The sequence below is a fragment of the Bidens hawaiensis genome, unplaced genomic scaffold (genome assembly GCF_021521415.1).
Source record: "Bidens hawaiensis isolate Kalapana, Puna unplaced genomic scaffold, B.hawaiensis_p1.1 tig00001236_1, whole genome shotgun sequence".
Lineage (NCBI taxonomy): Eukaryota > Viridiplantae > Streptophyta > Magnoliopsida > Asterales > Asteraceae > Bidens > Bidens hawaiensis.
The window spans coordinates 3,956,166-4,096,749 of NW_027491070.1; the positions used below are offsets into that span (position 1 = coordinate 3,956,166).

At 37.1% G+C, this 140,584-nt stretch overlaps 15 protein-coding genes and 5 pseudogenes across 20 annotated transcripts in view; 3 read left to right on the forward strand and 17 right to left on the reverse strand.

Moving 5' to 3' along the window:
- LOC143569531 (receptor-like serine/threonine-protein kinase ALE2) overlaps positions 1-5,912 on the reverse strand; it is a 7,329-nt gene extending 1,417 nt beyond the window's left edge. The window contains exons 1-15 of one of the 3 annotated variants that reach the window (XM_077055430.1): positions 5,475-5,912; positions 4,668-4,763; positions 4,425-4,550; positions 4,240-4,344; positions 4,056-4,148; positions 3,474-3,980; positions 3,276-3,362; positions 3,101-3,187; positions 2,929-3,024; positions 2,649-2,858; positions 2,275-2,355; positions 2,107-2,196; positions 1,300-1,671; positions 289-576; positions 1-209 (exon numbers count right to left, since the gene is read on the reverse strand). The exon at positions 1-209 is cut by the window's left edge and continues 178 nt beyond it. In XM_077055430.1, the coding sequence (XP_076911545.1) occupies positions 1-209; positions 289-576; positions 1,300-1,671; positions 2,107-2,196; positions 2,275-2,355; positions 2,649-2,858; positions 2,929-3,024; positions 3,101-3,187; positions 3,276-3,362; positions 3,474-3,980; positions 4,056-4,148; positions 4,240-4,344; positions 4,425-4,550; positions 4,668-4,763; positions 5,475-5,556 (2,529 nt within the window). In that variant the 5' untranslated portion in view covers positions 5,557-5,912. Of the gene's footprint in view, positions 210-288; positions 577-1,299; positions 1,672-2,106; positions 2,197-2,274; positions 2,356-2,648; positions 2,859-2,928; positions 3,025-3,100; positions 3,188-3,275; positions 3,363-3,473; positions 3,981-4,055; positions 4,149-4,239; positions 4,345-4,424; positions 4,578-4,667; positions 4,764-5,474 lie in introns of all 3 variants that reach the window. The other 2 variants (XM_077055422.1, XM_077055417.1) reach the window with 2 other exon arrangements.
- An 11,392-nt stretch (positions 5,913-17,304) lies between these two features.
- Positions 17,305-19,928, reverse strand: LOC143566780 (putative uncharacterized protein YDL057W). Its single transcript, XM_077053389.1, has 7 exons — positions 19,778-19,928; positions 19,082-19,216; positions 18,670-18,794; positions 18,413-18,495; positions 18,032-18,153; positions 17,742-17,906; positions 17,305-17,666 (listed from the first exon to the last, which is right to left on the reverse strand). The coding sequence occupies exons 1-7, from the start codon at positions 19,926-19,928 to the stop codon at positions 17,386-17,388; spliced, it is 1,062 nt and encodes a 353-aa protein (XP_076909504.1). The 3' UTR covers positions 17,305-17,385.
- A 1,550-nt stretch (positions 19,929-21,478) lies between these two features.
- LOC143566789 (uncharacterized) lies at positions 21,479-21,963 on the reverse strand. The gene is made up of 2 exons (XM_077053395.1): positions 21,879-21,963; positions 21,479-21,762 (listed from the first exon to the last, which is right to left on the reverse strand). The coding sequence occupies exons 1-2, from the start codon at positions 21,961-21,963 to the stop codon at positions 21,479-21,481; spliced, it is 369 nt and encodes a 122-aa protein (XP_076909510.1).
- A 192-nt stretch (positions 21,964-22,155) lies between these two features.
- On the reverse strand, positions 22,156-23,312 carry LOC143567958 (uncharacterized). Its single transcript, XM_077054231.1, has 4 exons — positions 23,260-23,312; positions 22,621-22,739; positions 22,449-22,531; positions 22,156-22,288 (listed from the first exon to the last, which is right to left on the reverse strand). Exons 1-4 carry the CDS (start codon positions 23,288-23,290, stop codon positions 22,156-22,158), a joined length of 366 nt encoding a protein of 121 aa, XP_076910346.1. The 5' UTR covers positions 23,291-23,312.
- An 894-nt stretch (positions 23,313-24,206) lies between these two features.
- On the reverse strand, positions 24,207-26,233 carry LOC143566800 (uncharacterized). The gene is made up of 4 exons (XM_077053402.1): positions 26,083-26,233; positions 24,979-25,097; positions 24,583-24,665; positions 24,207-24,414 (listed from the first exon to the last, which is right to left on the reverse strand). Exons 1-4 carry the CDS (start codon positions 26,099-26,101, stop codon positions 24,207-24,209), a joined length of 429 nt encoding a protein of 142 aa, XP_076909517.1. The 5' UTR covers positions 26,102-26,233.
- Positions 26,234-27,019: 786 nt separating this feature from the next.
- Positions 27,020-29,044, reverse strand: LOC143569578 (putative uncharacterized protein YDL057W). Its single transcript, XM_077055457.1, has 6 exons — positions 29,001-29,044; positions 28,410-28,531; positions 28,010-28,092; positions 27,759-27,880; positions 27,454-27,618; positions 27,020-27,388 (listed from the first exon to the last, which is right to left on the reverse strand). Exons 1-6 carry the CDS (start codon positions 29,017-29,019, stop codon positions 27,090-27,092), a joined length of 810 nt encoding a protein of 269 aa, XP_076911572.1. The 5' UTR covers positions 29,020-29,044; the 3' UTR covers positions 27,020-27,089.
- Positions 29,045-29,481: 437 nt separating this feature from the next.
- LOC143569555 (putative pre-mRNA-splicing factor ATP-dependent RNA helicase DEAH5 pseudogene) lies at positions 29,482-32,644 on the reverse strand (annotated as a pseudogene).
- Positions 32,645-34,483: 1,839 nt separating this feature from the next.
- Positions 34,484-36,196, reverse strand: LOC143567968 (small ribosomal subunit protein bS16m/bS16c-like; annotated as a pseudogene). The gene is made up of 3 exons (XR_013141500.1): positions 35,980-36,196; positions 35,849-35,894; positions 34,484-34,838 (listed from the first exon to the last, which is right to left on the reverse strand). The product of XR_013141500.1 is annotated as a small ribosomal subunit protein bS16m/bS16c-like (transcript).
- Positions 36,197-39,259: 3,063 nt separating this feature from the next.
- LOC143567976 (heat stress transcription factor A-7a-like) lies at positions 39,260-41,292 on the forward strand. The gene is made up of 2 exons (XM_077054248.1): positions 39,260-39,591; positions 40,263-41,292. Exons 1-2 carry the CDS (start codon positions 39,298-39,300, stop codon positions 40,992-40,994), a joined length of 1,026 nt encoding a protein of 341 aa, XP_076910363.1. The 5' UTR covers positions 39,260-39,297; the 3' UTR covers positions 40,995-41,292.
- A 7,238-nt stretch (positions 41,293-48,530) lies between these two features.
- On the reverse strand, positions 48,531-50,713 carry LOC143569588 (uncharacterized). Its single transcript, XM_077055466.1, has 6 exons — positions 50,634-50,713; positions 50,451-50,557; positions 50,213-50,295; positions 49,197-49,318; positions 48,918-49,082; positions 48,531-48,811 (listed from the first exon to the last, which is right to left on the reverse strand). Exons 1-6 carry the CDS (start codon positions 50,659-50,661, stop codon positions 48,531-48,533), a joined length of 786 nt encoding a protein of 261 aa, XP_076911581.1. The 5' UTR covers positions 50,662-50,713.
- A 1,905-nt stretch (positions 50,714-52,618) lies between these two features.
- On the forward strand, positions 52,619-55,703 carry LOC143569597 (IQ domain-containing protein IQM1-like; annotated as a pseudogene).
- A 63-nt stretch (positions 55,704-55,766) lies between these two features.
- LOC143569566 (diacylglycerol O-acyltransferase 1A-like) lies at positions 55,767-59,610 on the reverse strand. 2 transcript variants are annotated; one of them, XM_077055451.1, is made up of 16 exons: positions 59,171-59,610; positions 59,010-59,090; positions 58,844-58,917; positions 58,665-58,740; positions 58,523-58,590; positions 58,144-58,267; positions 57,894-57,992; positions 57,541-57,642; positions 57,308-57,444; positions 57,126-57,207; positions 56,990-57,010; positions 56,776-56,838; positions 56,636-56,683; positions 56,475-56,533; positions 56,180-56,237; positions 55,767-56,080 (listed from the first exon to the last, which is right to left on the reverse strand). In XM_077055451.1, the coding sequence occupies exons 1-16, from the start codon at positions 59,573-59,575 to the stop codon at positions 55,976-55,978; spliced, it is 1,602 nt and encodes a 533-aa protein (XP_076911566.1). In that variant the 5' UTR covers positions 59,576-59,610; the 3' UTR covers positions 55,767-55,975. The 2 variants fall into 2 exon arrangements, with proteins under 2 accessions (XP_076911566.1, XP_076911561.1); XM_077055446.1 differs by having other exon boundaries at positions 56,180-56,233; positions 56,472-56,533.
- Positions 59,611-61,843: 2,233 nt separating this feature from the next.
- LOC143566811 (eukaryotic initiation factor 4A-8-like) lies at positions 61,844-63,416 on the reverse strand (annotated as a pseudogene).
- A 1,365-nt stretch (positions 63,417-64,781) lies between these two features.
- LOC143566818 (eukaryotic initiation factor 4A-15-like) lies at positions 64,782-71,502 on the reverse strand. The gene is made up of 17 exons (XM_077053410.1): positions 71,287-71,502; positions 71,163-71,194; positions 70,438-70,536; positions 70,013-70,077; positions 69,837-69,882; positions 69,694-69,754; positions 69,546-69,599; positions 69,363-69,443; positions 69,226-69,265; positions 68,993-69,105; positions 68,780-68,890; positions 68,564-68,680; positions 68,124-68,198; positions 66,388-66,527; positions 66,141-66,247; positions 65,633-66,063; positions 64,782-65,559 (listed from the first exon to the last, which is right to left on the reverse strand). The coding sequence occupies exons 1-17, from the start codon at positions 71,488-71,490 to the stop codon at positions 64,924-64,926; spliced, it is 2,412 nt and encodes an 803-aa protein (XP_076909525.1). The 5' UTR covers positions 71,491-71,502; the 3' UTR covers positions 64,782-64,923.
- Positions 71,503-72,600: 1,098 nt separating this feature from the next.
- LOC143567985 (telomere repeat-binding factor 4-like) lies at positions 72,601-74,838 on the reverse strand. Its single transcript, XM_077054254.1, has 6 exons — positions 74,659-74,838; positions 73,829-74,058; positions 73,643-73,727; positions 73,480-73,563; positions 73,101-73,377; positions 72,601-72,869 (listed from the first exon to the last, which is right to left on the reverse strand). The coding sequence occupies exons 1-6, from the start codon at positions 74,806-74,808 to the stop codon at positions 72,838-72,840; spliced, it is 858 nt and encodes a 285-aa protein (XP_076910369.1). The 5' UTR covers positions 74,809-74,838; the 3' UTR covers positions 72,601-72,837.
- A 2,663-nt stretch (positions 74,839-77,501) lies between these two features.
- LOC143569607 (monolignol oxidoreductase AtBBE-like 13 pseudogene) lies at positions 77,502-79,537 on the reverse strand (annotated as a pseudogene).
- A 7,540-nt stretch (positions 79,538-87,077) lies between these two features.
- On the reverse strand, positions 87,078-89,780 carry LOC143569616 (mitogen-activated protein kinase kinase SIPKK-like). Its single transcript, XM_077055488.1, has 8 exons — positions 89,609-89,780; positions 89,445-89,529; positions 88,962-89,096; positions 88,563-88,787; positions 88,305-88,487; positions 87,996-88,219; positions 87,285-87,330; positions 87,078-87,181 (listed from the first exon to the last, which is right to left on the reverse strand). The coding sequence occupies exons 1-8, from the start codon at positions 89,683-89,685 to the stop codon at positions 87,092-87,094; spliced, it is 1,065 nt and encodes a 354-aa protein (XP_076911603.1). The 5' UTR covers positions 89,686-89,780; the 3' UTR covers positions 87,078-87,091.
- Positions 89,781-91,561: 1,781 nt separating this feature from the next.
- LOC143567992 (uncharacterized) lies at positions 91,562-93,113 on the forward strand. Of its 2 annotated transcripts, XM_077054269.1 has the most exons (5): positions 91,563-91,774; positions 92,170-92,286; positions 92,486-92,615; positions 92,708-92,825; positions 92,938-93,113. In XM_077054269.1, exons 2-5 carry the CDS (start codon positions 92,178-92,180, stop codon positions 92,989-92,991), a joined length of 411 nt encoding a protein of 136 aa, XP_076910384.1. In that variant the 5' UTR covers positions 91,563-91,774; positions 92,170-92,177; the 3' UTR covers positions 92,992-93,113. The 2 variants fall into 2 exon arrangements, with proteins under 2 accessions (XP_076910381.1, XP_076910384.1); XM_077054266.1 differs by lacking the exon at positions 92,938-93,113 and having other exon boundaries at positions 91,562-91,774; positions 92,708-92,885.
- Positions 93,114-116,497: 23,384 nt separating this feature from the next.
- Positions 116,498-119,435, reverse strand: LOC143565755 (glycerophosphocholine acyltransferase 1-like). The gene is made up of 8 exons (XM_077052629.1): positions 119,361-119,435; positions 119,191-119,280; positions 119,000-119,057; positions 118,809-118,909; positions 118,643-118,738; positions 118,469-118,562; positions 118,130-118,367; positions 116,498-116,991 (listed from the first exon to the last, which is right to left on the reverse strand). The coding sequence occupies exons 1-8, from the start codon at positions 119,433-119,435 to the stop codon at positions 116,616-116,618; spliced, it is 1,128 nt and encodes a 375-aa protein (XP_076908744.1). The 3' UTR covers positions 116,498-116,615.
- Positions 119,436-134,116: 14,681 nt separating this feature from the next.
- On the reverse strand, positions 134,117-137,728 carry LOC143568009 (PHD finger protein ALFIN-LIKE 4-like). The gene is made up of 5 exons (XM_077054275.1): positions 137,500-137,728; positions 137,341-137,373; positions 135,566-135,794; positions 134,805-134,940; positions 134,117-134,533 (listed from the first exon to the last, which is right to left on the reverse strand). The coding sequence occupies exons 1-5, from the start codon at positions 137,603-137,605 to the stop codon at positions 134,252-134,254; spliced, it is 786 nt and encodes a 261-aa protein (XP_076910390.1). The 5' UTR covers positions 137,606-137,728; the 3' UTR covers positions 134,117-134,251.
- Between the last annotated feature and the right edge of the window lie 2,856 nt (positions 137,729-140,584).

Here is a 140,584-nt window from a genome sequence, read left to right on the forward strand (position 1 = left end):
GACCGCCACTTTTGTCCCATCTTCAAGAACACCACTATAAACACGGCCAAACCCACCTTCACCGAGAACCCCTGATTCGTTGAAATTATCGGTTGCTTTCTCGATTTCGCTCGAACTAAAAGTCTTTGCGGTCCCATTATAAGCTATTGTAGACCGGAATGACAGTGAAGCCGACTCTGGCCCACTCGCTGTCATCGATCCACCAACACCTGCAAGTTTTGACATTTATGGTCAAACCACTCAAAATCGAAATGTGACCAACATTGTTACATTAATGTTTGAGATTACCTGATGATTTTGTGAGAGAAGGTAAAGTAGCTGATGTGGGTCCGGACTTAGCTGCATGATCCTTACGTTTAACCACCAGAACCCAAACCGCAACACCGACTAGAACCACGGCTACAGCTGCTGATAAAGCTATTATTGAAATCACACCACCACTTAGCCTATTGCTATGCCTTAGCTTACTCAAATCAGCACTATATGGCTTTAAGTCCCTACCATTGTTGCCATGACCGTAGGGTCTACCATTTTCGTCATTACCAGAAGATGGCATAGGTGGTGAAGGCGGAAGACCTGTCAAAAACCAAATAAAATAATAAATGTAGAATATAGGCGAGGTTTGACTTTTTGAGTTCAAAGAAGCCGATTCTTGAAAGTTATTAGTGGGGATGACAGTTTTGACCAATTTACTTACATATGTGTAGACTTAGAATTGGGTTTTATCTCAAACGGGCCAAAAAAAATTAATAATTTAGCAAAAACGGGCCCAGGGTCTTATTTTAATGCAGACACCTCTTGAATCATTTAAGACAAAGTAATAAACTTTTGTTCATAATTTTTTTGAAGAAAATGAATAATATCGTGCTTCGGGTTAACCGGCCCAACCCGTTTTGACCAATCTTAGTTTTTTTATTTATTTTTATTTTAAGCAAGTGTATTTCCAGTTTTCTTTTTGAGGTGACATACTCAGACCCATTTACTTAAAAAATGGTAGATTCTGGTCGGAGTTTATCTAAGCGGGTAGAATAAAAAATGTAACTAAAAGAAAGACGAGTCAAACGGGTTGAAAACTACCTGTAGAGTATATTTTTAATGCATACAATCTCCTAAGTGGTTTACTCATATATTAAGGATAGTAAAAATTGATGTCTTATATATTTGTCAAAAAAATTAGAATATTAAAATAGACAAAGGTTGACGGGTCAACCCGGCCCGTTTCGATCCTTACTAAAACTGGCTCATTTCAACCCAACCCCATCTGGCCTGTCTATCTTACAATATCTAAACTATAAGTACCTGGATACTTCACGGCCAAAGCTTTATAATCGACAAAAATGGTGTAATTGATAGGCACTTGTTTCGAATATAACTTTTGAGCAATTATAGATGCTGCATAATGATCAAACTTTTCACCAAGGGGTACCAAATTAATCATAGCAAGCGTCTGTTCTGGATCTGGATCGTATTCATTTGCTCCCATGATCCTAACCTGACTTGGTTCCATGAAAAGCCCGGAAGCCATTTCAAATGCCAGCTCAGATACCAAAGGAAAAAAGATGAACAGTGAAACATTGAGCCTGAGTTCAACTTGCATGGGCAAAACACACTTGCATGGTGTTCCGGGAGGTGTGCTGGTCAACGGTTCTGTGCATGTCATTGATGAACAATCTGCAAAATGATAAAAGTCAACTGCATGGATCGCTGAAAGTCAATGGTTCGTTATAAGCACGCGATTAAGCTAAAATAGTGTAAAATTCATTATGGCAACTTCATGTTACAAAAATCACTTTTGAAGTTTTTGCAAGATCAAGGCCCTTTTTGAAACATAACAAAGAGGTCCTTTCGTTAAAGCTTAGGGAATTATCATTCGAAAAGGAAAGATCTTTTTGTTAAATTTTGAAAAGTCCAGGGATATAATTTATAATAGTAACAAAGTGCAGGGGCTTTATAGTTAATTTTTTAAAAGTTCAAAGATTTAATTATGCAAAAATACCAAACATGTGCAAAAATCAAGAAATCTTGAATATTTTCTTGATGGGACAACTTCATCAAAATTTCAATACATTTTTGGTAAAATGTGTGTTGACTGTTGAGTTTATATACCTTCATTGGGAGGTGGAGGTGGTAATGCTTGAAGCGGCTTCGGAATCCTTGGTGGATAATGAGGAGAAACTTTTGGCGAAAATACCGGCACTATCAAGTAAAAAATAAAATAAAATAAAATGAGAAACTAACAAGAAAAAGACTCATCCCAAAAGTTGAAATTTTTACTTGTAGTTGGTACAGATGGAGAAGTTGTAGGTGGAGAAATGGAAGGTGAAATAGAGTTTTCAACCGGAGGCACCGTTGAACCTGAAAATCAATCGATGTGCATAAGAGATGAAAATAAAAAAAACTAACTTTTTGCTCACATGTTGCAGAGAAGACATATGAACATCTAAAAAAAATTCTGACCAAATTACACATTTTGTACTTTAGGTATATACCAACTAAGCTGGTTACAAAACACATAACACATTACGTCTGTTTGACTAACTGGCCTAAACTTGTTCTGTTAGTTTTTTACAAAATGACTGATTTGTCCTTACACCTATAGGACAAATGTGTAATTTTTACAATTATTTAGCACATGGGCGTACACATACCTAAACTTGGTGGTGTAGGAGCATCAGCATGGTGCCTTGGATGATTACTCTCTGGGCCCGCTGGCGGTGGAGGGTTGTGGTGGGTTGGATTAACCCTCGGGCCTGGCGGCGGTGGTGGATACACTGGCGGTAAAGATGGCGGGGGATGAGATTTTATAGGCGGAGATTGAAAACTTGAATGTGGTGGTGGAGCTTTATGCACAATTGGAGCTACACAAAAGAAAAAAAGAAAATTATAAATTATTATCATCAATAAAAAATAAAGGGCGCTTTAGGAAACCTTTAAGAGGAGGAGGTTGACTTGGAGCAATATCATTTGATGTTCGATTTGGAGGTGAAGGAAGAACAGGAGACGATACCGGAGAGGCATGAGGGTCTGCAAAAATTTGAGTTTAGTCAAAGGTTGACTGTTTAGTCAAATATTTAAAATACACCTAATCAGATAAACCAACCTGGTAAGCTTGGAGGCGGCATGGATGAGTTATGGTGTGTTGGCTGCAAATTTGGCGGTGAATTGCTTGGAGGTAATGCAACAGGCACTGGATCAATAAATTAGAAAAATAAATATCCGAGAGATTAAAATTTTTAAAAGTTGATATAAAGAGTAAAGACAAATCTTTAATCCACCTGATAAATTAGATGGAGGTGGCGCAAATACAGGGTGAGGCGGAGGTACGTTTACTTGGGATGCTTGTGGTGGCAATGCAGCAGGCGCTGTGATAATAATTTTTATTAAAAAATAAAAACTATACAATCCTAGCAAGTTTATATTTTAATAATAAAAGTATTCATGAAATGAATAAAAAACAAAAAAATCTAGTTCACCTGGTAAATTTGGTGGAGGCATGGTTAATGAAGGGAGGCTTGGAGGTGAAGTCCTTGGTAATTTGGTTAGCGGCATAGGTGGTGAACTTGGTAATGCGCTTGCTGGCATAGGCGGTGAGCTTGGTAATGTGCTTGGTGGTGTAGGTGGTGGATTCGGTAATGTGGTTGGCGGCACAGGCGGTGGACTTGGTAATGTGGTTGGTGGAACAGGCGGTGGACTTTGTAATGTGGTTGGTGGCATGGGTGGTGGACTTGATAATGTAGTTGGCGGCATGGGTGGTGGACTTGATAATGTGGTTGGCGGCACTGGCGGTGGACTTTGTAATGTGGTTGACGGCATGGGTGGTGGACTTGATAATGTGGTTGGCGAAATGGGTGGTGGACTTGGTAATGTGGTTGGCGGCATGGGTGGTGGACTTGGTAATGTGGTTGGCGGCACAGGCGGTGGACTTGGTAATGCGCTTGGCGGCGAACTTGGTAACGTGCTTGGCGGTAATTCAACAGGAACTGCATAAGCAAATAACATTTCAACAACTATTTATATTTGCATATTAAAACAAAAAAAAATGAAAATTTCATTACGTGGCAAGTTAACAGGCGCAGGTGGTACAGGCAATACAGGGGATGTTGGCGGTGATGCCACTGGTGTTCTGGTTGGCGGTGGTGTAATAGGCTCTGCACATTATATGTAATACCATCACACTTTAAAAATAGTTCTTGATACTTGATACGACAACAATAGTCATAATTATACACGTCAGCTAACCAGGCAAAATGACAGGTGGCGGTGCTTGAGATATAGATGGTGGTGCCGCTTGAGCCACAGGCAGTGGACTTTGAAGCACATTTTTTGGTGGTGATGTTATTTGTGCTGCATTCAAGACAGCCCAAATTGTTATAATAAAAGTTGAAACTAACATCAACATAAGTTTTTAAAAATTGGTAAAATACCAGAAGCGGTTGGTGGGTAGACCGGAGATGGAGATGTGATAGCGGGTTCTTTTTCGGGTTGAGGAATTGGCGGCACAGAAATGGGGGCGGTTGGCGGGATGACTGGCGGGCCTGGTGGTGACCGGTCTGGGATTGATGCAATTGGTGCTGCAACTTGGAAAAATATTGCATTTAAACACAAAAGTCAAATATATAATTATGATTTTGAAAAATATTACATTTGACCTCAAAAGTCAAGTATACCTGCAGCATCTGGTGGTGGTTCATTTAGGGTAGTGTTTGGAGATGATGAAGGTTCAAGACGCTTATTTCCTTCGGGTCCCGATGCAGACCCGAAAGCTGAAAGAAAATTTGGAAACTTAAGTCATATAAACGATAATATCTTATCAAACCCTGATTATAAATCTACCCGATTAACATTTTATTTACATATTCCCACAATTTAATAATCAAAATAATAATAATAATAATAATAATAATAATATCAAGATTAATCAGAAATGTGCTCAAACACAAGATAATCCCATATGAGTTTTCAAGATGATGAATCTGCTGTTCTAAATTGTTCAAAAGTGATCGGCTTTATGGAGCTTATGATCTAATGATCAAATGCAAACATGTTATCCTTAAATTGCAAAGATTCAAAATTTATATATCCTCATCAACCCTTGATTATTAAATTACCCAATTAATATATTAGCAAATCGTAAAACGATATAACAACTTGCAACATCAAGATTTATCAGTAATGTAGCTCAAGAACAAGAATTTATCAGACTCACCCAAATGGTTATTCAAGAAAAATGTCAAGATTATATAAATTGTTCAAATTAACATTATATCTAGCATGTTTACACATTTACTAATCCAAAAAAAAAACAACAGCTTTCCACATCAAGATTCAAAAGTTATGAGTAATGCAGCTCAAACACAAGCAAAATGATCAAGAAAGTACCAGAGCCAAATGGGTTATCAAGAAAATGTAAAGATTTGATCTAAAACCTAAAAAAAATCCAAACTTTGAATAAGGGCAAAAAGGGAATTGATCACCTGAAGATTCTTGAAGCACCAAAGAACCAACAATGGAGTAAACTTGCACCACCAAGAAGATATACTTGACCATCAGATTCATCTCATTAGAAGATGAATCAGTTATTCCCAAAACTCCAATCCCAAGTATACCCAAGAATAATCAAAGCAGAATAATAATAATAAAAATAATAATAACTCTTGTTATTAATGATAATAAATAGCCTGAACATGTAAAAACTTGAAGCAACAATAAAAGAAGAGAGAGAAAGAGAAAGAGAAAGAGGTACTGAAATTAGATCCCACAAACAGTGAACAGCAAGCAACAAAGAGAAAGAAAGACAGTTGCTTCAAATACTCTAAAAAGGCTTTCAGTTTTCTTCTTGTTATTATTATCACTAAAGATAATTGACAAAACACTATTATTATTATTATTATTAACATCAAAGCATAGCAAACTGTTCTCGTAGGGGTATGGTACTAAAACCCGGTTCTACGATCCTAAATCTATTATGTTTGGCTTATTTCATTACATGGACTAATACAATGTTATTGGGCTGAGGGGGTTTTGTGGAGGTAACCCTAACTGGGCTAGGCCCATTAGGGTACCATGATGGTGGCCATGAGACTCTATATAAGGAGGTCTCCACCTCCTTATCAAGGGGTCATGCTCAATAAGAGCGTCTGTGAACAAGAAATCCTCAGGATATCTTAGCAGTCGCCTCCACACCCCCGAAACCATTGCAGGTCTCAACATTGCAGGTCACCATGCGCAGCCGAAGAAGAAGAAGATCAAGACGTGGTTCGTTCATCTCGAAAATCCGTGGAAACATCGTCATGGATCAGGTAAGATTCATTTCGTGCTTCGACATTGGCGCCATCCGTGGGACGGCAACGAACTGCCCTTCGATCTTCATCTCGGCTGTCAGATCTCTCCCAAGAAAAACGCAGATCTGGAAGTTTACAGAAAAAGGCTTCAAAGCTTGTTCTATTTAAAGCTCAAAAAGATCCATAGATCTAAAAAGAGGCTTCCAGATCTGGGCAAGAAGGAAAATCCGTGATTGGAATGATCAGATCTCCGAATCTGTGATGGTTTTAAATCTGCTCCGGGCTTCAGATCTGTCCAGATCTGATTTACAGATCTAGGTCTAGATTACAGACCTGGATTTTAGGTCTAAAGTTGCAGATCTGACTCTTAAATTGCAGATCCGGAAATTACCAGACTTCCGCCGCCATGTACGCACGCCCGTGGGTTCTCACTCCGCAGCCGTGCATGTGCCGCCGCGGAAACCACCATCTGGGTTTTTGCGCAAGAGACCTCCGCCATGCACGCGCACTTGCGAGTCACCACTCTATCGCCGTGCATGCGCGCATCAGGCTACGCGCCAAACTTCAAGGTTGGGAATCCTCCTAATATCCCATATGGCTACGCGCCAAACTTCAAGGTTGGGAATCCTCCTAATATCCCATAAGGCTACGCGCCAAACTGCAAGGTTGGGAATCCTCCTAATATCCCATATGGCTACGCGCCAAGGTTGGGAATCCTCCTAATATCCCATATGGCTACGCGCCAAACTTCAAGGTTGGGAATCCTCATAATATCCCATATGGCTACGCGCCAAGGTTGGGAATCCTCATAATATCCCATATGGCTACGCGCCAAGGATGGGAATCCTCATAATATCCCATATGGCTACGCGCCAAACTTCAAGGTTGGGAATCCTCATAATATCCCATATGGCTACGTGCCAAGGTTGGGAATCCTCCTAATATCCCATATGGCTACGCGCCAAACTTCAAGGTTTTGGAATCCTCATAATATCCCATATGGCTACGCGCCGAACTTAAGGGTTGAGAATTCTCATACCATATGCTCACGCATCACATATGCTCATGCCTATTACACATGCTTACGCATCACATGCTCACACATGTCACAGTCTACACGCACGCGCACGCAACATCTGCGCGTGGCGCATAACACAAAACCAAAGTCTACGCGCACGCGCATGCAACATCTGCACGTGGCGCGTGACATAAAGTAGCTCGTAAGCCGCCTCACGCGCAAGCTTCATTATTATTACAACTCATAAGACGCCTCGCGCGCAAGCTGTTATTATTCTTACAGCCCGTAAGTCGCCTCACGCGCAGGCTTTATTATTCACACAGCTCATAAGACGCCTCGCGCGCAAGCTGTTATTATTCTTACAGCCCGTAAGTCGCCTCACGCGCAGGCTTTATTATTCACACAGCTCATAAGACGCCTCGCGCGCAAGCTGTTATTATTCTTACAGCCCGTAAGTCGCCTCACGCGCAGGCTTTATTATTCACACAGCTCATAAGACGCCTCGCGCGCAAGCTGTTATTATTCTTGCAGCCCGTAAGTCGCCTCACGCGCAGGCTCTATTATTCACACAGCTCATAAGACGCCTCGCGCGCAAGCTGTTATTATTCTTGCAGCCCGTAAGTCGCCTCACGCGCAGGCTCTATTATTCACACAGCTCATAAGACGCCTCGCGCGCAAGCTGTTATTATTCTTGCAGCCCGTAAGTCGCCTCACGCGCAGGCTCTATTATTCACACAGCTCATAAGACGCCTCGCGCGCAAGCTGTTATTATTCTTACAGCCCGTAAGTCGCCTCACGCGCAGGCTCTATTATTCACACAACTCATAAGACGCCTCGCGCGCAAGCTGTTTTTATTCTTACAGCCCGTAAGTCGCCTCATGCGCAGGTTTTTATTATTCACACAGCTCATAAGACGCCTCGCGCGCAAGCTGTTATTATTCTTACAGCCCGTAAGTCGCCTCACGCGCAGGCTTTATTATTCACACAGCTCATAAGACGCCTCGCGCGCAAGCTGTTATTATTCTTACAGCCCGTAAGTCGCCTCACGCGCAGGCTTTATTATTCATACAGCTCATAAGACGCCTCGCGCGCAAGCTGTTATTATTCTTGCAGCCCGTAAGTCGCCTCACGCGCAGGCTTTATTATTCACACAGCTCATAAGACGCCTCGCGCGCAAGCTGTTATTATTCTTACAGCCCGTAAGTCGCCTCACGCGCAGGCTCTATTATTCACACAGCTCATAAGACGCCTCGCGCGCAAGCTGTTATTATTCTTACAGCCCGTAAGTCGCCTCACGCACAGGCTTTATTATTCAACAGCTCATAAGACGCCTCTCGCGCAAGCTGTTATTATTCTTACAGCCCGTAAGTCGCCTCACGCGCAGGCTTTTATTATTCACACAGCTCATAAGACGCCTCTCGCGCGCAAGCTTTTAATACTTTCACAGCTCGTAAGTCGCCTCACGCGCCAGCTCAATTATTATTCACACAGCTCATAAGACGCCTCACGCGCAAGCTGTTATTATTCTTATAGCTCGTAAGACGCCTCACGCGCAAGCTTTATTACTTTCACAGCTCGTAAGTCGCTTCACGCGCCAGCTCAATTATTATTCTCAAAGCTCATAAGACGCCTCTCGCGCGCAAGCTTTATTACTTTCACAGCTCGTAAGTCGCCTCACGCGCCAGCTCAATTATTATTCTCAAAGCTCATAAGACGCCTCTCGCGCGCAAGCTTTATTACTTTCACAGCTCGTAAGTCGCCTCACGCGCCAGCTCAATTATTATTCTCAAAGCTCATAAGACGCCTCTCACGCGCAAGCTTTATTACTTTCACAGCTCTTAAGTCGCCTCTCGCGCGCAGGCATTATTATTCTCACAGCTCGTAAGACGCCTCTCGCGCGCAGGCTTTATTACTCTTAGCTCGTAAGACGCCTCACGCGCAGGCTTTATTATGCTACAGCTCGTAAGACGCCTCTCGCGCGCAGGCTTTATTAGTCTTAGCTCGTAAGTCGCCTCTCGCGCGCAGGCATTATTATTCTCACAGCTCGTAAGACGCCTCTCGCGCGCAGGCTTTATTACTCTTAGCTCGTAAGACGCCTCACGCGCAGGTTTTATTATTCTCACAGCTCGTAAGACGCCTCTCGCGCGCAGGCTTTATTACTCTTAGCTCGTAAGACGCCTCACGCGCAGGCCTTTATTATTCTCAGCTCGTAAGACGCTTCTCGCGCGCAGGCTTTTATTATTCTTAGCTCGTAAGTCGCCTCTCGCGCGCAGGCATTATTATTATTATAGCTCGTAAGTCGCTTCTCGCGCTAGCTTCATTATTATTTTAGCTCGTAAGTCGCTTTCTCGCGCTAGCTTCATTATTATTACAACTCATAAGTCGTCATGCGCGCAAGCTTCGTTATTATTATAGCTCGTAAGTCGCCTCACGCGCAAGCTTCATTATTATTATAGCTCGTAAGTCGCCTCGCGCGCAGGCTTTTATTACAACATGTCACCATCATGAAGAAAACCTCTCAAAAACTCAAAAGACAATAAAGACAAGGCCAAAGAAAAGGGAAAAAACCGCCTCACACCTTATAAAGTCCAGCGCTCCACCTAGACGCTTGCGCGCCCATGAGCAACACTGGACTTGGGGGGCTTGTAGGGGTATGGTACTAAAACCCGGTTCTACGACCCTAAATCTATTATGTTTGGCTTATTTCATTACATGGACTAATACAATGTTATTGGGCTGAGGGGGTTTTGTGGAGGTAACCCTAACTGGGCTAGGCCCATTAGGGTACCATGATTGTGGCCATGAGACTCTATATAAGGAGGTCTCCACCTCCTTATCAAGGGGTCATGCTCAATAAGAGCCACCACCACTTTTTGTGTCTGTGAACAAAAAATCCTCAGGATATCTCAGCAGTCGCCTCCACACCCCCGAAATCATTGCAGGTCTCAACATTGCAGGTCACCATGCGCAGCCGAAGAAGAAGAAGATCAAGACGTGGTTCGTTCATCTCGAAAATCCGTGGAAACATCGTCATGGATCAGGTAAGATTCATTTCGTGCTTCGACAGTTCTGTTGTCTGCAGAGCTGATTCTTTAAGATTAACAGCATCATGTTACAGTTTCAGACAACTGTTTTCTTCAGTTTTCAAGAATAATTGACACCAAAAAGACAAATATTATTTTATAAAAATGAACATATTCTTGTATGTAAACTAGCCCAAGATAAAAAGATTAAAAAAACAGCACTTGAGACAATCAAGATTGGTTCTTTATTGTATAAATTTACAAACTTTTAACAGTTTTAAAGAATTAATGAAGAGTGTACCAAACAAAGATTATAAAAAAAAAAGTTTGGTGGATGTCTAAAATGGAATTTTCTTGAAATTCTGAAATATAGAAAACCCCAAAATATAATTTGTTATAAAAAAAAAAGCTTAAAAACAAAAATTTTAGGAAAGTAATAGAAAAGGGTTACTTTGATGGGGTGAATTAAAAAGAGGTTGCTTTGACCAGTTTAATGGCTAGTTTTTAGTTATGATGTTGTCATGTGTCCATTTGCATTTGACAACTCACCTTGTTTGTGGGTGAATATATATCCAAATCAAGATATGGATTTTATGTTTGTTTTATTTTTTTTTTTTATTTTTTTTAACTTTGATGTAGTTCACCATCACTATTTTACTTTTATGCATGTGATAAAAGCTAGCATACTTGTTTGAAGAATATTCATGTAGTAGTTATATATGATTTTAAATTGGGTGTTAATGGTTTCTTTTATTGATTGAATCCGGTATATACTCGAAAAGTTTGTCAAACAAATGAACTCAAACGTAATGCGGGTTTTACAGATTCACACAAATACAAGTTATTTAACCCAAAATATTCATTTTACTTCTTATATACTAATAATAATCTAAAATATAATTTTGTAAGGAAAAAAGGGAAAAAATTATATATAAATAATTACGTATAAACTAATCTACCCAAACACAACTCATATAGCTAAACATGTTTATGGGTTAGAATGCAACATAACGAACTTGTTTAGATTAAACTTAACCCACGAATTTCGTGTGTTGGTCCGTTTGTGTTATTAAATCACACCATTATTTGGATAGTTTTATGATTTAGTTAACTTTAAAGTTTTTAGAGTTTATGAATCTAAGCTGGAATATAATTAGGCAAAAATGTCAACACACGTGATTGTGCGGTGCATATTTTTTCATCACACCTTTAGTACACTATATGTGGTGTATGAATTATCGTGTGGGAAATATTAACCCTAGATCTAATCCTCTAATCCCGTGGTGTTTAACGGGCAATTTTAGATAATCCTTTCCGAATCAAAACCAAATCATGGTGTATGGTTAACTTTTGTATTGGTTTGATTTAAATTGTGAGTCTTAATGTATCAACCTCACTTGTTGCAAAGGTCGCCAAATGGCTATATAGTTATCATGTTTTGTTAAGACACAACATGAACTTAGTTAGTAGGCACAACATTAATCTAGGAAAGTGGTTTCACCAACAATACCTCATCATACATAAATTACAATTCTCTTATATATAGTTATTATATAGTCACCTTGTAATAAAAAGCTTTGGTTAATATCATAAAATGTTAAAAAAAGGCTTTTAGTTTTGCACGAAATAATCATTCAACTTAATTTGGTAAGTCAAAGGCTTGAAGTCGTTAAAACTTATTTATAATTCATTGGTATTTACTAAAATGTACTTTTTATTGACAAATTAGCCAAAATTTGATCCTTTGCAAAAATTGTATAATAAAATTTTATTACATAATATAAATTTAATTTTGAGCCCCGTATGCTTTGTTTTATTTGTGAGACAAGTTTGGTGGATCCATCATATCATATCATCTCAATCTCCACTTAGAAAATTTTGCATTTTTATAAAAGTGGTGACGGACACACTTTTTGCCTTTAACAAATAAAAGTAATTAGCCACATGTTCATCCTTAGATATACTATTAAGAATATGATGATAAAACATAAAGGTAACACTTTTGTGGTTAGTTATATCATTTATATCTTATATATAAGTCGGGTGATTAAAAATGAGTTCAGGTCAATATGAGTCAAAGTAAAATTAGTCGTTATTAAAAAGTAATAATTTGATGTGGGTCTTAATAGGTTTGGACCAAAATAGACTCAAGTTGAATGAGTTCAAGAAAAAAAAAATATAAAAGTACGTTTACCTACATCATTTTTATGGTGACTAGTGGCAACAAGTAAATGTGATGTCCATCGTTGCGGCTAGGATGAGGTGGTGGTAGTTTCTATTGTGGCGGAAACGATGGTGACAGAGACGAAGGCGATAGTGGTGGTGGTAGTGATAGTGGAGGTGCAGGCAATGAGAGTAGGCGACGATGGTGTCAATGGCCGTATGGGTGGTGACGGTGTCGACGGTGGTGGCACGGTGAAGGTGTTGACAACGGTGTCACATCTATACAATAGAACCTCTATAATTTAATACTCGATATAATTAATAATTTGTCTGGTCCCAACTTGGGGCCAATACAAATTGGACCCTAATCGATAAAATAACAAAATATAATTTTTTTTTGAAATCCCAATGTAAATATATTGGTCCCAACAAACGGTTAACGGAGACAAATAAATGATAATGCGTGACATTTGAACGTATTCTATTTAACAAGTTTTGCAATATGATCAGTCTTAAACATCGACTATCTGACTATATTGAGTAAAGTTTTCTAATTTGTCGCATATGAATCCACGTACATTCAATTTTTAATTTTTTTTCCCTAAATCAACTCATTTTTTGAACAATGGGTCATACTTATCACCTATAGTTATACGGAATTTTAAGTTTTAACACCTTGACTCAACTTATAGTAATTAGATACACAAAATTATTTCTCATATTAGCTTAATGTTCGTATATCATGTTTTTTATAATACTCACAAACTCATGCAATACGTAACTATCAACTCATTTTTTGATGTATGTTTGAAGTAACAAACACAACGTGAGACAATGTAATGAATCCTATTAAATTTCAAGTGTCATTCATAAATTTCTTTTCATGTATATCGATCCTTTATAGCCAAGCAACGTAAGATATACATTTATATAACATGTCCTCTAGTCTTGTTCTATAATAATTTATTGTACACATTTCTCACTTATTAATTAATTCTCTATATTTCATACTTATTGTTCATGACTTCAAGCATAAAAATGGCCTATCGACGTCATAACAATGCAAGCTTACCGTGTCTGGCATCTTTTACATGACCATCCAAAAAAACAATTTGGGATCCCCATCAGTCAACTCGTGCCGGTTAGCAAGGAAGCGGATTATTACAATTTAGAATCAGTGATGTTATCATGTAATATGAAGTACACATTTGAGGAGGCGACGTAAAATACACACAACACCTAATACACTTAACGACGTGCACATCCATAATAACATTGATCATGTATGCAATTACATGTCCAAACTCCAATCCTCTGACGTAGTCTTATTTATACTACATTGGTTTCGGTTCGGAATACATTTAATATTATTTTTAACAACTTTCGTGTTTGTCTCTTCACCCCCATTAACCAACCTCTCATATGTCACTTCTCTTTTAATGAAAACACGCCCTAATTAAGAACACGAATATGTCATATGCTAGAAAAGTTGAATTTCCATACGAGCGTGTTACACGTATACATAAACTTGTTTCATGCATTCACTTTTATGAGATATGTGAATAAGCGTTTGACGATGATACACAAGATAAAACAAGTGCGAAAAATAACTCAACATATTGCATTACATTAAAAAAATTGTTTGATCGTGATATGCATACTTGAAGCAACATCACATACATATACATACATATAGAGTTGTGTATGTTTGTATAAGTTTTTATGACATTTTCTAGACATTATATTGTTTCCTTGTAGTGACTTGTGTCCATGCTATATATCAATCTAAAAGTTAAAATGCGTTTGCTTATCAATAATTGTTACAAATATAAATTTTGTGATTATTTTGTTATTTTTAAAATTTGATTAAACTATGAATTAGACAAATCATTAGTGTAGAAACGTGAAATGAATCTGACCTGACCCATGACGATGTTTCCACGGACTTCGAGATGAACGAACCACGACTTGCTTGCTTCTGCTCCGACCGCTGCTGTGATCTGCTGTGACTTTTGGGGGTGTGGAGGTGACCGCTAAGAAATCCAGAGGATCTCTTGTTCACAGACACAAAAATATGGTGGTGGCTCTTATTGAGCTATTTGCCAACCCTTGATAAGGAGGTGGAGACCTCCTTATATAGGGAGCCCCATGGCCACCATCATGGTACCCTAATGGGCCTAGCCCAGTTAGGGTTACCTCCACAAAACCCCCTCAGCCCAATAACAAATGTATTAGCCCATATAATAAAATAAGCCCAAAACATAATAAATTAGGGTTCTTAATACCATACCCCGACAATTAGTATGCCAATATTGTCTCTTTGCACGTGTCAAAAGCCCCATCATGAAATTAGATTCCTTGTGTTGTATGTATTATATTGTATTGTAATGGTCATCTTAGCATGTGATTATTTGTATGGCCACCCAATATTTGGTAGGCTCACTTTGTCACACCCCTCAACTTGCAATTTACTATTTTGGTCCAAAAGGTATATTTGTTTGCATATTTAAGTATTTTAACCTTACTTGTACCAATCCAATGTTGAACTAATAATCATTTTAAAATCAATATTCTTCATGTGTAACACCGACTCTTTTTTGTTACTCGACCGAAAACTTTTTAAATGTCACCCGTATTTGATAATAACACTTACACGTACATGTTTAACCATAAAGCTATAATTTTATTTAGGAGTGTGAATAAGCCGAGCCCGAGCTTTATTAGGCTCGAGCTCGTCTTGTTTTGACTTTCCATAGCTCAAGTTTGATCTTGTCTCATGAGTTGTTTTATCAAGCTTCGACTTCGTTTGCTTATTTTATTATAATTAGTTTATATATGTTTTGAATTATTTTATTATATTTGAGAAAATCCTTAAATGAGCGAAAGCTTGGCTCGAGCAAGGTTGTGCAGTTTGAAATTAATATATATAAGTCTAAAAGAAATAAAGCTTAAAAATACATAGGCTCGACAAGCCTAAACGAGTTTCCTATACAAAACCCGAGCTCGGACTCGATAACTAAACGATATTTATTTGAGGCTCGGGCTCGGCTCTCTTGCACCCCTTATTTTATTGATACGTTAGTGATGTTTATAGTTGTACCCTTAAGGTCAGAACTCATATGGCATGCATCACCATATGTTTCTGTTGCATCCCACTTCATCGTGTCTCACATGAGACAAACATCATACTGCTAAAAATAGGCTTCGGTGACTTTAAACACATTTCAAGGAAAAGCATGAATTATTGAAAAGAGAAAAACTAGACTGTTGTTTCTTTCATATCCACAAGGAGATATAATACCTACATACATGCATGTAAACGAATCGAATAAATACAACGAAAGTTTGTTCGTTTAACCTTAAGAAAATGAACGCAACCGAACATGTATAAAAGAGTATCAGGAAAATAAAGACCTAGATAAGGTAAATATGAAATAATTGTTGTTACATAATTCAATTTCTACATTTACTTTCAATTTACTAAACTCTGTTGAAAGTATGAAAAGTGTTGAAATGAATGGATATATATTTGTGATGAAATATGTAAAGGGTTAAAAACAGAGAGCATGTTCTCTGAAACATGCTTCACATGGGCTGCTTGGGTCCTTCCAAACCTAACACAAACCAAAAACTTTTATCATGTGATCAAAATAAAAGACTTGCAGATTCTCTCTACCTTTATAAAATCAATTCTCATGCTCTTTTTCTTTATATGAATGCACCATAGGAATGCAAATTGGCCCAACCCATAGAAGAGTAGTATTAATTAGTTGGGCTTTTATTGGGCTGATTTAGAACATGATGAAATGATACCATTAACAAATCTGTTGAACTCTAATTGAAAGAACTTAAAACTTTTGATAAAATTTGTGAAAAACCTTAAATTTTATTAATTAGTTATAATTAAATTTATTACGTTTTTCTATTTTTTTTTGTATATTTTGTGAAAAAACCTTGGGCGAGCCTAAGCTCGGCTCGAGCTTGTGTAGTACCTTAAATTGGCCAAAGCTTGGCTATGCAGTGTGAACTTAATGGATATAAGTTCAAAAGAGGTTAGACTTAAAAAATACACATGGCTCGAGCTCAACAACCAAACGACCTTTATGTGAGGCCTGGGCTCTGTTGGAGCTCGAAAAAGCTTTGCTCGTTTTGAGCTTTTTATCGATCCGAGCTCTAATATTAAGCTTATATTATATCTTTATGACTAAAAATCTGGTTTTTATATATTGCAGGTTCCTGAAACTGCAATTTATTTTATTGAAGACGAGAAAAAGGTCCCGGCAGTTTGAAATTTGCAGGTGAGTGTTGGATAAACTTCGTATGTATTCGTGATATAAAAAGTGGTGTACGATCTTTTATGCACAAAGTACATTGTTAGTTGAATCATAATGGGCTTAACTTTGTACTACAATGCAAGTCTATGAAAAGACAGACCTGCATATCCTATGTTTGGATGAACTATCCTGTTTATGATTATTTTGATTACCAACTTGCAATAATTTTCGTATCAATTGCAGCTACATTGATTTTAAAATGGTTTGATGAGATTATATGTTTAGCTATGTTGTAACAAATTGAGATACCTTTCCTCCTATCGATTCTTTTTTCTCGAAATTTATCTTTTAGTTTAATCTTCAATTTTAAAACGAGAACTAAACACTCGGCAAAATGAAGTTTACGACTCTAAGTCCTAACAATCAAATGAACTATGTTGGATTTTTATCTTTCGATGTTAGTTATGGTGCAGGTTAAAAAGGTTCAACTACTAATTGGCAAACACTATACTTTGATAACACAGTCCAACACAAAAATTTCACAAGTCAATACAATTATGCTTCTTAAAAGTTTTATTTTTGTTCCAGGTACCAAAAACAAGAACACAACATAGTTCTTCAGAGAGTCATGCTCTATGCATATTGTCCTTTAAGAACCCCAAAACAACCGACGCTAACTCGTCTCTGTGGTTGGTGTAATTATGGTTAGCCCCTTCAATGATTCTTAACTCATGGTTGGGTATGATCTTGGCAAACTCCAAAGCATCTTCAACTGGAATGATCTCATCAACTGATCCATGAACGGTCAACACCTTGCAATCTTGGTCAACTTTAAGTCCCGCTTCATGCATGTTTGTGTTCAGGCGTTCCATAAGACTTTCCTCTGTCACACGATATACTAATGCTCCTAAATAAGCAGAAAAAAGTTGTAATTCCATTTCCACAGATACGGGTCAAAACAGATAATCGTAAATGTTTAAACCTTTTCTGGATTTGATGTCAACAGAACCATCTTTTTTCACTCTTTCCAGATTTTCTTTTCCCAAACGCTCCTCAATGCCCCTATCCATCTTATATCGACCAGACAAGTTTACAACTGTGTGAATATCGTGATGTAAAGACGCGTATAAAACCACCACATTCCCACCTGCAAAAAGATATTATTTTGTTAGCTCTGAAACTAATAACCATGTTGGCTTTCAATGTTAAAAGTCAAATTAAAATTGAAGATTGTTTGACCTCAAGACGTAAAATTGGCTAAAAAAAACATACCTTTACTATGTCCAAGAATTGCACTTATAACACGATTTTCTGCAGTGCAATGTTGGATTACTGCATGTAAGTCATCAACCTCCTTACGATAATTACCAAATTGAAATATTCCTTCACTTTCCCTGAAATCCAAAAGTTACTAGAAAACATTTTGGCTTACGGGTTCAAATAACCAGAGCTAATTTGAAAAATGTTAACCATTTAAATATTAGACTTATAACAAAGTGCCCCTGCTTATAGCATGTACATTTAGTTTTTTTTTTTGTAATTAGATAGTTTCTTGAAACTCAAGAGGATTCATATTTCATACTAGCTTTGAAATTGGCAATTAGTCAATTTGACTTCAAAAGTCAAAGTCCATCATTTAACATTTTCACTTACCCGTTTCCTGAAAAATCAAAGCGAAAAGCACTAATCCCGTGTTTCTCTAACGCAAGAGCGAGTTCCACCATCATACTGTAGTCCTGGAGAAAGAACAAAACTCACAATAAGAAGTGACAACTTTAACCATAAACAGGTTAACGATCAAAAGGGCCGAACAAGGCTAAATATGTCGAAAATCGTGCAAAGTGTAATCTTGATGCTTCAACCTCTTAAATCAATATATTGAACATCAAAAGTAATTGAATAAGATGTACCTTTGAGTCTCGGAAGCCATGACACAAGATCACAATTTCTTTGGACCCCGTTTCGTGTAACAGACCAACTAGTTTTTCACCATACTTGTTTTCTATAATTATTCTGTTCTGTTCAGTTTCAGTCCCTGAAACAGTTGAATAATAATGGATGATAATCCCAAATCTTGCAGTATAGCTTTATAAATCAAACAACTTTTATCCTTGTAACTAGTACATCCCATTTGGCTTATCAGTTATAACTATTAACGTGAAAAGGGGTAATCTTTTAAGTTGAAATTGGCATACACTAGCATTATTAATTCCAAAGTGAAATGGGTTAATCTTAAATCAGAAATGAACACTTAAAGCAAGTATCTTTAGTGTAAAATTGAAGTGGGTATACCGAAAGATTGCCTGAAAAGTAAAAACTGACCTGGGTTTTGATCGGAGTTTGCAGCGGTGGTGGTGGAGTCTCTGGCAGCCATCTGCAGCTTAATTATTCGTCGTCTACTGCTAGTGTTAACAGTGAGAGTGTGAGAGTGGTTGTTGATGGATTTGAGTGTAGAATCTGATAATGATAAACAAGCAACGTTTACTAATTTGGAGGGTGTTAAATAATAATAAACCATATGAACCATTGTCAAGTGTCAACCTTTTGGTTTGGTTTCGAGAATATTAATGTTTTATTTATTTAGTTAGCTATGTGGAGCATATGAAAGCTAAATAGTTAAGCGTGGCTATCAAAAACGAATCAGTGAGTTCTTGGATGGCAATTCATCAGGGATAATATTGGGGGTACGAGAAGCCGAATGTTACAGGTTATTACCCGTTGGTCTGTTGATCACATAAGTGGTGTATTGATATTGAGCCATGAATCTTGATGATTATAATAATATGATTTGTTATTTAAAACAAGTCATCACCAGCTTAGCATACTTGCCATCAAATAATCATTTAAGCACACTTCAAGATAATTATATAATTCTACATCCATACAAATACTTTGCTTCAAATTTTATTTGGTTCAAAGAACACAAAATGGTTCCTCAAAAGGTTCATATCCTATGCATATTGGCCATTATGAAAGACAAAACAACAGAAGCTAATTTGTCTCTTTTGTTAGTGTAACCATGGTTAGCCCCTTCAATGATTCTTAACTCATGGTTAGGTAAAATCTTGGCAAACTCCAAAGCATCTTCAACTGGAATAACTTCATCAGCTGATCCATGAACAGTCAACACTCTGCAATCTTGGTCAACTTTAAGGCATGCTTCATGCATGTTTGTGTTCATCCATTCCATAAGACTTTCATCAGTCACACGATACAGAATTTTTCCTACATAAGCATGAATATAGTTTTGTAATTTCACATACGCGTTATATCATAACTGATTTTATTAATTTAACTTTTTTGGATTTGATATCGATAAACCCATCCTTTTTTGAGGGTTGTTTATAAATGTTAAAAGTCAAAATCTTGAGGGTTGTTTGACCTTAAAAAGTCAAACTGTAAAAAATATATTTATTTTCAGTCACAAATGAAACTTAAAACAATGTGAGCAGTGAGCACTCAAAAAGAGTTTTCTCAATGTTAAAAGTATAAAACTTGAAGCTTTTTTTTACTTCAAGAAGTCGAAACAGACAAAATGATGTACATACCTTTACCGTGTCCAAGAATTGCAGTCACAACTCGATTTCTGCAGCAAAGTGTTGAGTTACTGCTTTTAAGTCATCTACCTCTTTATGATAGTTACCAAATTGGAATAAGCCTTTACTTTCCCTGAAATGTAGAATTCGCTTTACTATCGTAACGAATCAGCAGAAAATATATGCATTTTGACTTGCCCGTTTCCAGAAAAATCAAATCGAAAGGAACTGATCCCTTGTTTTTCCAACGCTAAAGCAAGATCTGCCATCATAATATAATCCTGGAGACAATGAATCTTTCAAAAATTACAAATTCATTTCAAATAATGCATCAGAATTCTTAACTTTTTTCAAGAAAGTGTTTTCTGTTGTTGCAGCAGCTTAAAGCTGATACTTTGATGCAATATTCTAGTTATTTAATAAACTTATTCCATTTAATTCATCTTATATAACTAAAGATTCAATATTTGGAACACAAGAAAAGAAAATAATTACGAACCTTTGAGTCTCGGAAGCCATGAGCCCATGGCACAAGATTGCAATCTCTTTGTACCACGTTTCGTGTAACAAACCCACAAGTTTCTCGCCACAATTGTTTTGTATAACTATTCTCTTCTGTTCAATCACTGAAGCCAAAAATTCAATATAAGGCATATATATATTATTCTAACTTTGATGTTAAATGAGATGGTTTTGAACCATGACACAAGATTACCATCTCTTTTGACCACGTTTCGTGTAACAAGCCCACTAGTCTCTTCTGGTCAATCCCTGAAACGTTCTCAAATATTGTAGGATCAAAACTGCAGACGGGTTAATCATACATTCAGAACTTAACATTTAAACCAAAAGTGAATTTAGCGTGAAACTGAAGTGTGTATGCTGAAATATCGCCTGCTTAACTCTTTGAGAGTGGTTCTAGACTGGTTTGAAAATATGATAAAACAAGGAGTCTTAGTGGTGTTTATTAAATTGGAGTATGTGAAATAAACTATGTGAATCACGCATCACGTGTCTGCCGGCATTTAGTGAGCTTACAAAATGTGAATGTTTTGTTTATGCAGATCTCAAGACAACACATGCAGAACACATCTCATTAAAGTTTAATGGTGCATAACTGACTTAAGTTTCAATAAATGGTGACAGTAAACTTATGGATATTTAAGCAAATTCACATTTACAGTCAGGAATCAAATTTTAGTTTGGTCTTCAAGAAATCCAAAACAACAGAAACTAATTCATCTCGGTGGTTGGTGTAATCATGGTTCGCCCCTTCAATGATTCTTAACTCATGATTGCGTATGACCTTGGCAAACGCTAAAGCGTCTTCAACTGGATTGATTTCATCAGCTGATCCATGAACAATCAACACACTGCAATCTTGGTCAACTTTAAGTCCAGCTTCATGCATGTTTGTGTTCAGAACTTCCATTACACTCTCCTCCGTCACATGATCCAACAATTCTCCTAAATAACGGATCAGTTGGAAAAATAAAAACATTTAGGTAAAAGAAAACCGCTCAAACGGGCCAAAGCTTGCTCAAACGACACACACACACAAATATTAATTGTATATGATTAACCTGTTTCAGATACGATGTCGATAAAACCATCTTTTTTAAGTCTTTCCAAATAATCTTTTCCCAAAAACTCTTTGAACCTATCCATATTATAACGACCAGACACATTGACAACCGTCTTGATATCATGATTTGAAGATGCGTATAAAATGAACTCACTCCCACCTGCAAAAAGATTTTCCAGAAAACAATCAGGATAAAGTTTATATCACTTTAAATGCAAGTTGCTAAAGAGCAGTACATTTAGTTTTACATAAATTTGAAAATGAAGCCAAATAAGCTAAAACAACATACCTTTACTATGTCCAATGATAGCACTTACAACACGATTTGCTTCACTGAAATGTTGGATTACTGCTTTTAAGTCATCAACCTCCTTACGGAAGCCACGTTGAGGTAAGCCTTCACTTTCGCTGAATAATTGTCAAAGAAGATTTGCCAAATTTTGTAGAAATATTAGCGTGTCATTTTTGTACATCATGTGGCATGTGATAGGACATTTAATAATGAATCAAAATCTGGTAATGAATTATAACTTAGTTTCTATCATCCTATAAACGCTATAGAATTTACCCGTTTCCTGAAAAATCAAAGCGAAAGGCGCTGATTCCATGCTTCTCCAACGCAAAACAGAGGTCCACCATCATACTATATTCCTGGAGCCAACAAAACATCCCACAATATGTTAAAGAAAATAAATATAAAAACATTGAACATGAAAAGCGAACGGAAAGGTAGCATGCACCTTTGTAGCATGGAAGCCATGGCATACGATTACAATCTCTTTAGATCCTGTTTCATGTAACATTCCCACAAGTTTCTCGCCGTTATTGTTTTTTATAACTATTTTCTGCTGTTTAATCCCTGAAAACATGTAAGACTATCTAGTAAATTATCAAGGTAAAAGTAGAAACTGGATTAAGATTACCCATCTAAAATACAATAAACACTAACTAAAATATTCTATCTAGTAACTACCATTACATAACTAACTTATAGGATATTAGAATTACCCTATAACTTTCAATAGTATGCAATTTTGAGCAGATTGCATCATACTATATTTCTTGTTCAACTTTGTTGATTCTTGCAAATATAGATAGTTTTAAAGGTCAAAAAGAATCCTAAAGCTTCTATTAATATTATTATTCAATGGCTTAAAAGTTTTGATGCCAAAGGCGCTAATCTTTTAACTTAAAGATTGAGATATATATTCTAAAACTTTATGATCATCAGAGTAAACTTCACATAAATATAACTTACAGTTTAAAAATCATAGGATGAAATGGGTTAGTCAACAACTCAGAAATGAAGTCAAAAGCAGCTAAATTTAGTGTAAAACTGAAGTGGGTGTACTATATAGAAAGATGGCCTAAAAAGTGACCTAGGTTTGCAGAGGTGGTTGTTGAGTCCATCTTCAGCTTAATTTGTCTTCTGGTGTATCAGTATTGTATTGGAGGGTATATTTTTAAGTAGACCTAACCATTCATTTATAACCACACATTTGCTTTCAATATTTGATCTTATCAAAAGGACATATTTCATTATCTATTTTACAAGAAAAGTATAATTTTTAAAACTTTTATTGATTGGTCAGCCAATAACAATAATATTTTCTTGTTGGTTTTTAATACTTTTGATATTATACTGTAATGACATTAAACGTTTTCCATGATACATAGCTGAATCTCAACAAATGGTGACAGTAACCATAAGAACCAGACAATCCGAATTATTAGTTTAGTTTAAAGAAAACATAAGAATTATGCTCTATGCATATTCTCTTTTAAGAAAGGCAAAACAACCGAAACTAACTCATCTCGGTGGTTGGTGTAACAATGGTCCGCCCCTTCGATGATTCTAAACTCATGGTTGGGTATGATCTTGGCAAACTCCAAAGCATCTTCAACTGGAATGATTTCATCAACTGATCCATGAACGGTCAACACCTTGCAATCTTGGTCAACCTTAAGTCCCGCTTCATGCATGTTTGTGTTCAGGCGTTCCATTAGACTTTCCTCCGTCACACGATACAACAATTCTCCTACATAAGTAGATAGACAGTTGGTGACACTTACACGGATTTAAAATTACATGTAAATGGTTAACCTGTTTCGGATTTGATATCAATAAAACCGTCTTTTTTAGCTCTTTCCAAATAATCTTTTCCCAAACGCTCCTCCAAGCCCCTATCCATCCTATAACGACCAGACAGATTGACAACAGTCTTGATATCTTGATGCAAAGATGCATATAAAACAACCACATTCCCACCTGCAAAGTTTTTTTCCAAAAAAATAAATCAAGTTAGGGTTTAACATAACCATAAAACTAATATTCATGACTTAAATCAATGAAATAAGCTATGTGAAGCTTGTTTGAGCTCAAGAAGTCAAATAAGCTAAAATGGCATATACCTTTACTGTGTCGAATGATTGCACTTACAGCACGATTTGCTTCAGTGAAATGTCGGATTACCGCTTTCAAGTCATCAACCTCCTTGCGGTAGTTACCAAATTCGAATGACCCTTCACTCTCGCTGAATAATCGTTAAAATAGAAACATTTTGAGTTGTTAGTTATACATTTTACCTTTAAACTAGAAGGTTTTTATAGTGATTTAGATACAAGTTTTATATGCATTGGTTGCTATAATCAATAAAACGTGTACAGAGTTCCGCTCTGATATTAATCTAGTTACAATGTACCCGTTTCCTGAAAAATCAAAGCGAAAGGCACTGATTCCCTGTTTCTCCAACGCAATACAGAGTTCCGCCATCATACTGTACTCCTGGAGACAACAAAACGTACCACAATTAATTAAGAATAATTACAAAGACAAAGATTTTGGATCAGGGGACACACTACCTAACAACATCTTTTCAAGGGGTGCACTATAATAAAAAGATTTTTACTTTACATTAAAGACACCACAAAAGGCATATAAAGCGCACTAATTCGTTGTCTTTTTGATGCTGTGGCAGCTTAAAAATGATACCTTTGATGCTATATGTTTGTCGCTTATAGTGATAAGAAGCCAACTATTTATCTAAAATTTAATAAAAGCATTGAGTATGAAAAGCAATTAGAAAAGTTGCAGGTACCTTTGTGCCTTGGAAGCCATGGCATACGATTACAATCTCTTTGGATCCTGTTTCATGTAACAATCCCACAAGTTTCTCGCGGCAATTGTTTTTTATAACTATTTTCTCCTCTTTAATCCCTAAAAACAAGTAAATATGAAATGTTATCAGGGTAAAGTAGAAACTGCACTAATGTAAGCTTTAACAACCTTGTTAAAAATGAAACAGATCTAAACACTTAACCTCTTTAACCTTTTTGCTCAAAATAAACTAGATTAATATCTTAATTAAAAAGTTTTTAATCATATTGAAAACATTATAATTATAGTTCTTAACCATTTTCGCGACCTTTTAAGTCCTATTTAGTGGGGGTATGCATGAAACCGAAAAAACCGAACTAAAAGAAAAACCGAGGTTTGGTTATATGTTTCTACAAAAACTGAACAGTAGATTGTTTATTTTTAGTAATTAAATTTATGTTAATAAATATGTAACTCAAATATATTAGACCATGTGTAGTGGATGGAGTCCCTAATGTGCGCGGTTTGTGCCACGCCACCGGGTTTTTTTTTTTGCTAAAAGTGGTGTAGTGGATGGAGCCCCTACAAATCATTACCTTATTATTATTTTTATTATTATATTTTATCAACCCCCCCCCCCCCCCCGCGCCCAAAGCGCCCCGGGGGGGAAGTGTTCCCGCGCTTTGGGGGCTCCATGGGGGGTGGGAGGCGCCCCGCTACGCATAGTCTTAGCCATCATGTATTATAATCAATTAGTTACTAATAAACAAAATAATTTAGATCCAAATTCATCATTTTGGGCCAAAAAAAATATTAAAGCTCAAATGGCGAAACCAAAAAAACAAAATCCGAACCGTCCACACCCAACAGTAGTATTGGGGGCTACTCGTATAAAGTTGGTTGAATAAGTTATCGGTAGGTTTCAACAAGTCAGAAATAAATATTAAAAGCAGCAAGTGAATTTACTTATTTATAGGGAAAGATGGCCTAAAAACTAACAAAGATGAAATTTTGATGAAGGGTTCATCTTCAAATCAGTCATTAACCCTAAAAGCAACCAACTTTACTGTTAGTTATATTGAATAAAGATCGCCTGAAAACTGACCTAGGTTTGCAGAGGTCATCTTTAGCTTAATTCGTCTTCTGGTGTGAGAGTTATTATCATTGACGATGGAGATGGAGATGGAGATGGAGATGGAGATGGAGATGGAGACTGCTTGGCTTGTTTGAGTGGACTTTTGCTTAAATTTTTCAAATTTGAGGGTATCCATCCACTGAACTCAATGCCCCCATTTTTTTTAATCTTTTTTCTGTAATGGATATTATTTTACTTTGATTTGATTATGGATTGTTTGAAAAGCCAAGCCAGTGGTTCGAAACTCGGGCTTGTGACTGCTCAATAAAAGTTAGAACAAAGGTAGCTAAAAAAACTTGATTAGAACCAACTTGAGCTTAATTGGCTCATTTTTGTAACTAAGCCAAACTCGTCACAAGCATAAGTCAAGTTATGGCTTGGCTCGCTGGCTCGATCTTAGGCCCATTTAACTTCAAAATCAAGCTCGAGTCTAGCTGAGTTTCCTTGTTTAATTTTGAGCTCGAGCTCCCACCCTAGCTCAACTGGGCTCGACTCATGAACAATCCTCGATTTTAACAAAAAATCAGACAAACCGGAATATACACTTTATAAGGAGTAAATAATATTTTTTTTTCTCAGTTTTGATCAAATTAAAGATTTATCTCTTGCTCACGTGTTGTCAAACTGCTAGACGATCGCTCCACATTAGTTCGAAAAGTACTCGTTTGGTTTCAGCTCAGTTTGTAAACGAGTCAAGACAAGCAGACCCACACTCAGCTCGCGCACAACACTTAATTATTTTGTTAAACCGAAAAACCATCTTTTTAAAATAAATGTTGTCCGAAGAGGAAAACGCGTAAAAAACAATCATGGCCTAGGGACTAAATCCGTAAACAGACCAAGAATGCAATCTGTTCTTTAATAGCAAATAAACGTACCCAATAAAATCTCGCACATAGTATAATGTATCTTCAGATTCAACTGGACACAAAATAACTACGCTACATGAACCAAATATTCCAAATTATTAGTTTGGTTTAAATAAAACATGGTTCTTCAGCACTATGAATATTGTCTTTTAAGAAAGGCAAAACAACCGACGCTAACTCGTCTCGGTGGTTGGTGTAACAATGGTCCGCCCCTTCGATGATTCTTAACTCATGGTTGGGTATGATCTTGGCAAACTCCAAAGCATCTTCAACTGGAATGATCTCATCAACTGATCCATGAACGGTCAACACCTTGCAATCTTGGTCAACTTTAAGTCCCGCTTCATGCATGTTTGTGTTCAGGCGTTCCGTTAGACTTTCCTCCGTCACACGATACACTAATGCTCCTACATAAGTAGATACACGGTTGGTGACAGTTAAACGGATTTAAAATTACATGTAAATGGTTAACCTGTTTTGGATTTGACATCAATAAAACCGTCTTTTTTAGCTCTTTCCAAATAATCTTTTCCCAAATGCTCCTCCAAGCCCCTATCCATCCTATAACGACCAGACACATTGACAACCGTCTTGATATCTTGATGCAAAGATGCATATAAAACAACCACATTCCCACCTGCAAAATTTTTTCCCAAAAAATAATTCAAGTTAGGGTTTAACATAATCATAAAACTAATATTCATGACTTAAATCAATGAAATAAGCTATGTGAAGCTTCTTTGAGCTCAAGAAGTCAAATAAGCTAAAATGGCATACCTTTACTGTGTCCAATAATTGCACTTACAACACGATTTGCTTCACTGAAATGTTGGACTACCGCTTTCAAGTCATCAACCTCCTTGCGGTAGTTACCAAATCCGAATGAGCCTTCACTTTCACTGAATAATTGTTAAAATAGAAACATTTTGAGTCATTCGTCACAATACTTTATTTTTAGATTAGAAGGTTATATAGTGATTTAGATACAAGTTTTATATACATTTAACTTAAAGTTGGTTATTATGTACCCGTTTCCTGAAAAATCAAAGCGAAACGCACTGATCCCCTGTTTCTCCAATGCAATACAGAGTTCCGCCATCGTAAAGTGTTCCTAGAGACAACAATGCGCCCCACAATTAGTTAAAAAAAAATTACAAAAACAAACATTTTGGATCAGGTGACACACTACCTAACAAAATCTTTTCAAGGGCTGCAGTATAACAAAAAGATTTTTACTTTACATAACAAGACACCACAAAAGGCATATAAAGCACTAATCTCTTGTCTTTATGATGCTGTAGCAGCTTAAAGATGATACTTTGATGCTATATTTTGTTGCTTATTTGTGATAAGAAGCTGCTAAGTATTTATCTAAAATTTTAAAAAAAAGCATTGAGCATGAAAAGCAATTAGAAAAGCTGCACGTACCTTTGAGCCTCGTAAGCCATGGCATACGACTACAATCTCTTTGGATCCTGTTTCATGTAACAATCCCACAAGTTTCTCGCCACAATTGTTTTTTATAACTATTTTCTCCTCCTCTTTAATCCCTGAAAAACATGTAACATTTTTGCAACATTTGAAGTCCTATTTAGTAGGAACATGCATGAAACCGGAAAACCAAAAAATCAAACTGAAACCAAAACCGATGGTTTGGTTTAATGTTTTTGTAAAACTGAACCTATTGTCGGTTTTGGTTTTGCATGTAATATAAACCGAACCAAACCGAATTTAAAGATTTTATATTTGAAGTAATTTAAAAGAATTTAATAAGGATGTAACTCAAATATTTTAACCAAATTTAAAATTTAATAAAGATAAACTCAAATAAAGATTAACAAAACAATTAGACCCAAATTCATAATTAGTGTAAAAGTGAGATGGGTAGAGGGAAAGATGGCCTGAAAAGTGAGAAAGATGAAATTTTGATGATGGGTTCATCTTCAAATCAGTCATTAACCCTAAAAGCAACTAACTTTACTGTTAGTTATATTGAATAAAGATCGCCTGAAAGCTTACCTAGGTTTGCAGAGGCCATCTTCAACTTAATGCTTCTTTTGCTTGGCTTCTTTGAGTGGAATCTTGCTTAAATTTATCAAATACCCACTTTTTTTTATCTTCTTTTTTATATTTATTTGAAAAAAAAAAAACTTTTTTTCTCTCAGTGTGGATCAAATTAAAGATTTATCTCTTCCATAAGCTAAACGGTTTTTCGGGTTTTGATCGGTTAGACCAAATCAGTTAAAAAACCGGTTTTAAATAAAATAATAATAAAAAAAAGGTTACTAATTGACGGTTAGAATCAGTTAGTAACCGGTTTGAAATAGACTGATTAACTGGGTTTTGTGTGCACCTCTACTAGGGACTAAGTCAGTAAACAGACCAAGAATACAATTCGTTCTTTAATAACAAAAAACCAAACATATCCGGTAAAATTTCACTCATAGCAAGCTACAATTTTTCTTTAATATATCTTCAAATTCAATTTTAAATTGGACGCAAAATAACCATTATGCTACATGCTATATACCATGCACATTCTACATTTATTCTTGTATTATGCAACCCCAACATTTATACACGTTTTTAGTGCGTTCATATTTTTACTTTGTAAACTTTATGCATATCCAACTTCATTTAGGTACAAAAAGAAAACAAAGACCAAAAAACAACCAAAATAACTAGAACTTCAACCCGCTGATCAACCCCGTCTTTTGCTCAACCGCCACGAGTTCGGTTCGTGGTACCTATCATAAAGCGGCTCAATCCGTTCGTGTCGCTTCCGCTTGCTAATTTTTGTTGGGTCAGACACCTTAAAGAACCGTGGTGCCAGTTCCACTAGCCATTTCGGATTCACAACAGCAACCTCACGCATGTATTCTTTTGTTGTCATCACTAGCTCATGATAAATAACCCAATCGGGCTGCCTTTGGAATAAAGCACTGCCCGGGTGTATGTAAACGGGCTGGTTCTCAACTACTGTACGGTACCCCTCTTGTGGGTCCTTTCGGGCCACATGGAAGAAGAAGCCCGCTGTTATCGCCTTTTGTATCTTTTTAAACTTCGTTCCTGCACTCACAACATCCAGTTTGTACCGGTCCATTATGGACAAAAGCTGCTTTCTGACATCTTGGGCCCGTCTCAGTGATCGGGCCTGAACAAAATTCTCGAAACACCACGGGCTCGAAAAGTTCTTAGCTTTCCAAGCGTTGTAAACAGCTAGCAAAGTCAAATGATCACCTTCGGGTTGATAAAACTTAGCCTTCTTTTGATCTGCTTGAGCTTGTTTCTCCTTCGGTCGATAAAACACATTCCCAGTTGTAATCATAGCGATTATTGTCACGATTTCATCACTACAACCCAAATCAACACTCGCTAATAACATCTTAGATAAAGGCGGATCGAGTGGGAATTCCGCCATTTTCTTACCTAATTTAGTTAAAAGCCCTTCTTCATCAAGAGCACCAAGAGTGTACAGCTGGGACAAAGCTGAAACAAGAGCTTGAACCGAAGGCGGGTCCATGAAATTGAAAGAAAACAAATCGTTCATCCCCATAGCCTTCAAGTTCAATGTAATTAACCCAAGATTCACCCTTTGAATCTCTGGAATCGAGGTTGGTGGCATTTCATTCTTGAAAGCGTTTTCGGTGTATAATCTGTAACACCTTCCAGGCCCAGTACGGCCTGCCCGCCCAGCTCGTCGAAGCCTGTGATATCGGAGTGATAACTAGCGAATCAAGACCCTGTTTCGGGTTATAAACGTTTTGTTTAGCAAACCCGGGATCGATTACATAAAATATCCCATCGATTGTTAACGAAGCTTCAGCAATATTAGTTGCAACAACCACCTTCCGTTTACCTATCGGTGCAGGTTCAAAGATTCTTGATTGCAATTCACTAGGAAGTGCACTGTAAACAGGTAATATAATCAATTCAGGCACGTTTTTACCTAATGCTTTCATCCGATCATTTAAACACTGGCAAGCGTGATCGATTTCTTCTTGGCCGGTCAAAAAGACAAGTATGTCCCCCTCGGGTTCGGTCAAATGGATCTGCATTATAGTAATCAAAGTTGCATCAAGATAATCACTTTCAGGCTGTTTGGTGTACAGAATCTCAACCGGAAACGTACTTCCCGGAATTGTGAATATCTTGCAGTTAAAGAAATATGCAGAGAACTTTTCTGCATCCAACGTGGCGGAAGTGACGATCAACTTCAAATCGGGTCGTCTTTTCACGAGACCTTTTAATAACCCGAAGAGAACTTCAGTATTCATTGTTCTCTCATGGGCTTCATCAAGCATGATAACTGAATACTGAGACAGATTCTCGTCAGTAAGAATTTCCATTAACAGCATACCCTCAGTCATGTACTTAATCACGGTTTCCAGGCTGGTACAATCCTCGAACCGAATTGAGTATCCAACTTCTTCACCTAACCGACAACCGAACTCTTCAGCCACCCTCTTGGCTACAGATTGCGCAGCTACCCTTCGCGGTTGAGTGCACCCTATTTTACCCTTGGTGGTGTAGCCCACTTCGGCTAGATACTGAGTCACTTGAGTCGTTTTTCCTGAGCCCGTTTCGCCTATGACAATCAAAACCAGGTTGTCATGAACAGCTTGAATCAACTCGTTCTTCAACTTGTGTATAGGCAAGCTTTGTCTTTGTTCTTGGAGAGAAAGCTTCGACCTTTGACCAAAAGTCAACGTCTTACCAAAAGACTCTTTCTTCCAATCAGGCATATCGTATGCAGACAACCCGACTCCCATTAGCTCCTGCGCCAGATGCCGCTCACCTGACCCAGGCATCGGGTCTTCCCATGGACGGTTCAGATCTTTCGGAATAGCATCAAGCATTGACCTTTGTTGTTGGTCTCTCACTTCTCGTCTTTCTTTTACAAGAGCCGATTGCAGCTGCGCTGCACGGCTCAACGAACCCTCCGGATTCTTAAAAATCTTCACCGGCGACATATCCGTTGAATAACGAGTATGCCCTCGTAAAAACACCGGCGTGTCCTCGTTTAACTCGGCCTCAACATCGATATCATCATCACCATCTTCTTCACGAAAACAAACTGTATCAATACCTTCTTCATCATAATCTTTCGCAGTAAAAACACCTGATGCAACCAACTGTTTCGCCTCCCATTTCTCGGGAGAAGTCATTCTCTGTAACCGCATACGAGAGCAATCAAAAACATCATCTTTCTCGTTGATCTTTACCCCTAATAACCCTGTCCTAGATGCAACAGTCTTGTTGAAGGGTAACGGGTCCTGTATAGTATCCGTAACAGGCACCCGTACCGATTTCGGGGGCAAAATAGTGTGGATTATTGTTAACAGAGTTTTAAGGAAGTAATCTGGTAGATCAGCACCGTTGTGTTTCAACTTAGTATCGAAATCATTAAGGGTTTGAGAGTTTCGGCCAATTTCGGTGATGAATTCAGCTAAAACTTTATCGGTAAAGCCTAAATGAGATTCGAGTTCTGTGGATACCTTTGAAACAAGTGATAGATACTCGAGTTTCTTAAAGCTTGCGTCTTTAACCATAATTGAACACAGGAAGCTAAGCTATTGAATCAATTGAAGGTTGTGTAATATGGGGTTAGGGTTCAATTGAATTGAATTGAATTGAATTGAGGAACAAGGAATGTCTGATTTCCAGTTATGGATTAGAGACACATAAATAGGTTTCTACTTGGAAGCTACGTTGGTTTAAGTTAGTTAACAAATGATCATTTCAATAAGATACCTTATTTCCAACTAGTCGATCAAGAATTTCTTAGGTTATTTTTTCTTAATAAAAATCTCGACGCACCTGAAAATATATTAAAAAAACAGAATATCTCTAACTAAATTGTGTCGGTACTTGAATCCCAAAAGCTCCCTACAATGACCTATGAACTGCATGTTCCTCAAATGGACCTAAGCACCCCTTGCGACAACACAGTGCATTCCCATCAACCAAAAAGCGATATTTTAAGAATGGTATGATACTCCATAAACGATACGTGTTAACCTAACCCGCCTATCAGAAATTGGAATAGGAAGAAGAAATATTGAACAAATTATTACATAATTTATATATGGTGAAATGTATTCTCACAAAGGTTATGTAAAATCACTTTATATAATTAAAAAGGTAAAATCAAATTATCACTAATATTTCTCTTAAAATTTTATAAAGGTTAAAGAATTTAAAGAGTGTGATAAGATATCAAGTCAATAACTATAGCTTAAGTATTTGAGGGGAAGTGAAGATTTAAAATAAAAGTCTCAAATTTGAATATGATTCTAACTGGGTTTTACCTTAGCGGGTGTTTAGATTGCGTGTTTGACTGTTTTCCAATGAACGACGAAACAAGAGATAGTGAGTGGGCTTGGACTACCTAGCGCTGTCTGTAATTACAAATGTATGAGGTCACCTTTTATCATCTGGTTATTCCAGATATATTCTTAGTCAAGAAAAATGATAAGATATTATAAATTGTTTTATCGAAAGAGATCAGAGAAGGCGGCTAGTGGGTTTGAAAGTGTTTTATTTGGGGAGCACGTAACTTGACTACCAAGGTGGACCAAGAACAATTCGTGTGGTCTATAATGCGATCTCAAAAAATTATCTACCTATAAATATAAAACATATATAATTTATAAATATTCATTTTATTTTCAATCATATACTCTATTCAAAAGCACTCTCAAATTCTTGTTTTTCTAAAATGATTTATTTATATTTTATTGGATTCGTTTATAAAATTTTTGTTGAATAATCTGAAAATTAAAATATACATAGTAAGATAACATGAAACATATCAGCTTACAAAAAACTATTTTAGTAAGGAAATAGGACAGACTTTGTAACCAACTAACCATTTGTTGGTATGGCTTTCGACCCTAAATAGAAACATGCCTTAACCTGCACCGATGGTGTAACCATTCGGTTTTGCCATTCAAAAGGGAGTGACGGCGTAACTTGTTGCCCGCTTACCTGCCTCTATTGTAATTGAATCATTTTATTTGTTTTTAATACTAAAAATTTTCAAAGGAAAAAAAAAAAATCCTTTTAAGAAACAAACACTAGACCTTGACCAAGATGTATTCAACAGGGTCGATCGTCTAACTATTTAGAGTAGGACTTTCAACTCTAACCAAAAGCATAAGAACTGCATCCACTCCACGAGTCCACAGTGTACTCGACTCTAAATGTGGGAGCGTGTCTTGCACAGGAACGATTGTGTAACCACACACTAACACTAGACGTTGTTCAAGGACTTTCAATACAAACTGTTTTACCTAAAAACAACATATGTCGTAACTATTATTATTCATCCAACAGTCGTAAGCTAGAAAAATAATTTAATAAACAAAGAAGTTGTTCAAATAAGCAATCCTAAACGCCCCTCTAGTTTTATACACACTATAAAAGATTAAAAGACAGTAAACTGCATAATAAGAAAGTTTCAAATCTAATGAAGACCCGAAATTACAATAACAGTGATCGCTACAATGTAAAATTTATTATAGCATCAACAATTTACCACATTATAACATTGCAAATAGTTCTGAACATAACCATATAACCAACCGCAAACCCATAAGCATAACTAGCATGCATCAAAAAACTGACAGTTGGGAAGTTGACAGATTATTTTCTTAAGCATCCACTGATTCATTACTAGGTTTGGCTGGTTGCTCGGGGATCAAGACCCGTCCAGTCAACGGGTCAACTGGGCGGGTGTCACGAGGCCCTCCTTTCCGACCCATTGCAACCATTGGTGGTGGTGGTAGCAGCCCAGCTCTAAATAAAAGACGTTGAACTGGATCTGACGGTTGGGCACCAACTGAGAGCCAATATCTGGATAAGCATAACACATAAAGAGGCGTCAATATAATTTTCCGAATATCAAATTCGTGTCGACTTGGCCACAGATTTAACACCATGATTTCCATGTGTTTTTGGTATTTTGGTTATATAATAAGTTTAGCTTAATATTCACTTTTCAAAACTTTTTAAAATCACTAAAAATTTACCAATTTGACCACAAAAGTCAACATGTACTAGTGTATTTGGTTTGATAAAAAGGTAAGTATGCTAATAATGTTACTTACATGATCTATCAACCTAATGTAAAAATAATAAATTTAACTACTTAATAAAGGCATAAGCTGCATACAGTCTCTCTTTATTTTCTATCAATCAGTGTTAACCATCAAAATTTATGGACCAAATATACTTGGGAAACTATACTGCTATACACAAGATACATTTTTGGTTTTCCGTCAATACAAAAAAATGAAAATTGACAACTTATAAAAAATAATAGAAAGCAAGGTTAAATGAAAGCAAAAGACATCCAGCAGACCAATCAACAAAACATTACATCTAACAACTAATGTATAATGTTTATACAACAAAACAATCAACATCTAACATTCTATATAGTTTTATTTTTTATACACTTGCAATGTCTAACTTGGAACATTTAACAAAAGGAGTATGACTTAATCCTATAATAGTCTTCAGTGACTACAAAATACAAAAAATATTTTTCCGAATTGTTGCAATTTCCTTAGAATGAACCTAGTGTCATTTACTAGAAAATGAAATAAGAAAAAAAAAGTAACTAAAATTCATCAAACAAACATTAAAAACAAGCCAAGGTTCCCAGCTTATGTGCTATTATAAACTAAAAATCCAAAATTTCATGAACAAAAACCTATCAACTGATATGCAAAACAGAACAAGCAATGAACATGTACAAACACCACAACTAGTTATAAATTATTAACAGCAAAGCTAACAGTATCAAATAATTCACGTCACATGATAATTCATATTAATAGTGTATGTATCAAACAACTTACTTCACTCTTTCAAAATTAAGCCCCATTCTTTTACCACCATCTTGACCTATATTAACCAACCAACAATTAGTCACATATAGATCATACACTGACTTAATATTACAACCACAAATCAATTTACAGTGAAGAACCTGGCAAGGGGTTGTAGTAACCCAAAACCTCTATGTGTTTTCCGTCTCTGGGTGACCGGCTATCGGCCGCCATAACTCGGTCGGTTCCGGCATCCTAATCTCGCTAATCTCAGCCTCACCACCATTGCTTCTTCCTCGCTGTGTTTTGGGTTCGTCAACAAAATCAATTTAGGGTTTTGGGGTTTCCAAAAGATACATCAAGTTTTCATCTTTTTCACTGTTTCTTGTCAAAAATGGCACCCAAGTTTTCTTTTTTACACTTTTCAAACTGTTTCTTGTTAAAAATGCCACCCAAGTTTTCATTTTTACACTTTTCAAACTTATGACGTTGTTTATGTTTTGTTTGTTATTAAGTAAATAATGTGTTCACGAACACTTACCCAACGAGACTTTATGTTCGTATTCTTTCATTAAGGAAATGAATATGTTCACGAACACAAGTCAATTCGACAGAGCCTAAAATTCTAGATTGTGTATTTTATTTTAACCCCTTAAGATCGACTTTTTTAATAAAACCAATATTATAAGATAAAAACATATTACTTAAGTTGTTTACACACAGGTACCTAACATGCATGGCCGTCGTATAGGATAAAAATGAATGTGTTATCTTATACTTTTAGGGTTTTGATACGTCGCGATCATACGATTTTACTTATTTACTATATGATTTGGAATCGAATATTTTCTTATGATAAAACCAAGTAGATAGGATAAAAGTAACTGTTTTAGCCTCTATATACTTCTACATATTTTTTTCTACATACCTTGATCACTTGTTTCATTGTCTTATATGTTGAAATCTTGATAAAAAGTAAGTTTTTTTTTCTACAAATTCATTGACGTGGACAAAGAAGAATAACAAAATTGAAGTTTGATTATTAGTTTGAACATTGGAAATTATTGTAATCCAAAAGAACAAACACAAGAGAGGAAAACAAAGTCTGGTATGTTAGTTTGGCACTAACCTTCAAATATACTGGGTCGTTAAATATTATGGAGTGAAGTGAGCCCCTAATAGATCTGAAGGGAACCCCTTACAATACTAAGCAAATAGTGTAGTGGATAACCCATGACTTTATAATAAAAGGGTATGTGATTCGATTCTCTTGGTTAACTGTTTTTTTTTAAACTTTGTTTTAAATATGTTTAGGGTATTATAAGAAAATTTTTAAATGTCACGATGCACGAAGCTCTTGGTTTAAGTTTAGAATTCGTGGTTGATATCACTCCAATTTGGTTTTGGTAGATTCATATTAAAGTTATCGTATGGATTGCTTGTCAAAAGTGTTCACTTATGACTTAACTAAGCAAGTAAATTCTTTTAATTTACCTTAACAATGTTTGGATGGAACTCTTATCTTCCATAAAACATCCAAGTCTATTAAGTATTAATATTCTCATATTCTAAAACCAAGTGTTAGATTTTCAACTGGCTACCTTAACTGTGTTTAAGTGAAGTTTGGTTGTCTAAGTGGAGTTTTAATTTCTCTTAGTGAGTTAGTGTTAGGCCATACAAACAACCAAAATTGTGTTATTCTTCTTTGCCGAATCGTTAAACCGACTCGAACTATCAAACCGATCCGAAATTTTTATCCGATCTTATGAAATTGAAACATTTAAAATAGTGAACCCATGAAAAAAAAAACGTGAATCCATCACGATATATAAACTATAATCAACTATTTTACACATTTCACCCCACCACAAGTCTTGTCATTGCAGTGTATTAACTATTATATAAAACCTTTCAAAATTAACATGGCGTTTTCACATTTCACAGTTACCCGCATTGGAACGGATAATCTAATAACCTTTTTACTTTTAAATTAATTAATTTGAACACTGTTAACTAAGATAACAAGTCGGCAACGATGTTATAAATAGTGCAACCTATTGGATTCATGTATCTTATCAAAATTGGATTTTGGACGCGTCTGACTTTTTCAGTTAGGCCCACAATAAAAATTTTAATGAGAGAATTTGTTACATCTCTATAAATCATGGTTGTACATTATAAATTGGACTAAGAAGATGATGCCAAATTATAAGTTTGTTTTAACATGTTAAAATTCATCTATGTATTTAATATTTAACCCTTCCGTTTTGACTTTTTAAATAAAACCAATATTATAAGAAAAACATATTACTTAAGTGTTGTTTATATACATTGGCGGTTGCAGAGGATAAAAATAACCATGCTAGTCTCATAATTATGAAAACTTTATATTTTTAGGGATTTGATACGTGGTAAGCATACGATTTCATTTCTTTATAACTGTGTTGTTTTGAATAGAATATTTTCTTATGATAAAACTAAGTAGATAAATTTACGTGTTTAAATTGCATATTTTTCTCTACATATCTTGATCATTATATATTAAAATGTTGATAAAAATTAGGTTTTCTTTTCTACAAATCCATTGACACCGGCAAAAAAGAAAAATGAAATTGAAGTTTGACTATTAGTTTGAACATTGAAAACTATTCTAATTCAAAAGACCAAAAGAAAAAAAAAAGTCTTATATGTTAGTTTGGCACCAATCTTCAAATAGATTGGGCCATTGAATACTAGCTAACTATGAAGTAAACGAACAAATATAAATCTCTGCTAATTAGTATATTTTTAACAGGGTTTAAAACTACTTTTAAATCCTCAATATCTGTGTAAGCTTTCCTGATGAGATGACAAACATTCATACTGATTTTGATGTTTTAAGCTTAACTCATTTAAAGACACGTAACGAGAAAACTCACTACTCTATGAAAAACTCTATTGATTCAATTTCAAATAAGAGCACTCAAAAATCTGAAGCCTAAACTATTACCCTCATATTATTACACCAGGAGGTCAATTGCCGCTAATTAGTGATGATTTAATATAAAATTGATTAATAATTAATCTTAGAAAATATAGCATCTAAATGTAGCACTACGTGTCATGATCTTGGATAGATTTGTGAGGGGCCCAAAGTGCATATATATTTTGTAAAAAAGTAAAGAGAACATTGATGAAGTAGGTCCAAGTAAACACAACACATATGCATACATACATGTCTCATATTTGGAGTGTACAAATGGCAGCACCTCCATGAGTCTTTCGACACCTCTCTGTCTTTCTATCTCACTCCCCCACCACCGCTAACCACCGGCAACAAAAACTATCCTTATATTATAATTATACCATAACATCATCTCACACAACCCGGTCTTTATTATTATTTATCTTTCTTTCTTTCTTTCTTCTTCAAACACTAAACAAACACTCACATATATATGGCAAGAGTTAAAGAAGAACATGTGGAAGATCATGATCATATGATGGAATCAGTGAAAGAAGAACCCATGTTAGCTGGTTTTGATGAACTACAAGCTGATGAGTATGTATGGGCTCCCAAGCCCATCGAAGGGCTGAGAGACGGTGGGCCTCCACCGTTTCTTAAGAAGACATTTGAAATGGTGGATGATCCAACAACGGATGCTATAATATCATGGAGTAGTTCTAACAATAGTTTTATTCTTTGGGATCCTCACAAGTTTTCTACTGATCTTTTGCCGCAAAGATTCAAGCACAATAATTTCTCTAGCTTTGTTCGCCAACTCAACACTTATGTAAGTAATTAATCTTTGCTTAATAACTTTGAATTATTTTTTTATTTTCTTGCATTTGTTCAAAGCTGCAAATTAGTTGAAAGTTCAATTATTTAGAACATATTATTGGTTTGTTTTATTTTGGTTCCTGATTTTAACTTTTTATAGTGTGTTTTCCAATTTCCAGATAGAAAGTTTTGACCTTTGGTCAACTTAAACAAATAAATTAAAGATTATAATATCTTATTATTGTTCAAGCTCAATTTTATTTTGTATTATTATTATTATTATTATTTTTCTTTTCTTTTAATGTGTCCTCAATACTTACTTACCCTACTTATTTTGGGCATGCAATGTTTTCCGGATAGAATTCGGACAAACTGTTGGTAGTGTGTGTGTGTGTGTGTGTGTGTGTGTGTGTGTGTGTGTGACTTTGCTATTAACTGAATTCTACTTTAAATGTAAGGGTTTTTTTATATCTAAATATGTCCATATCTTAATTTGATGGGTCCATAACCACAAAACCCTAATTTTTATATGGATTTTGGAGAGCTTATATGAATTAAGTGGAACATAAGCTTCATGCTACATAATTTAATTAATGGTTTAATTCATAGTTGATTTGAGTAAAAATCTTGGTTGATTTAATTTGCAAGTAAAATATGTGTTGACTAGCTAGCTTATTGTAACAGAGATTCAAGAAAATCGATCCCGACCGATGGGAATTCGCAAACGAATTTTTCCAAAAGGGTAAGAAGCATTCTTTAAGAGACATAAAGAGGAGAACAAACCAAACACAACATACACACAAACAGGAGGAATCTAGAAAGCAAGAACAGCAACACCAATCTTGTGGTCATCAAACAAACTCTAACATAGAGTCAGAGCTCAAGATATTAAGAAAAGATAGAATTGCACTTAGACAAGAGATCATGAAGATGAAACAACAACAAGAGCACACCGAAAAACATTTAGAGATGGTTCAAGAACGGATGCTTCGAATGGAGTTCAAGCAGCAACAGTTGTTAGTGTTCATGTCTAAAGCGTTTAGGAATCCGGTTTTCGTTAAGCTTTTGCAGCATCTGGTGCGAAAACAAAAGACGGGTAGCGTTGAAATGTGCAAAAAACGGAAGCTTGAGCAAATGCTAAACACGGTTAATGCTGAAGATATCGATCGGTTTCAAGAAATGTGGAATATGATAGAATCCGATGTGTTTTCGTCGGATGGATCAGTGAGTCCACCTGAAGATAAAAACACTAGTGATAAGTCTGGATCCAACGGTTCGGATTACAATTCGGAAAGCTTTATATTGTGGGAGAAACTAATGGAGGATGAACTAATATTCGGTGGCGAACAATCCGGTAAGACTGATCAAACAGACACTTATCTTCAAGAATGGGAAGAATTGATTCCAAAAGCTTAGGGGGTTAATTCTGATGCATTCATATATATGATCATAATCAGCAGATATATATGCGCCGCGGTGCTCGGGTACTGGGCAGTTGAGCATGGTGAAAAGGAAAGGTAGATGTAGAAACTAATGGGGTACATATTTTTATGTTTGTGTGAATTTTGTGTTTGTTTTGTTGTATTTTGTAATCTTGTAGAGACAATAATGACAATAAACTCCTAGTTTCTATAGAATTTAGGGTTGTAAATTAATCCTGAAGGTAGTTCAGTTCTCATGTAAATGAGTTAATTAGTTGGACTTGGCTTGTTTACATTTTTTTTATATAATTAAGAGATTAAAAAATAATTCTTCTAGTAACGTTTATAATCTATATATGTTTTTTTGTGAAAAAACATATTTTTATTAAAGTTTTATAAATGTTAAAACTTGGAAAGAAAGGAAAGTGATGTTTGGTTTGTGTCTTAATTTGTGAGTGAGACTGGAAATTTATTTAACTTAAAATGAAATAATTGGAAGAAGAAAATATATAATATTTCAAAAGATAATTTATCTGAAGTTACTATATATAGGAATGTTTAACACTTGTTATTACATTTTTGTGGTAAAAAAGAAAAGAACATTATACTCCTACGATACCCACTCATTTAGCTTGTTTGTAGGAAGGAAGGCATCCGTTATAAGATCAAAAATATGAAACAAATGGTGTACTTAAAAACGAGACTGAAACAAAAGTAAAGCATGGAGCCATTAATTGACCGTTTGTCTTATAAATAAGTTGGTCAATTTCTCTCTCACGCGTTGCCCATCGGTTGTAATGTTATATTCATTCAACCACAAACCATCTCTCTCTACCACTTGTCGAGTCTCTCTCTAACACGTAGCCATTCTCCCTCTACAATATGTCAAAATGCAAACAAATTTTACTTTAATTATGTATTACCACAAAAATTGTGATTTAATGATATAGTGGCCGGTATGATGATGCTTCTTAATCAAAGATATGAGTTTGGTTGTGTATTTAAATTCTTATATATGTGTTTGATCGTTTCATTTCTCATAACACTAAATTATAAAAATGTTTCTACAATAACTTTTTATATATATGAAAAGTTACTACCATTCTCCATCAACATATTTATACGAATGTAAAAAACCGAGAAACGTAATAAAATAAACATTTACGAATATGATAAATAATAAAATAAAAAATAAGATGTCAGAGTTTTTTCTAAGTGGATGATAAATTTTATAAAAACATTTAAATTATAGTGTAAAATATGATAGAGGAGATGTGAATGCTTTAAGACCAAGTTTTATGAAAAGGGAATAAGAAGATGGAGAAATATGATGTGAAAAAAATAAATATAAAAGATGAATAATTTACCGATAATCTAAAAAGAAATCATAATAATTTTTATATTCTAATGAACCTATTATAAAAATAAAAAAGAAAGTTCAAGAGTTGGAAAAGAATAAAAAGGCGTGGCCTATTTTGATCCTTATCTTTTTATGTGGTTTAAGATTGTTCAAGTTAATGAAGTCATATTAATTAATATTAATTTGGGTCACATTTGTGATACTAAACTCCATTATAAAAAGATACATCTAGAGCTTGTCTCCAAATTTCAAACAAAAGCACAAAACTTCCCATCGGCTCCTCACTATTTTGACAAAGAACCAAATCATCATATCGTGATATTGTATTAATCATGTGATCTTCTCTCTTGCTTTAGGTGCATACGTGTTTGAATCAGAATAAAACTAGTGTTTATTGCAATAGCATGTATCATACTTTCATGTTTTTGTTTTTTTATATATTCAAGTGAAAATGTATTTTACTATTCGATCAGTATACTTTAATGTCATTATTAAGAATGTAACTGACTTACTGTAGCATGAAAAATGTGACACGGCAATGTGTTTTTTGCTTTAATTTGATGCATATATATAGCATGTCACACATAACAAAATATATTTTTTATAAGAAAATTGGTTTTAAATAATCCAAACTATGGCCTATTGATAAATATCCATCCCAACTTTACACTTGCCTGCTGACAGTACCAACTACTTGTGCATTTATTTTTAACAGGCCGCGACTAACGGATGTTAACTCCGTTAGTCTTTTTCTGACATGGCCATCCCAGCTGTCAAAAATGGTCTTACGTGGAACAAAACGTGACGCTGACTGTGTATTATTATTATTGTTATTATTATTATTATTATTTCTTCCAATTCATCCCTGCAAATCAACATACACCTTCAATCAACAGATATCTTCAATCATCAACAGACACCTTCAATTCATCCCAGTTTAGGCTTCCCCGTCGAGCCACCACCCCTCATCCCAGTTTAACTCCTCACCCATTTCTTTCCCACAACCCAACCACCGTCGTTTTCCTTCATACCACCACCCAACCATAACCACCCATCAACCACCACCATCGCTTCCACATGCGATTAATTGCGAGCCGAGCAGATTTGGAGGAGTGTACCAAGCGTCGGGGCTAAGGTTTTACCGAGCAGATCTGGAGAGATAGGTTTGACATAAATTAGGGCTTTTGATAAGGAATTGAATTTGGGATTTTTTGATCTTATAATTGACTGATTGACGAGAAGGTGGTGGTGGTGCTAGGGTTTGGTGGCGGCAGGTGGTGGTGGTGGTGGGTAAATTGCAGGGGAGAGAGAGAGAGAGAGAGTTCTGCCCTAATATGGTGGTGGGTTTAGAGCGGATCTGGGTTTTGTGAACTTCGGCAAGATTAGTGCAGAACTCCGGCAAGTTGGGGTCGGAGAAGATGGCCGGAAGATGGCCAGTTGCAGGTGGTGTGTTCCAGTGGTTGTTGCTGTGATTGGGCATGGTGGTGGCCGAGGTTTCGGCGATGGTTGCAGGGGTGGTGGACTGGTGGTGTTGTGGGGGCTGTGGGTTGTAAAGAGTATTAGGTTGAAGATGGTGATGATAACATATACCTTATACACAGTCAGCCGTCACATAGACGTTCCACGTAATCTGATATTTGACACCTGGGATGGCCATGTCAGAAAAAGACTAACGGAGTTAACATCCGTTAGTCGCGGCCCGTTAAAAATAAATGCACAAGTAGTTGGTACTGTCAGCAGGCAAGTGTAAAGTTGGGATGGATATTTATCAATAGGCCATAGTTTGGATTATTTAAAACCAATTTTCCTTTTATTAAGTAATACAAATTTTTTTGCTATATATAAAGGTTAAAACCATAACTTGACCAGATAAAAAAAATACTCAATCAAATTTTAATAGTTTAAAGACTCTAATTATCTAAAATGCATGTATTTGTGAAATGAATTTAAAATAATAAATTGTTTTATTTTTATTATTGGCTGGTAATAAATGGTGATGAGCATTTATATTGTATAAAAATTATAAATTTCACATATAAAATTATGGTGATGAGCAACAAGTCATAAGTAGTTTTCTTTAAACAATTAGTACATGAAATTTAAGCAAGTTTATAAACTACAATATAAAATAATCTAGATGATCATTGTGTGATTTTTTTAAAATTCATTTTCAACGAAAGACTTTATTAATTAGTTTTTCATATCTACCCAAACCGAATGAAGAAACCGAATCCGTATGGGTGGAAACCGAATGAATACAAAAATAGGCTCGATCGATGACCTGACAGAATGAGCCTCTCTTATTGACCCGCAAATACCTTTTGTTTGTCCTGTATTAAGTAGGTAAATAACTAATGTGGTAAATGTTATTACGTAAACAAAAATACATTAGTTTTGGAATATTCCATTAACAAGATATTTTGAACAACTTTTAACGTGATAAAAATATTTAAAGCGGGTTTTACATATAAATGACTTAACAGTTAAAAGCACTACACCTTAACTTTAAATTATTTGAGTTAAATACTTTATTCAACATAGCTTACAATCACGAGAGTTCACGCAGTGTAATAAAGAAATTAATTATATATTTGGCGTGGATGGCTAAATACGTTAACTTAACTCTTGTGCCCCATTTTGGCCTACACATATTATATATTGAGTCGGATTTAAGCATTTGAATAATCAATAATGGATTTTGGAGGTTTGAAACATCTGAAAATATTATTTATACATAACATATTGGTATACAATAACTATCTATCTAGTTATCTATAAAAGAAATTGAAATCAACGTTTCTAATTTTATTATAATACGAGTTGATTAACGAGGTAAATTTACATATCATTGTGTTCATATTTGATTTCCACGCACCCATAGTCCATAAAAGAACAACCATATATATATAACTAGTTCTCCTCTTATAAGAGGAGAACTACTTGTAAAGATTTATTGAGTAAAACATGAATATATATATATATATATACATACATATATATATATCCAAAAAGAATTTGAAAGATTTGCGAAATGAAATGTCAAGCCATTGCCATCGAATGGCACTTTTAGTATCCTAGCATTTCATGCGGACCACGAGCCTTTAGTATGTTTATGGACACGATATGACAACAAATCATCCATTAACACTCGTCACCATCATCTTTGATACAACACTTAGACATCTAAAATGTGCAGGAACACAATAAACGTGTAGGAACACGATAAACATATGTCAAACACCATGTCTGAATTCGGGACATGGAAGGATACCGGATATATAGTCCCAAATAAAGTAATACCCGATGCAAAATATCATATTCGGATCTGACCCATCATACACAGGCCATGAGGGCACGGTGAGACCTATATATACCTAATCATACCATCAAAATCGACGATAATAATTGTTTTAACTAGCTTGCTATTAATTTAATTTTTTTTTTCTTATCCACAATGGCAGAAATACAAAATAGTCATAAGACACTTGTTTGTTTAATGATGGATGGACAAAGCACGTGATGTACAGATCACGGTGATATCTTATGACCAATGAGAGACACACAATTAGAATTAAAAAAATGAAATCTATCTTTGCATGGCTAGATATGGATAATGGGCCATGCTTTTAACTTGCCATATCCGGAAAGTTACTTAAGTACCCCATTTTGTTTTAAGTATTATATATTGAGTGAGATTTAGGACCCATACAAGTATACAGCACACCAAATGATGCTTAAGGGCCTATGCAACCTCTAACAAATCAATTGAGGGTGGGTCATGTATAAAAACTCATATTTATAAAGAGGCAATGTCGACGGTTTTTTCAAAAGTTTCCTCACTTAGAAAAGGTTAAGAGTTCGAGTCTTAAAATAAGGGTTTTGTCAGCACTTCTTACATGATTAGGAGTGTTTGTCGTTCAGAAAAATTAAAAACGCAAAGGTTTAAGAAAAAAAAAACTTGAAATCGAAAAAACAAAGCAAAAATAAAAAAGAGTACAAGTTATCACAAGTATTCACAACCTCTCATGTCATAAGACTTGAAAAGAAGTTTGATTTGCGACTATAATCCATACACGATATCAAAATATATCATTATATTTTTGAAGAGCAAGTAACTGATTTTTGATTTCGATCTCAACAACAAATTATGTGGACCAAGATGAAGAAGAAATGGGTCAAACCGAGCTAAACATAACCAAAGTCTATTTGATACATACATCACTTTTAAAAAATTTTAATTATTTTTTATTTAATGCATACACCATTTTTAGATTATTATTATTATTATCTATATAATGCATACAATCATATTAATTATATGCCTGGACAATTATTATTTTACATTGTCAATTTTTATGTAATCATGCCTAGCAACCAGTTATTAATATATACATTAAAAATGAGAATCACGGGGTTAAAAAATAACTAAGATTTTGTTTGTTTTTTTAGAGGTAAAATGTCTGAATTGTGCGGACCACATCTGTAGCAGAAAAGGTGGATCAAACATCTGCAGTCTGCAAGAAAAATATTGTTCAATAACGTCAGCAAACTAAAACAAACCTAATGAAAGAAAATATTCATTAAACTACAAACTCTTTCAACTAAAAACTAATAATAATTGAACAATAATTCAAAGATTTTATACCCTTGCATAAAGAATCCTTTGGCTTGGGGTTTGAAGTCAATAGTACTTTTACCGTTTTACAATTTTAGGATTTTTTTTAAAACCCTAAAGTTCATCCTTGTCCTTTAATTGAATTAACTACAATTTGTTGGATACGGTGAGTGACTACTAGATAGGGAGTGGCTAGCCGAGGTGTAGGGCGACCGAAGGTAGGCGTAGGGTGGGCTGTGGAGGGAGTGGCTGTGGTAGGGGAGTGGCGGAGGAGTGACGATGGAGAGAGTGGTGGAGGAGAGGGGTGGGGGAGCTACGATTTGAAGGAAATAACAGACGAATAAATATGTTTCAGGTTTTAGGTCTTAAAAGAGGTTAGAAGATCTTACAAGTACAAGGTCCATGTCTGCTTCGAGAAGAGGCGCCAAACTTTTTTTAATAAAATGTCTCCGAAAAACAAATACACTGCAAACCTACACGTCTGCGTGGCGCAGACAAAAAAGGCTAGGAAGAGTTTTTTTGAAAAAAACAAACACCTCCTAAGTGTAATCGTTTTAACTAATGATTTGGATTATCACCGTCAACAAATTAATTGTTGTACAATAATTAAAAATAATGCATATATTATATTTGTAGTTTCTTTGATAAAAGGGTGTTTGTTATTACAAGTGTCTCTACAGTCTTGCTTGAAACCACCAAAATCATTTAGTTAGTGGTTTTCATTGTTATAAACTTATAATAGCTAATATATTGTTTTTGTAATAAAAAAGAAAAAAAAAGTTAAAAAAGACAAGTGTTTTCAATGCTAGTCTAACCCAAGCCGGTCATCTTGACACATGTAATAATTTAGTTTTGTAACTAGTAGGACTTGAGCTAGGACCTCGATGTTGACTTTTGGGTTGGGTCTAGACTACAAACTACAAAGCAGTGAAGCACCATGGCATAGCATCAGTCCATTGAAATGCCCAAATAAGAAAGGCCTAAAGAGTTTAGCCCTAACACAAGTTTAGGACCTGTAAAATTATTAGCCCGTTTCGTTTTAAGTTTTTGTAAATACTAAATACTTCTATATCAATATAGAGGTGCACAAGCCGGTTCGGTTGAGTCAATTAAATAGTCAAAGCTAGTTTGTGATTGGTTTCGTTCTGAGTTGAAACTAGTTTCGTAACCAGTTTGATCGGTTTTTGTTGGTTTTCAGTTTGATGAACCGGTTTCAGTGGTGAGAATTACAAGTTGATCCCAAACATATGGTTTTCAGCGGTTCCTATACAATCAGTTCCAAACTAGTTTGGTTTCATTATTAGGTGAAAGCCGCTTTACGAGATCCTTTTCTAAAATGAATCCTTTTCCACCGCGGGTATTATTATTTGTTCACTCTTACTACTGCTAAGACTTTTTTTGTTTTTTCTACTATCTATATACCTATTGCACATTTACAATTATCTATTTTGTAAACTTTCTTATGATTTTCTCATGAAATAAACACAATATCTTTATTTATGTTACAAGCAAAATAGACATATCTGCTACGGAAGACAACATAGGTCTTCAAAGGACTATGCCCTATGTATATTATTCTTTAAAAATTCCAAAACAACATGAACTAGTTCACCAATGTGGTTGGTGTACAAATGGTTAGCCCCTTGAATGATTTTTAACTTATGATTGGGTATAATCTTAGCATACTCCAAAGCATCTTCAACAGAAGTGATTTTATCATCTGAACCATGAACGGTCAACACACTGCATTCTCGATCAACTTTAAGTCCCGCTTCATGCATATTGGTATTCAGGCATTCCATTAGACCTTCCTCCGTCGCACAAAGCAACTTTTCTCCTAAACAAGTAGAAGAAAATTATAATAATAATTGTAATTGTTAAGAGATGTTCAATTTGACCCATTTGCTTAAGTTATATATGTTATTATTATGTGTATGGTTAACCTGTTTTGAATTTGAAGTTGACGAAACCGTCTTTTATAGCTCTTTCCAAATAATCTTCTCCCAATAGATTCTCAATGCCCTTATCCATCTTATATCGACCAGACACATTCACAATTTTCTTGATATCTCGATGTAAATATGCATATAAAACGACCACATTCCCGCCTGCGAAAGTATTTTTCTAAGAAAAATAATCTTAATGTTAGGGTTTAAAATCATAAAAAATAATATTTCGTAATAACAAATATTCGGATTCACGATTTAAAATGACAGACATACCTTTGCTGTGTCCAATGGCTGCGCTTACAACACGATTTGCTTCAGTAAAATGTTGGATTACTGCTCTTAAGTCATCAACCTCCTTACGATAGTTACCAAACTGAAACGAGCCTTCACTTTCACTGAATGAATAATTGTGAAGAACTATATGTTACGACTTTTGACTTCAAACATACAACTAGATGATCAACTTTTTTGGTTATTTTTTCCCCGAAACTCACGTCTTAACTATTGTCAATTTAGTGTGTGTATAGGGGTTGGATCAAATACAAATGAAATTAACGTGCTAAACGTGAAAATCAAGCACAATAATTATATATACAAGTAGATCGTAATTATGTAACTACATAATTACTCTACTTGATTCTCACTTTTAGCATATTAATTTCATTTGTATGTTAACTTTTCCAAATATATATATATATATATATATATATATATATATAAATCATGTAAGTTAATAATTTTAGTTATAACATATATGTTTAAATTTTGACAAAATTACAAACTTTATCCTTTAAACATATCTGAGTTATGTGTCCTTTAAAAAACTTAATTTCACTCTTTGTCCTTTAAAAGACGAATTATCTCGTTTTTTGTTGTCTTAATAATGGTCATCTAAAACCTCAGTTAGTTGACAACATGTGCAAGGCACTTTAAGGGCAAAATGATCATTTCACCACTTATTTTTGGATGACCAATATTAGTTAAAAGGACAAAAAAACTAAATAGAGATAAGTGATCTTGTCCTTTAAAAGACTAATTATCTTGTTTTTTGTTCTCTTAATAATGGTCATCCAAAACCTTAGTTAGTTAACATCATATGCAAGGCACTTGAAGGGCAACATGGTTATTTCACCACTTATTTTTGGATGGCCATCAGTTAAAAGACACAAAACGAGATAATCGTGTGTGAAATTATTATTATGCAGCCTATTTAAAAACTAAAAAAAATATATAAAAATAAAAATTGATTAGGGTCTGCCTACTTATAATATAAAAATATTAAACTTTACCCATTTCCTGAAAAATCAAAACGAAAGGCACTGATCCCTTGTTTCTCCAATGCAAAGCAGAGCTCCATCATCATACTCGATTCCTGGTCACACCATAAATATAAAATATATATTTAAAAAAAAATAATTTACATAACAAGACACCACAAAAGGCAGATGATGCAATCTTTTTGTTGGTTAATAATTAATAAATATGTGAAGCTAAAGTAGTTATAATATTATTCAAATAATTATATACCTTTTTGCCTAGGAAGCCATGACACACTATTACAATTTCTTTGGATCCTGTTTCATGTTGCAGCCCTACAAGTTTCTCACCGTATTTGTTTTCTATACTTATTTTCTCTGAAAAAGATTCATGTTAAACATGAAATTAAACCTTATCTAGTTAGTGTAACATATTGAAATGAAAAAGTCTTACCTATGTTTGCAGAGTCGCTGACATTCATTTTCAGGTACTAGTAAGAATGAGAATGCGTGTAACATGTTGTTGATGGTTAAACACTTATATCCATAACATGGTCCACACTTATAGCCGGTAAATGTTTGGTTGTTAAAAGTTCACCTTTTTTAGAGTTTTTAAAGAAAACCAATATATACAACAAATAAATATGCCAAGACATATACATATGTACATACATGTACACATCTTATACACTGTTTCTATAACGATAGGCTAAATTTAATCAATTTCTTTTGTTAGAGAATAAATATTTGGTTTATCACTGCAAACAAAATAATTGTTTTTCTATAATAAAAAAAATAAAGCATTATATTTACAGTTACTTTCGAAAAAGGGATAAAAAAACGTGTGTGAATGAGTGAATCACAGGAAAACACGTAAAAAACTTGGGGTGGGTATGGTGGTTGTGACTTGTCGACAACGGTTTGTTAGTTAAAACTTAAAAGTTAAAAGTGTCACGAATGCAGACAGTGAGACCATAACTAACTCATCCGTTAACTCGCGCATTGTGATAAACTAGACATTAAATAAAAGTTAAAGAAATTGTGATTGGTTGTTTGGAGTGACCCCATCATTTTCCTATTAAAAGCCTCGTTACTGTGTTAACCCCGTATTCATAACGCCCTCCCTTTAACAAGTCGCCACGATGTAGCTAGCCAATGTTAATGGCTGGCCTCTTTTGCTTTGCAGCCCATAACCAGTGGTGTGCCCAGAAATTTTTTCTAGTGGGTTCACTATTTGGGTACGTTCGGGATGTGGCAGTTGGAACACACAATGCTTACCGGTGGACTATAGATTAAGTTTGTTTATGGGTTCACTAACAAAATATATATTGGTTGACTCTCATATTTTATTAAGGCGTTCTACGTAAAATCCGAAATTCAGTGGTTCCCGTAAGTTACGTAGATCCGCCCATGCCCATAACAACCAGCCTAAGCGTCATGGATTTTTAACTTTACTTAACTGACACTAATCCAAGGGGCCAATAAAATGAACAATTCATCAGCCTAATGAAAAGCCCAAATAAGAAAGGCCCAGCCCAAGGAGTAAACACAAATTTAGGAGCTATAAGTTCACTAGCCCATTTCCTTTTGAAGTTTTTATAATATTCTTCCATCTCACATGCAATAAAAAAATTTGTACAACTAAAAAAACATCTATTCCCCACTGCTTGTGTCTAGTAAAGATATAGCAATTAAAAAATATGTGCGACTTTAATTTAATTCTACTAATTATGTTGGAGTCGATCTCTTCCTTTTTTTGACCGGTTTTCTCTCTCTCCATTTCTATATGTTTGTTCATCTCTTGCCACCTTTAGTAACAACATCATATAGATACATAGAATATAATATCACACATGCATCTTCATTCAATGTAAACAAACTACACTAAACACGTGCTATATATTGTGTTTCATCCGTTTGAAATTCAGCAAAAAGTGAGAAACTTAACGACATTAAATGTTTTAGATAGAGAAAAATAGTCGAAAGGTTGAACCGTTGGCAGAGATTTTTAAATGTGAGGTTATTTATTTCTAATTTTCCTTTTTTTAATGGAGACGGGACACCAACAGACCCCCCCTGGAAAGTAAACTAGTTGGACCTAGAATTTGGGTCAGTATTTACTTACTCGAATGAGCAAAACATAATGTTAGTCTAGACTTATTATCTTATTGATACCATCAGGTTATCCTCCGGGGATGCTTCTATAAATAGGTGAAAAATATCATATATACATTTCTAAGTTAGAATTCAACAATGGCTCTGTGAGTAATACTATTTTTTATTTTGAGTATTGTTATCATTAACTCTTTTTTTTTTTTTGGGGGGGGGGGGGTACTGTTTTTTAAGATTTCCAATGTATTGAATGTCTTGATTGCATAATATTGAAATTTAAGTGTCATGACTCTTTTGGAGCATTCTACAACTTAAACAAAACTGAATAGAAAGTCTTTACTAAACATGAAATACAGTGAACCCTTAAAGTTAATGCTTGAAACCAACAATTCTTTCAACAATCCAGCTGATCTCCAAAATTTGAATTATAATACGGCAAGTTTGACTTCTGCTGAGTCAACTGCATTATTTTCGCCTCATCCTGATAGTGAGCTCAATGCTGCTGCTGCTACGGTTCAGAAAATATACAAAAGTTATCGTACACGAAGAAATCTAGCTGACTGTGCGGTGGTTGTCGAAGAATTATGGTTAGTTTACGCCATTTTGGATGGAAGATTAAATTTGGTTGACTAAATAAGTCAAAGATAAAATTTGGTTTTCTGTCTTTTCATGACATGTTGTAGGTGGAAGGCATTGGATTTTGCAGCTTTGGATCGTAGTTCGGTTTCGTTTTTTAACGTTGAGAAACACGAAACTGCGGTTTCACGGTGGGCCCGTGCCGGAACTAAAGCTGCTAAAGTGGGTAAAGGTCTGTCCAAGAATGAGAAAGCTCAAAAGTTAGCCTTGCAACATTGGCTTGAAGCTGTGAGTACTTTCTTTATTTGATGAGAAAAATATTACAAATTTAAAGATATTTTCTTTAAATGGTTTGAAATGTTTGTATGATGGAATTCATGACAAAGTTATGTACTCAATTCAGATTCAAGATTTTTTTAAAATAGTTCTATTAGAGCGTTCGTATTCAATTCATTAAAAAATATGAGTGAAGTTTTTATAATGTAAGGAATGTTTTATGATGTGAGTGGATGAGATATAAATGTAGTGACTTCTCTGTATATTTGAAAAGTTATTGTTTACATCCAATAATTTTTAATATATTTTGAAAGTGGTTATGAGTTGAGGAAAGAGAAAATAGTAATGATAAAAATATAAAAAATATTAATTAATTAGAAATGAGAGAGAAAATATAACGATGAAGTTAGATTTTAAGATAGGAAAACGGACGAGAATGCTACAAAATTCAAAAAGCAAAAGCAATCCTAGATGGCATTTAGGTGGAAGGGGTTATCCAAAATTCCAGATGACGACCAACATAGGATGTGAGAGGAGAAAGGAAAGAGAAGTAAAGTGGATGGTTTCAGTGCTCGGATGCTCTAAGGCCGAGTGTTATACATCCACAGAAAGGTATGGGGGTTGTTGAGACGACATCGCAAGGCCGCGTTAAAACATTGCGCTCCCTTAGTTGGGGCAACAAGATAAGCCGTGTTGAAACATTGCACCCGCTTAATCGATGCAACAAGATAAATCTCGTTTTTGGTATCGAGTTTCTGTATAATATTCCATTAATATTAACCTTATTTCATTAATAATTTGTGCTTGTTAGCTTTAAGAAATATTTTAGATGTTTGGTGTTGTAGAATAAATAAGCGATTTTAAAGGATGCTTGGAATATGATATGACGTTTTTTTTAAAGTCTGTGTGAAAATCTAACATGCTAAATATAGGATAGGACGTGTTTGTTTGTGGGTGTGTTGATTTTTAGGTCTTAAAAAATGTGCATAGTGAGTCTAACTCATGGTCTAATGGTGGATGAACGTGTTTGGGAACAACAAATGATGTTTTAATCCTTGTCAACTTCAAGTTCCTTGCTATCCTTATTCATGCTCATCTAAAACTTCATGTTTGCCAAAGAATACCAACAAAACATGCAAAATTCAAGATTTCTTGAAATACTTAATTATATTTTCTTCCTTTTCTTTTTTCACTTGCTGATTTTTAGATCGACCCACGCCATAGATATGGTCATAATTTGCACGCATATTATGACATTTGATTCGAAAGTGAAAGCAGTCAACCATTCTTCTACTGGTAAGCTTCTTTCACCAATTGTGCAAAGTTTTAAATCATGACACAGCTAACTGAATTGAGAGATTCGCGACACATGACCTAAGGTTGGATGTCGGAGACGGCAAAGAAATAAACCTTGAAGCATGTCCAAGGTTACACTTGCAACATCAATGCATCCAATACTTAGGCCCCGTAAGTTTATTACTCGTTTACATTACTATAAAACTGAGTATTTATTGCAACACTTTATGACCGATCAAAGTTTTCTAAAACTTTGATTAATAGAAAGAACGAGAATCATATCAGGTGATCATTGAAAATGGGAAGCTTGTTTATAAACAAACTGGTCTGCTTTTGGAAACAACTGAAGGTTCTAAATGGATCTTTGTTCTTAGCACATCAAAAATCTTGTACGTTGGCCGAAAACAGAAAGGTTTGTTTCAACATTCAAGCTTTCTAGCCGGCGCTGCAACCACTGCTGCTGGAAGACTGGTGGCTCATGGAGGCACTCTCAAGGTACAAGTCCATAATGCATTCATACTTGTATTTCCATGATAAAATATTCGAACATTTGTCACTGGTTTATCAGGCTATTTGGCCTTATAGTGGTCACTACCTCCCAACTGAAGAAAACTTCAGGGATTTCATTAGTTTCTTGGAGGAAAACCATGTTGATCTCACACATGTTAAGGTACATTATCTACTCACCTTGCCTCGTTAAGTTGTACCCCGACACATTAATGAGTTGTATAGTATCAATATCATTTTTCGATTTAAAACTTATGCAGAAATGCTCGGTTGACGACGATGTAAGCTTTTTGTTAAAGGTCACCCAGCCCGAAAAAAGGCCCAAACCAATAGTCATTCCGAAAGCTAAACCACAAGACGTTCTGCGTACACCTACTAATGCAGTACATACGATCACACCCAGCTTTGCTCAATGTCACGTGTCAGCCCGCTTATATGAAGATAACCCCATTTCCTGCAAGCAGGGCTTGGGAACTGGGACACGGATTGGCATTGTTCGAAATTACCCAACCGAGTTACAATTTCAAGCCCTCGAACAAGTTAACTTATCTCCCCGTACCGTGCCAGAAAACTTCGGGCCAATCCCATCACCGATACCAGGAAACTTCGGGCCAATCCCATCACCCAGACCCAGCCCAGATGTCAGACTCTCTCCTAAGATACTAGAGTATATATAAGTAATGCTTTATAGGTTTATGTTCTCTTTAATAAGGGGTTCACAACAAGTTAAGATGAATCTATACAAGAAATAAGACGAAAGAGAGAAAAGTGCTGAGTTAAGACGTTTCACTAAATTCAGATTCAAACAGTTTGAAAATCTTTATCAATATGATGACACGTAAACCTGAGAATTCATAAGGTTAATAGCCACCTGTATATCTAAGGTATTACTATTGACACATTAGGTACAGTTGAGTTAATAAACATCTATCATCATGATATTACAAAAGACACTTACAATTGATTTCACATTAAACTTCCTACAAAAATGCCTTTAAAAACTAGTTTTTATATATACTTTTTGGGAGTTTATTTGCTATTCACCTTTTGATTCATGACATCATGATAGTAGAGTAATACACACATGGGTTGACCAAGGATGCTAAAGAAGCACCAGAAGATTATATTTCCAACCTGAACGAATGAAAAAAAAATTATTAGTTTTAAAAGGCTAAAATTAAGAATTCAAGGAGAATAACTAAGATGAGTTCAAGATAAAAAAAAATGATATACCATTGAGTTTTGAAACTTGTTCTGCAAGTAATTCGTGAGTAGGACCAACGGCACCTGATCCACATATATGAAGGCAAGTGTAGTTATGTTAGTAAATAATTCTATGTGACTGGATCAATTTGAGATGAGCAATCGGTTCAACAGATAAGAACCATTATGGTTCAGTCCAATCTGATCTGGCGCTTATTGATCCGTACTTGAAGATTACCCGATTCAAATCCATTTCAGCATGTTACCCAAACCATTGACTCATCCATTTCAATAAGTAAAAGAAAGAAAGGAAGTACGTTACCTGAAACATGATCCGATAAAGGCCCAAAATTTGAAAATGTGGCAGGGTACAGCAATACAAAGCTTAACCAAATAAAAAAAAATCACAATCAAATATCCAGTATAAATAAATCAGTTCAGCTTAGATGCTTTTAAACTAAATAAAAAATAAAGAGAAAAATATACCTCATGAAACACAGCAGACATGAAAAATGCAATCAACACGGCAGCACCCTGAATCCAAGGGCCACAAACAATCATTCACAAAGAACAAGAACGAATTTAAGAAGGTGAATGAAAGCTATATATATTCAATAAGTCATTACCTTAGGTATCCCATTGCGCAAGCATGGGAAATAAAGGTGTCGTACAATCCATTTGTGAACAGGCTGCAAGAAACGAAACAAGTATATTCAGGTTGCATAATAATAAACAAAGTATGTTACATACACTGATACAAGGAAAAAACATTAATATCCCAATGAAAAAAAATATATAATATGAAATGAAAAAAAAAATACTTTTTGACATTGGGCTTACCATATTCCATAGTCTCCAATACTAGAAGAGCACCCATGAAGAAAGTATGCAAAGATAGCTATATCAGCAAGCAATGGTAATAATGAAAAGGAAAACAAAATTAAAATAAGAATGATCATAGTAAACAAATCACTACCTCTTCAATAGTTTGTGCATTCCACCAATCTTTATAAAACTCACGATCCCCAAAACGAAGAAGCTCGGCAAGTATATTTAACCTACATTACAATAATGCATGCAAATGTGACTAGATGATGACGATGATAATGAAAAAATTTATAAGTAGAATGATTAAATGTTAAAACAGCAAAGACTTACCAAAGGTGGAAAAAACAGTAGAACATACAGAGCCAAACATATAAGTTTGGAACTGAAAGCTTTAAAACACGCTCAATTGCATATAAAATGTCTCCTTTCAATGGATGCTTAGAGTTCTTTACAATTGGATTGATATACTGTAGATAGCACACACCATATTAGCTTGAAATGATTATAGGGAAGCAAAAAGCACAAGTTTACAAAGTAACATCCTTATAAAAGGACAGGCTTACTTGTTCAATGATGAATCCCATTAACCCTGTAAATATTATTAGCTTGATCAGTTGCCGTAACACCCAACCTTTTCGAATAAATGCAGTGCGGGGATAGCTCATCTACAATAAAAAATGCCACATCATAACAAGAAAATAATAATAATAATAATAATAATAATAATAATAAATAATCCCAAACCATCAGCAGAACCATATAAATCCCAAACCAGCTAAACGGCCGATTTGCTTCGGTTTGACCATTCAATGTTTATGAACAAGCCCACCCCACCCCATCCCACCAAACCCCAACAACAACACACACACATATAGAGAGAGAGAGAGAGAGTAGTGACGAATTGAGTGTTCTGTACCTGGTAACACAAAGTAGGAGCAGCCATAAAATAAATCAAGCTCTTGAAGTCAGTATCATAAAATAACTCAATATTTGAAGATCTGGACTCTGCTTCTCCCTAACAATTACATTAAGAAAAACACCCCATATGATATAAATTCAGATTTGAAGCACATAACATGATTGCTTTCTGATGAAGGCGAAGCATCACCTCTTAACGTGCCTTTATCAGTTTATTTTCAGCATTTCTACAACTTTAAAAAAATTACCTTATCAGTTGAATTCACAAGTGACTGCACGTCATAATTTGTATGCACAAAAGATACCAGCTTTAACCAATTAATGCAAGCAAAAAGCATCAATGAAACACCTGACAGAACAACTGAATCAAACCTGCACAGTTTTAATCAACCATGTGAGAATGGAGCATGCCTTGCATACATAAGGTCTCAAATTCAATTGTTCGGTTTCATAAGCAGAAACTATTCTTTATGTACTGCACAATCTTAAACCACCACATAACAATGGTTCATGTCATTTATAAGTTTTTTATTTAATATTTTCAAATGAGTATCCAATTACCATAAAGAAAACTAGGTAAACATATAACAAACTTGTACAAGCAATTGAGAATATAAACACACTGACCTCAGAATCATGAAAACTGGGTATAAAATCGCAGTTGTCGTTATTATAACATGGAGAGTGATAACAACCTACAAGAAGAGTAGATCAGACTAAATTTAATTTCTCTCAATTTTTTATAATTTCCTAATAGCAATTTACTTACAGGGTCTGATATACGCTTTTTCCATGCCAATTTTTCAACAACATAAGCAGTAAGAGGGAAGGCGAGAAGAGAGATGCTGCATGAAATATCAGAAATCCAAGTCACAACTGATTGTATTAACTAAAATGAAGTGATTATGTATTAATTATAGGGTTGTAAATTAATATTAAAAAAATTACCAGCACATGAGAAGGGGCCAATCTCTTAATGATCTTGAACTGAACCAGAAATTGGAATTGATCAACAATCCATACTGCATATGTAATTTTGGATGGATGATGTTTATATTAATGATTCATATGAAAATATAATAAGGTGATATAAAAATTGAATCAGGTTGCTTACCTTCATGAGGTTCTCAATAATTAGCCTACCATTAACAGCAACAAGGACCACAATGCAAAGGTTAAAGAGGCCTGCATGACTCTGCCACCGGTTTCTAATTAACTATTCATGTGTTGAATATTAAAGTAAGAGAGTACAATAATATAAAAAGAAAGTAAAACCTGGTTGAAGATGGCGTCAGAGCTAAGAGGAGACTCTTTAATTCTGCGGTGAGCCGGAGACGAAGGCCGATAAGCATACTGCAACACACTCATCCTAGTTGTTATTGTTTCAGCTTTGTTCTTCTTCTTTTTAACTTCATCATCATCATCTACTATAATATTCTCCTTCAATTCCTCCTCCTTTGTATTAATATTAATATCATCATCATCAGCTCTGAACCTGATCTGTTGATCCTCGTTGTTATCCAAACTATCGCCATCGTCGGAGGAGTTGGTTCTGGAAGACGAAGAAGAATCGTATAAATTGTCTCCGATTCCGGCGTCAGACTTGACACTCGTCCGCCGTCTTATCTGACCGCGTGTACCTGTATCAGGCGTGTCTAATAACAACGACGACGAAGACATTTTTATTATTATTATTAACAAGTGTGTTGTTGATTCAAATCAAATCAATTCAATTACGAGTATCAGATAAAATTGAACTAAATTGAATTGAATCGAATCTGACGGATGCAGTAGTAATGTAAAGTCAGAACAAGGATGGAAGGAAGGAAGGAAGGAAGGATTAGGCGGTTGATATTATATTAAATTATTATTTGCAAATCGTGTTATCTATATCTATATCTATCTATCGCTCTGAGTATATATAATAATAATAATAATAATAATAATAAATATGAACGGTGAAAATCTTCTTCAGATTCACTACGCCTTCCTTGGTGTGTGTCGGTATCAATGTGTGTGTTTTTAGAGCATCCACAATGGTAAGTGGAGTCCTTGTTTCAAACTGACACATCAGCATGTCACGTCAGATTTTAAACCAACTTTTAAAACTTTCATTTCTCCTCCAGTGGACAATAAACAATCCTTGTTTTAAACCACCAACTCACCATCCATATCATTATCTAATTTTCACTTTATTTAACTTTTAATCTATATTCATATATATCTTTTAAAAGAAACACATAAAATTAATATTAATAAAAAAAGTTCATTAAATCTATACTCTCTCCGTCCCATTAAAAGTGTCCATATTTTCTTTTTTATTTGTCCCATTAAAAATGTCAACTTTTAAAATTTATTAGTCAATTTTCAAGTTTACTCTTAAACACACGCAACTAGCATTAATAAATAATATCGATGGACCCAATTTTCAAGGACATTATTGTAATTTGGTAAACAAAAAAGTCATCATTCAAACCAAGACACTTAGTATTAATGGAAGTTGAAACATGAAAAATTAAGAAAAATATACTTGAATCTTAGAAGATAGAATATGAAAAATAATTAGTATGCTAAAGTGGGTCATGTTGTACAGGTTCAAATTGCTTTGGATTCACAAACCATTTCTCTTCTCTCTCTTCCATTTGTCAAGCTCCAATGGTGACATCCAATATATGGGTTTTGTTTGGAATTCAAACCATGGCCACATAAGACCATTGGAGGTGCCTTAGGATTGGTAATTTTACTACTTTACCATTATTTTGCTTTCATTTATCTTTTAAATACTTTACCGTACTATATCGTATCAAACAATTTTAATACCTCTATTATTTCTGTCGATTTTCTGGATCGATATATTCAGTATCGGTATTTAGCTCATTTCTAATTGATAGCGCGTGTTATATAATTGGTATTATCAACTATTGATCACAAAAGAGGATATCTTGTGATCAGACTTTTTAATATACAAATTCAAAAACTGTACACATTTTTAAACGTTTTAGACTGTGTCGAGTTTGCTGTGAGATGATTCATATATATTGATTAAAAGTTATAAAGTTAGTAGTAATTTTATATTCTTGAAGGGCCCAACAAGTCAATATTCATATACCATTAGCTAATTAACCAACTAATCATTTAACATTTTAACCCATACACCTAGTACCCTTTTAAACGTTGAATTTTCAATTGCATTCCTCAAATCTTTACTTTGAAAGTGTATGTAAGTGTTGATTACTTTACTCAAAACTTTAATCAGTATTTAATAAATATGTATTAGTGTGTTTGTTGCATATATCACTTATCTAATACAATAACAAGAACTAATAACATGTTGAGAGTTGAATTTGGCTTGCATGACGTACGCGTGATACCACAAGTGTCCAAAACCGTGTCGCTTATGGATATATTACACAACCACATGACATTTTTTAAAACATTTATTGTTTTCTTGTGGCAAAAGATATACTAGCAAATAGTATTTAAAATTTAGGAGGTTCTCCTTTGTTGGCTTCCCTTTGTTGAAATATTCATAGATTAGAATTAGAACTAATAATATTTCTTAATGTTGATGTTGAGATTGTGACGGCATATGGTCTCAAAACCTTCGAGACTAAGCAAAACTTGAATGGTTTAATGATCAAATTTACCTATTTATCATGCTATTTCACTAAAATCATTTTAACTTTTTTTTTTAAGTCAACCATCTTTCATTATCTGTGTCAATCTTATAAAATTCCTTTTTAATGTTACAAAAATTTATTAATTATTCATCTAAGGAAAAATTCCATACATGCTTCTACAAACTTACTTGTAACATATTATACATGTCCTTAAAAACCCATAAAAATATCAAATTTGCTTATTTCATGAAACAACAATTTTTGTAGAACAAAAAAAACTAGTAAATAAGTTTTTTGTTTATGATTAAGTAACTAATAATTGCGACATAAGCTTATATATTATGCCAACTCAACTACTAGATTTAGGATTAAAAAACATGTTTGAAAATCAAGAACAATGCCTCACTCACCTCATCTTCTAACTGAAGAACACAAACAACCAACAAACACTAACCTTAATTATTTAAAGCAAATCAGCAACATTTGATGGCAACTCTTCAACAGCCACATTATAAAACTTTTGAATATCAAACAGCATTCTCTGATCTTCACCAGTCACAAAATTAATAGCAACACCTTTTCTCCCAAACCGCCCGCTTCGTCCGATACGATGAAGATAATTCTCAGGTTGTTTTGGAAGATCATAGTTGATCACAAGTGACACTTGTTGGACATCAATCCCACGTGCCAAAAGATCAGTTGTGATCAACACGCGTGAAGAGCCCGATCGAAACTCACGCATTATGATGTCACGAGTGTTTTGATCCATGTCCCCGTGTGTGGCCGAGACAGTGTGCTCACGGCTGCGCATCTTGTCGGTTAGCCAGTCGACTTTGCGGCGTGTGTTGACGAATATGACACTCTGAGTGATGGCTAAGGTTTCGTAAAGGTCGCAGAGGGTTTCGAGCTTCCATTCTTCTTTTTCGACGTTGACGTAAAACTGTTTGATGCCTTCTAAGGTGAGTTCGTCGCGCTTAACGAGGATTCGGACGGGTTTGTTCATGAATTTTCTTGTTATTTCTAAGGCTTCTGGAGGCATGGTTGCTGAGAAGACGCCTACTTGAACCTTTGTTGGGAGAAGCTGGAATATGTCATAGATCTGATCCAATGCATACAATAAATAAATTAATCATCATCATCGTACTCAGTATATCCCACCAATAGCAAAGCTATGGTAATTAATATGTTTTTATAAATAAATTAATAATAATCACTGGCCGGACGAGTACAAACATATAATAAACACATGTACCTGATCTTTGAAACCTCTTGAAAGCATTTCATCAGCCTCATCAAGCACAAACATATTAATATAGTCTGGTCGAAGCGATTGCCTCCTTAGCATATCAAACACACGACCAGGAGTGCCAACGACGACATGAACTCCAGCAGAAAGGATCCTTTGGTCCTCGCGGACACTGGTCCCGCCAACACAAGCATGAACCTTGACACCAAGGTAGTCACCAAGGGCCCGCATGACTTTCTCAATTTGTTGTGCAAGTTCACGAGTCGGTGCTAAGACCAAAGCCTGGCATTCGACAATGTTATAATCGAGTTGTTGAAGGATACCCGAGCAAAGGTTGCAGTCTTTCCGGTGCCAGATTGAGCTTGTTGGATCACATCAAGACCCTTGGTGAATGGGACAATTCCCCTTTGTTGAATTGCTGATGGTTTCTCAAATCCTACAACATTTATTATATATTATATATAAATTCTTTCACAAAACTGATTTGAATAAGCAGTATGTATCACACTAGCTATAGCAATGTTGTAGCATGTATACCATATGCATAAATACCCCTCAAGAGGTTTTCTTGCAAGTCCATTGCATCAAAACTATCATAAACTTCATCATAACAAGTAAAGAAATTATCTTGCCCATCTGATGATAGTCTGTATAAAAAAACAAATGAACATTATTAGAATTAGAAATAAGCTAAGAAATAACTATGTAACAACTGGTTGTCAAGATGGTTTTCCAAATTAAATTCACCAGATTTGTAAAAGGTTCAATATATATACTTAATAAATGTGTGTAAGAAAATATGTACGTATATGATGATACATGATAAATATATATATATAGAATGGAAATGAGACTCCTTGTCTCTCTCTCATAACTCGCACAAATAAAACTAATAAACTAGATCCTATTTATACACCTACTAAACTTCTTATCCAAGACAACCCCAACTTCCTCTCCAAGGCAAACCTTTACTAAACCTATTATAATTCAAATACCTAAATTAAAACATAATTAAATAAACCCTCAACTTTATTACTAATTCAAGATTAATCCTTCACATGCATAATAAAATTAATTTAATACAAGAGACAAACCTAATTAGAGAGGATATGATGGCAATGTGTTTACTGTTCAAGCAAACTCCTCGATCGGATCTACTACGTACACCGTGGAGTTGTGTAAAAGAAACAAGGTTAATGGAACTGTTTGTTTGTTTGTTTCATCCAAGATTAACTTCCCATTCAGTCAATTTTACGTTTTTACCCCTACCAGTAATATTCACAAGATTTCTGTTTTTTTTCTTTGTGGCCGGTGATCAGCGAAGCGTTAATAAAACTCTCAAAAGTGATTACTTCTACTATCTGGAAACACCCACGTGTTGCAACGACTTGAACTTTGATTTGTGAAGGACACTAATGCCTCCTTTGGTTACCTCGCTGGAAACCCGAAATGATCCACACCCTCTCTTTCTAGTTGCTTTGAACCGACGCGTTGCGGTGGAAACTTGGTCGGTATTGGTTTAGTTCGTTACGGTACCATAAAAATGTTATGTGGCGAAAGTTGAAAGTTTTGAGTTGGTTTTTATAAATTTGGTGGCAAAAGTTAGTTGTTGACCTATGACAAAAGTTTAAAGTATATCGAGTTGGTTTTTATAAGTTTGATTACCAAAGTATAAAAGATAAAGTAAAGTATAAAACATAAAACAGTTGACAAAGTGTAAAATGAAAAACATTAAAGGAAAAAGTAAGTAGTATGAAGTTCAAATAACTGAACAATGGTGGCAAAAGCTTCAATGCTATGGTGGCAAAAGTCTAAAAGATGAAACTTTCCATGCCTTACAAATTTGACACATGATTATAATCAAATCACGTTCAAACACTTACAATAATAACACATCATTCGAGCAATGAATTCACACATAGAATGAAAAACTAGACCAAAAACTTAACCAGAAATATAATTATAATAATTATACCAAAAGATGAAATAATAAACAAATCCAAGATCATAAGAGTACACAAATATAAGTTCCAAATATCTTGCAACACCAAGTCACTTAACAATAACATTAAACTTAAAACAACCAACCAAAACCGATAGATTTCAAAATCACAGCTTCTAACTTTTCACCTTCACTTAAAACAAAGCCAACGTCCGTTTCTTTAAATCAGATCAGCGACATTGGACGGCAACTCCTCAACCACCACGTTATAAAACTTCTGAATATCAGCAAGCATCCGTTCATCATCAAGCGTCACAAAGTTAATCGCAACACCTTTTCTCCCAAACCGCCCACTTCGTCCAATACGATGAAGGTAATTTTCAGGCTGCGTTGGAAGATCATAGTTGATCACAAGTGACACTTGTTGGACATCAATACCACGTGCCAAAAGATCAGTGGTGATCAACACACGAGAAGAACCTGATCGGAACTCACGCATGATGATGTCACGGGTGTTCTGGTCCATGTCACCGTGCGTAGCAGAGACTGTGTGGTCACGGCTGCGCATCTTGTCGGTTAACCAGTCAACCTTTCGTCGGGTGTTGACAAAAATGACACTTTGTGTGATCGCTAAGGTTTCGTAAAGATCACAAAGGGTTTCAAGTTTCCATTCTTCTTTTTCGACATTGACATAAAACTGTTTGATACCTTCTAGGGTTAATTCATCACGTTTCACGAGGATTCTTACGGGTTTGTTCATGAACTTCCTTGTGATTTCTAGAGCCTCGGGTGGCATGGTTGCTGAGAACACACCAACCTGGACCTTTGATGGTAACAGCTGGAAGATATCATATATCTAAAAGAAAGAAAATTTAGCATCCAAAAAGATTTAAAATGTAATGTATATTAATGAAAGGAAAGAAAATAACCTGATCCTTGAATCCTCTTGAAAGCATTTCATCAGCTTCATCCAGCACAAACATCTTGATGTTATCAGCACGTAGTGACTGCCTTCTAAGCATGTCAAAAACACGTCCAGGTGTACCAACAACAACATGAACCCCAGCTGAGAGGATGCGTTGGTCCTCACGAACACTGGTCCCACCCACACAAGCATGAACCTTGACACCAAGGTAGTCACCAAGGGCCCGCATGACTTTCTCAATTTGTTGTGCAAGCTCACGGGTTGGAGCAAGAACCAAAGCCTGACACTCGACTACATTGTAGTCAAGTTGTTGAAGGATACCAGAGCAAAAAGTTGCAGTCTTTCCGGTTCCTGATTGAGCTTGTTGAATCACATCAAGACCCTTGGTGAATGGAACAATTCCTCTTTGTTGAATTGCTGATGGCTTTTCAAAACCTAGAAAAAACAAAGACACACATGAACATAACACTTTGCAAGAGTTATTGAAAGAGTTGAAGCTTATATGTACTAACCATATGCATAGATGCCTCTTAATAAGTTTTCTTGCAAACCCATAGCATCAAAACTATCATAAACCTCATCATACGATGTGAAAAAATCTTGTCCATCAGTAGAAAGCCTGCAGCATCAATAAAAGTCAACAGCATGAGAAAAAACATGTGTATAAACCGTTTGCACATTGCTTTTTAACAAATAAACAATACCAACATCCGAAGTAATGATATACATGAACACTAAAGACACAAGTGTCAAACTTACAATTCGTTCATTTTGGAATCGAAGTGACGAGTATCAAACTGGGAACCATCGGGAGCTGCGCCTGCCATGACTGCACAAAGCAAAACCAGCAAAAAACAATGAGTTAACAGATTATAAGATGCATCAAAAGATGTCCAATATCACAGATCTACCTTACAACTGACTTACAAAACAAAGATTTACATGAAGGGTGTCATACTAATAAATATAAATTAGTATGCACAACGGAGATAAGCAAATGCATGTGTGTGAAGTATGAGTGAAACATATACATGTATGAATAACATAAGATACAATCATCTATATTCAGTTCATTCTTCCATTCCACAAGCTATAAAAGACCTTTAATAAAAAGACTAAAAAAAGCAGCAGTGAAGCAGAGCATAATCATACCCTGAGCTTATAGAGCCAAGATCCAAATCCTCAGGCATAAACAAAACTTCAAACAATTAAATTCAAAGTACAAAAAGATAAACTTTTTTTTAATTAAGTTTACATGCCTTAGTTATTCTGAAGGTGTTGAGTAGTCCTAACAAAACAAAGTCTTTGTTTATTCGTTAACTTAATAATAATAATAATAACTCATTCATCATCATCATCATCATCAAGTACTATGAATCGAATAATAAACATGTATTCATTCTTTAAAGTTTAAACATCTAGATGAGAAGTCGATTCCAATACAGATTAAAAGTTAGGTTGCTTGAATCAATCAGTAAAAGCAGAACATAGAGATAGAAAGAAACAAACAAAGCAGCATACATCTAAGCTAAATCATCAACACCGATCTATTATATATAAATATAAATATAAATATATGAAGATCGAATATGCATAAATAAATAAATAAAGAGAAAATCAGAGTGATAAAATTAAGGATCTGCTGCACCTGAATCGAAGGTTGGAGGCTTTTTTAGAAAACTCCTCGGAGTGGCCGTGGAGGAGTTGAGACTGATGTTTTGAGATTGAAACACAAACAAATCTTACCCCCTACTACTACTTTTATTAGTGCGACTCTTTTGCCCCTTCTTTCTGATCCTTTTTACCCCTTGTTTCTTTTAGCCAGACGCTTCTTCTATCCATTGGGGTGGACGATTTTGCCACTTCTTCATTCTTTATTGTTATTATTATTTGGTGGACACGCAGAGCTCACTAATTCTTTATTGTTTTCTACGTTTTTCACTTGCATCAATACTTGGTTTATAATTATATTGTTTTCTTTCTTTCTTTTTTTAAATAAACCTATCATGCTTTATGACGTGACAGACTTAATGCATTACATGTTTGAAAACTATCGTACAAAAGTCTCATTTCCAAAGTTAAGTTTTATAGCTAAAGTTGAGAATGTGAAACATTGCCAAGGAGCAACAAATTTATACCATCTTTGATCAATATTAAAATTGGGTAAAAATATAAATTATCCATTTGGAAAGGGCATATAGGTAGATCAATCTAACAATTTACCAAGGCTTTTCATTCATATAAACGAATTCAGAAACTACAATGCAATTGTAATTATGCACTTCTTAAACATGTTATTATCGGTTATGGATTCTCAACAATGGCTGTTGAACCCACTTTGCCAGTACGGCTACACATTCACACAACATGTCTGAGAAATTGGCACAAAAATATTACAATTTCTATTACATTGCCTCATAGCATATTGGTCAGATTCCTAATCCAAAGACATTGTTAAAACAGAATCAACCATTGCTTTTGTAATTTCATTTATAACAAAATGAACAAAGATGGCTTCCAAATTGAGAGATAACATCTACTACACCGCCATAACCAGCAACACAAATAACCTGTAAAACAGACAAAAATAACTGTAATTTTTTACTTTTGTCATGACTTTCTAATTTCAGGTTGATATTTATGGTATTTATTATGCTGCTTCCAAATATAGCTTCCGATTTTCAGCTACATAACTCTTTTTATCAAATTTTTGCAAGCTTTTCAAATCAATTAGTATTTTAAATTCATCAAAAGTTGCTTCTCAAAAAGGTGAAATACAATGTCCTGATTAATAACTGTAGGTCTGTAGTCTCTACATATCTTAAATTATGTGTTTTTGTTTGTGGGCAGTCATTTTGGAAGAGCATAAAGTTAAAATAGTTAAAAATCTTTTCGGAGTTGAATACAAAAAAGGAACTGGAAACGAGGAACATACACCCGATAAATGCAAGGAAACAGAAAATGTTGACCGAGGTACGCATTGTATCTGAGACAGCATAACACCGTTTATGTCATAACGACTCAAAACTGGTTCTGCACCCACAGCTAAAATCTGGAAATGAACGAAACAACATAAGTAAAATAAACAAAGGGAAGATAACTTTCACATAGAGTATATGGCCCACAAACTAAAATAAATAAAAGTAGTTACTTGATTATCATCAAAGCATATATCTTGGATGCAAGCACGTGTCGTGATCCCTGAAATTCTTTCAGAAGCTGAAAGATTCCACACTGATAAATTTCGCCCAGACCCACATGCCTACAAATATATGTTCAGTATTACTTAAAAACTAAAACAGAAACACATGTGAAGGCATGTGGTCACAAAAAACTAGAATATATATAAAGATTGTTGCCTTACCAGCCACTTTTCATTAGCATCAAGAGCAATGCAACTGACATATGAAAAGAACTCTTTAGATTTCTTATCTTTTCCTGGCTCAATAACATTAGTACACTTTCCACTTCTGCAATCTGCAATAAACTAACCAAATCAAGAGTTGGCCGGTCGATAACTAATACCTATAATTCGATTGCAGAAACTATAAAAAATAGCAATCTAATTGTTTAACCAAAGTGTTTTGGGATACGTACCCCAAATTCTGGCTGTTCCATCCTCTGAGCCAGTTATAATCTACAAACAGAGCAGTGGAAAACAAGATTAACTAACTGAATACATTAACTGAAAACAAAATTAAGTGAGAAGAGAAAAAAAACGTATCAGCATATACCTGATTACAAGAATTTCGGGCAACAACAGAATGTAGATAACCAGAATGCCCTTTGAAAGTCAGTTTGATTTTAGATTTCTCCTGAAAACGTATTGCACAACATAGAACTCCATTTATCCAAAAAGGGAAAAAGAAAACTAATCTCTGTATTTGATTATTTAATCACATTCAGGAAATACATACCACATCCCAACAATAGGCACATGAATCACCAGCAGCTGCATATATGGAACCTCCCTATGGTACATGAAAAATCAACTCAAATCTTACATACATGTTTATCTAGTTATAAATGCCGACAAATGTTTTTTTTAAGGAAAAGCTTACAGACCTGAGTATCAACAGCAATAGCATTAGTTTCAGGGATAGGAGAAAGTGCACCCCAAGGACCTCTGAGGAGAAGAAAAAAAACATTACTTAGAACTAAACTAACACACTCATAATTTATCATCGTTTTAAGTTTATGTGACTAACTTATGTTGAGGATTTGCTAAGTCAAGTTGCGGCTTCAAAAGGCCACCTGCAAGAATAATGTGTAGAGTGAATAAAAAGTGTATCAAGATTTTGTCAAAGAACGAATATATCACATTTATTGGACTGTAACTCAAAACTTAATAAAATGATAATGAATAGAATTTCGCGTGACAAACCATTCTGCTTTGCTTCAAACATATCCATCCACTTCCATCCTCGAATCCGACCATCATCACCACAACTAAATAAAAACATAAGTTAACAGATATAAGACGATGTTAATCCAACATAAATTGTTTACAGAACGAGCATGAGAAAGACATTATCTTAATAACAACTAGTTCTAAGTAATTCTACAGCGTTCATCAATTTATCTTTTCCGACCAAGGGAACATATCATCAATCCGGGAATATGGTCCACTTTAGGAAATAATAGTTTGTATTGTTCTCAAAGTAAAATAGTTATACTTTTTCTTACAAACTAGACTCGATTGTTGAATGGATACTATGAAAACTAAACAAGTCTAAACAAACAAGCAAACAAAAAGGAATTGCCGACACATAATAAGTATATAACTAGCAAGCATCATTAGATGTTTACCTCAACAGCAAGGAATCTTCAGCATCGCCATAGAACTTGACATCATAAGTAGGCCCATCGTGTCCATTAATTAAACAATCTGGTTCAGCTACAAATAAACTAAAGAAAACTACCATAAGCAAGCCGCAAATACACACCCTCATTAAGGGGGTGTTTGGAATCACAATTTTAAAATTTGAAAGTGATCATGTGTAAGGACTAATCAAAATCAGATACTCAATCATGATCATAGAACATGAAGCTGTAACAATAATAATAATCACATATTCAACAAACACAATCTAAATGCATCCTCAAAAGGCTTTGTATAATCACTTTCAATTCATAAACTATGCAGTCGATATAGGTGATATTCAGTTATCGGTCCCTTGGTAAAATATTGGCCAGAATATCAGTACCGATTATATCGGCGATATTGATTGATATATCACCGATATTCCCTATAGCAGTGTTTAAATTCTTCATTATCCATTTTTAGTGCTCAATTTTAGTATTTTAAGTCTTAATTAGTTCCTACTTGCCACAATGGTTAGTGTTTTGGCAGTTGCAAAAGGTTAATCTGTTAATAGTAAGAGAATATATTGAATTTTACATGATATTAGAATTAGCGAAATCCCATCGCGATGATCGATATCTCAAATATCAATCCTTGACCGAAATCCGATATTTATCCGCATTCACTACTTAATTCATAAATAAACAATCATAAAATATAAACTACTTACTTTTGAGCCCTAGAACTCCCAACAGCTGGTGACTGTAAGCAAAAGCAAAGAAATGCATATAAAATTGGTTGGCAAGTATAAAAAAATTAGAGAGTAATAGCAGATTGATGTAACTACAACATACGACGGAGGATATTAGAGAGGATAGCGAATACGATGCGATTGAACCGTCGCTAGAGGCGGCGACGAAGTAATTAGGGTTTCGGTCATCAGTAGTAGACGGAGGAGAGAAGACCGTACGGAAGATGGTGAGTGAACTGGATTCCAGGTCATCTAGTATGCTGTCTCTGTAGGCATCTTCATCCCACTGCCTACAGTCTCCCGCCATTTTACTTACGATGCTGCAGCTGGTGGTGGTGGTTAATTGCTGCTGCTTCAGCACTTTAGTGTTGATGTTGGTAATTAATAAATAATATGGTCAATAAGAATATAATATTATTAATTAATGATAATTTAAGTGTAGTTTTTGTTCTTTTAAGGCTATGTGTGGTCGATGGATGAACGCGTTTGAGCCACAGATGCAAAACCACCGACTTCCCTTAAACGCTAGTCCCTTTAGGCGATAATGGCCCGTCCTTCGCACTCCACCGGCATGGGTTAACACCCCAAAACGCCCCTTAGCTTGCAAAAGTGCTGCCACATCGGATGAGTTATGAGGCTATAAGTATGCAGCATGAATTATGAGGCTATCAAATCAAACTACACCTACCATAAGTTAATATCAATTCAAAGTTGATATTAACACATCTAATGCATACATTTTTCTTTTGCATTACATCTACTGTCTTGCATTCTATAAGCATAAACCTCATGCCCAAACTAACTTGACTAACTGTGACAAATTTAAGCAATAGTTGACCCAACGGACCTTAGTTACTCGCCTATATGTGAGGGTTAATGCATAATCCATAATAGCCAAAAATGTGCCAGCCTCCTTGGTGATAAGGGTTAATATGGCATCTAGGAAATGTGGATGTCCCGAAAGCGAAAGAGAAGTGTAGACGTGTCAAAAGGTGTAAGAATAAAATTATAGGTTAGAACATGTATTCATTTTCTGTGTATTGATAGATTGATAAGCATATGGTCTTGTACTTGTATCAAAGAATATAACACATATCAAGGTGTCAATCCAATTTATGTTAAATAAATACATCAACCATAACCCAATCTCTTGACCATAAAATCCAATCCTGATGTCAAACTTGTGTAATCTAAATAAAATTAAATTAAATAGTAAACATGCTTGACATGTAATATTAATATAAACACATTAAAGCTTGTAATTTATTTTTTTTAAAGTTGACATGCTTGCCCATTTAATTTTAAGACAACCTAAACATGATCCATTTGCGAAACGAATTAAACATGTCAGCTCAAAATATGATTAGATTTTATGTCTTGTTTTAAACAGTCTCATACTGTCATGAACTGCAACCCACAAAACATATTTGCAGATTTTTTGGTTAGTTTTTTAAGTTATTCAAAAAACAGCTGCAAAGACACTCATTCGCTATTTATACGAAAGATGTCTCAAAGTTTAAAGCAGTTGACATCTAAAGAAATTGTGAGCAAACTTGGATTATATATAAACCTACCACCTCCAAATATGTAATAGGCTAACTAACGGAAAAAAAAAAAACATCAACAAATTTTATAATCAAATAATGTCCTTGCGCTATGCCACCCTCACAACCTCACCACGAGAACCTGCCAAAACAAGTTAAAACAACCAGTTAGTACTATAAGAGATGTTCATCACAACCCAAACAAAACTTAAGAAAAGTCAGCCGAAAACCAAACCAATCTAAACTGGTTTGATTTGATTCTAAACCAGATTGTAGACCAAACTCAAACTGACCCAAGGAAATTGCAGTCTAGTTTGGTGTTCGGTTTTGTAGGTTCAGATCATTTTTTAGGACAAGGAATGAGGAATATTACATCTTTCATAAATCTCTTTCGCCAAATGCAGGAAGGCTTCAGTTTCTTCAGCCATTCTAGATACCCTTTCGGCTTCTTTGACAGCTTCTGCTGCAACAAACGACTTGTTTTCTGCTTCAGCAACACTATAGGCGGCATCCTCTGCTGCTTTTTCTAATGTTACACCAAGATGACTACGAAAGGTGCCAGAAAGTCTGGGCTGGGTCTCTTTGGGCTTTGGAACAGGGCCCTTGCTTCCATTTACTACCCCCCTTTTAAGTCGATAGCAGTTTTGGACCTAAACACTCATAAACTGTTCCTTGTCAAATACTATAACATATAATATGCTAAATAAATACTTTGCAACTATAAGATGGAAACAAAAATAAAACGCATTCACCTTTTCAAGCTTATCTTGTAAAACAAGCCTTCTTAACCTCCCACTTAATAGCTTCCTGAAATTTGAGGTCACTTCTTGTGTTTTCTGCATACGATCCCGTTTACATTTGCATATCAGCATAAGTTTGAAGAATCATACTTTGGGCATATTAACGATTAATTACCTCAATGAAACTAACAATTGCACTGGTATCTGACCCATTTGGATCCTTCAAGGTTGACAGTGCTTCATAAATCATTGCATCATACCTGAATAATGAAACACGTTTGTTAGGTCAAATTTTAGGCATATGCATCATTAGTTCATTACTTATATTATAACTGGACACTAGCAGAAAACAGGTAATTACTTTGAAGCAGCCTTGCCATCTAGCAAACATTTGGAGGCATCATCCAAATGCACATCTGCAGATACTGGTTCAACAACAGCCAAAGCCGAGGGACCAGGAGTCTGGGTCATGGGTGATGGAGTAGCAGCAGCAGCAGCAGGTGAATCAGTGTTAGTTTTTGGTTTCGGTGTTCTTGATTTTTCCCTTGGACCTTGTCCGTTCGCACTCACACTCATATTCCGCCATTTATCCTACAAAAAGGTTAACAGGAGATTATATAAAAAAATGCACAAGTAATAGCCCCAAAAATCTTCAATGCAGTGGTAACAAACTAATAATGAATGGTGATTCAAGATTAACACCAACATATAATAAGTATTTAAAACCACATATTCCTCAAATTTCATAGCACTTGACATGAGAATAACACCACATACAAATTATCAATTGCAGACATCAAGCAACATTAAGCCCTATGCAGTCAATATCTTGGTGGTATCTCGGTTATCGGTCCTCATGTGAAATATCGGTCGGAATATCAATACCAATAATATAGGCGATATTGACCGATATCAATGTTTTAAGTATTAATTATCAACTTTTAGTTTAATGTTAGTATTTTGAGTCTTAATACTTGCTGCTACAATTGTTACGTGCAAAAGGATAGGATAATTTGTTAATAGTAGGAGAGCATGTATAGTGAATTGTTAGTTTTAAAAGTGCTATATATATATAAATTTTGCATGATATTGAAATTACTGAACGGATATCTCGAATATCGGTATATTTTTACGCATTAACTAGCTTAATCCAAACAGATACATTACAGAGAGAGTAAGGTATAAGCATACCTTGAGATCGATATTGGAACGAGAATAGAGGTATGGATTGAACTCAGGATCTCTTTGGATGTTCTTCCACTTGCCGGCCCCGTGCTTTGCGATGCCGGCGCGTAGAGCTTCCTCCTCCTCCGCCGTCCACTTCTGCTTCGGATTACCCATCCTCAATTCAATTGCTCTGCTTTTCAAGGTCACTCTGGTATGGTATCTCTAAACCCTAATTGATATTCTTATTTACGACTATGACACCAAAACAAAAACACTAACTTGGACATTAAGGCCAAAACCGGTATTAAGTTTTTCCTTTTTTTCTTTAATCTCCTAACTCAATTTAATTTATCTTTCCCATTACACGGGTGATTAAAAAATAATACAATGTCAATCATTTTTTTATATATTCGATACAAATTATTTATGAAATCAAACATGAAGTATATGTCATAACATATAAAACAATTATGATATATACTTAAAGCAAAACATGTTTTCCACATGACTTTCAAATATATCATCTGAGCTAATTATAAATTGCTAGTCATAACTTAATTAAGGTAATTAATAAATATTAAATAGTAATAAATGCATTAGCTGTATTTGATATATAAATTTATTAAATTGAATGAATAGTAATTAATAAATTAGTTAATTGGATGGAATATGTATAAATGGAAATTGATTAGTTGGCATACCATGTGAAAAACATGTTTTGCTTTAATAGATTAGTTAGATTTATTTATCTCTTCTATAATAATTTGATAAATTCTTGTAAAATTATGCGAGTATGTGGCGTTTACTAGTTCAATACTTGAACCAAACGGATTTTATCTCACCGTATTGTTGTGCCTTCGGGCGAATGTTTACGGGCGTTAGCCTTTGCTGAGGGTTTTCCCAATCAGAAAGCGGATGTATTCCTGATATAGTGAATTTAATCAGTACCACATTTGAAGAATTAGTTGATCGTTTGAAAAATAATCTCTCTCATGTGCATACCCTATTTATCTCTAAATTTCTGTAACACGTAAATTAAGATGTTGAATTATTGGGGAGACAGTATAACCAATATACTTGTTAAATAAGATATTTGTAGATTTAAAAGGTCGTATAAGTTGGATGTATGATGTTTGTTGTAACTTGTATGGTTGAGTTTTTCAACAGTTAGTAGATGAATGATAGGAACAGGATTAGTGCCTAACTAGTAAACAATTCGGAAGGTAGAAGCAGTAGCATTTGACGACTGCATTAATATTATATGGTGGGAGAGTAATTTCGAGTAGAATCATAAAGAGTTGGGAATGATAATTTTCGAGTAGAATTATAAAGAGTTGGGAATGATAATGAGTGATTATCAACATATAACACAATGTTAGTCTCAGAAACTGAAATTGTAAAAACTGAAAACCACTATGTGTCGTAGGTAAAAAGATGTGTAGGTACAAAAAACGCTATTATAGATATATTACGTGAACGATAAATTATTTGTTATTCTTTTGTTTTATTTATTTATTTTTTTTTTGAAAGCGCTATAAAAGAATGATTACCATCTTTGAGTTGACATGAAAAATGTATGTGCATAAGCCAAGCTTGGGAAAATGCTTATTGGGTCTTCGATTAACATAAGATATCTCATAGTTGGTTTTAGTTTAGTTTTTTTTTTCAATTAATATATCTACGCTATAGGTTTATTGTTAAAGCATGTTCGCCTTAGTATGTGACAGGTAAAAATAACAATGCACCAATAAGTTTAGATGCATGTTATCTATAGTTTTAGTAATTGTCAAACCTTCTGAAAATTATTTGTTCTTTCATATTCATTCTGTCATTCATTTCTTTTTTTTATCCTATACAAGAAATTGTAATGGGTTAAATGGATTTTGATGAAATTGCTCACGGTTTAAGTGGTTAACTAAGAGGACCTCATGTAAACCATGGGAAAACATGCACCTAAAAAGGAATGTGGATTGGTACAAGTCATTTTCTTAGCTCCTCTTTTTCTTCATATCATGCTAGTTGTCTGATAATGACTTTTATGCATATTGAACGTTGAGTTTTCTCAGACGCGATGTTTTTGCTAGAAAACACACTTTGAAAATGCTAATATGTGCTAGAAGAGTAAAAGAGGGTTTAGGCGGGTGGATCACTGGATGTGCGTGCTTTATCACACTTCTTTTTATAGTTAATACTTTAATAGCACTAGTTTACAAGTGTATTATTTTTGTCGTGAACATAAAGAAAATGATAGTTATGCATGAGAATGAGCTTGAAATATAAGTATGAAATTTATTTGTGCTAGCTTAGATTCCTAAACTTGTTATATATAAATATATATTTTAAATAAATAGTGTAAGTGTTAGTTATTGATAATAGATAATAGGGGGCAATTTCATACATATACAAGCCAATGTTTTATCCGGTCGTATGAGCTAGTGTTCATCAATATCATACAAACAGTATGATATGTTAACTGAAGAGTGATATGACTCGTATAATTATTTTTATCATGTGGATACAGCCCGTATGATAATGTTAATTGATGGCCTATTAAAATTAGAAAGATGGTTATAATAAGTCATGCTCTTAATTAACAATAGATTAAAATGTTAAGTATAAGAATATAATGAAGTAGATATATCAATTAAATAATATAAAATTTTACTAGGTCACACTCACCTCTAGTTTTGCTCAAGTGATGCAACTAATCACTACTAAAAAATTTAAAGAACTGATAACTTTAGATTAACTCAAAATGAGTTGAATGTGTAAAAGAAAGATTTTGATGATCTAATAGTCACAATCTAAGGTAATTCGTCAAATCATAATAGTTCTTTCTAAAACATATATTAGATACTTCAAAAGAAAAAACACTACCACCAATCAATGTTGATCATGTGTATTCTTCCACATTCGCATGCGTATGAAGTGATAATGCAAACAGTATATAATATATATAACACACACATTAAAGTTAAAATCCATTAACCATTATTCTTTCCGAAAGTCTTATCATACTCCTTATCACATATCACATACTCAATTACCATTAGAGAAAAAAAAACAAATAAAAATAAAATGACCCTTAATGGTGAATTACCTTCCTACCCTTCCCACCCTTTTTACCCTTGCCACCCTTCACACGTTCGAATTTTTGAACCCTACTTTTTTGGGGTAAAACTGGAATACTTTGTTCATGCTTGAAGAAGTTATCAGGATCAAACTCAGTCTTGATCTTTACCAACCTAGCAAAGTTATCTTTGAAGTACCTTGTACCCCAAGAACTTGCGGTTTCATAACTTTTAGTGTCATCACCATCTTTATCATTCATTCCAAGATCAAGATCTCTATAATTCACATAAGTTTGTCTTGGAGACACCGAAACATATTGACCCATGTAGTCATAAAGCTTCCTAATCCAATCAACATGCTTGTTCATTGCTTCTTTCTCAGGGTTCATCCAGCTGCTCACATACTGAATCTTGAAAAGTATCCCATTTCTATGAGGAAATGGTGTTGATGATTCTGGGATCCTGCTCATCATTCCTCCATATGGGTTCCAGATCATCAATGGGCTTTCTTCTTCCAAGAATCTTTGCCAGATTCCTTCTAACCCTTGTTCAGGAATAGGGTTTGTTACAAAATCTGATTTTGCTTTGAAATAGTTCAAGAAAGCTGGTTTTCCCGCGAGAAGGACGGCGGTCGGGACGGTTCGTGGGTAGCCGGCGATGAACAAGACAGATTCCAACCAGCTCATTTCAAAGCATTCATCTTTTGTTAGACCCAATTCAGGGAAACTTTCTTTCATGATTGCTTGAAGTGTGTTTACATCTCCAAGAAATAAAGCATTGTATGTTGTAGTAATGGTTTTTTGAGTTGTGTTTGGTATGTTTGAGTTTTGGATCAAAACCCTAATGTAAAGATTCTCATCAAGTTTGTCAGCAACTTGTTGCCACTTGTAAAGAATCTTGGTGGCACCTTGTTCCAATGTTCTTGGAACGTTGAAAGCCGTGACAGTTTCAGGGACAGGTACGAGTTTTAGTTTCCAAGAAACTATAACACCGAAACTGCCTCCACCACCGCCACGGATAGCCCAAAACACATCCTCACCCATGGCTTTCCTATCCAATATCCGGCCATTTGCATCGATAATCTTAGCATCGAGTGCATTGTCGGCTCCAAGCCCATATTTCCTCATCATGGAGCCGTAGGCGCCACCCGTGATGTGCCCGCCAACGCCTAGGCTCGTGCATAGCCCGGCTGGAACCCCATGAGTCTTACTTTTCTCGGCAACTCGATAGTAAAGTTCACCTATGGTTGCACCGGCTTGAACCCAAACCGAACCATCTTCAACGTCAACATCAATGCCACGTAGTTTGGCTAAGTCGATAACGACATATGGAGGGTCCATGATGGATGTATAAGACATCCCTTCATAATCATGTCCTCCACTTCTAACCCGTAGTTGAATCCCGAGCTTTTTTGCACACACAACGGCGGTTTGGATGTGGTTTTCGTTTAAGGGGGTGAATATAAGCTCGGGCTTGGCAGCATAAGACGCGATGCATCGAAGATTTTGGGCGGTTGAATTCAAAAGGGGTGTGAAAGAAGTGTTTTGTGGGGTGAAAAAGATGTTGGATAGTTGTGTTAAAGAGGTTGTATTAGCTGAAAGACATTGATGGAAGCTATCTTGAATTGGGTTTGAATAACACAAGGGGGAAAGTGATACTAGTAAGAGTAGAAGCACAATGAATCTTGGATAATAAGACATTTTTAAAGATTTGAGTTTGTGAAGATTTAAGAAAGAGAGGGGTCACATTTATATGATAATGGGGTTGATCTTTGCTGACCAAGCACATGAGCTATTGCAAATGTCATAATCTAGAGTTTTGACACATTTTGGTGTGGTTGGAATTTAATTTTGTTTGGGAGAATTAAATAATGGGGTCATAGAGTACATATTTTTAGTTGAAACACATTTTGGTGTGGTTGGAATTTAATTTTGTTTGGGAGAATTAAATAATGGGGTCATAGAGTACATATTTTTAGTTGAAACATTCAAGATTTGTGGTCATATTTGACACCCCAAAACTTAACGTTTTTCCAAGAAAGTACCCAACTCTTAATTTTGGGCAAATGTTGGTGGGGTATTGCTTAGTTTCCATTGATATTAAAATGTTGTTTTATCGTTAAAGAGGATAAAATTTTATAAACACGGTACTTCAAATAGATTTAAGTGCTTTTATCATACTATTAAGCGTGTTTAATTATAATTTTCTTTAAGATGTTCATGATACATTTTTTTAACATTAAGATTAAAGTTTTCCAAATTAAAGAAAACAATTATGTAACCGAATTGTACCTTCTTTATTTGACCATTGCTCAACAATAGGTACTAAATTATACAATGCACTCTATAAGCATATATATTAATAAGTTGGTATAACATATACGGATTTGCAGTGATTTTTTTTGTAAATTTAGAGATACAAAAGTTGTCCCTATTTATTATTTAATATTTTTTGAATTGGTTGTGATTAGAGGAGATATAAAACTATAATGATAAATGTATAAAAAATATTATTTAATTAAACATAAAAGATAAATGTAATGTTTTTTAATGTAATCATATAAATGAATGATGATGATGGATAGGTTGAAAATGCTCTAAACACCCCCAAGTGGCTCAGCTTGACAAAAAGAGAGGTAGTTTGGTACGATTAGCCGATCAAGGTTGTTTGGAGGAAGTGATGGTGCTTCGGGGCCGAAACATCTTAACAAAACTCGGAACCACTAGTAAAAAAACAAATATGTAAAAAGTGTATAATGATGTACGATTCATATATGTGACCACATGCCACGTCATTACGACTTTTTAGATCATTTTCATGAGTACAAATACATCGCCTATATCATGTACTCTCACGTACCAACGTAGATGTTTATTTTCATGTCAGACTTTGATCGTAAAAAGAAATCTGTCTTGGTAACAAGGATGGCTAATGTTCCTTTGTACAAGATTGACAAAAGAATCACAACCAATTGTTAACATAATTCAAAGCTGAAGAAGTACTTATAATCATATATAAATTTGACAGAGATTATAATGTTACTTTGTGCCTAACGAAACGATTAATGCTAAACAACGATAATTAGAGTAACTTCTATATCATGATATGTGTATCGTAATTTGAATATAAAAAAATATTAGAATATCTATTATATGGTTTTATCATCAAACATCAAATCTAATTTTCAACGTGCAAGTTTTCTAATTATTTTCTTGAATATTGTTATATGTTGACATAACTAACATGAAATCATGTGACGAGTTTTCTAATTGTGTTGTGTCATTTTTGTTAGGTTTTCCTTGTTTTGGTTAATATATTGACTTTTCGGGAGAAAAAAAAAACTAACATGAAATAGTTTTTTTTTCTTTCTTTTATGTGTATAAAGTATTTTTTTTTCTCTTAGATTATAACCAATAATAACCATAAACGCAAACATTAATTATAAGCATGCCATTTATTAATGTCGTTTTATAATATCTATCTAACTGGGTCCGCTTATATTGTTTTTTTTAGTATTTAGACGTGCTAATGAAAATTACATTATTACTTTTAATCAAATTAATTATTCAAATATTTGTATTTTTTACTTCACTACCATATATAGTGGGTGCCACTAAGATGTACATTCTAATCCAAATCAATTTTATTTTCTAGATAACTTATCACAAATCTTACCTAGTTGATACACGAGATCAACTTTTTGAAAAGATGGAATTTCATACTAGTGGAGATGAATCCCATAAAGTGTTAACAATAGGTGCAACATTAATAACCTACAATGTTTGTTTTATGGGTTTTCCGATTGATTATAGAGATATTGACGGAGAACCAATAAATAATAAGTTTAGTTACATATATGTTTTTTTATTAGAATAAACTAATGCAAGCAAAAAGTAAAGTGTTTACTTAGCGACCTATCATTCTAGCGTCATTTTTAAACCAAATATGTCGCATTATACTTTAGTAAAAGAGTCATATTACTAGATTATAATGGTGAGAACTGATCAAAAACAAATTACAAGCATTTTCAACTTGATAAAATGTGAGAATGTTTGATCGTTATCAACGTGTCCGAAATGTTGTTAACTATTGTATGTTCATTAAAAATAGGTGATATGTATGTGTGATTATCCGTAATGTACAATAGTTATCGTACCCTTCGACAATATATCACATAGAATAATAATAATAATAATAATAATAATAATAATAATAATAATTAAGTTTACTTTTGTTATTCATTATATTGAATAAACATGTGTCTTTTGATCACTTTATGCATAGTTTCCCAAAAGTCAACTGACTCAACTTGCCTATTTCAAACAAAACTAGTTTCCTCGAAGATATTTTCGTTCGATGTTAATTAATCGAGGATGTAATACATATTCTTTTAATTAACGTTTTTTTTTTGAAGCGTTTACTTTCTTTTTGATGAAACCACCATCATCGGAGGGATCTTTGCAACAAAGATTGTTACGTGTTTTTTCCTTCAAAAGTTCAAAGGTTTACTTTGAAACCTTATATTGAGTTTTGACTTCCTCAATTGGCAATTATTGCTGTTTATTTTTTATTTTTTTTTCATACAACATTCAAACAAAACGGATTTAGTTAAAGACTTACATAATCTATTAAGTTAAACGACGAATGCATGCTTTAAGCTCATCCCCACATACTTTAGTAACCAACTTGTTACCGACCTTAGACCTTTGATTTTGTTTACATGGATAAACTTAAAACAAGAAAAGTGAAGGATACAATAACATAGTATATGTAGTCACGGGTGAAATAGATAAAATTTGATAAGATATATGTCATATAAAATGATTTATAGGAGGATTAGAGACAAAATAGTCCTGTTTTTTAATTTCAAGGTGAAAAGAAATGAAATTATCAAACTTAACTACTCATATATTGTATACCACCTATAAATCTATAATGTTAAAATTTACAACCCATGTATTATCCTACGTCAGTTGGTGAACATAATGAAATTTTCTTTATAAGAAGCTAGATACCGACACCGCCCCTACTAAAATGCGTTTTCTCTGAGCGAGCAACTCTTCGGGTGAAAACAAACCATGGGCCGACGTAGACGTGCACAAAAAAACCGGTTCCGGAACCTAACTGGTGGAATCGAACCGGAACCGGTTCCAGTTCCTACCCGGTTGGCCCAATACCCGGTTTGGGTATTTTTGTACCCGAAAATCGTACCCGGTTCTCCTATTTGTATGTCCCTATCGGTTCCAACCCGGTTCCTACCTGGTTCTTAATTGTAACCGGTTCGGTTCCTACCCGAAAAAACCGGTTCCGGCGGGTTTTTTTTGAAAAGTCAAACACAGGTCAGACTAGCCGTTGAAACCGGTTCCAACGGTAATATAGCCGTTGGAACCGGTTTTTGAGACACCAAAAAGCCGTTGTAACCGGTTCCAACGGTAATATAGCCGTTGGAACCGGTTTTTGAGAGAGAATAGAGCCGTTGTAGCCGGTTCCAACGGTAATATAGCCGTTGGAACCGGTTTTTGAGAGAGAATAGAGCCGTTGTAACCGGTTTATTACCGTTGGAACCGGTTTTTGATGCCCGAAGCCTATATATAACTTGTTTTCCACCACTTGTTTCACCACCAAACTCAAAAACAAACTAAAATACTACTCCTTTAGCAAACCCGTTCCGTTACCCGACCATCCAACTAAATATTATTATGGCACCCATCAATAAAACTAACAAGAAGGCTAAGAAGAGTGTTTTTGTTGCCCCCGTTCCTGCTACGGAGGACCCAAGGGTTGTTACGGTAGTCAACCATAACCGCAACGAAGACATATGGAAGAATTGGGATTTGATTGTGGATGACGAAGGTTATCAAAAGGCTCGTTGCAAACGATGTGGTTCACTATTAAAGCACGATTCCAACTCTACTTTGAGAAAGCACATCGAGAAGCCATATTGCAAGGCGTTGAAAGGGATTGGCGCGACCGATCAAATTGACTTGGGTAAAGATGGTACACTATTTCGTTACAACACGACTCAAGTTCAAGATAGAATGGCAAAGTTCGTTATTCAACGAGGTTTGCCGTTTAACCACTTTGATGACCCGGATTTGACGTCGTTGATTCGAGAAACTCTACAACCGCGATACACACATGTAAGTCGTACTACCTTAAGACGTCATTGTATCAGGTTGTGGGAGTGTGCTAAAAAAGAGTTAATCGAGTCTTTTCATTCTTTAGAAGCCATGGTTAGTTTAACTACCGATGTTTGGTCGGCACCACACGGGTTGCCCGAATCATACGTATGTGTCACCACTCATTGGGTTGATCCGGTAACATGGCAATTGATGAAACACACCATCGCTTTTGAAAACTTCCCGTTCCCACATACCGCCGAAAAATTGTTTGAATTACTTGATGAAGTTATAACGACTTACAACTTGAGAAATAAAATATTTTCGATTTCGTTTGACAACGCTTCAAACAATACTAAGGCGGCCGAAAATTTATCATTAAATATTCACCACCTTGTTTCGGGGATTTTGTTCATGTTCGATGTGTTGCACATATCATCAACTTGGTTGTTCAAAAAGGTCTTGACAATGAAAACATTTGTGACGATTTAAAATTCTTTAGACTTATGTTACAAGATGTCTTCAAAAGTGGTAAAAGAAGACATCTTGAATATAAGAACTATTGCAAGTCGGTTGAAAGAAAGTATTTGGGGCCGAATTGGGACGTTCCAACCCGTTGGAACTCAACTTGTCATATGCTAAAGTGTGCTTTTGCCCAACGCCAAACTTTACAAGCTTTTCATAACAATCTTGTTGAAGAACGCGAGGCCGATATATTTCCGGAAAGTGTTTGGGTCCAAGTCGGTTATTTGTTGGAGCATCTTGACGTGTTCAAAAAGTCAACAACAAAATTATCGGGAGTCTATTACCCTACTAGTTGTTGGGTTTCGCAAGAATTGTACTATATGTCTTGTGTTTTTAAAAGCTTTGCGGATAAGAACAAACTCTTCAAGAATATTGTTGCGGTGATGAAGGAAAAGTTCATAAAATATTTTGAAAACATACCGCCGGTCTTTACTTGTGTCGCCGCATTAAACCCCTATTGGAATGTTAATGGGGCTGAGACAACGATTGAGGAAATATTCGACAACTTAGGTATGCACGAGATCGACCTGAAGTTGTCGACGGAAGCGAAGGAAAAGTTCAACAAAAACCTTCAAGACCTTTATGACCATTATTTTCAAATGTATGGTCCAAGCACGAGATCGTCTTTTGTGAAAAAAACAACAACTAGTAGGCCGTGCAATGACCCACTTATAAACTTGATGAATGGGATTCGTGAATCGGCATCTAAGAGGCAAAGAGGAAACACACCAACTAGCGAACTTGGTCGATATAGTGGAGCAAACTATGTTGAGGGCGCAACGGTCGACGAAATTCGCAATATTGATTTGTTGGCTTGGTGGAAAGGTAAACAAAACGAATTTCCCATTCTATCCGCCATGGCTCGTGATTTGCTTGCCGTACAAGCCTCAACGGTTGCTTCCGAATCGGTTTTTTCTCTTAGTGGGAGGGTGTTATCTATGCGAAGAACAAAATTAACTCCCGAGTCTTTAGAGGTTTGCATTTGCCTAAAGGACCATTTGGATGCGGTGGATCGTGTACAATACAAGGCGAACTTTGAAGACGAAATACCAATAGAGCGTCATATTCATGATGAGGAGGCGGAGGACGGGGTTTCTTCCGATAACGAAGACGAGGGTGAAGACGAGAATGAAGACGAAGAAGAGTTGTAATTTGTGTTTTTTATTTGTTTTAGTAAAATTATTTGTAACTTGTTCAACTAATATTTAGTTTTGATTTGTTTAATTATAATTACTTTTGTTACTCAAGAATAATTTTTTGTTACTTTTTTAATAACGACGGACATTTTATTTATTTAAACAATAACTATTACAAACATTATTAAAACATAAACGATACTAAACATAACAACTAAAACTTAAAAAACAAAGTCCGTCGTTTTAATTCGGGAATACTTATTTTTGGGTTGTAGAGCCGGACGATTCTCCCACTTCCGCTTTTTTAGCATCCAAACGTCTTTTCTCTCGACAATACTTATTCGTATGTTTTCGTAATGTCGAGTTGGACCCTGCTTTAAGAAACTTCGAGCAATATTTGCAACGTGCCATCTCATGTGAGTCGGTCATTAGACACAAATCGTAATGAACCCAAACATCGGGGCATCTTGTTGTTTCGATCACCATAACAACGTCGTCATTAGTTGCCATTTGTTGTCGGTTTAAGCTTAATTGTGTTTTGGAGTGTGTTTTATAGTTTTGGAAGTGGTTTAACAAGTACACACTAATACATTGATATTTATAGGATGAAAAATGTATATAGTAATAAAACCGGTTCCAACGGTCAAAAACGGCTATATAGCCGTTGGAACCGGTTTCTAACTGCTATATTGTTTGAATTTCAAAAAAAACCGGTGGAACCGGTTTTTACGTAATAACCGGTCCGGTTCCAACCCTACCCAGTTCCTAAAAGTTTGCATTTCTGGGCATCGGTTCGGGTCGGGAACCGAACCGGTTCCTGACTGGAACCGGTGTCATTTTCTACCCGGTTTGAAAAAAACCGGTTTCGAACCGGTTCGGGTTTTCAAGGTGAACCCGATTTGTGCACGTCTAGGCCGATGATGGGCAATCCATCGAGACAAACACCGACAATATAGAAAATGTCATTGTCATTTGTCACCTACCATCTATCTAGCCTAGTACAAAAACACATGTTTTACCCTTGACAATAATTCTATATCGAAATGACTAGCAAAAGAAACAAACCATTGTTGTTTTCAATATGTTTTAGTTAAATGTTTGAATAACTTACATTTCATAATTCGGCTACTTGAAAAGTCTTAACTGAACAAATATTTATTATATTAGAGTCGTTAAAAGAATACTTTAGCCTACATATTCGACCTTTTTGCATATTCATATGTAATAAAGTGTAGTCATAAAAATCTACATTCATACTACATTCTCATTGTGTCGTATAAATCAACAAGCATATTCTGATGCAAATAACTACTATTTCTGTATTTCATATTAATGGTGATGATAGAATTGTGTTAAAACATTCACTGATAATTGAAGTTTTACAAGAACTCAACAAAAAGGTGAAGTTTACATCTTCATAAACTAGTTGCAAAAGATGAACCCAAGTCGTGATACAACATAAGAGCGAAAACACTTGCTAGCCTAGTAACCTGCAGTTTATACAAAATACAACTTTTAAGGTAAATAACTTGAAACATTGGGCAAGTGACCTTTTTATGGATTTATGGTAGATAGTCCATACATATACGTACGTACCAGGGTATCATTACAACGTAGCAAGAGGTGATCCAGATTCTGTGAAATAAGAAGATAGATCTACTGCCAGCTCATCATACATACTGATGAATGGATGTGACTGGATTTCAAGACAGAAAAACAAAAGCACCTTAGTCGGATTAGAATTTTTTATTATTTTATGAATTTTTATTTTTTAAAATTTTGTAGGAAAGAAAATGTACCATAAGTTCATTTGCGGATGCTCTATCATTTGGATCTTTCTGCACACTAACATAACAAAAAAATTTCTACTTCTTAGCCAATGGAGATGTGAAACAATAGAATATGGGCCTGGCCCAATAGTAGCCTGGTAATGGGCTTGGAACTCAACTCCCAGTCCAGACCCAGGCTCATATTTTAGCCCATACACTATCACAATAAAGACTAAAGGTGACAATTTCAACACATTTTCAATAAAGTAAATCTAAAGGTTTACTTAAAAGGTTAAACATTAAATGGGGCAAAAATTGCTCAAACTTATTCAAATTGAAACACCCTCCTAAATTGCTTACAAAAAAAAAAGAAAGAAAAAAGAAAGAAAGATTATAGTTGAAGATTATAGTCAATGAACATTATTTTTGCAATTTTGCATGATAAAATCACTAAACTTCTAAAACTGAACAAAAATGTTCTTTTAATAAAAGTTTAGTGGCTTAATCACGCAAAAAAGAAGGTATCTTTTCTTTGAATTGTAAAAACTGAAAAGTCCAGGAACTTAATCAAGCAAAGAAGGACCTTTATGTTAATAAGAAAGTAGGACGTTATATAGTTATATTAGTCAAAATATGAACAAAAAAATGTTTGTGGTTCAACATGACTGACCCGTTTTGACCCATTATACATAGTGCACAACCGCCCAAAAAATGTTTACACTAATTAAGATCATAATTTACCATGCTTCAATAAACGAGCAGAACTGAGGCGAAAACTGGTCAACAGGCGCACGAGGAGGCGGTTGATCAACAATAGTTTCCATAAGCTCATAAACATTCACCCAACCTTCACCTGGTTGCGGTGCAGTGTACGGAAATTTGCCAGTTGCACATTCCAACAAAACCAATCCCAAGCTCCACATATCACTTTTATAACCATAGTTGCCTCCAATAATTCTTTCAGGCTGAAAACATACAAATATAAGCCAAATTTTTATCAACTTTGATACTAGAACATAAATCTAAAGAACATTGTTTAAAATTACTCACCGACATATAATTGTAAGTGCCAACAAAAGTATTAGCCAATCCAGATGTGCTTGCGAGTATCGCGCTAACACCAAAATCGGTGATCTTGACTTCACCTTGGTGATTTATAAGCAAATTTGATGGTTTCAAGTCCCTATGAATGATATGCTTCTCGTGATGAAGGTACCACAAACCCTTCAAGACCTGTTTTTTACATACATAAATTTTAAATTATAATAAAAAGAACTCATATTTGAACACAAATGCAACTTTTCTGACCTGCTTAGAGATGGCTGCAAGATAAGGTTCGGGAATCGATCGAACGGTTTTCAGAAAATCAGCTAGTGATCCTCCATCCATGTACTCCAATATGATAGAAACAGCCCCGTTATCATAAAAAGATTGGTAACACACAACAATGTTTGAGCTTTGTGATGACTGGTTGATTTTAAGCTCTTGTGCAATTTGCTTGCGGATCGACTCGTCAACATTCATTTGAATCATCTAATACCAAACAAACGCATCAAAAAGGACTTTATTATTAAGTACTAACACAGTACAGTCTTTCAGATAAAATTTTCCAACTTACATCTACAAATGTGCATTATATTCATATGATAAAAGAACTTAAATTTCTTTAAGGTATAAAAAGATAATCTAGTTATGACTCAAAACTACCTTTAAAGCAAAAAACTGGCCGGTCCATTTGTGCTGCACCAATCGAACGATTCCACCGTTTCCTTTTCCTACTACTTTAACCGCATCAAAGTCGGCTAAGCTTAACTGGTTGTCTGATGGCTGAATAAGCGGTGGCTGAACCAAAAAGTTGAAGTGATAGAAATGAATAAAAGAAAGAAAGAAAATTGTTTGACACGTTACCGTTTAATAACACTAATGAAAGTAATAAAAATGAAGTCTAGTGATACAAAAACTTAATGTCTCCTCATAGTGTTGTTTCATTAGACTCATATTTACTCACCCAAATTTCAAGAAGCACAACATAATAAAGCTAAAGAACATCACAATAGCATCAATAATTTTAAACAGTGGGATCAAATACAAAAGTAAGCCTAAAAAGCAAGAAACTTTTAGCAATAACATATAAAACCCAAAGCAACCCGGATCTATAAAAGGCAGGTAGCAGAAAGAAGTAATTCTTACAGTGTCAGATTGGGTTTGAGAAACAATTCGAACACCATCTCTGTTGACTAGCAGATCACCATCCATAAACGTCCCAGATTCAGTTCTACACACATAAATAAATAAATAAAGATCCAATTTTTACGACCCATATAATATAATAGCACAAAAGGATAGATACATACAAGAATTTAGCGAGTGAGGTTTCATCAGGAGGTGGGAGATTTAGTTTAAGAATTGGGGTTAAATTGCCCTTGTTCATGCTTATGATGGATGGATCGATGGATGCTACTGCTTAATTAATTAATTCATACAATTTTCTTCTTCTTCTTCTTCTTCTTCTTCTTCTTCCGGGTGTGAGTGTATGACTGTGTATCTATCTATTCCTATTCAAGTGTTGAAAAGTCTTTGTGAAGTCATGCGTCTGTCTCCCCAAATTGAACCCCAAGAGGGGTTTTGCACAGGACCACAAATTTGAACCCCTAGGGCTGTATTGTATACGAACCCAACACCACCATTGTTCAGCGGAAAGTTCGTTTATCTTTGTTCGTTCGTGTAATAAATGAACCAACATAAATAAGTTAACGAAAGTGACGACCAATATATAGGCTTGTTTAAGTGGTTCAAGTGTAATCAAACTTTTGATCTTTGTATCATACGTTCACAAAAGTATCATACCATATGTTTAACCGTCATTAAAAGTAACCACCGGTTGTCTCTAATGTTAAATCGTTTTTAAAACATGCTTTTATTTGCAAATCATACTCTCTTTTTACATTTTAACACCAAATTGTTTTTTAGTGTATTATTATTTAAAATGATAAAATACATGTAGCTAAAATTACATAAATTTAAAATATATAACAATTATACATTGCATTATTTTAAAACAATACTCAATAATCATACTTGAGATACATAACTAAATTAATTATAGACGTGCAAAAGTGTTTCTATATCAAAATAAATGATTCGCTACTCAAGTTAGCATAGTATTGAATTTTTGTCAACATAATACTAATGAAAGGAAACAATCAGATGACACATTCATTTGGTATTAACTAAAATTAAACATTATACTCTGCCTAGAATGATAATAGAGAGGTGAACTAGACTACACTTCTATGGCATGCTTATGGTAGTATGAAATTGTTCGTAAATAGTAACTTTCATGATTTTCTTTTATTTCAACTCATTCAAGCTTTTAGTGTTTCGAAATTTTAATATTGTCTCGTTGGTTTTATGATTCTGGATTTAGCCTCAAATTCGATTTATTACTAAATAGTTCGTAAATATTAAGCTTTCGTCATTATTTTCAATGGTAGTTTGCTTTTTGTAATGTTTCTCGGTCAAAAAACCAAATAGCATCAAACAACTAATTTGCTTAGGTTTTGGCACACACATATAAGTTATGTGTACTTTTTGTGTAACCGACAATCCCCAAGTTCTTTCTTTCTTTCTTTCTTTCTTTCTTTCTTACTCGATATTTGTCAACAACCAATTCAATTCAATTCCGTTGATCAATCTCTTTCTCGTCAACTCAGGTAAGTTTATGATTTAGTTTTGCTATTATTATATGTATATTTGATCTTGATTCCGTCAATTCAGCTGTAATTGCACTTCTGATCATCGTTTTCGCTATTGCTTTAATTTCTGTTCTTTTTCAACTTACAACTCATTAGATTATTTTCACAAGTAATTAGGGTTTACATACTATACTCTCTATCATTTCTTCTTGACTGGATTTAGATATTAGGGCTGTAACCAAGCCGAAGCCCTACCTCCACTTTTTCTCAAGCTTGTCTATTATTTACTAATTAGTTTATATACGTTTTTAATTATTCCTATATATTATGTGACAAACCTTAATCTAGCCTGAGCTCGGCTGTGCAATGTGAAATTAGTGCATAGAAGTCCCGTAGGTAAAGCTTAAATATACACAAGACTCGTTAACACTCGAGGGGCCTTAAACGAGCTTTATTTGAGTCTTGGGACCAGCTCGAGCTCGAAAAAGCAAGCTTGGCTTGTTGCACACCTAGATTTAGTAGCAGTTTGTTTGGATAAGGTATCATGTGATCCTATACCCCGGGGACACAAGGATTTAAACAGAATATTAATTTTATTGGAATAGGATTTTTGTGTTAACAACTTTATCAGATAATCAGTTTGATGTACTGCTACGTGCTAGGTTAATTTTGGGAAAATGAATTTACTAAGAGTTTATGATATATGGACCGAATTTGATACACTAGCTCTAATTGAAAATACAACAGCAGGTGCTTCAACAAGTGGTACCTGGGGAGCAGCCTGTTGACAGTTCAACTTTAAACCGGCCTGCAGAACGGATCTGAGTAAATCATCTGCTCTTTTACCTTTTATTTCTTGAATATATTATCTACTACGTAGTCTATGATGCTTGATGCTGTGCAAATAACTCCTTTAAGGTTATGACCTTATAATGATTAATTATTTACTACTCAACTTCTTTATAGTTTGAATAAGGTTTCTGAATAACTCGCCGTACCATAGTGTTTCATTCCAAAATAACGTATTATTTCTAATTCTCACATTTTTCACTCAATACTACCATTATTCATGAAGATACTTGTAAGTCTCAATCTTTACAGCCTACATGAGAACATATGTAGATATATAATCGTACACTAGTGAGTTATCAATACAAAAGATCTTAGGGAGTCCTAAATTTTATATTATTAATATAAACTGGGACTTTCTGGTTTCACAGATGCTGCTATGGAGGAAGGGAAGGTTTTCAAAAATGGCGTAGAATTGGTGAAATCGGTTTCAGATAAACATCTTGATCTTTTGAGGCCATCGTCTCGCCTGTTTTCATTATTTAAAGGTAGATATTAGTACATCATGTGTCAAGATTTATTGAAAATAGGCTGTTATCAACACTGGACTATAAAGCTTTTAGCTTTTGACTTTAAGGCATCTTAAAATGAACAGTAAAAATCTAGGCCATACAATAGTATTCTGATTATGCCCATTATAAACGGTAAATAAGGGGATTAATTGTAGGAGACACATGTTGATGGCAGGGCATGCATCAAATAATAATGATCGTGAGAAAGGCAAGTATGCACTGATCAAGAATAATGATGATGATTTCCAACAAGGACTATATGACAAACCTCTCCCGTGTTTTGGCTGTGGAATTGGATGGTTTTCGTATGTATCGTTCACTCTCATCTACCCCACCCCCACCCCCAAGAAAAAGGTAAAATAAATCAATTTATGGCTGACAATATTTTTATTTCTAGATTCTTAATAGGGTTCGGATTCCCTTTGATGTGGTACTATGCTACATTCCTCTATTTTGGAAATTATTATCGGAAAGATCCTCGGGAATGTGCTGGTCTTGCTGCTTCTGCAATTGCTGTAAGTCTCCATGTAACTGTTCCAAATGGGTCAAATGAGTCAAAGTTACCGCATTTTTAAAATACTTTAGCAATTAATATGATCCTATTGCTTGGGGTGGTTGTGATTGCAGGCATTGGGGTGTTCAGTTATCTTGTTTATTGTAGCAATGATCTTATTGTTCTAGTTGATGTCGGTGCTGCGTGCAAGATACTTTGTGTTACTTGATTAAACTGGAACTGCTGGAGCTTGTAGATACCGATACAAGTCTTGATGAACATGAAAATAGTTTTTTATTTTGTGGTTATTGATACTGAAGAAGCGTGTATCGACTTACTTGTATACGATCAACGTTCCTCGAGTACGAGTATGCTATATCACCGATGGTTTTCCGAGATACGAGTTCTTCTACCTACAAAACAAACAGCACCGTGAGCTTACCCCTCAGAAAGGGACAAAGGGGTCCTCTTTGGGGTAACCCTCCGGTGTGAGAATCAGGTATTGTAGGAGAAGATAATCAATATGTGAAAATGAGTAAAGGATTTAGAGTATATTTTTCTACCCTGCCTCTAACTGTGGAGGTGGTGTGGTATTTATAGTATTAGGGTTTCCAATGATTGGGCTCAGACCCCATTAGGGCCTTTTTGGCCTCCTCCTATTGTTTCGCGCCACGTGTACTTAGGACACCTGGTGCTTTTTCATTGATTATTCTCTGACCAAGGTATTTTACCTGACCCATGTGCCATCACGTGGTGGCACATGGGCTTTGCTGAGTTGTCCACCCTTCATTGGCAGCTGTCAACATCAGCACATTCTTTATTCCTTAAAAGATACCTTATGGAAGGTTGCCTGATGAGTACAATCATGGTTGTCCTTATCCTGATTTGGATTAGACCATTGTCTCATTTTTTGTATGTCGCTTACGCGCGGCCTTTATTCGCCTATCCCGGGGATGCGCAAGGTCTTCTCTTTATTCTCACAGATGTTTCATGCGCTTGCGCATATGTGATATGCGCCACGCGCAGATGTTTCATGCGCTTGCGCATAGGTTTTGGCTTTGTGTCTTCATGACATCCTGATTTCAAGCCTCTTGTGTATATCTTGTGGGTTGACCCGCCCTGCTCGATGTTAAGGCGGGTGCATACCTCTTCAAGCCCCCCCAGTCTAATGTGTGTCTTGTCTCGCGCGAGCGAGGTAAGATAGATATTAGACTTACTAGTTTGCTTTTTCAATAGGGCTTGTTTTTTCTGTCTTTTCTTGTACGCGCGTTGCGCGAAATTCCATCCCTTTGGTTAAAACGAATCGTCAATGCACGTGGTTGGTTGGTGTTGACATGCATCAGAGATAGAGACGTTATGTGTCAGACCTTTCGTGTGCTCGAAGTGCTACAGTGGCCTTTCACGTCTCCTCATGCAGTGTCAGGAATACGTGTCGCGCTTATGTTGGCCTACGCCTGCGAGTGGGGGCGAGTGAGCGTAGATCTGATTATTACTTGTTTCTCTTTCTCTCCCCTGGGCCTATAAAACCAAACCTTTTGAACGGTTTTTTCTTCATCTCCACTGTCATTTTCAGAGCTTTTGCCTATCATTTACATTCCGATTAAGAGCTTTCGTCTTCGTCCCTGAATTCCGTGCTTAAAGTAACCATATTGTTCGATTCGCAATTGTATGTCTGATAACCCAGACACCACAATTTCCCCTAGTAAAGGCCGTGTAAAATCAGTGGTTATGTCTACTTTGAAGAAAACCGGCAAGGGTACTCGGGTTGCCGAGGCTCCGTTGGAGGAGGGGGGAAAGAATAAAACGGCGAAAAGATGGGACGAGATCCCCTGCAAGTTGAAACAGCCTGAGCTTGATAGTCTCATTGCTTCTCAGGGTTTTCTCCCTGAGTATGGTTGTCTGCTCCCGGCAGCCGGGCAGACGGCTGCGGATCCTCCTGCCGGCTATATCTCTCTATATTCTCATTTTCTTACTCACTGTAACCTTCGTCTTCCGATGACAAGGTTTATAGGTGCGCTCCTTCAATTTTATGGGATTCACATATCCCAAGTTCACCCTTTTGGGTTGGTGCGCATGACTCATTTTGAGTTTATGTGCAAAGCTCAGCGCGAAGAGCCTACTCCTCGCCGCTTTCAATATTTCTATAAACCAAAGGTTCAAGATTCTTGGTTTTCGTTTACTCCGCGCAGTCAGAAGGTTAAATGCTCTACTGTCACTTTTAAGAGCCTTCATGACTGGACTGAGAAGTTTTTCTACGTCAAAGCTGGTGTTATTCCAATCCACATGACTGTGCGCGCGATCACTTCTGCGCTCGCGGATGACAATGTCCTTAAGAACCCAACGGGCACATGGGTTAAAAAATTAACTGCTGAACCATCCCCCGCCAAGAATATTTGCGAGGAAGCGTTGGTGGGGGTTGGTATGAGCAAGAGGTTGACTGATAGCGAGACTGAGCCTGTCATCCATGTTGATGGCTTTGGTGGGTTGTTTGTTCATTGAATTAATTTTGCGTGAGTATAATTCGTTTTGTTGATATCACTTGTCTTGTTTTATGCAGAAAGCAAGGAATACATCCACGCCGCCTAGGACTAGCATACAGAAGGTGGCTCTGTCGCCCTGAACGCTGGGGAAGTTGTTTTCCCTGATCGCTTCGATGATATGTTCATCCATGTCGACTTAGAATTTTGCTTTGACAGCGATGCGCCTGGTAAGCCCTTGTATTTGTGTTTAGGCCCTTAGAATACCAAATTTGGTTTTAACATTTCTGTTGCGCGTATTGTAGATGCGCTCGCTAATTATGGGTTGGAGCCTGTGGAAGAGGAAGGGGAGGAGGAAGAAGCTGAAGCGCAAAAACTCAAGCGCAAGGCTAAAGGCAAAACTGGCGCAGGGGCCAGTAAAAAACAGAAAAAAGATGATGCCTCTGTTGCCTAGAATCTTTCTCCTACTCAAGTGAAGGGACTTGAGAAAACCAAGGGTTTTACTTCCAAGTTTTCCTCGTCTTCTTTGCCTCAAGGTGTGGGCACTCCTTCAGTCCACACGAGGTATGGTGCTGCCACCTCATTTCTGCGCGCGGCGGACAAGGGAAGCGGTGCTGCGCCTGCTGTTTTGTCTTCTCCAACATGTATACTTTGTTTATATTTTGTGGTTTTATAAGCGTGATTCCGATAGAGTTATTAATGAAGCTTTGTTCACTCAAATGTTTGTAGAACCGGCAACGTTGATGGCTCAACCTCAGGCTCAGCAAGGTGCCAAGGCTATGCCGAAGGTTGTTTTGAAGTCCTCTGTTTTGCCCTCAAAAAAGGGGGAAAGTGGACTTCATGGCGATGCTTAATTCGCGGACTGCGGTGCTCCAAGGTATTTATTGCGCTTTGATTGTCTGATTTTTTCCTTTAGTTCAAGTCATGAATCATTTCTCCTTGTTGGTTTTTTCATAGGAATTATAGCTGGCACACAAGCTTCTGGTGGCACTGCTAGCGCTGGCGCCGTTAGTTCTGCTCCCGCTCCAACAAGTACTGAATCTCCCCTTATTGGGATCACTAAGGAGCAGGAGACTATATTTCGCGCTACTCTAACAGCGTCAAGACCTCCCTCACCTCCTCCTGCGCGCAGCCCTACTCGTGAGATTTTTTTTGATTCTTTCAAGTCGCAGGAGAAGAGACCTGTTATAGAGGATGATGAGGAGGTTGATTTTGAAAATTCTGATGGTGGCCGCGTAAGCCCTACAGCGCCACGCGTTTTCGTGGCGCAGCCTTCTTCTCATGGGGCAGGCAGGAGCTCATCAACTGGCGCTAATCTTTCTGCCGGTTCTCCTCAGGTATAAGTTTATTTTGCTCCGCTGTGCAGACTTCCAAGTTAGTGTTTAGATAACTAAAACGTTTCTTTGCGTTGCATTGTGCTTGTAGGGAGCCGATCACGTATACCGCCCGAGCTGGAGTATCACTGAAGAGAGCTCATTACAATCCTTGGGCGTATGTGTAGACTTTTGGGCTCACTCTGTTCCTCCAGCTGAAAGGAGGTTTCAAGAGGAACGCGCTCGCGTGGATTTGCTTAATGACCACCTTTTTGCTGGGTCTGCGTTTTTTGCTGCCTTCCAAGAGCTTCGCAATGATTATATAAAGGTACGTGATGCCCTTGCGGAGGCCAAGCAAGAGGCTAAGGTTTCTGCTTGGAATCTTTTTGATGCCCGAGAGAAAGCTGAGAAACTCCAAGCAGAACTTAGCGAGAACCGGGCAAGTTCCAGCGCTGCTTTTGTGAAGCGCGGGCTTGAGCTGCAAGCTGCGCGGGAGAAACTGCAAATGGCAGAGGCAGATGTGGCCAAGTACGCGCGTCAAGCACGTGACCTGGAGTTGGCAGTGGAGGCGCGTGACCAAATTATTGTGCATGTTAATACTAAAAAATCTATATTGGAGACTGAGGTTGCGCGCCTGAAGAAAGAGCTCGATGCTGCGCGAGCGGAAAAGAATGAAGCCTTGGCGGCAGCAGCGTCTGACAAAGAAGAGCTAGAACAAGTCAAGGAAACTGTTAAGTTATTAAACTCTCAAATCCCTGCTCTTGAGACGTCTGTTTCTTCCCTCGCACAGGACCGTCAATGGCTGATTTCACAGGGTGTGACTCATTGCGCTTATGCCATGAAATATTCAGACGAGTTTCAGACCCTTGTGATGGACTGTAATGCGACGTCGCGCTTGGTGGGTCGGGCTGAGGGGTTTAAGGATGGTTATGAATATGGCATGCTAAAGAAGAATCCATCCGACTACCCTTATCAGCTCGACGCTGTCTGCGCTGACATGGCTGAGGTGGGGGAGAAGTACTTGAATACTCCAATTCCCATCCTTGAGCAGGTATGTTAACCTTAATGAGTTTACTTGACTTATTTTCATAATCTTTGGTACTTATACTGTTCCTTGTGACTTGCAGATAGCCGCGCTTGTTGACCAGCCCGATCTTGGCGCTTTAAAGAAATTACTTGATGAATGTGAATGGACTAGTGGCAATGATGATGGCGCGGGCAACGCTACCTCTGCCAGCGGCTCTGGCGTGGCCAAAGGGCCTACTCCTGACGCTGTCATGACAGAAGACGACTATATTCAAGACGAACAGCTTGATTATGGTCAGTTTGGAGATGACGAGGAGCGGGTTGCGCCAGATGCTGAGGGAGGGAATAATGATGAGGAAGATGAAGAGGCTGATATTAACATAGAGACTTGAAAAGCCCCTCTTGTTGTTTTTTTTTTTTTTTTTTTAAGTTTCTACCTCATCATTTGTAAATTTGTGAACTTCTATATTTTGGAATGAAATTTTGTTTTTCTCTTATTCGCATCTTGCGCATTCCCAATTCATCTCTTTATATTGCATGTGTGTGCTTGTTGAATATAAGGTATGCTTACACATTGAAATTTGAACAAGGTTGTAAGGAAATTATTTTTACTTAATTCTTAACAGTTGTCATATTTCAAGTTTTTTTTTTTTGATACTCTGAATATGCTGACACGTGCCTTGGCATTTCATTATTCCTCTTTTGCGCGCCGTTATCGTGCATTTATTATAGGGAATTATGAATGAGTTTTTTAGCCTTTACGTGTCAGTATGTGTTACTCTGCTTATATCCATTATGATCCTATGCGCGGCCCCGACCTGAGACCTTAACAACTATGCTTTGGCATGTGCTTTGCTTTAGTTGTGCTTAGGTATTTTTATGGTCCAGCTGCGCAATACGTAGGATGGATGCTATGAGTAATTTGAGCTAAGGCTCATATTATTGGGCTAAGGCCCTGACGTTTTAGAGTTAAAACTCGTTAACGCGTCTGAGCTTGAAGCTCGCGCATGTATGTTTTACTTCGTTTTATTTTTAGTTTGATGTCAATATAATGTTGTCATATTGCTCAAAATTAATAAAGGGAAGTGTGAAACATGTATGCAAAAGGTAATAGAACGCATAGAGCGTATCATTATTCATAATGGCTTAAAAAGCCTTGATTACAAACTTGACAACTTTTACATGAAACATTTTCTAAGTTGTGCTGCGTTCCATGTGCGCGGGATCTTCTTTCCATTTAAATCTTTTAAAGCGTATGCGCCTTTTCCCAATTCTTCCGAGACTTGATAAGGTCCCTCCCAGTTGGGAGACATCTTTCCCGGGGGTATTGCGCGACTAGCTTCATTGTTCCGAAGAACAAAATCATTCTTCTTGAAGTGGCATTCTTTCACGCGCTGATTGTAGTATTTTTCTAGCTTTTTCTTGTATTTGGCTTCACTGATGATAGCCGCCTCTCTGCTTCCCTCAAGCAAATTGAGATCCAACCTCCTTTCTTGCTCGTTATCCGTCTTACTCATCATGAGCACTCTATAGTATGGGCATCCAATCTCTGCTGGAATCATAGCCTCCGTTCCATAGGTTAGGCTGAACGGGGACTCGCCATTGCTGGTTTTGCTTAATGTCCTGTGCGCCCACAGGACATTAGGTAACTCCTCGACCCATGCATGGGACTCTCCCTCCAACCTTTTCTTCAGCCCATTCAGCAAGCTTTGGTTCGCGCGTTCCACTTGACCATTCCCTTGAGGGTGGTATACTGAAGTGAAGACCTGATTGATGTGTAATTCCTTGAACCAACTGGATATCTTCCTGTCAGTGAATTGTTTGCCATTGTCGCTCACGATTTCCATGGGCAGGCCAAAACGGCATACGATGTGACTCCAAATAAATTGCTTCATTGCCTCGGCTGTAATTTTTGCCAGTGGCTTGGCTTCAACCCATTTTGTGAAATAGTCTACTGCCACTACCAAAAACTTTACTCGCCCTGGCGCTTGTGGTAAGGGACCCACAATATCGATTGCCCACTTGTGGAAAGGCCATGCAGAGGTCACCTGAATCAAGTTGTTCTTTGGCCGCATGGTATTTGGCGCATAGCTCTGACACGCTTTGCATTTTTGGATCTCTTTTAACGCGTCCAAGTATATGCCTGGCCAATAGTAACCTGCGTTCATTGCCTTGGCGATCACCATGCGCGGGCCAGCATGTATTCCACAGATTCCTTCGTGTCTCTCTGATCACATAGCTTGCTTCCTCAGCGTCTAGGCATTTCATGAGTGGTCCAAGATAAGAGCGTCGATATAATGTACCATCGAGCATTTCGTAATTCTGCGACTTGTGTCTTATCTTCCTCACCTGTGCGCGATCGTCTGGTAACTTTCCCTCCTTCAAGAATTCCATTATTGGAGTTATCCATGATGAAGGTGTTGTATGAATTACAAGAACAGACTTCGCTCCCACCGACGGGTTGCTCATTACTTCCACCCTGACATCTTTGCCAAAATGATCGAAGCTGGTTGATGCCATCTTGCTTAGCGCGTCGGCAGACTTATTTTCACTGCGCGGAATGTGTATGATTCTGAAAAAGTCAAATTGTTCGGTGAGTTTCTTCGCCTGCTCTAGATATAGAGGCATGGTGTTCTCCTTGGCATCATAAAGGCCATTGACTTGTGCTGCTACCAGGTATGAATCTACATGAGCCTCTAGCTTTTTAACAACGAACTTGTGCGCGATGTGCAAACCAGCCAGCAGGGCTTCATACTCAGCTTCATTGTTGGTGCTCTTGAAATCCAACCTGATTGCGTAAGTATAATCATGATTTTCTGGATCCACCAGTTTGAGGCCTGCGCCGGACCCTTCGTTGTTTGAAGCTCCATCAGTGAATAATCTCCAAACGTTTTCTTCATTATTGGCTTGCGGAGGGTCTACTTCGCGCTGAGCCTATTCGACTTTTCCTTCAGGGATTTCTGTGATGAAATCAGCTAAGACTTGTCCCTTGATTGCTGGACGAGGCTTATAGGTGATCGTGTGCTCCCCTAATTCCAGCGCCCATTTTGTCAGCCTTCCTGAGAGCGCGGGACGTCGCAAGACTTGCTAGATGTTGTAATCAGTCAGGACTTCAATAGGATGACCATTGAAATATCTGTGAAGCTTGCGCGACGCATGCGTTAGTGATAAAACTAACTTATCTAAGATGGTGTAGCGCGTCTCAGGATCTGTCAGCACCCGACTTACATAATAAATTGGTGTTTGGATTCCCATGCGATCCACCAATAATACTGCGCCAATGGCGCGCTCTCCTGCTGACAGGTACAACGTTAAAGTTTCACCAGGTAGTGGAGCTTGAGCGCAGGCAGATTTATCAGACATTCTTTTATCTCACTGAAAGCTTGCTCGGCCTCAGGCGTCCACTTGAATTGGCTTTTCTTTAAGCAATTTCTCAATGTGTTAATGAATGGGGTAGATTTGCTTGCATGGTTTGCTAGAAATCTGTTAATTGATACCAATCTACCATTCAACTTTTGAACTTCCTTCATGGTGGATGGTGAGGGCATGCCGAGGATAGCCTCCACCTTCTCTGGGTTCACCTTGAAACCATCCTTGGTGACCATTACGCCGAGAAATTTCCCTTCTTCAACACCGAATGTGCATTTGCTCGGGTTGAGCTTCATGTTTACTTCCTTTAGGCGCCGAAGGGTTTCTTCGATGTCTTTGAGCATTTGTTTTTCCTCCCTGCTTTTAATCACCAAATCATCCACGTAGACTTCTAAGTTTTTTCCAATCTGCTCGTTGAAAATTGCATCCATGAGTCTTTGGTAAGTGGCTCCTGCATTCTTCAAACCAAAGGGCATTTTTGTGTAACAGAAAACACCCTTGTCAGTTCTGAAAGCAGTTTTGTCTTCATCCTGTGGTGCCATTTGAATTTGGTGATAGCCCTTATAGGCATCCAGGAAACATTTGAGCTTAAACGGCACCACAGAGTCCACCTTCATGTCAATGTTTGGGAGGGGGTAACAATCTTTTGGACACGCCTTGTTGAGGTCCTTGAAATCAATGCACATTCTCCATGACCCATTGCTCTTCTTTACCATCACAGGATTGGCTACCCATGTTTGATATCGTATTGGGCGAATGATATTCGCGCGCAGTAGATCCTCTACTTGCTCATTCATGGCCTTTGTCTTCTCGTCTCCCATGACTCTTTTCTTTTGAGCAATTGGCTCCACGGACTTGAATGTGTTGAGAGAGTGCTGCGCCAGGTCTCGCGGAACCCCAGTCATATCAGAATGTTGCCACGCGAAGACTGACATATACGTTGTGAGCAATCTTTTCATTCTCACTCTTGTGTCATCTGATATCATAGCTCCGATTGTGATTGTTTGTTCTGGGAATTTTGGGTTGAGAATCCATTCCTCTGGCGCGTTATTTGCCACTGGAAGCTTCATTCTCCCCTCTCGAGGTATACTTATTACTGCGCATAAATGATCTCGGTACACAAATGTTACTCCTGTTGGTGTTGGGAACCCCAACGCGCCATGCGCTGGTGACGGTATGGCGTTGAATTGGGCAATCGTTCCTCTGCTCAAGATCATACTATGGCATGAAGTGGTGGGCAAGACCAGGAAGTTGACAATTTCAGCTCGCTTGTGCTTCTCATCCCCCATAGTTAGTTCGAATTGTATCTGACCTAGGGGGTGAATAATTTCGTTTGAGACACCCGAGATTGGTGCACTCACAACTTCAAGCCTTGCTTGGTCTGCTGGATCCAACTTCCTGAAACATTACTCATACATGATGTCTGACTCGCTACCGGTGTCCACCAGGACTCTTGACACCTCATAATGAGCGATGTGTGCAGTGATGACTAGAGGGCTGCTGATAGACGGGCCTCCTCTGATTCTTGGAAAGATTACTTGTTGCTCGCGCCAATCCCCTTGGATTTGCGCGCTTCTCTTCCTCGATCTTTGCCCTTGCCTTCTTCCTTCAGCTACACAGATTCTTTTGAATTTTTTACTGGCTGAGGCTCCGTCAGGTTGTTCGTTCTCTGGTCTTGGATTTTTTACCAGGTGAGCCAACTTGCCTGATTTCACATCTTTTTCGATCGCATCCTTCAAATGATGGCATGCATCAGTGTTGTGCCCTGTGGATTTGTGAAACTCACAATACTTGCCACTGTTCGGTGGTCCCTTATGGAGTAATGGCCTGGGGTTTTTAAACTGGACATTCTCTGTGCTTAACACTTGCGAAGGCGTTTTGGTGATGGGAGTCCATATTCTTGGTAGAGGTCTGTTAGGCTCTCTGCCGCATTCCTTCTTGTCACATTCTCCGCGATTAAGAATGTCTTTTTGGGGTTGGGGTGAACTTTGTTGCGCTTGCTTTTCTGTAATTGGTTTGTTGCAACCTGGACCATACGGAGTTTTGTTTGCGCCTCTTTTCATTGCTGCGTGGTGCTTCTGTTTAATGCCCTTTATCTCTTGCTCTGTCTTGGGCAATTTGTTTTTCATTTCACGCGAAGACTCGCGATGCTTCCATAAGCTTAGCCCAAGTGGTTGGCATGCCTTCTCTGCTCACGAGAGCTCTGCGGAGTTGATCACTGCGCGCACCTTGTATAAAGGCCACGCGCAAGAGTTGTTCAGTGATGCCTCCAATTGCAAGAGATTCCTGGTTGAAACGAGTTATGTAGTCTTCAATGGTTTCATCATTCCTGCGTACGCAGTGCATGATGTCATCGGGGGTCGCGCGTGTGTCTGCGCTGCTGTACAAAGTGAGCCTGGAACTTTTCCAATAGCTCTTCAAACCCATCGATTTGTCCTGTCGGCAAGCTTTCGAACCAGACACGCGCTGCGCCCGTGAGGCAGCGAGCAAACATGTGACACCATGTTGGCATCGTCCAGCTTTCTAAGTTTCCAGTGTTATAAAAACCTTGTAAGAAATCATCTGGATCTGTTGTACCATCGTACTTGCCTAAACCACTTGGCATCTTGGTTTTGTGTTGAATGGGAGCCTTCGCAATGCGCTCAGCGAACTTTGAATGTTTTACCAAGATGGCTGGCCTATATGGTGTGGTTACGTCCACTTGCTCTTTCGCTTGTGGGTTGTATGGTGTGTATAAATCCATATCAGCTTTGGCTCCAGGTGCTATGTGCATGTGTGCGCGAAGCTATGAACCTCCTGCATGAGTATCTCGCGTCTTCTTCATGCTGTGCACCTCTTCCTCATCACTAATATCAGCTTGTTCGGTGTGAACAGAATGACCGTCTTCCAGCGCGCGCGTCTTTTTTGTTGTTCCCTGAATGGTTTGTTTATCAAATGCGAGCCTTTGTGTTAAATCGGCTAACTTTTTGTGTTTTACCAACTCATTGTATTTGTCCATTAAACGCCGTTGTTCGTTTATGAGCCATTCTTTAGGGTCATTGGTTTCAACTTCCGGGCCCATTGGTCCTTTTTGTTTTGCACCAGTCAGATTTTGGAACGTGAGATCGTCTGGGGGAGTTTCAATTTGACTATGAGGTGTTGTGTTGAAGGGATGGTTACTGGCGGTGCGCGCAGTGTCACGCGGCGCCCTCAGAACCTGATGTCCCTCATTAACATCCTCAAGCTCATTATCCTCCAGAACTTGATCATTGTTTCGAACACCGGAAACCATGGTGAAGAGAAAATTGATTAAATAGTAGTTTTGTTGCCGTTGTAACAGGTGATGGCGCCAATGAAGAAGCGTGTATCGACTTACTTGTATACGATCAACGTTCCTCGGGTACGAGTATGCTATATCACCGATGGTTTTCCGAGATACGAGTTCTTCTACCTACAAAACGAACAGCACCGTGAGCTTACCCCTCAGAAAGGGACAGATGGGTCCTCTTTGGGGTAACCCTCCGGTGTGAGAATCAGGTATTGTAGGAGAAGATAATCAAGATGTGAAAATGAGTAAAGGATTTAGAGTATATTTTTCTGCCCTGCCTCCAACTGTGGAGGTGGTGTGGTATTTATAGTATTAGGGTTTCCAATGATTGAGCTCAGACCCCATTAGGGCCTTTTTGGCCTCCTCCTATTGCTTCGCGCCACGTGTACTTAGGACACCTGGTGCTTTTTCATTGATTATTCTCTGACCAAGGTATTTCACCTGACCCATGTGCCATCACGTGGTGGCACATGGGCTTTGCTGAGTTGTCCACCCTTCATTGGCAGCTGTCAACATCAGCATATTCTTTATTCCTTAAAAGATACCTTCTGAAAGGTTGCCTGATGAGTACAATCATGGTTGTCCTTATCCTGATTTGGATTAGACTATTGTCTCATTTGTTGTATGTCGCTTACGCGCGGCCTTTATGCGCCTATCCCGGGGATGCGCAAGGTCTTCTCTTTATTCTCACAGATGTTTCATGCGCTTGCGCATATGTGATATGCGCCACGCGTAGATGTTTCATGCGCTTGCGCATAGGTTTTGGCTTTGTGTCTTCATGACATCCTGATTTCAAGCCTCTTGTGTATATCTTGTGGGTTGACCCGCCCTGCTCGATGTTAAGGCGGGTGCATACCTCTTCAACCAAATTGTACAATCTTTATACCAACCAAATTGTACAATCTTGAGAAGCTTTATACCAACCAAATTGTACAATCTTGAGAAGCTTTATAAAGTACTTTTGTTATAGTCGATCAAAAAGCTGATATTAGTAATTTGGTTTATCCTAGTTTCAAGTGATGTAAGGGCTTGCAGTTGGAGGTGTATCTTGTTACTTTATTTTCTGTGTGTTTATTGGTATTTTTCTGCATTTTATTTCCGAATTTGAGATTATGTAACATTAAAAATTTGGTTAGCAGCAAGCATGATTTGTCTGATGCAAAGTGCAACTGTCACTCAGTGCCAGTGGTGGCCCAAGTTGTGAGCAATATATATCAGTTAACGTCGGGCGCGCCACCACCATCGTGTCAGAGCGACCAGCCCCCCCCCCCCCCCTTTGAGCATGGATAGTCTAGCGCCCCCGTCCCTTTATGCCCTTCTGGCAGGGTCTTTAGAGCCCTTCTATCTTCAAAAGCGTTGCTGACTTAGATTGATGGCGCCCCACACTGTTAAACCATAACACACTGCCTTAACGTGCGGTTCCAGACTCCTAGAGGGAATCAATATGCAAACGCAAAACTTGTCTTAACATTGAACTACTAACTGTACATGCTTCCCATTAACAATAATGTGTGTGGATCATATACAAATGACTTTTATCATGAAAAGTATACAACTAACTATTGTAATTGTAATTATGTTAACACTAAAGTAATTATTATTACTCTTAACTTTTGAACTAAGGGAGTGTTTGGGATTGCTTATTCTACCCTCCTTTTGACTTATAACTTTTCTAAAAAGTTGTAAGGTGTTTGACAAAGTTGAAAATTGTAAGGGGCATAAGTCATAAGTTACACTTTTGTAACTTATGGCTTATGGCAATAAGTTATAAGGAGGTTGAAATAAGGAATTCAAAACACCCCCTATAGTAATTATTTTTACAATGTATTATTTTTTGTAACATAATTACAATAGTTCAAAACGATAAAAACTCAAGTTATTTATATGTTTAGTAGGTTAATTTTATATGTATCGGATCTCACCCTAACAATAATAATATAAATAATTAAATATAACCGAATGCCGTTAAATTTCATGATCTAATGGCTTATGTAAGTGCCAGGTAATCATAAAGATATTTTAGAAGTTAAAAAAAATAATGCCACCTTATTGTGTACACTATATGACTATATGTTACCTACTAGTGCCGTCCAAACTGCTCGACGCTCGAACTCGCTCGCCGCTCGCTCGAAAATTGCTCGGAAAATGCTCGCTCGTTTTTTCGCTCGATTGAAAACGAGCCGCTCTGCTCGGTTCGGTTTGTAAACGAGCCAAGCAACGAGCAAGGGTATGCTCGGTTCGGCTCGGCTCGAATATTTTTAATTTATTTTATATATAATTATATATGAACAAATATATAAATATATAGACAAAACACATAAATATAAGCTTACGATTATTTAATTATATATGAACAAATATATAAATATATAGACAAAACACATAAATATAAGCTTACGATTATTTTTACCCCTTAAAATTTTTTATATTCCGTTAATTTTATAGTTTTATTTGTTCAATTCAAGTTTTTAGAAAACTAAAAGTTTTTTTACATGATCATTATATCTCACTCTAAACTTATTTATAATAAAAAATACAGTATGTTATATGTTTGTCTAAAAACTACTAATTTATTTATAAAATATATTATTTACAACATTTAAATTTGTTTCTTATTGAATTTTTTAAAGTGAAAAATAAATAAATAATGCTCGAAATCGCTCGATGTTCGATCGAAAAATGCTCGATTCGATTTTGGCTCATTTCAGTTTTCGCTCGTTTCGAATTTCAGCCGCTCGGTTCGGTTCGGTTGTAAACGAGCCAAGCAACGAGCAACCATTCGCTCGGTTCGGCTCGGCTCGGCTCGTGAACAGCCCTATTACTCACCACAATACAACATCAACTCAAGTTTGATTTGCTCTGTGCTCCTACCTTGTTTTTTCCAAATCAAGTGAGATGTATACTTATTTCGCACAACTAAACGAATTATATATTTAACGCAAATAAGAACAATTTTAACTATATAAACAAAAGATATAGTTATTAGATCTTGATATATCTATATCTGATGATATTAGATAAATGTGATTAATATCATTACAACTGCAAATTAAGAGGTTATTACAAAATGTGAATGTCATTGAAAGTTATTTGCCGTTTTGATTCTTTTTAATTTCGAATAGTTTTACAAGGTTTATATTTTTGGTGTTGTAAAACTATTAATATTTGTTTTTATATTTAATCGACTTTATAATTAGTTTGATTTTCTTTTAATGTTTTTATAACTTTGTTTGGCATAAATATTATATTTGATATTTGACTCGTTTTAAAGAAGTTGATGAGAATGTTATAATAACTTAATTTTTATACTTTTAAGTTTTGTTTGTATATTAAGTATTATATTTAATATTTATATATGTGGTAATCAAAGCTTGACAAGTGTGTTTTAATCTAATTATTGGCACTCAATATTATAGGGAGAGTTTGATCATGTGATGAGGTGGTAAGTGTGGCTTCCAATCTAAAAAAAAAACAATTTGTCGAGTGAAACTAAACAAAGTCAGACTAACAACGTAAACTTAAATTTATTTCAACGTAATGATACGTTGATCGAGCTTATATATATCTAGAATGATTGATTTATATGCACAATTGCACAGCACCACATGCCTTAGTCAATTAATTTTTAGTTCTATATATAGTAAAAGAATATAATCATGTTTTTATTCTAATCTAACTTATGTCTACTTTTGTATGACGTCATCTTTATTTATTTAGTTTTCAACTTATGTCTAGTTGTCTACTATGCATATTTCGATCATTCCAAATATTATTGTCATGTTTTCAACTTTTTTAAACAACTACAAATGATAGACTAGTGTTCAACTTTGTAATGACTCATTTAACAGTTACACATCAGTCATCAAATAGCTTGCATCCTAGTGGAACCGGATCCAGTGTGTAATATAGTGTTTATTTTCAACATGTTGGGGATTCCAGTCCGTGAAAAATGACGTGTAAGTTAGTCGTTCTTAAAAAAAAGTATCATCTTAAATAATATGAATATGCCATGACTATCTAAAATAAGTATAATGATATTTTGGTAATAACACAATTCACTTAGATTATCTGTATAACTTAACACATAAGTTTTTAACTTTCAAAATAGTTGTGTGATGTAATGTAATCGTGTGTGTATATATATAACAAAATAATGTAATTTAAGGTTAAAAATGATGCAAACGTACGGTAGGGATCAATGCCGCTTGGATTATTTTGCATTGCATCTATGGCTGAAAAATAACACTTGGTGAATAGTTGACAATTAATCAACTCTTTCTTAAAAATCCAACAAAACTGAATTCAATCATTTCAATCATTGAATCTTCGTAATAATTGATCAATCAGTTTATATCAATATAGTAAGATTATATGAAAACGATTTTAAAGTTATCATTTTGTTTACCTCATATCACATAAACATTTAGTAGAAAAAAAAAAGTTGATATTATGAAAATTAAACAATTTAATTGAAGTCATCAATTAGAAGCGTGCACCATTATATATTATGAAAAATCAGAGCTTGATTCATTTCATATACAAGATTGAGACAAGACATTAATTTAAACAATGTCCTAGCTAGCTTATAATAATTTAAAAGTTATAGGAGTCATTCTCTGTTGAGACAAAAAAATATATAAAATTAGAAAGAAAAACGACATGTATACATTTTTCACATGCAAACGTTGTCATGTATATTGCCTAATTGTTTATTGGGCCCCTAGCCGATAGACAAAACCATCCTATGATTAAATATGATATACTCATTGACGTGTAATATATACTACGTGTTATTTTGGTAACTCTAGCTGGCTTCCAGGTTAAATGAATGCTCATGTGTGACTTTCGTACACTCTAATTACTTTACCATATTAAAATATAACAGTTTAACAGAGGATAGAAACTCTTGTAATTTTATATCATTTTAAGATAAGTTTAAACTTGTCTCGACGAAATTCTGAATTGATTCCCGATGTTTTCCAAATAGTTCATTATGTACTTGAAAAGTGACAATAATTCATGATGTATAAAGTTAAGATGTCAACTTATCCATTAATCGTAAATAAGAAAGCTTTCTTTTCTTATTGTTTGTGATCTAGTGTTTTTTAACGGCAACTTACAAACTCTGTAATTTACTTCTAAATTTCACAACTTTTTTACAAGTAGGGGAGTTGAACCTTGCCTGAATGAAAAGGTAAAGTCTTATTTGGTACCACGTACTAAACCAAAAGAAGAAGGGTGTTTAGTTAGGGTGTGCAATCAATCTATCAAACTCTATCTAAAACATATGCCCTTTTAGCAAGATTTTATTCACGTTATGGTGATTCAATGATTTTTGTGTAAATTTATGGATTCCAAAGGTTACACATGCTTAAACATAGATTATGTTAAGTTGTCAATCATAGTATTAATCGCTACACTTCTAGTGACTATATGTAATCGAGTAATCATTTGAAAACGTCACATCGCCTAGAATAAATTTCTTTATTTAATTTATTATTAGAATAGCATAGTGTTTGTGTGTGTGGTTTTAAACAAATAATATTATACATATGTTGAGGCCAGCCTCAGATTACCAAAAACAAAATGTTGGTTATAATGGCATAATTTTTATTTAGTAACGTACGTTTTCATTTACATATATTTTAGATATTCATTTTTTGAAATAGCTAAATATTGCATACTATCAATTGACAACTAAATTCACATTCAAATCATCTTATCTCCCAGCCAAAATGGGAATGACTTTTAAATAAAGGGATTACAAAATTCAACAAGGAGATAGAAAATTATTATGAATATAATTTAAAGCATAATCCTAAATACCATAAATTAAAATTTATAATTTATAAGTGTAAATATAAAAACGGAGTATCATGAGGAAAAGAAAATCAGTTTTTCCTTTTAATTAACTTAAAAACACTATTAAGAGATAGACATGGCAAATGGCATTGGATGGGATATAAGTTTTAGTAACATTATAACATAGTTATAAGGATATATGTTTCACAATACTCATCGAATTCATGGATATCATGCACAACCGTTAATGATTATATGTAGTTAAATATTATCTATTGGAATGTTCATTATTCGACGTCGATCATAAACTAATCACTACAACCGACTTGTAATACTAGTTATTCATTCAGCTCCGTATTTTGCACGCGTGACATGCGAGAACTCGAAAATATTCAACTTAACAATATATTTGCTATATGTGGATCGACTGTAAATACTTGTATCAGTAATATTGGGAATTTTATTATACGTATTGGTTTTTTGCCTGCGTATGCTAGATTAGTCTTAAGAATAAAGAAATGGAAACTGGAAAGCTTAATTGGATTTGTACATGATGATATGGAACAGCACGTGGAAGGAGGCCAGCTGTTGAGGTAACCTGGCAGACGAGATATATGTACATGTCATTTTCATATTTTGTAGTTGTCACTTAATAATTAATACGTTGTTTGTTTATACTTTATACATAATGAAGGCGGGTCCTTTGTTTGCTACTTCAAGTTATTGCCACGAAGTGCGGAGTTGAAATCTTCTACCATTTAATAATGGAGCCTGTCATATTTTTGTAACTTATGAAAAGCATGTTACTATTATTTATATTATAAAACAGTTTAAATGTTTTACGTTTACTTGTTTAAAGTAATACGATACTTTACGCCTTTAGCTAAGTTCAGGAATAACAACGTAATACCAACATTTAGGATGAAATCGAACTGCACGGCTACAAACGTGACTTTGTTTGTGTTCTTTCGTCTAAATTTAGGCTAGCATGCATTTGAACACAGTTAAATAAGAACTAGTGATATTAGGTTATGCTTGTTCGCCTAGGAAATGAATTTGTATATACTATATAGGAACATGTGATTTATATATATGCATGTAAACGAACATAAATGCATAAAATGATAACTACTATAGTGTTTTGTTTTAAACAAGAAACATGTTAGTTTACTTATTAAATAAACGAATTATGAAATGAAAGATTCATGTACAATATGCTTTACCATCCGACTTTTGTTCGTGCAGGAGTTGTGATCATGCAATAGTAACTGGGTTACGACTTACTAAAGAAACAAATAATATGTAATTTATATTGTATGTGGGAAGAAGGAACAATACATCATGAAATATACACACGTAAACACGGGGTGATAATCGCATTGGATTTAGTAGTATATCAACGTAGCATTTGGATTTACAACGAATTGAATTTGTAAGCGCTAAACATATAGATTAAACATTAAAAAAACTACTTAATTTTAAAAAAGTCTGACTTCAGCTTCCAAATAAAAATTATACAAAGTTTGATATAGGCGGTTTTACTGATAAGGAGACCGCCCCCAAGAAACCTCAACAAACATTGGCGAGTGCTCTTTATGGTAAACACGTACATGATTTGGAGGAGTGATTTGATATGACCCCGAGACAAAAGGCAGTTTTAGCTTGTCTCAAGGGGGCTCATGCCCAGGATTTTTTGACTGTTGTGCCCATTGAAGGTCTTGGGCAATGGATGTCGGCAGTTGAATATAGAGCCATCATTAAATATCGGCTTATGATTCCCCTTTTCCCTCCAGATGAATTATGCCCCATTTGTAAAAAAGCTTGTTTGGATAGATTCGGTGAGCATGCCCTCCACTGTAAGGAATTGCCGGGATTCAAGTATCGTCATGACTGGGTTAGAGATGTGTTATGGGATGTGCTTAAACGTGTCGGGATCTCAGCCAAGAAAGAGGCACCTGTTAACTTTTTGACTGATCCGCGTGAGGGAAGATCTACCCTGCGTCATGCGGATGTTCTTGTGTTTGGTTGGGCAGGGGGGTAAGCATGCGTGTGTTGACCTCACTGGGTGTCCCCGTTGGTGGGGCTGAGAGACAGTGGCTTCATACCGGGACAAGCGGTTTTGAGAGCGGAGTCTAGGAAGGTTGCTAAGCATGAGACATCGTGTTTGGAGAATCAACACGTGTTCATTCCATTTGCCTTCGACACTTTTGGATCCCTAGCTCCCGAGGCGGTTCGCTTCTTGGAGCGGGTGCAGAAGGTGGTCCACAGTGACTCGCAGAGCCCGAAGAACCAAGGATTTATATTTAATAGAATAGGCTTTGCGATTCAAAAGGGGATAGAGGCGCAGCTTGTTGCTCGCTTACCCATTATCCAGATGTAGTTCGGTTTGTGTTATATATAAAAGGATCAATATTTTTTACAAAGTTCAGCCTTCACATAAAAATTATACAAAAGAAACAAAAAGAAAAATAAAAGGTTTCAGTTATAATTTGAAGGAGGATGTACAGATAGTAAAATTGAAGTAAATACTAAATAGTTACGTTTAGCAATTAGCACAACATTATTTAATTTGTTTTGCTACTTTCCTTTAGCTTGGTCTGTTTTTTATGAAACACTTCTAGCTTCATAATCACGTGTAGAAGCCTACTAATAGGCATGAAGAATAATTTTGACTCATTGGCATAAGCAAATAAATGTTTGTATCACACATATTTGATAATCAATGAACTCGAACCCTTACCACTTGAAAAAACAAAGATATGTATCCAACTTCTTAAAACTCAAACCCAATTAAACCTTATTTTTAAATATGCATCGCCCTCAAAAGAGAAAAAAAGAAAAGAAAATAGTGCACCGTGCACTTCATTAAAGGAAGTTGCTTTTAATTTATTAATATCAATGGAATATTTGAAACAACTCTAAAAGGGTAAAAAGAAACAGAAAAGGTGAGTTGATGTTAATCTTATAGGCCAACACCCACCCTTAAAACCAATCATATTAGTTAAAGTGTTATTTTATTTATTTTAGGAGAGCATGGTGAGATCTAGGAAACTTTATATGACAATAAAGTTAAATGAAAAATGGTCATTAAAACTGAAGTACATAAAACACTTATACAACAGTAATTAATACACGCATAATAATTTAGTTACGAGTTCCAATTACAGGATGGAATGTTTCAAACCAAGCTAGATGTACAATTAATCATGACACATGGTTTGAAATTTTCAAATCATTGGAGCTAGAGATACCGTGATGTGTCCGTATAATCTAAGAGGCTGAGGTGTACATTAATATACATTTCTTAATATTATTCAAACATATTCTTGCAAATTATTTGATACAAGAAACAAATGTCATGTTTTATTGCCTAAACAATCAATTGTTTTAAATGATTGTAAAATCTACTAACGTTACACACACCACCACTATATAAATCCCTTGTCCTCCAACTTTCTGTTTACAAAACCCCTCTCCAACTCATACCCATGGCCATGGACGACTCTCCACCGGCCCTCTGGTCACAACCACCACTAGCCACCAACCACCGCCGTACACCTCCCATCGACCCGGTGTTTCTCATAATTCTTATCCCAATCCTTGCACTGATATTTCTCTTCTTGTTACTCCCACCTATTTTGTATCATACCTCACATATTCTAAAACCGGGCTATGTAAAGTCTACGTGGGATTCGCTTAACATTTTCCTTGTACTTTTTGCGATTCTTTGCGGTCTTATGGCTCGTAATAAGAATGATGACGTTTCATCCCCTGGCAGTTTTGTAGCAGAGAGTAGTAGTAATAATAGTAGCAGTGTTCCATCAGGTTATTTTGACGTGGATGTGTATTATAACAACACTACAACGCGTACAGTGAGTGAAAATGAGAATTTGTATCCACCAATCCCGTTTAGTTCTTCTTCGCTCCGCCCTGATTACCAGCTACCGCGGTGGAGTGAAGAAGAACACAAAGAAAATTCAAATGTAAAGGAAATTTCAGTGGATACTTTTGTGGTTAGTTCACATGTAGTACCCGAACAACCTCTAGTGCAGACCCCACCCCCACCCCCACCTCCACCACCACCGTCTGCTTCATCATACAAGCATTCGTTCAAAAGTATTGGGAAGGATAAACTGAGATCCTATCCTCCTCCACCGTCACCACCGCCGCCGCCACCGCCACCACCACCACCAAGAGTGCACCGATCGCATCATAAACACAAGTCGTTGGAACGGAAAGTAAGTGACGCTACGAAAGAGATAGCCACCGCTATATCCTCAATCTATAATCCGAGTAAACGAAAAAACAAACGCAAATTAAGAAATAAATCGCCAGAAACCGAACGAATACTTGCACTGCCACCACCACCGCCTCCACCGCCACCTCCGTCCGTGTTCCACAATCTATTCCAAAAAGGAAGCAAACACAAGAGAATTCACTCCGTTCCTGCACCACCACCTCCACCACCACCACCACCGAACTCAATTTTCAACAACATATTCAAATCTGGCGGCAAAAGTAAACGGTTTCAGTTACAATCACAACCACAACCACCAGTACCTCCATCATCAATCATGAACACCTTATTCAAAACCGGAACAAATAGTAAGCGTTATAATAATACTACCGCCATCGTTCCTCTAAAATCGAAACCGGAGCCTCAAATCGGGCGATCTAGGAGCAAAGGCAAGCCACCTAGACCGACGACGAAAACAAGCAACGGTGGTTACTATGAAAAGGAGGAGTTTGTAATGAATAGTGGTTCACAGTCTCCATTGATTCCAATGCCTCCGCCTCCACCACCGCCGTTTAAGGTGTCCGATATGTTGTTCGAGGTCCGTGGCGATTTTGTTAAGATACGGAGCTGCCACAGCTCGGTGTGTAGCTCACCGGACCATGATGGTGTTGATCTGTTGCATGGTGGTGATCAAATTGGGCCGAGTTCGGGATGTGGGCCGATATGTTTTCCAAGCCCAGATGTGAATGCTAAGGCTGATAGTTTTATATCGAGGCTGAAAGATGAATGGAGGATGGAAAACAAAACATAATATAATGGGCTCAACCCCAAAACAAACAGCGTCTAGTCTGTCTAGCGGGCCTATGGGCCATGGGGAATTGCTTTTGCTGCTACTTTACGAATTTGCCCTTCCCTTGAAATACAAACTTACGAGTTTGTACATACATCATCATCTTGGATTTGGATTTGGATTTGAAGGGGTATTGTGGTCGTTTCAAACCCTGAACTAGCTTTCAAGTCACGATACCTACTTTAGTTATGCTAGTGAGTTAGTGTTTGTGTGTGTAGTCATATAATAAAAACGTTGTAGAGAAGGTTTTCCATTAGGTTCAGTTTTAATGTATACCTATATGTATGTTGTTCAAAACAAAAACAATTGTAGTATGGATTTACGCTTTTCTTTACCATTTGTCTTACAAAAATAAATATTCGATATGCAATCAAACAACACACTTTCAAAAAATAAAGTGCATTCAGTAATTCAAATGCGTCCCGAAACTTAAACGTACCCTATAACAATCAAAAGGCTCAGTGACAACAAGCGTGCAACAGTAACAAAAGGCTTTCTTGCTCGCTATGTAACACCCAAGCCAATATTATAAGATTTTCCGTCTTGTAACCAGTATCTCAATATTTTGTTTTTTTTGTAACCTAACCATTCATCACGATTCTTACCAAAACGTTATTTATTGCGATGGGCTTTGCTATGCATCATATAGAATTTCTCTTTGACCAAGCATGTATCAAGGAAGTGTGTGCTCATATTTTTCAAAGATATATTTACATTTTACACAAAAACTAAGAGACGGAGCATTGCACTGTGACCTTGGGGGTATTCTCTTGGTGGTTTGTGAGGGTTGGGTTGGGAAAGGCGACAACAAGCAGGGCGGGGAGGGGTGATGCTGTTGGACACCACCGATGTAGATAGTTTTAACTTCACTAAAAATTGAACTTGATGATTGTACGTCCATCTACCATTATTTCTACTTGGGACCCCAATTTCCTTGGTCAAATTTGAAATGATTTTGTTTGTTGTACTGAAGTAAGGTGTGGCTTTGAACATGTCCACAGCTTATCATCCACAAACGGATTGCCAAAACGATGTACTATATTGTCTCTATCGTGCACAAACATATTGCCAAACCGATATACTAAATTGTCGCATAGAGACATACACACGTTACTTGGCTATGAATAGACCTACTCCTATAGCAACCATTGACTGGCAACTTGTTATAAGTGTTTAATTGTCATGTGGTTAGGTATAAGAGACTCAATGTGCAGAATCAGCACATAACTACTTTACTTAATGCTCAAAAGTTAGTTAAGCAAGCATAAAGCATGAACAAATGAGTACACATTTAACAGCATAATACATAAACATTTTCCTTTCAACCAGGTCTATAACTATAATTCTAATTATAATTATAATGTACACAAAACCAAGCAACCACTAACAATATAAGCAAAACAAATAGAACACAAAATGGAAGTTCAACTATCATGTTGAAACATGCATTTCAGAAACATGGTTTACCTCAGCTGCTGGTGTATCATGACTCGGGTTTTGTTCTTGTTCTTGTTCTTGCATAGGCAGCTGCACCACCTTCAGTTTCTTCTTCTCCTTGAGAACAACTTGTCTTGGCATGACTTCAAGTAAGAAGGAACCACCATTCCATACGGTTGCTGAAACCTTGAGTATTTGGAAAGCAAGGTGCAATTCATATGACAGAAATATAGGGACCGTCAGTGCGGTTGTTGCAACAGTGAAAAGGCCTTGCAGAAGAATATACATAAAAGGACGGTTTTGATCTCCAAGCAAACCGCTTAATCGCCACCACAAGTTGTTCGCCTTTTGTGCCTTTTTAGAAAGCTCCCTGTTATATATTACCATCAGTTATTATTCATTTTTTTCAATTAGCCCCAAAAGTCAACATAATGATCCACTTGCGAAAACAAGTATTTAAGGCTATGTGTAATGGGGCGTAGATTTGGGCGATTTTGGGCGCGAACACCGCCCCCCCCCCCCGGGCGATTTTGGGCGAAAAGGGGCGGGGGCGGGGGGTTTTTATCGCCGTGGAAGAAGAATAAATATTATTATTATATTATATGTATGTGTGTGTGTATATATGTATATGTATATGTATATATGTTGTGTGTGTGTGTATATATGTATACGTATATGTATATATGTTGTGTGTGTGATATATATATATATATATGTATATGTATATATGTTGTGTGTGTATATATATATGTATATGCAAAATGAATCATAGAAACAACCCGAACCAACCGAACCACCCATTCCCTCCTTTCGGTCAACATCATGGTTCGCAAAACCAACCGAACGTGAACTTACAATGGAACCCAATGAACCTAAACCAACCGAGCTATCCGTTACAATTTCCCGACCCAAAACTAAACATGTACGCCAACCGAGCTATATGTTTTTTTTATATTTTTAGTTATGTATTTTTTTTAGTTATGTATTTTTTTTGTATTTCTTTTTAATTTTAATGCATTTTTAATTAATTATTTGAAGAAATTGGTTTTTATTTGATTAGTTTAATTATAAAAAGAAAATAATAAAAAAAAGATACTGTGGGCCCAACTTGTAGCCCCTACACCATTACACCCCAAAAACAAATTCGCCCCCTTTGCTGACTGGGCGCCACGTGTCACAATTCGCCCCCAATTGTAGCCCCTCCACTACACATAGCCTAATTATACCAATAAATATACAATGATAATGGGCCAGGTAAAGTCTAGTTTAATGTACTTTACAAATACTAGTAGTGTTCACTGCATTTACTGAGTAGCATCCCATATAGGGCAGCATTTAAGAAGGTAGCTAGCTACTTATTTGTGATTATATCATATATCTGGTCAATTGTTGACAAAAAAAATGTGTACTTCTGCTGAATCAACATATAAGCCCCTGACCGTTACCGTATTATTTTTAACCAATTAACTAAATACATAAAAAATTAAAGGAAAATTAAGAAAGATAACCTGTAAGAAGTCATGACTTCAGGATCTCTTAATAACCTCTGTCTTCGAAGAACATTGACGATCAGAAAATAAAGAGCTTGCCAGAGGCAATAAGCAATTAACGGGACCATAAATAACCATTGCCACAAAAATGATTTGTTTCCAACGTAAGGCCATGAAGCCCTACGTGCGGTTCCTTCCGGGTGCATTGCTTCAAAGAAGGCTGGGTCCCACCACCGTATGGTAAAGAAGACAACGCCTGTAATAATGAAAGCATACACATAACTGATTCAACATTTATAAGCTAAAAACATGCTAACAGATTACAAGCGTAACATATGAAATTGAGTATTAACTAACCTGGTAAAAGATGTATGAGGACGCTTACGAGTTTGTCCACAGAGCTAAAGACTAGACTACAACGCCAAACGATTAACGCCCATGCTAGTGGACCCTGCAAATAACCAAGATGATGATAGACGGATAAGTTGACGAAAACAAAATGCAAATTAATATCAATACATAGCTAGATACCTCTGCAAAGGAGAAGCAAACCATGAAAAGCTTTTCATTTCTAGGAAAAAACAAAAGCATGATCAAGAAGATGGTATTAGCATAGTAGCAAAAATCCTGCAAAAGATATGAAAAAGAGTTAAAACTGTGGAACAAACGTAATATTAAAAGTTAGGAAACAACTTACGAGCAAGTAATAATGCCATTTCTTGTAGCGATAATAAATCCACCTAAGTGGAACAAAGGTAATATAAAACAAACAGTAAACGTATCGGATATCTTGGGGTCCTGAAATGTATTGGAAAATTTCAGAATGGTAAATGAAGAAGAAAGACATTATTATTATTATTATTATTATTATATAAATATTTGACTTACTTGCACCGAGAATAAAGCAAAATCCCCCAAATGCAAAGACACCCATAAAGTGAGTAACCTGGTAGTATTAAATTGAAGATACATGTACATGTTGTTGTTGTTGTTATGTGAATACAGTATTATTAATCTAAGATAGATAAATACAAGGAAAGGAAAGGAAAGAATTAAATAATTGGTAAGAGTATATTAACCTTAGTGATGAAGCTTTCATGTTCTTCAGCGATCTTAACAGCTTGTTTGGAGAGGATCTCCTTGGTTTTCTCTTTAGTCTCGGCAACTCTCTATACAATCAATCAATCAATCAACAAAGAGAAGGTAGATAATAAAAAGCAGAAGCAGAAGCAGAAGCAGAAGCGTATACCCTGGATCGATCTTTTAACCTCTGTTTGAAAGCCATTGGTTGGTAATCATCAGTGTCTTCATTGCTCGACGACATGATTTCTTTTTGGGAGTTGAAGTTGAATATGATTTGCTGCTGGGCCTTTTTATTAATTATTAATCGAAGAAGGGTCTAGAGATTGATAAAATGATATGGGCGGTGGGGTTGTGAAGAAACACTAAGTGACCCGGTACAGATTATAGATAATCTGGGGGTTAAGTAATGTTTCCCACGAATGAGGTCTAGCTGAGAAGGCTGTTCTTCAGGAGACCTGCAAAACAAACACCGTAAGCTCGTCACTGAGAAGGGGGGGGTTCCTCCTTGTGACCACCCTCCGGCGTGAGAATCAGACTAGGTTGCTCTGAATATAAGTGTATATTAAGAGATTGCTAGATAACTGGATAACAGATGATCTTACCATTCCAAGATGTTGGAGTATTTATAGCCGAAGGTAGGTTTTCTAGAAGGTACAGCCGGCTGAATAGTATTCCTGTTCAACCAACAGTAGATTACGCACAGGCCATACTGGTTGGTGGGTAGGTTACGGCCAACAGTAACAAAGTCGGCTGCACTATTCCACCAACTGTAGACTATGCACGTCCCACTTACTGTGGATTGTACGCAGGCCATGCTGGTTGGTGAATAGGTTACGGCCAACAGTAACACTATTCCACCAACTGTAGGCTGCGCATGCTCCACAGTAAGGGTTGGTGAGTAGGCAGCGGCTAACAGTGACAAACAGTACTAGAGGGTGCTCCTCCTCGCACTGTTGTCTGTGAGCTGTCACCCTGTGATTGGCTCATGGGCTGTTCTGGTCAGATCGTCTGTCCTATCCATACCTTGGTAGGTATGGTACAAAAGATCTTTCAGAATCAGACTGGCTCATTTGGGCGGGATTGTTCCCGCCTTGCTCATTCCTTCACGTGACTGCTGAAGTAGCTAGTGTCTTGTGCGTGTAGCTCTGCTGTCTGCGGGTAGCCTTCCCTGATGGCTTGTATCCGCAACTGCGGGAACAGGCGGGGTACTTCACCATTGGGAGGCTTTCCCTGCGTGTACAGCTTGCGTACTGCGCGTAAGATTCTATGAGCATGGTGGGTCCTGCGGGAGCAGATGGCCTTTGCGCAGACGTCCCTGTTCAAGGTGAGTCTTGCGGGACCAACTGGTCTCTGCTGGGACCTACCTCTTCAAGTCCCCCCAGTCCAATGTTCTTCTCACGAATGTTTAATAAAGTGAGGTGAACTTTTGGACTTTAAGCAAGGGGTTTTGAAAAGGGTTTAGTTTTAAGGTTCTCCGTGGGGATTCTTCCCGCGGGTTTCCTAATGTCACTTGCAAAAATTCCCGATTTTTTTGCTTGATCTTTGGGTATGATGCGGGTAGGTATGTAACCTTCTCGCAAGTCAGGAGCGTTGAGTCTCACTTGTGTGGATTCTCCTTGAGGTTTTAGTGGTTTTGAACATAGTGATCAATTATGTTAAACCACCAATTCCATCCTGGAGCCTCAAACAATGTAGTTCTCGACGTTCCCGCTATGCGGGGATGTTATTTCCGTTTCCGCAAGCATTGCCCAGAAGATCCTTCTTGGTTTCAATTCTCTGCGGAGCGCTAGGTACGTGAAGGGTTGACTGAACACTGTACCCGCGCTCGTCTTACGGTTACTTTACTTTCAAGGTGCCTCTGGCATCAATTCCCTGCGGGTGCTAGGTATGTGAAGGGTTTTGCCTTAACACTGTACCCGCACCCGTCTTATAGTTACTTTGTTGCCGGGGTATTCTTGGCTTCAATTCCCTGCGGGTGCAAGGTATGTGAAGGGTTTTGCCTTAACACTGTACCCGCGTCCGTCTTATGGTTACTTGGTTGCCAAGGTAAGGGGTGTTTTCCCGCTTACTTTTGAATCTTTTTGAATTTTGAAATTCAAAAGGTTGGTAAGGATAAGAACAATCCAAACATCTGAAACGTCGTGCGACAGTTTCTTCTGACTGTGTCAGGACGTGCAGGAAGTTATGGTGACGTGACAGAACATGGTCATTCCAGTCGCTTTTTCAGGCGCGTGGGCGTGTTTTTTCGGGCGCGTGGCCGCGAAGTTACTGGCACGTCCTTTCAACAGCTGTTGCCAGCTTGCTTTTTGCCACGTGTCATAGTTTCATTGCACTGTCGATTTCTCTCTCCTCCGCATTAAATTCACCGCATTAATTGCGATTACTATATAAAGGGGAAGAGGGTTATTTGCAATTCACACTTTCACCTCTCTTCTTCTTTCTTAGTGATTTCCGGCAAATACTCCCCTTTTTCAGGCAAGCATTTTCCCGAAATCACTCTTCTTTCTGCAAAAATGTCTTCTCATGATGCTGAAGCTGTAGCCGACGATAGGAGTACTGCTGGCGAGTGCCAGTGTGCTCTACCTATCGATCAGTACCAGTACATCGTCAGGAAGTTCATGCTCGAGTCCCTCGAGCCTGAGTTTCCTGAATCTCACCAGACTGTGTACGACGCCCCCAGTGGCAAGATCGGGGTATATGCTGCATTCTTTGTGTATGGAAACCTTAGGTTCCCATTGACAAAGTTTATGTACCGTGTCCTGGAGAGGCACGGGGTGCACCTGACCGAGGTGCATCCGATGGCGATTGCCAAGGTCCGGCACTTCGAGTGGGTGTGCCGGATTCTGGGTATTGAGCCCTACGTGGACCGCCTGATGACCTTCTATACTTGGAGGTGCGTCCAAGGGTGGTACACCCTGACAACCCGTATTAAGGGTTTAAAGATCTGCGTGACCGAGCGCAGTCTCCGATCGTGGAAGCGGGAGTTCTTCTACATCTCTGCCCGCGCCATCCCCATTGCTATGAAGTTCAAGAAGGGTCAAGCGCTTCCGAGCCTTCACGCTTCCAGCTACCAGGAGGCGGAATGGTTCGCGAAGATATCCCGGGTCCAATCTCCGGTTTACCGGTTTGCGGAGTCCGGGATGGTGCTGCTGGGGATGAGCCGGGTATGGAAGGATGCGTCTCGGTTTCCTATCCTTCTCGAATACGGTTTGAACTCTATTCCTTATGGTATGTCTTGTCTTTCTTGCTGATATTAGTTTATTTTCTAACTCCTTTTTTTTTCTTTCAGAGGGGAATAATTTGGAGTCGCTCCTGTTCCCGCGGGAAGCTGACAGTCCCGTGCGGGTGGGCACTCGTGCTCTGGACGACAATGAGTTGCCCATCCTGGAGCAAACGGCGGATAGGTTTGTGGAGGTCTATCCGCCGGGCCAAGAGATCCTGAGCCACCGGCGGCCAGGTAAGGAGATATTTTATCCCGAACCCCTCAATGCTGTACCCGCTGTTGGAAATCCTTACATCCTATCTTCTTCTGAGGAATCCGCAGATGGTCCTCCCCTTGTGCGGAAGAAGAAGACTGCTGCCGGCGTGAAGGGGAAGGAGAAGGCCCCCACAGCTGATCCAGTGGTTCTATCTGACACGGAGTCAGATAGTGAAGAGGTGGCGGGGAAGCCCGTTGGTGCGAAGACCACTGCTCCGGAGGCTACGACCGTTACCTCCGGAGAACCAACGAAGACGACGGTGACCGGTACCAAGAGGCCGGCTCCATCGGGTTCCTCCCCGCCCGTCCGTACGTTCAGGGTCAAGAAAACCCGTAAGTATAATCATAATGCCTTTGTAGATTTGTCACTTCATAATTTTCTTTTAACACTTTGTTTGTGCAGGCGTGGATGTTGACGCAATCCGTGGTGAAATGCAGGGGAGTACCTCCTCGCCAATGACGGTAGGCTCGGTCAGCCTTCCTGAGGCGTCGACCCAGTCGCCTGCGCCTGCATCCGCTGGTCCAGTTGCTCATTCCGTCGAGCCAACTGTTCCGGCAGAGATGACGTCACCGCCGGCCGTGAGTGCGATTTTTACAGCATCCTTCACGGAACCGGCGGTTACTGCTGCTTTTGAGGAGGCGGCGACCGCGGCGGAGACCACGACGGCGACCACGGCGGCTGCCACCATGCCCGCGCCACCGGCACCGACAGCCGGACCATCAGGTACGCGCAGGGCTTCCTGCCGATCTTTGCCACCTTCCCATCTGCCTGACCTGTTGGATGGATTTCCTTTAGGTTCAGGTGATGGGTTTGGCGGATATCGGCCTGTCATTGACCCTACAGGTGCGTAGGGTTCCTTTGTTTTTCCCCTTTTTTTTTTTTTATCTTTTCCTTACTGTCTTTGTTTCTTTTGCAGTGTCGGATTCCAATGAAGTGTATGTTCCACGATGGAACATACGCCGAGGAACAACCCTTCGTACCCCTGTGGAGTGCGTGGACTGGGCCCGCCACGCTGCTCCTCATGGTGCGTTGGGGGAAGCCATGGCTAGCTACCAGGAGGGTAGGCTAACCAATGAGCTTCGGGTTCTCCAGGCCCGGATGCAGCCGCGCATCGAGCTGCTTTGTCGTGAAAACGACAAGTTGAAAGCAGCTCGCGCCAAAGACGTATCTGAAGCGCGTGCTCTCCGGGAGGAGAACCAACAGCTGGCGGCAGCTGCCGCCGCCAAGGAGAAGGCCTTCAAGGCCCTCGAGGTTGAAGTTCAGGCGCGACTCGAGGCCCGTTCCAAGGCTGCCCAAGCTGTGAATGAACAGCTTCGGCTGGCCAGGGAAACTGCGCGAAACGCAACCGAGAGGGCTGCCCAGGCTGAAGCCGTTGCTGAGCCTCTGCGTTTGGAGAATGAGGAGCTGAAAGGCAAATTAGAGGCTCTCCAATGCGCTCATGATGCCTTGGCAATGGAAGATGCCAAGAAACTCCAGGAAATCCTGGACCAGAGAGGGGTGCTTGACCAAACCGAGCGGAAGCTTAAGGGCGTCGAAGAGGCTGCCGCTAAGGAAGTTTTACTTGCCAACCTTAAACAGAGCGAAGCCGAACGCGCCCGTACCGAAGCTCAAGCTGCCCTCCAATGGCTTCTTCGAGAAGCGTTGCCTCAGGTATGTTTAGATTTATCTTCACGCATTTCTTTTGTAAGAAAATGTTCTAATACTTGTATTTTTTTCTTTGTAGGTTGTGCGTCGGGTCTTTTCAGAGACCTCCTACGATGATGCTATGACCGCAGCCCTCAACGCTTCTCATGATGATGGGGAAAAGGCCGGCTTCATGCTTGGTCTAGGGTTTGTTGAGAAAGGCGTCCCGCCTTCCAACTTCCCTTTGTTCGATGTGGATACCGAAGCCATTTACGACCAAGCATTGAACCAATACGCCGCCTTCCCGCATCCAGTGGTGGAAAAGGTGGATGAAGTAGCTGTTGCTGATGATGGGTTAGCTGTCCTCAAAGCTTTCCTCGAACCACCCCGTTCTTCTGACGGAGCGGGTCCTAGTGGAGGCGGCCCTGAAGCTTGACCCCGAAGATCCCTTTCCATTGCTTAGACTTGTATAGATTGTCTTTCAGGCGGGTAGTAACCCGGCCATTCTTGTAATATATCATTGAAATATAAATCTTTTTGCGGATAAGATTGTTATTTCCTTCTTTGGATTCCTTGCTTTATAAACTCATGACTTAGTTTAAGTTAGCAATTTTCCAAGTTTTTTAGAATAAGTTAACCTTTTGAACGTGGTTGATGATGGGTTAAAGTTTCGCTTCCTCTTTCGTGATTGTGCGGGTAGAACCGTCACTTGCACTTGGTAGGATGGCTAAACTTTAACCTTTATCTGACCTGCGTGCAGGTTTTCCTCATTTCTAAGTATTTAGGATAAGTTATCCTTTGAACGTGGTTGATAGTGGGTTTAAGTTTCGCTTCCTCCTTCGTGATTGTGCGGGTAGAACCGTCACTTGCACTTGGTAGGATGGCTAAACTTTACCCATACCTGACCTGCGTGTAGGGTTTCCTTTTTTCCTTGTATATATATATATATATATATTTTTTTTTTTTTTTTTTTTTTTTTTTTTAGGATAACTTTTGAACGTGGTAAATGATAGTTTAAAGTTTTGCTTCCTTATTTGTGATTGTGCGGATAAGACCGTCACTTGCACTTACAAGGATGGCTAAACTTTACTTACATCATACCTGCGTGTAGGTTTCCCTTATTTTTGACGTTGTGTTTATGCGGGTTTTGCCGCCTTCCACACGTAAGGACTTACTTCTCCCCCTTTGTGTTAAACACCGGTACCAGTGGGGAGTTCATAAGAATAAAGGTAAACACATTATGAAAGGAGAATCATTTCCATTAGAAGTGGCTCTTGGCCTTTTCTTTACAAGTTTTGGAATTGATCTACATATAACATTTGCGTAATTGAGCTCCATTCCATGTTCTTGGGATGGGAGTGCCATCGAGCCTTTCGAGCCGGTATGCGCCCTTTCCCAGAACTTGTTTGATAACATATGGCCCTTCCCAGACTGGGGCCAACTTTCCTGGGCGTTCTTGGTTCGAAGCCTCGTTGTTACGCAGTATGTAGTCTCCTTCCTTGAAGTTGCAGAGTTTTACCCGCGTGTTGTAGTACTTTTGCATTTGTCGTTTGTAATTCTCTTCACGCACTGCGGCTAAGTCTCTGCGTTCCTCGGTTAGCATAAGATCCAACCGTCTTTCCGCATCATTGTCTTCTGGCTGACTCAAGACCCTTGGTGAGGGTAGACCAATTTCGACCGGGACCATGGCTTCCGTGCCATAAGTGAGGCTGAACGGGGTTTCCCCCGTACTGGCCTTCTTCAGCGTTCTGTTTGCCCAAAGGACGTGCGGAAGCTCGTCCACCCAGCCGGATCTGTGTTTCAAAAGTCTTTTCTTGATGCCTTCGACGATGCTCTTGTTTGCTCTTTCCACCTCACCATTACCTTGCGGGTGTGCCACTGAGGTAAAGGTGTGGGTGATTTGAAGTTCTTTCAGCCACTGTTGTAGCTTCTTGTCAGCAAAGTTGGTGCCGTTATCGCTCACCAAATTCTGTGGAAGTCCAAAACGACAAATTATAAATTCCCAAATAAATTTTTTGATATGCTTTGCGGTTGTTTGGGCTAAAGGTTTTGCTTCTATCCACTTGGTGAAGTAGTCGATGGCTACCACTAGGAACTGAACATTTCCTGCTGCTGTAGGAAATGGGCCTGTCACATCGATGGCCCACTTCTGAAATGGCCACGAAGAAGTGACTGGAACCAGTTCGTTTTTTGGGCGATGCGTGTTAGGTGCGTAAAGCTGGCAAGACCTGCATTTTCTGATGTATGCCAGTGCATCCGTATGCATCCCCGGCCAAAAGTATCCCGCGTTGTTTAGCTTGGCTACAACAGCGCGGGGTCCTGCGTGTACCCCACAGATGCCTTCGTGTACTTCCCTTAGGAGGTAGTCGGCATCTTGGTTGTCCACGCATCTCAAGAGTGGGCCAAGAAAGTTACGTCTGTAAAGGATGTCATTGACGAGTTGATAATTCAATGCTTTACAGCGTAGTTTTCTTGCCTGTGTTTTTGACTCTGGTAGTATTCCTGCTGCAAGGTAATTTATTATTGGTGTCATCCATGTTTCTGTATTGTTCTGGATGACACAAATTTCCTTGTGCGGGACTGATGGTGCTTCGAGGAGTTCAATGCGGATGTCCTTTCCCAAGTGGGTGAAGGCTAGTGATGCAAGCTTGCTTAACGCATCCGCAGATTTGTTTTCGCTGCGCTTGACGTGTATGACTTTACAATCACTAAAATCACGCATAAGGGTTTTTGCCTGGGCGAGGTACAGGGCCATGGTGTCATTCACAGCCGTGTACGTTCCATTTATTTGGTTGGCCACCAGCATGGAATCCACGTGGGCTTCTAAGTTTTTCACTCCCATCTTACGCGCAATTCTTAAACCGGCCAAGAATGCTTCATATTCGGCTTCGTTATTCGTACTTGGAAAGTCCAGCCGAATAGCGTAAGTATATTCTTGGCCTGCTGGGTTGGTTAATTTTAACCCTGCGCCTGAACCCTCGTTATTGGCTGCTCCATCAGTGTAGAGTCGCCAGACATCATTGACGTCCTGTGCTGTGGAGGGTTGAGCCTCCTCCTGGCACTCTTTTTCCCGCGAAACGGGGACTTCTGCAATAAAATCGGCCAAGACCTGGCCTTTTATGGCTGGTCTTGGCTTGTACTTAATTGCATATTCTCCCAATTCAATTGCCCATTTGGCTAGACGTCCCGATAATTCGGGTTTGCCTAGAACATTTGAGAGTTTGAAGTTGGTGAGAATGGTGATCGGGTGGCCCTGGAAATATCGTCTTAACCTGCGTGAAGCGTGTATAAGTGCTAAGACCAATTTTTCGAGGGTAGAGTACCGGGTTTCTACGTCTGTTAGTATACGGCTAACATAATAGATTGGCATCTGGATGCCCTTTCGTTCTACTAGCAAGACTGCCCCGGTTGCTCTATCTGTTGCGGAAAGGTATAGGATTAATTCCTCTCCCGCTTGTGGTGCTGTAAGCGTTGGGAGTTCGATCAGGCGTGACCGAATCTCCTGAAAAGCTGCTTCCGCTTCTGGTGTCCAGCGGAAGTGCGTTTTCTTCAAGCAGTTTCTCAGTGTTGACACGAAAGGAAACGACTTATCCGCATGGTTTGCCAAGAAGCGATTAAGTGCGACTAGTCGCCCATTCAGTGTCTGAGCCTGTTTGATGGTGGTAGGTGATTCCATTTTAACAATGGCTTCGACCTTTTCAGGGTTCGCTCTAAAGCCATCTTTAGTAACAATGACTCCCAAGAACTTCCCTTCTTCCATCCCAAATGAACACTTGCTCGGGTTGAGCTTCATGTTTATCTTTCGGAGCGTGTTGAAAGTTTCTTCAATGTCTTTCAACATCGCCTCAGGCTCGAGGCTTTTGATGACCAAATCATCCATATAGACTTCCAAGTTTCTCCCGATTTGGGCATGAAACTCTTTGTCCATTAGTCGTTGGTACGTGGACCCTGCATTCTTAAGTCCGAATGGCATCATTTTATAACAAAATGTACCATCGGGCGTCCGAAATGCGGTTTTGTCCTGGTCATCAATGGCCATGTGGATTTGGTGGTACCCCTTATACGCATCCAAGAAGCATTTAAGGCGAAATGGCGCCAACGAATCCACTTTGAGATCAATTTCTGGTAACGGATAACAATCTTTGGGGCATGCTTTGTTCAAATCTTTGAAATCTATGCACATGCGCCATTGTTTGTCATTCTTCGGTACCATTACGGGATTTGCAACCCATGTTTGATATCTACTAACGCGTACGATGCCTGTGTCAAGGAGTTCCTTGACTTGGGTTCTACACGCGTTAGTTTGTTCAGGCCCCATTACCCTGCGCTTTTGTACGATTGACGTAACAGCCGGATCGCATTTGAGCTTATGCTCCGCCTTACTTCGGGGTACACCAGTCATGTCAGCTGGTGTCCACGCAAAGATGTCAGCGTTTTTCTGCAGTAAGCGCTTGAGTAAGGTGCGGGTGGGATCAACAATTGTTGGTCCAATGGTAACGGCCTGGTCGGGGTACTTGCCATTGAAGGCCCATTTTTCCGGTTCAGTGACGGTTGGTTTAGCCTTCTTCGGTTTGGGTTTAGATGAGACAGATGCAATGCATACCTGGGGAATGCCAGAGATCATTGCTACACCCTCAGCTGTTGGCCATCCCATCATGCCGTGGACTGAAGATACCACGGCGTTGAATCTTGCCATCCCATCTCTTCCGAATAGGATGTCGTATGTGTGGTGTGGCTTTTTCATCACGACAAAATCCACGTCTTCTGTGCGTGAATGATTCCCATCAGTAAGAGTAACGGGGAAAGATAGGATACCCAGGGGTGTTTCTGTACTGCCATCAAACCCTTCCATTGAAGCGTAGACCGTTTCCAAGCGTTCCTTGTCTTCATCATCCAGCTTATCAAAGAACTGCCTGTACATCACTGTCGACGAAGCGCCGTTGTCAGCAAGAGTGCGGGAGGTGATGTAGTGCCCCAGCTGGCTTCTGATGACGATGGGGCCTTCTTTGCTGGGGCCTCCTGGCACTCGCGGGAAGCGCACCTCAGCTTCCTTCCACGCGCATGGTTCTATCACCCGTCTTTTTCTTCCTCTGACCTTGCCATGAACCATGTTGATGCTGATGTCGACGGGCTTTCGTCCGTTACCTCTGTACCGGTTGTCATTCCTTCCTCCCTTCCTGATCGATGCCACGAGATGTGCAAGCCTTCCATCCTTAACAAATGTTTCAATAATATCCTTCAAGGATGTGCACTCTTCAGTACCATGACCCTTTGTCCCGTGGAAATCACAGGATTTGCTTTGATCCGCATTAGGTTTCTGCCGGATCGATGGGGCTTTGGGCCATGGCAATTTTTTCGTGGCAAATATCTCCGTGACGCTCTTTGTGAGTGGCGTCCACCGGTGTTTTCGATTTGAAGGGTGTGTGTTGTCCCTTCCGCCAACAAGAGGGCGAGAGCTGGATGAGGTGTCAAAGTTTACCCTTGACTGCCAAATACCTAGCCTCCTCTTTTTGTTCTGCCGGGCGATCCGGACATTGTTCTCTCTTGTCCTCTGCGTGTAGAGGTGCGTACTCTGGGGAAGGTCCCTTCCCAGTTGCTTTTCCGTCTCGGCAAAGCGCTTTGCCGCCGTCATGATGGCATCCCATGTGGATGGCATGCCATCCTTACCCGTCAACGTGCGGATAAGTTCTGGGTATTCGGCGCCTTGGATGAAGGCGGCGCGAACCAGATCCTCACTTATGTTTCCGAGACTAAGCTTTTTGGAGTTGAAGCGAGTGATGAAGTCTAGTAAAGATTCATCCTCCTCTCTTACGCAGTTCAGGATCGTCCACTGCTCTTCAGTGTACTTCCTCTGTTGGCTGAAGTGCTGGCTGAACTTGTTCTGAAAGTCCGCCCAGTCATATATGTGGTGGATCGGTAAACGATCGAACCATGCCCTGGCTGCTCCGACCAGAGTCATCTGGAACATGTAGCACCACGTGGGTTCCGTCCAGTTGCTGACGGTAGCCCCCGCAATGAACCTGTTCAGATGGTCGTCTGGGTCGGATAGACCATCATAAGTGCCAATGTTTGACATTTGTTTGGCACTTCTCGGGGCGATTGCCTCTGCAATGTCTCTTGCGAATTTTGACCTTCCTGCATTTGTGGCAGTTGGTCTAAAGGTTTTGGAGAAGTCACGCGGGTTTCTCTCCGCGATTGGTTTAAAAGCTTCCCCAAAATTCCTTTTTGGTTGGACGTCCGTGTCCTTACGCTTCCCTTTCGCCTTATGGCGAGGGTTCGCGTCGGTATCAGACTCCAACTCGTCTTCTGAGTACTCACAGTCACTGCTCATATTGAGGTGTTGGCGAGTACTGGTGAATTCGTCAGCCTGTTGAGCTGAACGCAAGTGTTCATCCAATTCGGCTTGGAATTCTCTTTGCCGTGCTTCGGCCCACGCCTTCACTTGATCTAGTGTTTGGCGAGGGACCTTCGTTCGTTTTTCCAGTTGGGTATCGGTGAACCCCAATGGAATATTTACTCCACTTGCCCCGGCTTGGGTAGTCGGGGTAGTGTTCGTAAGGATTGTATAACCGCCGGTGTTCCCCCCAGTTGTTGGGGTGGTTACCGGGGTTTCTTGGTCAGTTACAGGCCTTTGGACCGGAGTAACGTTAACCATTTCTTCAGAAATTGTGAAAACTAAAATAGTTCTAGCTTTTATGCACGGATGGCGCCAATGAAGAAACACTAAGTGACCCGGTACAGATTATAGATAATCTGGGGGTTAAGTAATGTTTCCCACGAATGAGGTCTAGCTGAGAAGGCTGTTCTTCAGGAGACCTGCAAAACAAACACCGTAAGCTCGTCACTGAGAAGGGGGGGGGGGGGTTCCTCCTTGTGACCACCCTCCGGCGTGAGAATCAGACTAGGTTGCTCTGAATATAAGTGTATATTAAGAGATTGCTAGATAACTGGATAACAGATGATCTTACCATTCCAAGATGTTGGAGTATTTATAGCCGAAGGTAGGTTTTCTAGAAGGTACAGCCGGCTGAATAGTATTCCTGTTCAACCAACAGTAGATTACGCACAGGCCATACTGGTTGGTGGGTAGGTTACGGCCAACAGTAACAACGTCGGCTGCACTATTCCACCAACTGTAGACTATGCACGTCCCACTTACTGTGGATTGTACGCAGGCCATGCTGGTTGGTGAATAGGTTACGGCCAACAGTAACACTATTCCACCAACTGTAGGCTGCGCATGCTCCACAGTAAGGGTTGGTGAGTAGGCAGCGGCTAACAGTGACAAACAGTACTAGAGGGTGCTCCTCCTCGCACTGTTGTCTGTGAGCTGTCACCCTGTGATTGGCTCATGGGCTGTTCTGGTCAGATCGTCTGTCCTATCCATACCTTGGTAGGTATGGTACAAAAGATCTTTCAGAATCAGACTGGCTCATTTGGGCGGGATTGTTCCCGCCTTGCTCATTCCTTCACGTGACTGCTGAAGTAGCTAGTGTCTTGTGCGTGTAGCTCTGCTGTCTGCGGGTAGCCTTCCCTGATGGCTTGTATCCGCAACTGCGGGAACAGGCGGGGTACTTCACCATTGGGAGGCTTTCCCTGCGTGTACAGCTTGCGTACTGCGCGTAAGATTCTATGAGCATGGTGGGTCCTGCGGGAGCAGATGGCCTTTGCGCAGACGTCCCTGTTCAAGGTGAGTCTTGCGGGACCAACTGGTCTCTGCTGGGACCTACCTCTTCAGGTTGGTTACTTTGGGTTGCTTCCGGTAAAAGGAGGAGGTTTTAGATTGCTTCTTCACTCATCCAGATTTGATTTATTTATTTATTTATTTATTTATGTATGTTGTTGATATTCAGCTATTATTATTTATTTATTTATTTATTTATTTATTTGATTTGTGTTGTGGGTAATTGCAGTGTTCGTGGTGGATTGATTACGTACAAAACAGGTGTCAATTTAATTGATACATTAGTTTTACAAATTATTATTATTATTATTATTAACTTTGACCCTGTATGTCTCCCTGCCGCGGACACGTTATTATGTTCTCACCACCCGCTTTTGTCTTTGCTCTTCATAAGTAAAGTACCCAACCCCTAACAGAACTAAAGATAATATTCTACTTTATTTCCTTCCGTTTACCAATAAATAAATTAATCAATTAATTGAGGCCATGAGCCCGTGACAGGATAAGCCCATCCTCTTTCTTTCGCAGGCCTCCAACTAAGACATATGATGATGCCCTATTCATTTTTATTTGACAAAATATGTCTTTTGTGTTTTCATGGTTTTTCAATACTCATCATTTAAAAAACTTAATAACTAAAATCATATTTCGCATCGTCCTGCCACCAACCAACGTCCAGCAACCACCACCATCTCCGCCTATCACCACCACCACGGATATCACAACTGGTGATACAGATGCGGCCGATTCACTGAATCTGTCTTTTGCTCCGATTGCAACGGTGCATTCATTGAAGAGATTCATAACCCGAACCCACTCTCTCGGACTCTCACCGAACCCATTTTCGGCATCTGATATGTATAACACCCTTGACAATAAGAGCTCCGGCGACCCGGTTATCGTCTTTAGTGGCCGTCCGCATACCGGATATGAGATGTTTTATGAAGATGGATTTGGGTCGGGTTTACGCCCGGTACCGATTAGTATGTCGGATTTTTTATTGGGTTCTGTCTTCTGGATTGTTTATTGAGATTTTTTATTTGGCCGTCCACATTCCGGATATGAGATGTTTTATGAAGATGGATTTGGTTTTGAGCAGTTGTTGGATCACCTGCGACAACTTATCGGCTTTCCGGTGAGGCGTTATCATATGGATTGTAGAGAGATTTAATGGTGAGGCTTTTCGGTTGATGGTCGCTGTGGCAGGTGAAGAGTGGTGGTGGCGAAGGTGGCATGTGGTGCTTGGTGGGTGGTGGTGGTTTTCGATGTTAGAGAGACAAAGAAGAAGATGATGATGCATATGGATTGGAGAGAGAGAGAGTTATTTTGTTTTTAAAATATATATTTATTTAATTCATTTCTAATTAATAAATAAATATGTAAATTTACAACACTACTCTCACATGTTTGCACATGATCAAAGTTAACAAAAAAATTTAACTGGGTTAATGGAAAATGACGTAATGTGAAACATTTTGGGAACACAGAATATAATTTCAGTCATTAAGTTTTTCAAAGGACGATTATTGAAAAACTATGAAAACATAAAGGACTTGTTTTGCCATTTTGTCTTTTTATTTCAATTGTTTAGGGATGGATTAACAACTTTCACAACTATCTTTATAACCAAAACCATAGCTACCTGCCTATTAATAACGACAATAACAAAATCATATTTACATCCATACTGATTTTTTACTGATGTTTGAAATTTTACCTCTATGTAATTTTTACTGTGTTAGATAGAGGTAAAGATTGTTCTTTCAAGATATTCAACTGATGTTTTAAACAACTTAATAAAACCACTAATAACTTGATAAAACACTACCTTTAAGGGACCACTTTTCCAAACTAACACCACATCCAGATGAATTTCTTAGATTTGAAAACCGTCCTCCATGGAAGAATTTCTTCAACCACACAAGTCACAACACCATTCACACGAACCAACCCAGGCTAAACCAATCCGGTCCTTAGGTTTAGTGTTTATCAAGTTTCTGTGTTGCTATGGTTTGGTTTCAGAGCACTTAGCACAGATTCAACGCTTTAAAAATTGATGGAAATCAAGACAGTTAACACATAGATAACATGCAAAAGAAGACATTACTTCTAAGTTGTAACATAAGTTTCAAAGAAGAGAGAATGTTATCATAAACTAGGACTCAACGAGTCTAAATAGTAGATCGATCATACTAGAAGCTACAAATACAGTCTCAAAATCATCTCAGTAAACAAGACAAGAAGACGATTAAATAGGGATGCTGGTGGCAATCATGGGCGTGCTCGCTTATTGCTGCTACATGAAGGACACTTGTAATGTTTTATGTGTTCAGCTCTCGCAGGTGTTATTTTCACACACTTGCCATGAAACCACCTCTCACATATGTCACAGCAGATCCAGAATTCATCAGATGCATAATTCTCCCCACAAGCTCCACACAGCGTATCTCCATGTTCATCTTCATCTTCATCTTCATACTCCGGTTCATCATCTTCTTCTTCTTCTTCTTTTCCTTGCATCTTTGAGTATTTCATCTGAGATTCAGATCCTCTCTGCACGGAGTAACATAAGCAGCTTGAAGTTATGATACGCTACAAATATTATTAAAGAGAAAGTAATAACTTTCCACAACCAAGTTGAAGTTAATATTTCCTATTAACGTGCCTAAGAGGATAACAAAAAAATGCACAACTAACATGCATGAATGACTGATAGTTAATGAAATTGAACTTCAAATTAAGGTTGTGTTGATGAGAGCTGCAGCAGGTAGGTAAATTACTAAAAAGTATGAACAAAAAATTCTATGGAAGTAAGGATATTTACCCCTTTTGTGTTTGACTTGGATTTAGTGCTGCTATGATTAGAGATGGAGGATTTTTCAATTGTCTGTTTCTTGCAATGTCCAGCCACAACCTCAAAGACAGTTGGGAGATCATTTATCATATTAAAAAGACGTTTCCTGCATTAGAAAATATAACAATTACTCGTAAGAAAAGTAATTTGGCCCAACCCTTCAAGAAAATTAAACATATGTATATGATATTAATTTCCGCAAAATTAATTCACTGCATTCTAATTCAATAGTTGGAGTGTAAAACATAATAAAGTACTAAACTGCAAAAACTGAACATAAACAAAACATGATTATACAAAAACATAACATAATAATCTATAATAAAACTTAGTCAACAAAAAACTGAACCTAAACAAAACACACTTTTTCAAGAAGCCATTAAAGGTTACTGTGATTTTACAATAAATTTCATCAAAAAAACATAATAACCAGCAACGAGAAATTGAAAATTCACAAAAAAATCAAGAATGGCTACATCATACTTCGATTTTATTTTACTTTTTTTGTTGTCAAAATAGCAACATTTTTTTTCTAGCAACCAACTATGATTGTTTTTTATAGCAAATAATTTTTTTAATATACTAAATCTAGATATATTAATAATAACACTAAATTGTTTATTTATTTATTTATTATTAGATGTTATTTGATGCACTTTTCTCTTTTTCAAATGGTTCTTTTTTTTTTATTTTTTGGTTTATTGCAATTCGTATTTGAAAAAAAGATATACCTGTCTGATTTGTCAAAACCGAACCTTGCACCAAAATAATACGCCACAGAAAGTAGCCATGCATCACTATGGACAGCAACCAGAGACAACCATTCATGTTCCGGCATTCCATCTCGTGCAAAGTTGATTCCTAATGCTGGTTCCGGGAGCTCTGGAGGCACCTCTTCAGCTGGTAAGTTGACTTCCCATTGTTCACTAGGGAACCCATACAAGCAAAGGTATTTTTTCTCTGAAAAATGGATTAATACAAAGTACAAACAATTATAAAATTAAAAAAAAATAGAACTTTTAAGACAGTTGAACTAAAAAGAATCCAAGTGTATGTTACATATATGCAACGAACCTTATAAGGTTCAGAAAACAATAATTTTGAATGATTTAGTTGATCTTCTAATCATTTTCCCTATTCCTAACATTTATTTAAGGTTCATTTGGTTGACTGGAATGGAGCTACAAAGATCTAAACTTGACAATAATAGAATGAGCATAAAGGAACAGAATGAGCATTAACATACACGTTTTATACTATGCATAAACATTTAGAACAACATCTAATCTTGTTTCTACTTTATACATTATTAGATAAAAGTTACCAGAATTTTGTATGAATTATACAAACTAAAATTAACAAAAAAACACAAAATAAAGCCTTAACTAATATAGTAAGATTATTATAATATAAAAAGGAAATTTCATGGTTACTGAAGAAAAATAATAACTAGTTTAGTTAAAAGTTTTGAAATTGCATGAAAATATATGTTACGAACGATTTTATTTGAACAAAGCGAAAAAAATGTGATCTTTGTTGTCTAGTAGAACAAAGACTAATACCTTAATGCATTATATAACCGAATTACATTGTAATTTGTAATTCCATTCCATGACGGAATGAAAAAAAACAGACCTTGCCTGTGAAAAAAATATCAACTAAAGAAACGAAATTACATTGCTTCAGAAATTTGTAGCTCCATCAAATCGAAAAAAAAAACAAATTTTTTTCTTGGGGTGCTTGGCCTAGTTTTTAATTTGTTGCTTATGCTTATATTTTAAAGTAGCTTATAGCTTATTTTCTATTATTTGATAAACTCTTTTTAAGTGTTTAAACTAGCTTACATTCTACATGTTAATTATGCATCTTAATAAGTTGTTAAATCCACCATTATTTAATTTGTAAGACTAATAAGTTGCTTCAATAACTATTAATCCACCACCAATTGAGGACAAATGAGTAACTTACTCCCTTACACAAATAATCTTCTTCAAATAAGCTAAAAAACATCTTCAAATAAGCTTCTTCAAATGAGCTTATATAAGCTAATAAGCATAAGCTTAAAAAGATAAACCAAACACCAAGTTAAGCTTATTTGTAAAACAAAGCTAAAAAAGCTACAAGCTTTATTAACGAAACGAGTAAAATAGATACTTCCATATCGGTTTAATAGTTATCAAATAATTCAAATTCACTCTTCTGATTTGCTATCCCAACAATTCACTTAATATAATATAGAATCATTCAGTGTTAGGAGATGCAGACTAGCAATCTTAGAGATAAGAAAGAAAAGAGTATAGTAATTAAAGAGGTTATATTATATAGGTATATACTTTGTACCTCAACGATATAACTGTATTGTACTAGAATGTTAAATTAAATCGGAAAATTAAAATAAAACAGACTTGACATTTATATATATATATATATATATTTATTTTCTTCTTTACAAAATCCGATTAATTATAATAGGCAGAAAACAAAAACCCTAAGGGGTGATACAAACCTGGATCGCATTGGCGGTAAAATCGTTCAACATCTGCAGGAGGAGAAATAGGAATACAAATTAGACAATCAGAATTGTAGTAATAGAAACCCTAAATAAATTGATGAATAAAACATAATAGCAGGCAGCAGATAAGTAATTGATGAGGAAAGGCTTTACCGGTGGTGAGAGCTTTAATGAAGGCGTTACGACGGCCTTGATAATCTCTGTAAACTTCTTCCACAGTCCTCGGGTTGTATACGCCGCCACGTCCTCCGCCGTCCATTGCCGCCGTCGTAGATTTGAGATTGAACCAAAATCAAATAATTTTTAGAGCAAAATTGAATTGAAGGAGATCGTAATCAATTGAAAGTAAGAAGGATTTGGGGAGGTTTATTTATATTTATTTTCTCAAAATAAAAAACAATCAAATTGTATGTTTATTTTTACTTTCTCTTGAAATTCGCCTACGTGGATGTTATTCATTGGTTTACCTATCATGACTTGGAAATCAAGTTTCAAACCTCCCTTAATGTAAATAAAACAAATCTTCGATAATAACTCTTTTCTTTTTATTGTATTAAGGTTGAAATAATATAAATTGTTGTTAAGTTAGTCGATTTGCGAGAGGTCGGTCAAGGAATAATGACCGGGAGTTAACAAGTTATGAACTATGTAAAGATGACTTAATAGAGACCAACTATAATTTAATAGGTGGAAAAGAAAGATTTCATAGTTGAAAAACAACATAACGCATTTGTGTGAGAAGATCATCGACTAAGTACTATATGTATGGAGATAACATAAGTTTTTTTTTTCTTTTTTTGCAACAAGGCGGGTCATTATCTGTGTGGTGATCATTTAGAGAAATTGTTAACTGACAACGATCAAAGACAACCAAAGACGGACCCACGACTTTTTTTTAGTTGTATGAACTTGGATGTCAACTATTGTGCACAAAGGAGATAAAATAAATATAAGCAAACAACCTACTTGAAAGTCTTGCACATATACCGAGATAATAATCACATGTGCGTTGTGTTTGTTTAAAGGTTGACAGAAATTCAAGAATCACTCACTATAAGAGGTTAAGTATGACAAGTCAAAAGCACAATGCATCAAAATCCAAAGATGGGTTGCTTAGTGATAAGCATGTTGAGATTAATCAAGGTAATAGTTTTGATGGCAAAACAAGGATCTTAAGTCGGGAAGATAAGCAAGTAGCAGGTATGATGGGTGAATATTAAAAGCAAGTGGCGACTCCTGTTGGCGGGTGCAAGAAGTTGAGGATTCTTAATGGACATGTAGATTATATTGAGAAGTACCTTAAAATAAATTATACACTTGATACTTTTAGTTAAGACCACTAAAACATCTTATGCGGAGAATAGAATATAACAAAAGAAAAGTAATGTCTTGAGCTGCCAAACATCCCCTCTTAAGGCCCTCAAACACCCACTTTCATCTTAAAAGACTCCCACAAATATGAAGCTTGTAGGAGCCCACTCTTTGACGATGCGAGGTGTCAAACGGGCCCTCCTTGAGTGAAAATCTGATAGGTTCAGGTACATGCAACATTTTACATACTTGTCCAATAACCTTTTTTAGTGCAAAAACCTTAAAAAACTATGAAGCACTAAACAGAACCTAACATTAGCATAATTATGCTCAAACTATATAGTGCCTTTTAGCATTCTTTTTTTCCTTTGCCTAATAAGATTTTCAGTTTGTCACGTTATCTCTTGTTTGTTCATGGATTCAACAACAATTTGGAAAGTGCACAAGACTTTTATCTATATGAGGTATGTAGTGAAAGCCCAAGAAAAAAAACGAGTTTTTTTGGGGTATATTGAAGAAGAAAATAGCGATTTTTCTATATTTAACAAAATGAATAGTTCTTGTTTTGGATAAAAATCTGTTAAGGATCAAGTATCCAAATCTGTTAAGTGAGGTAAGGTGCTAACTTGATAATGACAAGTGTGTAATCGGAATATTAGTGAACACAAAGGTTTAATCACGAGGGAAAAAACCCTTAACCAAAATATTCTTACTTCGGTCAAAACTTATCAAGGTAATCTTTGGTAAAATAACTCCGGGTCAAGGATTTATAAGATAATCTTTGGTCGGATTACTTTAGTCAATGATCAACAAGGTAACCTTTGGTCGATGAGTATATGATTATCGTGGTCTCCGGCACAAAAAACCCCCGGACGGTGAAAACTATCACCGTCGATTATATAAATAGAACGAAAGGTGGTTACAAATGTAGTGGAGAATACGATCGAGGTTACATAGTATGCTAGTGTGTAGAGAGTATTAATTTCTGCTCTAGTGTGTGTGTAAGTAGATGTGTTTTCCTACTCGATCATACTCAAATATATAAGGAAAAAGTAATTAACAAACTTAACAACTTCATCCTATAAATCCGCTAGTCTTCCATTCCTCACCAACGTGCTCTTTGACCACGTGCTGATAGCCACTCACTAGCGAACAAAGCGGTAGACCAAGTCTAGATACCGTTGTTATTGTTTAAACGTCAATCTTCTAGAGAGTTCGTCCATAATCAGCTATGTTGTATTAGGATCCTAGATCCATGTTCCAGCTATAGGATGTCCCATGAGGATAATTGATGCAAGTTCGTCTTAAAGTTGATATACATGTCTAACACATCACCATACTAAACGCAATCATTAGTAAACAAACAATACCGAGGATCGTCGATCCTTTATATCCTGATATATATTTCAAGGATAAACTATCCATAAGACAGTCAATGATAAAGGATCCTTAGTATAAAAATCGTGACCTAACAATTGCCCCCAAAATGGCTGGTGACAGTGGAGCACAGCTGTCATTTTGAAATTCAAAATCCTGTGAAAACTGAATGATGGGACGGTTTTGCCAGAAAATTTACCATTTAGCCCCCAAGGTTAATTATAACCGTCTATATATGCCGCACTATATCTTGGATTATATACCCCTGTTTTTAATTTCCTGCACTTTATGAACAATTAGTAACTTTCACTTAACCCGGATGGATGGTCCATCTTTTCGTATGGTGAAGTCCGGTTTAGGTAATTTTGGATAAGTCCTCGGGGCTTATCTTAATTAATATATAAATCTTTTGACTATTTACATGTTATTTATCTTCAAAAATTTGTTAGATATAACTTTTAGCATTATTAATAGTTTGACAAATATTCTTAAGTAAAAGGTTTTTAGGATAAAAGATCCTTAAAAGTTGTTTAGAATAAAATATCCTTAA

Excerpts from the sequence above, each read along its gene's own strand:
- LOC143569566 (XM_077055451.1), bottom strand. The coding sequence starts at position 59,575 with ATGTCTTCGTCGTCGTTGTTATTAGACACGCCTGATACAGGTACACGC. Across the intron at positions 56,839-56,989 it reads ATTGGAGACTATGGAATATG|CCTGTTCACAAATGGATTGT; the intron begins GTAAGCCCAATG and ends CGTTTCTTGCAG. Across the intron at positions 56,534-56,635 it reads TGTCTGCTGTGTTTCATGAG|CTTTGTATTGCTGTACCCTG; the intron begins GTATATTTTTCT and ends TATTTGGTTAAG.
- LOC143567958 (XM_077054231.1), bottom strand. The coding sequence starts at position 23,290 with ATGGACTCAACAACCACCTCTGCAAACCTAG. Across the intron at positions 22,740-23,259 it reads AACCACCTCTGCAAACCTAG|GGATTAAACAGCAGAAAATA; the intron begins GTCACTTTTTAG and ends ACATGTTTTCAG. Across the intron at positions 22,532-22,620 it reads ATGGCTTCCATGCTACAAAG|GAATATAGTATGATGGTGGA; the intron begins GTGCATGCTACC and ends TGTTGGCTCCAG.
- LOC143566818 (XM_077053410.1), bottom strand. The coding sequence starts at position 71,490 with ATGGCGGGAGACTGTAGGCAGTGGGATGAAGATGCCTACAGAGACAGC. Across the intron at positions 69,883-70,012 it reads GTTTGAAGCAAAGCAGAATG|GTGGCCTTTTGAAGCCGCAA; the intron begins GTTTGTCACGCG and ends TTATTCTTGCAG. Across the intron at positions 69,600-69,693 it reads CTATTGCTGTTGATACTCAG|GGAGGTTCCATATATGCAGC; the intron begins GTCTGTAAGCTT and ends CATGTACCATAG.
- LOC143566780 (XM_077053389.1), bottom strand. The coding sequence starts at position 19,928 with ATGCATGAAGCATGCCTTAAAGTTGACCAAGATTGCAGAGTGTTGACT. Across the intron at positions 18,795-19,081 it reads AAACTCCGATCAAAACCCAG|GGACTGAAACTGAACAGAAC; the intron begins GTCAGTTTTTAC and ends CAACTGTTTCAG. Across the intron at positions 17,667-17,741 it reads TGACATCAAATCCAGAAAAG|GAGCATTAGTATATCGTGTG; the intron begins GTTTAAACATTT and ends CTGCTTATTTAG.
- LOC143566789 (XM_077053395.1), bottom strand. The coding sequence starts at position 21,963 with ATGGATAGGTTCAAAGAGTTTTTGGGAAAAGATTATTTGGAAAGACTT. Across the intron at positions 21,763-21,878 it reads CGACATCGTATCTGAAACAG|GAGAATTGTTGGATCATGTG; the intron begins GTTAATCATATA and ends TCCGTTATTTAG.
- LOC143565755 (XM_077052629.1), bottom strand. The coding sequence starts at position 119,435 with ATGTCGTCGAGCAATGAAGACACTGATGATTACCAACCAATGGCTTTC. Across the intron at positions 119,058-119,190 it reads ATGAAAGCTTCATCACTAAG|GTTACTCACTTTATGGGTGT; the intron begins GTTAATATACTC and ends TAATACTACCAG. Across the intron at positions 118,739-118,808 it reads AATGGCATTATTACTTGCTC|GATTTTTGCTACTATGCTAA; the intron begins GTAAGTTGTTTC and ends TATCTTTTGCAG.
- LOC143569578 (XM_077055457.1), bottom strand. Across the intron at positions 27,881-28,009 it reads TTTGATTTTTCAGGAAACGG|TGAAAGTGAAGGCTCATTCG; the intron begins GTACATAATAAC and ends ACAATTATTCAG. Across the intron at positions 27,389-27,453 it reads TGATGTCAAATCCAAAACAG|GAGCATTAGTGTATCGTGTG; the intron begins GTTAACCATTTA and ends CTACTTATGTAG.
- LOC143567985 (XM_077054254.1), bottom strand. The coding sequence starts at position 74,808 with ATGGGTAATCCGAAGCAGAAGTGGACGGCGGAGGAGGAGGAAGCTCTA. Across the intron at positions 74,059-74,658 it reads GTTCCAATATCGATCTCAAG|GATAAATGGCGGAATATGAG; the intron begins GTATGCTTATAC and ends ACCTTTTTGTAG. Across the intron at positions 73,728-73,828 it reads GATGGCAAGGCTGCTTCAAA|GTATGATGCAATGATTTATG; the intron begins GTAATTACCTGT and ends TTCATTATTCAG.
- LOC143567992 (XM_077054266.1), top strand. The coding sequence starts at position 92,178 with ATGGAGGAAGGGAAGGTTTTCAAAAATGGCGTAGAATTGGTGAAATCG. Across the intron at positions 92,287-92,485 it reads CCTGTTTTCATTATTTAAAG|GGCATGCATCAAATAATAAT; the intron begins GTAGATATTAGT and ends TGTTGATGGCAG. Across the intron at positions 92,616-92,707 it reads TGTGGAATTGGATGGTTTTC|ATTCTTAATAGGGTTCGGAT; the intron begins GTATGTATCGTT and ends TTTTATTTCTAG.
- LOC143569616 (XM_077055488.1), bottom strand. The coding sequence starts at position 89,685 with ATGAACAAGGGCAATTTAACCCCAATTCTTAAACTAAATCTCCCACCT. Across the intron at positions 89,530-89,608 it reads ACCTCACTCGCTAAATTCTT|AACTGAATCTGGGACGTTTA; the intron begins GTATGTATCTAT and ends TTATGTGTGTAG. Across the intron at positions 87,331-87,995 it reads TGCTCGTTTATTGAAGCATG|TGTGCAGAAAGATCCAAATG; the intron begins GTAAATTATGAT and ends TTGTTATGTTAG.
- LOC143568009 (XM_077054275.1), bottom strand. The coding sequence starts at position 137,605 with ATGGACGGCGGAGGACGTGGCGGCGTATACAACCCGAGGACTGTGGAA. Across the intron at positions 137,374-137,499 it reads CATTAAAGCTCTCACCACCG|ATGTTGAACGATTTTACCGC; the intron begins GTAAAGCCTTTC and ends CTCCTCCTGCAG. Across the intron at positions 134,941-135,565 it reads GGTTTTGACAAATCAGACAG|GAAACGTCTTTTTAATATGA; the intron begins GTATATCTTTTT and ends TTTCTAATGCAG.
- LOC143566800 (XM_077053402.1), bottom strand. Across the intron at positions 24,666-24,978 it reads ATGGCTTCCAAGGCACAAAG|GAGTACAGTATGATGGCGGA; the intron begins GTACCTGCAACT and ends TGTTGTCTCCAG. Across the intron at positions 24,415-24,582 it reads TTTGATTTTTCAGGAAACGG|CGAGAGTGAAGGGTCATTCG; the intron begins GTACATTGTAAC and ends ACGATTATTCAG.
- LOC143567976 (XM_077054248.1), top strand. The coding sequence starts at position 39,298 with ATGATGGAATCAGTGAAAGAAGAACCCATGTTAGCTGGTTTTGATGAA. Across the intron at positions 39,592-40,262 it reads TTCGCCAACTCAACACTTAT|AGATTCAAGAAAATCGATCC; the intron begins GTAAGTAATTAA and ends TTATTGTAACAG.
- LOC143569588 (XM_077055466.1), bottom strand. The coding sequence starts at position 50,661 with ATGAATGTCAGCGACTCTGCAAACATAG. Across the intron at positions 50,558-50,633 it reads CAGCGACTCTGCAAACATAG|AGAAAATAAGTATAGAAAAC; the intron begins GTAAGACTTTTT and ends AATCTTTTTCAG. Across the intron at positions 49,083-49,196 it reads AGCCATTGGACACAGCAAAG|GCGGGAATGTGGTCGTTTTA; the intron begins GTATGTCTGTCA and ends ATACTTTCGCAG.